Genomic DNA, 144,179 nt, shown 5'->3' with positions numbered 1-144,179 from the left:
GGCTTCTCGCAGTGATAGTCTTACCCCTGCTAAACCACCTACCCCTAACCCTCCTAAACCCACCTACTTAGCATGTAAACGACCAGGCCACTCGTTTAAGTCCTGCTTTCGCGTCACCGGCCTGTTTCCCGATTGGTGGGGAGATAGACGACGGGACCGTATTTATATTAGCCCGGATGCTACTGATTTGAGTCAAGCCATTTTTGTCCCTGATCCGCGGTTTAAAAACAAACGAAAATCGAACACTGCTCCGCGTATTAATATGGTAAGTCAAGTGGGTTCTCAAGACCCTTCATCCTCCTCGACTCTTTCCACTCTCGACAACATTGATTTAAACAATCTCAATGCCGCCGAACGTGCTGAACTGACTCGGTTATGGCAGTCCCACAAAGCCTCGTCCGCTGATCGTCTCAATGGTAATGTACCTATTTTCTCTTGGATTATCGACACAGGGGCATCCCACCACTTGTCGGGATGCCTTTCACATTTTTCAAATATTCGTACTATCTCGCCTTTATCTGTCGGCTTACCTAATGGTGACCTACGCAATGCGGAGATATTATATTGTCTCCTCGGCTTGTCCTTAAAAACGTCCTATATGCAGCCAGTCTTCACTGTCACTTAATTTCGGTATCTAGCTTACTTCTTGATGACAGCTTAACTATACAATTTTCTCATAATTTATGTGTAATTTAGGACCGTTCCTCGAAGATGGTGATTGGTGCGGGTGAGCAGCACGAGGGACTCTACTATTTAAAAAGCGTTCAAAACGACGAAGCTAAAGCTTTTATGGTAGAGTCAGTCGATAAAACCGAACTTTGGCATCGAAGGTTGGGGCACCCCTCCTCCAAAATTTCTCGTTTTATTCCTTTTTTGCATAATAATTCTAAGACAAGTTCTTCGTTTCATAGCAAAACTTGCGAGATTTGCCTTCGTGCAAAACAAACTCGCGAACATTTTCCGTTAAGTATGAATAATGCCTCTGCTATTTTTGATTTAATCCACTGTGATCTTTGGGGTCCGTACTCCGAAAATGGGTCATGTGGCTCTACTTATTTTTTAACTATAGTCGATGATTTTTCACGATCTACTTGGGTCTTTTTGCTACGTCACAAAAGTGAAACTCGTCAAAAAATATTAAATTTCTTTGCTTTGGTTTACCGTCAATTTAATCGAAAAATCAAATGCTTACGCACTGACAATGGAAGTGAATTTTCATGCCTTAAACGTTTTTTTGATGAAAATGGCGTCATTTTTCAAACCTCAAACGTTGACACTCCTCAACAAAACGGTCGTGTAGAACGAAAACACCGTCACATTTTAAACGTCGCTCGTGCTCTTCTTTTTCAAGCATCGTTACCCATTTTCTTTTGGGGGGAGTGTGTACTCACAGCTGTTTATTTAATAAATCGAACACCCTCACAACTTCTCCATGGAAAAACACCGTATGAACTTTTATTTAATAAACCACCCCCGATGGACCACATGCGAATTTTTGGTTGCCTTTGCTACGCAAAGTCTATCAACCGTAGCCGGGCAAATTTGCTTTCAAAAGTCATAAATGCGTTTTTATTGGGTACCCTTTTGGTAAAAAGGGCTGGCGTGTCTATGACCTTGACACGGGTTCATACTTCGAATCCCGTGACGTTGTTCTTTCTCGAAGACCAGTTTCCTTATGCTGCCATGAATATGTTAGGTTCATATACCTATTATTAGACTCCTCTAATAGTGAACTAATTAACTTCTTAATTATTTGTTCTTTAGATCTAGTGCATACATAACAAAATGTAAGATTTATAAGAAAAACAATGTCCCCTTACATTGTTATATGGTTCGAAATATAGGGCACAGGTAAGGTCACCTTCCTTCACTTGTTCTTGAGCTTAATGTGATGGATGATCCTCCAAGATCCCAAGTATAGAAATCCTCCTTAGATTGCACCCAAGACTTACCCTTAAACTAGTATACTAATTAACTAGATTATTATACTAGTACCCTTAAAATGATTCTAATATTATTACTATTACTACACTAGTAATGTTGTTAGAACACACTTGGTTGATAATGCCAAGTTTCATTGTTATTTAATTATTTGCTTCTTAGTTATAATGTTTAGCATTTGAAGCACTCAATGAATTTCCAAAGATGGTTCAAGAATGATCAAGATAAAGTTATGACAAGAAATCCCTTAACCTTAGTCAAATGTTGTAAACGATTACAAATGCTTAGTGATTGAAGCAATCAAATGGACTCTCAAGACGACTTAACATGATCAAGATGAAGTCAACAAGAAGTCAAGACAATGATATGATCCTAGCATTAGTCGACAAATATAAGAGTAAGTGTAACATTCTCATTTACGTCAAGTGGCTGCAAAACCATGCAACAGTGCACTGCACCGTGGTTTCTGATACTACCGTATGGAGGACTTTTATTCGAAATGTTTAAGTGTCAAAATCTTTACAAATTTCATATTCTCAAAGATTTTACATTTGAATTATCCCAGTTTGAAAACAAATCTGAAAAAATCAATTTGCAAAACTCACATGTGACTCCTTTAAAGTTGTGCATCTACTTTTACATAAATGGAAAGTTGATTTAGTCAAGTACTAAAGCACTCTTCCATTTGTGGTAAGTTGTCACTTGTCAAATGTGTTGAAGTTTTAAATCTGAAATTTTAAGTCATAAATTCACATTGATTAATCCTCTAGATTTGTGCATTTACCTTTTACTAAAATGGTAAGTTGAACTTGTCAAAGTTTAAAGCTAGAAATGTTTTTTGCCTTTTTGGTAAAATGTCACATGTTGAGTGTTTTGGGAAGAGTTTTCTATTTTGATCAATGACTTGTGCTCCAAGCCTATAGCCTAACACTTACCAAAGCTATCTATTTAATATTGGATTTAATTAATCTAAAATTGTACTACTTAGATGATCAAATCCACTATAAATAGGGTGCTTTTGCATCATTTATTACCTAAGACTTTTATGAGCATTAATTGTTAAAACACTTTGTAAAACATCAGCTCTTGTTCTTCAACTTATTTGCAAAATTGTTTTCTATTTTAAAAGTCTTCAAACACTTTGCAAAACATCAGTTCGCTCCACCGTGGTATATGAGCTTGTTCCATGATTCTCGTGTTTAGCTCTTAATTGTGATCTCCATGTTCATTAAGTGAACGATTGAGATTCAAAGACTCTGTAAACCTGTGAGATAGAACTTAAGTCTTGAAGCAGAGTAGCTTTGAGCGAGTGAAAGTCTTGAAGCGGAGTAGCTTCAAGCAAATGCAACCAGAGTAGATTGGCGAGTTATTTTCATTGTAAGGGGTTTAGTTGTTTGAGTAAATTTCTAAACAAGTAATAAAATAACGGTTGGACGTAGGCCTCGGAGTAGAGGCTTAACCAATTTTTTAAACATCGTCTTGTTTGTTCATTTACTTTTACGTTTGTTCTCCTTATTTATATATTGTTTATCTCGTAATCTGGTTGTGTCACAGTGTTCAATACTGTCTCTCAAACCTGTTGATTGATTCAATCTTGTGAACTTAAAACGATTAAGTATCTCAAGTTTTCAACTTAAAAGGGATTCACTTAAGATTTTCATTGCTAAGAGTATTCAACTTAAAAAGTATTCACTTAATATCTTCATTGTTAAGTTGAAGAAAAAAAATACTCTTTCATTCATACTTTTCTGGTCTGTGCAACAGTCGACTTTACTGTGACATATACTGAGCTGAATTCGTGTGTATATACTTCTAACTCAAATAGTTCTAAGTATAAACACCTCTATCATTTAAAGTATTGTCCATATTATTTTAGTCTATTGTCCTAGATTTCAAAGAAGCTTAATTCAAGCTTAAAAATTTTAATTGGACACCTAATTCACCCCCTCCCCCTCTTAGGTGTTCTCGTCCTTGACTTTTCAATTGGTATCAAAGCCTTGTGCTCTTGATATTGGTTAATTACCAAAGAGTTGATCCTATAGTCATGGACGGGAAACATACTAAGCATCCTATCTTCATTGGGGATAACTATTCATGGTGGAAAAATCGCATGGAACACTATGTTAAGAGTACGGATTATGAGTGTTGGTTGATAATCCAAAAAGGGCCCCTTGCTATCACGGTTACTAGTGATAATGGTACTAATGCTCCAAAAAGTGAGGATAAGTATGTCGAGGCTGATTATTGAAAGGTCGAGAAAAACTCAAAAGCCATGTCCATTCTTCAATATGGAATTGGTGAGCAAGAAGTAAACCGGATTTCCGGATGTACCTCGGCCAAAGAAATTTGGGACACCTTAAGCCTTGCTTATGAGGGGACGTCTCAAGTGAAAAAGCATCGTATTGACCTTCTCATGACACAATATGAGATGTTCAATATGATGAAAGACGAGTCAATTAATAGTCTTTCCTCTCACTTTTCTAGTATTGTTAATCACCTTAAGAGTCTTGGTAGAAATTTTGAATCGGAGGATATAGTCCGTAAAATCCTTCGAAGTTTAACAGAAACATGGCAACCTAAGGTTACGGCTATTGAGGAGGCTAAAGACTTATCCACTTTAACCCTCAATGAACTAATGGGCTCACTTATGGCTCATGAGTTAACTTTCATGAAACGTTTTGGTGAAAGCTCTAAAGTAAGAGGGCTTGCATTCAAATCAACCTCAATTAATGAGGAAGATGATGGAGACAATGAGTTTGCAATGTTCATTAGAAATATTGTGGATATTGTTAATGGTCATAATCCTAAGAAGTTTAACAACAATTCTAGTAAGAAACATTTTTCAAAGAAGAAATCTACTTCCATTGTTGGTGCATTAAATGTGACGAAAAAGGTCACCAAATGAATGAATGTCCAAAGTGGGGTAACATCTAATCTAAAGAAAAATGTGACTTGGCTAAGAAGGAAAATAAGAATAAAGTAATGTGCGCTGTTTGGGGAATGTCCGATTCCGATGAGGACGAGATCCTTGAGGAAGAATTGGATGCCAAGTTGTGTCTTACTACTCGTCTTAATAATGATGCCCTTAGGTCTTCAAAAAGAGAAACATTCAAATGTCTTATGGCTCATCCCGATGATTCTGATTCTAACTCCGAAGATGAGGTAAATCATCTCAAGACAAAGGTTCGATCCTTCTCCAAAAATAAAGTATGTTTACTCTTAGATAAATTCATTGATAAATGTCGTGTTCAAAACAATAAACTTGAAGCTATGCAAATTGAAATTGAAAACATAGCCGAGGAAAATGTTGGTCTAACAGAGTGTCTGAATGAGCGTGAACAAAATAACATTTCACCATGTCTTGAGAAAGAAGTAAGGAAATTGAAAAGGCAAAATCAGATTCTTGTAAATGAGGTCAAACTGCTGAATGTCACAAAGACACCCACTGTGACATATGATGTTGAAAAGGAAAACGAGTCTCTAAACAAACATGTTTCTATGTTAACACAAGAACGGGAATCACTTTTAATTAACCTTACCTTTTGTAAAAGTCGTCTTAAGGAACTTGAAAAATTAGCAGAAATGCTACACAATGAAACAAGTCATGCTAAGAGTGCCTTTGAAAATGTGCAAACATTAAATCTTGACTATTTTGCCAAAATTGAGATTTTAAACAAAGAGTTAAATGATGCAAAGGAGTTTTACAAAGAAAAGGAAGGAATTCAAACTGTTCTAAAGTCTTTTACAAGTCAGTCGCAACAAAGTGAAAAGAATGTTGGACTCGGTTTCAAATGCAACAGTAATGTGCACTGTTGCATTCGAAACCAAGAACCAAGCAAAACATATTTCCAAAGAAGAAAACATGTTAGACTTTCTGAATATGTTATTTGCAATTATTGTGGCAAGACTGGTCATGTATTTAATGGTTGTACAAAAAGAATAAATGGCATTGAAAGAAACATTAAGGTTGTCAAGCAAGTATGGATCCGAAAAGACTTGGTAAAGGACATGATTCACAAGAAGGGACCCAAATTAATTTGGGTTCCTAAACTAAATGTTTGATTTGTTAAAGGCATTAGTGAGAGGCAGCAACAATTGGTACTTTTGTTAGTTATTTAGACTAAATAATAGTCATCTTATGATATCAAAATTACATACTAATTTTGTTTAGTCTAAATCTACATGCATGCATAAAAAGAGATGGTGTAAAACCATCTTAAGACAAGAATTCCTTACATTGTTATAAGGCAAAAATTGGGCACAACTCAAGGACTCCTTCCTAGATGTTGTTCTTGAGCTAATCCAACAAGGATGATCCTCCAACACCTTAATTACCAATGTAGGTAATCTCCTAAGGTGGCACCCAAGAGTAACCCAAAATACTACTAAAATACTAACTAGGTAAATGTAGTAGTAACCTTGTTTTTTTGTATATTTGATATTAGTTAATTTTATATGTGTTTTTGGATGAAAAAGATGAATAATATAAGAAGGAAAAAAATGGTCTTTTATGGAGGAGAAGCAACCGAAATTTATAGCCTCAAAGACCAAGTTTTTCTTCAAATTTTTTCTCTTATGAAATGGGGTGAATAGTTGGGTATTTATAGCCATGCAAATGTAAACAATTCACATACAAAAGATAGTGGGAAATGCCTACCTTTTCCACTCACAATGAGTGTATTAGTAGTGTATAAAAAATTTGTCCAAATGGTCCCCTCCGGGTCCATTTCGATTTTCGACATTTGCCCCACAAATGCTTATAAGTCTTATATTTAATTATCTGACATAATTAAATATTAATTTGATTATTTAATAATTAAATAATACAAATTAACAACCAATGACTACTTAACTATTAAGTAATCATAAGACTATTTTATCAACATACAATGTGTCAATATTACCCATTTAGCTAATTTTACAACCTCTTGTAAAATTTAATAGCTAATTAAATAATACAAATTAACAACCAATGACTACTTAACGATGACCAGCTGACAAATAAATAAATCCCTGATATTCCTTTTACGAGATTTATTATGTAAACGCACTTATTGTGGAGGACACTACTCCAACAATCTCCCACTTGTCCTACACAAGTGTGCGTTACCAATTCTCTTGTCCAATAATATCTCCCACTCAATGCAAGATGTCTTTCAGGTCGTTCTTGCACGTGATCATATCATAAAGTAGTTTCCTCGATCAGGAGAATGACTGTCTGACCGGATAATCTACTATAGATCGCATCCGAGCGTGGCCACGCATTCACAGTCATTCTCCTGATCGAGGAAACTACTTTATGATATGATCACGTGCCTTGAGATAAAATATGACTTAAAAGGACAATCCCGTTGACCTATTTTCTTCATTCAATACAGATCACAATGACCCAGTAAATGCTCATCGGCCTCCTTTTACGGTGCGACCTAGAACAAAAACCAAAGCCACCGGAAAACCGTACCAACTCAGACAAATAGTCACCAGTCTAAAGAATTGACTCGAAGGAATAAATAGAAATCCTCGCCACGACCTAGCAACAAAAGGACTCTATAAACGGTCACTGTCCGACAAATTGTCTCACAATCTGCCTATGTAATCGACCAGCCATCACTATGACCATATGACAGTCGAACCTGTCATCTATCGCCTTACAATCTAGTCACTCCAAGACGTCACCTCATTAAGTAACTAGGGACAAAATACAATGTTAATCCAGTTCACTTAATAGGGTTCGACATTGTCTTTACAACCTATTTGGAGAAACAAAGTATATAAATTCAGACATAAAACTGAATATAACGATAAATGCAACTTATCATATATGAAATAATAAATACAATATTTTTGATTATTACATATCATATAATTTACAACAGTTCTGGCATTCGTCTCAACCCCATCGAAACTACATGACTATCATGTTTAGCTTGAGACAAAGGTTTGGTTAAAGGATCAGCGATGTTGTCAGCTGTCCCAACCTTACAAACTGTAATTTCTTTCCTTTCGATTAAATCTCTAATTACATGAAATTTCCTAAGTACATGTCTAGATTTGTTACTAGACTTGGGCTCTTTTGCTTGAAAAATTGCCCCACTGTTATCACAATACAAAGTGATAGGATCCTCGGCGGTAGGAACTACCTTCAGTCCCTCTAAAAATTGCCTAATCGAAACAGCTTCCTTTGCGGCTTCGTAGGTGCAATGTACTCGCTTCCATTGTAGAATCGGATCCTGAGACTCCTTGAAACTTCTCCAGCAAACCGGCCCTCCGTTCAACAAAAAGACAAAACCAGCCTGGGATTTCAAATCATCCCTATTGGTATGGAAACTGGCATCCGTATAACCTCTTATACGTAATTCAGATTCTCCTCCAAACACTAAGAATGAATCTTTAGTCCTTCTCAAGTACTATAGAATATTCTTGACGGCTATCCAGTGATTCTCACCTGGAGTTTTCTGAAAACGACTCGTCATACTCAAAGCATACGAGACGTCAGGACGAGAACACATCATAGCATACATGATCGATCCAACAGCGGAAGCATAGGGGATCGATTTCTTGCGTTCAATATCCTTAGGCTCAGTAGGACAATGTGACTTACTCAAAGTGATCCCACTGCCCATAGGTAGAAAACCTCTCTTCGAGTTTCATATTGAATCGGTCAAGAATCTTATCGATATAGGCTTCTTGACTCAATGCTAATATCCTTTTGGATCTATCCCTATAGATCCGGATACCCAAGATGCGTTGAGCTTCTCCCAAATCTTTCATTTGGAAGTGATTTCCTAACCACTTCTTGACAGAAGCAAGCATATCTACGTCATTCCCAATGAGTAATATGTCGTCCACATAAAGAAGTAAGAAAATAACTTTACTCCCACTAAACTTCATGTATAAACATGGTTCCTCAACACTTCGAGAAAAACCATTCTATTTAATAACATGATCAAAACGATGATTCCAACTCCTTGACGCTTGCTTAAGACCATAAATGGATCTCTTAAGTTTGCATACTTTGTTAGGATTTTTAGGATCCACAAAACCCTCAGGTTGTGTCATGAACACTTCCTCTTCCAGAAACCCGTTCAGGAAAGCAGTTTTGACATCCATTTGCCATATCTCATAATCATGAAATGCAGCAATCGCTAACATTATCCGAACAGATCTAAGCATAGCAATTGGTGCAAAAGTTTCATCATAGTGTAAACCATGAACCTGAGTGAAACCTTTTGCAACCAATCTAGCTTTGTAGACATCTTTATGTCCATCCATGCCGATTTTAATCTTGAATATCCACTTACACTGAAGAGGTCGAACATCTTTTTGTAAGTCAACCAGGTCCCATACCTGATTATCGTACATGGAATCCATTTCGGATTGTATGGCTTCGAGCCATAGCTTAGAGTCAGAACTCGTAATAGCTGCGTTATAGGTCTTTGGTTCATCACTTTCTAAAAGTAAAACCTCATAGTCACCATCTTCCTCGATAATACCAACGTATCTATCAGGCTGGCGACTAACCCTTTCTGACCTCCTAGGTTCAACAGGAATAATAACCGATTCTGACGTAGAAGGAACATCTTCCTGCACTGTCACATCAGTTTGTGGCTCTTGAACTTCATCAAGTTTAAATTTTCTCCCACTCTGTCTTCTAGAAATAAACTCTTTTTCTAGAAAGACAGCTTCACGAGTAACAAACACTTTATTCTCGCTACTATTGTAGAAGTAATATCCACAAGTTCCTTAGGGTAGCCTACAAAAATACATTTTTCAGAACGAGGTGCAAGCTTATCGTCAGACTTGCTCTTGACATAAGCATCACAACCCCGTACTTTTATGTATCGCAGATTCGGGACTTTTCCTTTTCCATATCTCATATGGAGTTTTGTCAGTTGCTTTAGTGGGACTTTTATTAAGTGATTGTACAGCAGATAAAATGGCAAAACCCCAGAATGACTTAGGTAACTCTGTTTGACTCATCATCGATCGAACCATATCTAATAAAGTTCGATTCCTCCTTTCAAACCACACCATTTAATTGTGGTGTGCCAGAGGAGTTAATCGAGATACAATCTGCGCTTTTAAGGTGATCTTTAAAGTCATTGCTTAAATATTCCCCACCACGATCTGATCGTAATGCTTTAATCTTCTTATTTAATTGGTTTTCTACTTCATTCTGAAACTCTTTGAACTTATCAAAAGCTTCACTTTTATACCTCATTAAGTAGATATACCCATATCTACTCATGTCATCGGTAAAAGTAATGAAATAGTCATAATTACCTCTAGCAGTGTCTGTCATTGGACCGCATACATCGGTATGTATTAAACCCAACAACTCACTAGCTCGAGATCCCTTTCCTAGAAAAGGTGAACGAGTCATCTTGCCAAGTAGACAAGATTCGCATGTACCAAATGATTCGAAATCAAAAGGTTTAATTACACCAGTCGACACTAGTCTTTTAATGCGCTTCTCGTTGATGTGTCCTAATCGACAATGCCATAAATAAGATTGATCGGGATCACCTGTTTTGAGTCTTTTACCATCTAAATGATAAACATCGTTGCAAGTATCTAGAATATAAATTCCATTGATCGAAATAGCTTGGCTATATACAATCTCATTAAGGGAAAAAGTACAACACTTGTCTTTAATTACAAAAAAAAACCCTTCAGTGTCTAACACGGATACGGATATTATATTTCTAGATAGCGTTGGTACAAAATAACAATTATTAAGATGCAACTGCATTCCTGAAGCTAAACTAAGTACATAAGTTCCTACTGAGACGACAGCTACTTTAGACCCGTTTCCCATTCGGAGATCGACATCACCCTTGTTTAGCTTTCTTATGCTTTTTAGGCCCTGCAAATGATTACACAAGTGAGAACCACAACCAGTATCTAATACCAAAGTTGTATTTGAAGCATAATTTATGTCTATCATAAAATATTCGGTTGAGAAATTACATGTCGGCTTCACAATGCCAGCTTTTATGTCATCCTGGTACTTTGTACAATTACGTCTCCAATGTCCCTTGTTATTACAATAATTACAAGTATCTTTAAGAGGATTACCCTTTATAGGTTTAGGCTTGGTAGAGCAATTCGCAATTGCTTTACCTTTGCCCTCCACCTGAACGGGCTTCTTACCTGCGTTCTTCTTAAACTGCTTCTTCCCCTTCACGTTAATTGCAAGCACATCTTTCCTCGTGCTCCCACTCAATCCCATGTCCTTCTCTGCTTGTACAAGCAGAGAATGGAGCTCATGTAAACTCTTTTTCATGTTCGTCATATTGTATTTTACCCTAAATTGGGTAAATCCCTTGACGTGCGAGAGAGAGTAGAGCACTCGGTCCACCACTAGTTCGTCGGGGATCTTACATCCCAACCCCTCTAAAGTTTCCACGTACTCAATCATTTTAAGTACGTGTGAACTTACAGGTTGACCATCTTTGAGGTTAGCTTCCAAGAAACGAACTGCGGTGTCATACTGAATTATCCTCGGGGCTTGAGAAAACATAGTAGAAAGCCTCGAGAATACTTCATGTGCATCGCGAAACTTGACACATTGCCTTTGTAAAGCAGGATCCATTGAAAAAATCAAAACATTTTTTATTGCAGCGGATTCCTTTTGATAATTTGAAAAAGCCTCCCTTACATCGGCAGTGGCCCTAGTACCAGGCGAAGGGGGAGAGGGATCGATAAGGTAGCGTAATTTGCCATCACATGCGGCAGCTAATCGAAGTTGTTCCTCCCAATCTTTAAAATTACTACCGTCGGCTTTTAAAACATATTTGTCCATGAAAGAACGTAGCCATGAATCTCTAGCTATGGTGACGGTTTCACTAGTAGAAGTCATCGTGATTACTACAAAGGAAATAAAGGAAAGATTAACATTTATCGTCTAGAAATATTTAACTTGTGAAACTATTTAACAAGTTCGCATTTATATAATGATCTCCCACTGAATTATATAAATGATTCCAAGATCCAATTTTATATAAACACGGAGACGGTGGACCGATTCAACCCATATTTATATAAATTTGGTGAGTCAACAACTTTGACTGATTCTACTACTAGAACTTGACGGATTTTCTTAAAATCTATCTTTTAGCCCCAGAATAAATATGGGCACGGTGGACCGATTCAACCCATATTTATCCCGTTGAGTCCAACAAATTTTCACGCGTAATAAGGCACCTGGGCCTGATGGGTTTACATCCCAGTTTTTTAAAGATGCGTATGAGGTGGTGGGAAATGACTTAATTGAGGCAGTACAAGAATTTTTTAACTCTGGCAAGATGCTGAAACAAGTCAATGCCACTACTCTCACCTTGATTCCCAAGAAGGTCAGACCTGAGAGTGTAGCTGATTTCAGACCCATTGCATGCTGCAATGTAATTTATAAGGTCATTTCTAAAGTCATTTGCAATAGATTGGCTAGAGTGTTGCCTAGTATTGTTAGTGAGAATCAAAGTGCTTTTATAAAAGGGAGAGATATAGTGGATAACATTCTTATTTGTCAAGACTTGGTGAGATTATATAAGAGGAAGTCTTGCTCTCCTAGGTGTCTTATGAAAATTGATTTGAAGAAAGCCTATGACTCCATTGAGTGGGAGTTTGTTAAGCAAATGATGAAGGCTCTGAAATTTCCTAGGAGATTCATTCTTTGGGTTATGGAATGCATTTCCACTCCTTGGTTTACCTTATCACTTAATGGTAATAGCTTTGGGTACTTTCAAGGCAAAAGAGGCATTAGACAGGGGGATCCTATGTCCCCTTTGCTATTTACTCTTTGTATGGAATACTTAAGCAGAATTCTTGCTGAGGTTACTTCTACCATGGAGTTTAGTTTTCATCCCCTATGTAGGCCTCTCAGTTTGACTCATTTGTGCTTCGCAGATGACTTATTAATGTTCTGTAGGGGGATAGAGGTTCAATAACTGTATCTTTGTTGAGAGCTTTTGCTACATTCTCAAAGGCTTCTGGATTGGTGATGAACTGTGAGAAATCGACATTTATTTTAATGGGGTGAGAGCCGAGGAGGTTCATTACATTCGAGCATTTCTGGGTTCAGAGAGGGGTCCCTTCCTTTCAGGTACCTAGGGATACCTATATCTCATAAGAGGATGGCCATAGGAGATTGCTCTAGACTTGTAGAGAAAGTGGTGCTGAGAATCAGAGGATGGGGGGCTAGGAAATTAAGTTATGCTGGGAGATTGGTCCTTGTCCAAGCTGTGTTGACACAACTGCATTCTTTTTGGGCACGCATATTTCTTATTCCAGTGACTGTTCTTGATAGAATAGAGAGGATATGCAGGAATTACTTGTGGGGTGGTTCTGAACAATTCCATAAAATTCCTAATGTTGCCTGGGAAAAAATATGTTGTGATAAGAAGTATGGAGGTCTAGGAATTGTTCATTGCAGGAAGTGGAATATGGCTATGATGGGCAAGTTTGTTTGGTGGTTGGTTTCCAAGGCTGATCATATGTGGATTAAGTGGGTTAACCATATTTATATTAAGGGGCAAGAATGGCTCTCTTATATTCCCCCTGTTCAGTCTAGTTGGTCTTGGAGAATGATCTGCAAAACTAAGGAGATTTTGAAGGATGGGTTTTATGCTGGGGAGTGGACTGAGCACCATGGTTACTCTGTAGCTCATGGGTACCACTGGTTGCAAGGCCCCAAGGATAAAGTGAGCTGGTGCCCTCTGATCTGGAACAAACTCAACCTCCCTAAGCACTCGTTCATTGGGTGGCTTGCAGTCCAACAGAGATTATTGACAAAGGATAGGTTGATGCAGTTTGGGATCATCACTGATGGCCTCTGTGATTTGTGTATGGCTCATCCTGAAACACATCAACATGTACTTTATGAATGTGTTTTTAGTGCCAGATGCTGGAGTTTGCTGAAATGCTGGCTAGATGTTAACATGCCTGCTGATGATATTATTGGTTGGAGTTTACAGTGGAGATGCAGATCATTGATGAAGAAACACATTGTCTTTGCTGCTATACTTGCAATGATATATCATATCTGGCAAGCTCGTAACTTTTGCAGGATTGATCTTTTGGTACCTAAACCTGAGGTGCTTATTGCTAGGGTGAAGACTGATGTTCAGCTGCGGGGTAAAAACATTACATGGGGGACTAAGTTTCAACAGATGAAGTGGTTGCCATGGACTAGTATGATTTGAGTATGTATGCTAGTAGGCAATGTTTTTTCTTGGTTTGATGTACTTGGTGAACTTGTAATCTTTAACTCTATATATTTCTAATATATTTCACATTTCACCAAAAAAAAAAAAAAAAAAAAAAAAAAATTGGTGAATGCTAGACAATTAAATCGATAACAAAAAAAAAAACATGTAGTGACGATTTGGCATGAATGCAAAAATGTAAACAAGTAAGTCTTAATATGGCCACCTAGTTAATCTAATTAACTAAAAATATTACATATCGGAAACCAACTCCTTGGTCCCTTGAGAGTTGAGTCTTCATAAATTGGCCTCCTTCTTTAGGATTTCGGAACGCCTTTCCGAAAACACCGTCTTCATGAAAACTCCGTCTTTAGATGCTTCATCTAATTACTTATAATTAAATTACATAACAATACCCTATTATACAATTTATAATAAAACTAAAATAAAAACTATTAATTAATTACAAATTAGGCGATACGAAATCGCAATTAATTACAAAACAAGTCGATATTCCCTTACATTACGGGAAATACCAACTTCTACCTATGGCCATATTAGGAAAAATTACATTATTATAATGAAAAAAAACATTCATCCAAATGAATAATAAAATGCATTATGGAAAATGACATGCCAAATCGTCTAACTTACCAACAATGATCATTTGAGCTTGCTTTGACGGAATTTTTACCAATAAAAATTCATAATCAATTCTTAAAACAATTTTAAGACTCACTCATAATACTAATCTGGTCTAATATCAAAATAATTATTCTCAACAACTATCTTGAATTTATATGGGAATAAAAACACAATTATGACAAAAATGATATAATAATTCACAATTATCATACAAAAATTCCATTTAATTTAAAAATTTATAGAAAAATAAATTTCAAAGCCATGAACATTCTGGTCTTACACCAAAAATTCCATGCAAGTGAAATTTTTTAGTTTTAAAATTTATTTAAAGCGATTTCACAATATAATCTGTAAAGCGACAATTTTTACGATTTAATTCTAAATCAAACCATAAAAATTGAAATAACTTAAAATAAAATTTTTTACATTTTGGAACAATTTTCAAGAGCTAAAAATTCAAAAATTTCGAGCCCTAAAAATAAATCAATATTTATTTGCAAAATAACCATTATTATTTACCAATTTTTATCAAATAAAAATCAATAAACGACCTAAATTAATCACATTAATTTAAAGTTTCTATTTTTCTCATAAATAGAACATGCATGTGGTTATTTCTAAATAAATATGCATAAAATTAACATGCAATCAATTTTAATTAACTCTGAATTAATTTTAATGCATTTTTACTCAATTTTATGCCATTTTAAGTTATAAAAAGTGGAAAAATTTAACAAAAATCAAATTTTTGTCCCATATCATCCTAATACCAGATTATTTACATGCAAGACCATATTATGTGATAAAACTAATTTTAGTAACATAATATCAATTTTATCAATTTATCTCATAAATTACTAAAATCGTCTTAAGACAACATGCATGTATTTAACAATGCTCTGATACCACTTGTTAGTTATTTAGACTAAATAATAGTCATCTTATAATATCAAAATTACATACTAATTTTATTTAGTCTAAATCTACATGTATGCATAAAAAGAGATGGTGTAAAACCATCTTAAGACAAGAATTCCTTACATTGTTATAAGGCAAAAATTGGGCACAACTCAAGGACTCCTTCCTAGATGTTGTTCTTGAGCTAATCCAACAAGGATGATCCTCCAACACCTTAATTACCAATGTAGGTAATCTCCTAAGGTGGCACCCAAGAGTAACCCAAAATACTACTAAAATACTAACTAGGTAAATGTAGTAGTAACCTTGTTTTTTTTTGTATATTTGATATTAGTTAATTTTCTATGTGTTTTTGGATGAAAAAGATGAATAAAATAAGAAGGAAAAAAATGGTCTTTTATGGAGGAGAAGCAACCGAAATTTATAGCCTCAAAGACCAAGTTTTTCTTCAAATTTTTTCTCTTATGAAATGGGGTGAATAGTTGGGTATTTATAGCCATGCAAATGTAAACAATTCACATATAAAAGATAGTGGGAAATGCCTACCTTTTCCACTCACAATGAGTGTATTAGTAGTGTATAAAAAATTTGTCCAAATGGCCCCCTCCGGGTCCATTTCGATTTTCGACATTTGCCCCACAAATGCTTATAAGTCTTATATTTAATTATCTGACATAATTAAATATTAATTTGATTATTTAACAATTAAATAATACAAATTAACAACCAATGACTACTTAACTACTCCCTCCGTACCACACCAAAGGTAACGTAGGGAAAAATGGAGTATTTAAGAAAAAGTGGAAAAAGTAAGGGTAAAGAGGGAAAAAATAGGTGGAGTATGTAATTGTGGGTTTAATTGTGGGTTGGTAGGTGGGGTATGTAATGGCATTTTGTGTAAATATCAAATGGGTATAAGGATAATTTGGTAATGTGGTGGGTCAAATAAGGAATGTTACCTTTGTTGTGGTACGTCCATTTATAATAAGTGTTACCTTTGGTCTGATACGGAGGGAGTATTAAGTAATCATAAGACTATTTTATCAACATACAATGTGTCAATATTACCCATTTAGCTAATTTTACAACCTCTTGTAAAATTTAATAGCTAATTAATTCCACCTCAAAACATATACACATATCGTATAAAATTAATTAATTAACAATTAATTAATAAATTCTAATTATTTATTATTTAAATATCACATAATTAAATAATAAATCTCCTTGTCCCGAGTTCGTAACCCGTCATCAAATAATATATTTACGTGACTAATTAAAAGTCAAATAATACAAGGAATTAATTATCTCGTATCTCATACAAACAATTAATTTATTCTATTTGGGCGTCATCCTATAGGTGTGACCTAAAGGGATCAACTGATCACCGCCGTCACACGACAGTAATGTCAAACTCTAGTCAGCCAATCATTACCGATTAACGATGACCAGCTGACAAATAAATAAATAAATCCCTGATATTCCTTTTACGAGATTTATTATGTAAACGCACTTATTTTGGAGGACACTACTCCAACAACTTTGATTGTGGATGGAAGTGAAAGCCAATCTCTCTCACTAGAAGCCTACAAAGGTGGCACCTTGACATTTGATCATATCAAAAGAGGTGAAGTTGTTGGTATTGAAAAGTTGGTAATTCATCGTCACAACGTGTCGACAAAGTGTTGCTTGTCAAAGGTTTGAAGCACAATCTTCTTAGTGTCTCTTTTTTGTGTGATCATGATAATGTTGTTGAATTTCTTGTTAGTGAATGTAGAATTCTTGATGCAAAAACAAGGGAACTTGTTCTTGAAGGAAAACATGCTAATGATGTTTACTTGACTAATTTTTGTTCATTGTCCGGTCCAATCATGTTTTGTATGTGTGTCTTAAAGAATGACTCGTGGCTTTGGCATAAACAATTAGATCTTGTAAATGTTACAACATTGAACACCCTTAGAAAGCTTGACCTTATTGATGACATTCCTAACATTAAAATTCAATTTCAAAGAGATGTATGATGATTGTGCTAGAGTAAAACAAGTAAGATGCTCCTTAAATCCAAAAACTAATTTTGTTAGTACTTCTAAACCTCTAAAGCTCTTTTGTATAGACTTGTATGGAGCAATGTATATTAAAAGTAGAGGTAGAAGTCGGTTCTTGTGCATGTTTGTTGATGAATTTTTTTTTGATATGTTTGGCTACTTTACTTGATCTTTAAAAGATGAAACATTTGATGAATTTCTTATTTGGTTGAAAAATGTCTAAAATAAATTTGATTTTTTTAGAACCGACCATAGAACGAAGTTTGAGAATTCATCATTTGAAACCCATTGTGATAAACATGGTGATTAGCCATAACTTTTTCAACGTAAAACACCTCAACAAAATGAGTTTGTTAAACGTATGAACCGTATCTTGAGAATATGGTTAGGGCCATGCTTCTAAGTAGTAATTTGCCAAAGAAGTTATTTTTTAGCCATCAACACTTTTATGCTTAATTTATAACCATGTTACGATACGTAAATTCTTAATAAAACTCCCTACAATTTGTTGAAAAGAAGAAATCTCAATATTCCCTCTTAAGATGTTTTGGTTGCAAATACTTTTGTTCAAAGAATTGGGAAAGACAACTTGGATAAGTTCGATGTTCATAGTGACGAGGTCGTCTTTATTTGATATTCGGATCATAACATGGCCTATAAAGTACACAATAAAAGAACCATTTAAATGGAAGAAAGCATTAATTTCATGTTTGACGAATCTAGTCCTTTTTGTGTCTAATGAACAGGTTGAAGAAGATTAGGATGATGATTTCGAGATTGGGATGATTTCTTAAGATATGGATCAAGTGGTGGAAGAGGCTAGCCTGAGGAGGATGTCCAAAAGTCAGAGGGAACTAATCTTCCTCCAACACAAGATGATGCTAGCTCATCTAGGGGAATAAGGATGGTGAAGAACAGCCAAATCAAATTATAAACGAACCACAATCACCTCGTTCAAACAATCCTCGTGCAACACTCCCCTCGACTGTTACACAAGAACAAACCGATTCCTCAAACCGACTTTTTCCAAAAATGGAAACACCAAAGCTCACTCTCTCTCAAATCTAACCAGTAATCTAAATTTTGGAACAAAAACCAGATCCTCGCTCCAACACTTTTGTGCCTTCAATGCATTCCTCTCTCAAATTGAACTTGTCAATGTCACAGTAGCACTCATTGTTGCATACTGGGTGACAACCATGAAAGAGGAATTAAATCAATTCGAAAGGAATGAGGTATGACATCTTACCCCTAGGCCAATGTACTGTAATTGGTACAACATTGGTTTTTCGCAATAAGCTTGATGATTTTAGCGAAATCGTAAGGAACAAAGCTAAACTAGTGGTGCAAAGTTTTAACCAATAAGAGGGATTCGATTATGATAAAATCTTTGCACCGGTAGCTAGGCTTGAGGCCATACGTATGCTTATAGCTTTTGCATCTCATGTCAACAAAAACTTTTTCAAATGAATGTAAAAACTACTTTTCTAAATGGATATCTTGAAGAAGAAGTTTTTGTCAAACAACCACCGGGCTTTATAAACAATGAGTTCCATAACCACGTTTTAGAACTTGATAAAGCATTTTATGATTTAAAACAGGCTCCTAGGACCTGATATGATAGGCTTTCAAAGTTTCTGTTGGAAAATGTTGTTTACGTGGTTTGGTTGATAAGATATTGTTTATCAAGTCACAGTGCGAGGAACAGTTGCTTGTGCAAGTATATGTCAATGACATTATTTTTGGTGCAACAAATGGCATCCTTTTTAGATACTTTTTTTGGATTTAATAACTTCTGATTTTGATGACCATGATGAGAGAACGTGGATTTTTCCTTGGTCTTCAAATCAAACAAAGTGAGAAAGGTACAATGATTCATCAACAAAAGTATTTGAAGGAAATGCTAAGTAAGTTTGGGTTGACTAATGTTAAACCTCTTGCTACACCAATGATTTCTAACATCAATCCTAACAAAGAAGAAAATGGTAAGAGTGTTAGTGAAATCATGTATCAAGGTATGATTGGTTCATTACTTTATTTAACCGCTAGTCGACCCGACATACAATTTAGTGTATGCTTGTGTGCCCGCTTCCAATCAAGTCCTATGGAATCACATTTCAAAGCCATCAAAAGGATTTTTGGGTACTTGATTGGAACACAAACCTATATATTTGATATCCATCTCATTACGATCTTGATCTTGTAGATTTTTGCGGGTAGCACGGTGAAGACGAAGAACACATTGAGTATTGACACTTTCTTGGGTCCTTGCCTCATTTCATGGGCCTTAAAGAAGCAAGAAGTTGTTGCACTATACACGGCTAAAAATGAATACAACAGTGCAGTACTCTGTGGCACAAAGATTCTTTGGGTATGACAACAATTGCATAACTATGGCATTATCTTCGACGCAACTTCTATCTTTTGTGATAACACTAGTGCAATTAACACCTCAAAGAACCCAATACAACATTCTAAAACTTAACATATCGACATAAGACATGATGTTTACGTGATCAAGTTGTAAAAAGGAATAATTGTCTTAGTTTTTGTAGAACGGAAAATCAATTAGCAGACATTTTTACAAAACCGTTTGAAAGAGAACAATTCGTAAAACTTCGGTTGGAAATTGGTTTATTGGGTGATATGTGATTCATATTATTTTATTTTCCTTAATGATTGACTAAAGATGAGTACATACATGTGATTACCCTAATTGTTAATTAGTTTACTTCATGCAAAAATATGGTTCGAAAAATATGAATAATTATGCTTACATTTGAATTGTTGTTGTATTGAGCCACTCAACCCACATTCAAAAATCAAACCTCTCCACCTCCCGCATGTCCCTAAAACCGTCTGAATCAACACTTCAAAAATGCCTCCAAAACCCTTAGACGACCGAGACCTCAAAACATTCAAGATTTTTATGACCCAAAGAAAAGAGAAAATTCAAAGAAACAAATGACTTCTCCCATTAAATCCGCTGCCATAAATGAAATGTTGGGAAGCTCATATGTCGAATTACCCATTTCCTCTAAGAAACCCAAGGGTATTTCTCCTCCCAAAGCTGATGCCACAGCATGTGTCACTGTGACACGAAAGAAAACCACAACTCTAATGGAGGAAAATGACCAGAATATTTGGGATGAAAATGAAGATGAAATTTATGAAGATGTTGGTAATTTGAATGACGATGGTATGTTTAATAATACTCTTGACCCATTGCCCTCACCACATGCTACAAATGAGAAAATCATTGAAATCCTTAATGATGACTTGGAAGAAAACTAACATGATAAGCTCATTGTCACCAAGCGTTTTCCAAACAAAAGAAAAAGGGTTCAAGTTCAAAGATTCAAAAAAAAAAATGGAAGAAGAAGATTTATGCCACTGTGAAGGTGAATGTTGCATCTGGTACCCAATCCGTAATCATTAATCACCAACTCTTTTCCTAATTCTTGAAACTTGGGTAAGATTCTTGTAGCCATTACTCAATTGGTTAGTGAGAAAATTCGAACTTGAAATGAAGAATTTTTGGAACTTATGCAAACTTTGAGGGGGAAAGCTTCAAGAAAATTGATGATGCTTTGATTAGCCCCATTTCTAGCATGTTATACATTACCATAACCCATTTTGGCTTAATACTTTTCAAATTCTTTTGCAAACCGTACTTATTTTATTTGTTGAACCTTGCCTTGTTTGTTGTTAAATTATGTCAAACTGTGTTCGTCACTATGTTTTGCCCTCCCTTGATGATGTCAAGAGGGGGAAGTAGTTTAATTATGTCTTATGTGTGACCCCTTAACTATTAAGGCTTGCATTCACCGTAATATGTCTTGCGACCTTGATTAGATGTTCTACTTAGACTAAGTATATTGACTCTTTCATGACTTGATCATGTTTTGTATGTTTTATGTTGAATGCTTAAAGACCGGCTAACCATAGGTTAAGAGGGAACTTCACACATTATTAAAACTTGCCATCATCAAAGGGGGAATTTGTTAGAACACACTTGGTTGATAATGCCAAGTTTCATTGTTATTTAAATATTTGCTTCTTAGTTATAATGTTTAGCATTTGAAGCACTCAATGAATTTTCAAAGATGGTTCAAGAATGATAGAGATAAAGTTATGACAAGAAATCCCTTAACCTTAGTCAAATGTTGTAAACGATTACAAATGCTTAGTGATTGAAGCAATCAAATAGACTCTCAAGACGACTTAACATGATCAAGATGAAGTCAACAAGAAGTCAAGAAAATGATATGATCCTAGCATTAGTCGACAAATATAAGAGTAAGTGTAACATTCTCATTTACGTCAAGTGGCTGCAAAACCATGCAACAGTGCACTGCACCGTGGTTTCTGATACTACCGTATGGAGGGACTTTTATTCGAAATGTTTAAGTGTCAAAATCTTTACAAATTTCATATTCTCAAAGATTTTACATTTGAATTATCCCAGTTTGAAAACAAATATGAAAAAATCAATTTGCAAAACTCACATGTGACTCCTCTAAAGTTGTGCATCTACTTTTACATAAATGGAAAGTTGATTTAGTCAAGTACTAAAGCACTCTTCCATTTGTGGTAAGTTGTCACTTGTCAAATGTGTTGAAGTTTTAAATTTGAAACTTTAAGTCATAAATTCACATTGATTAATCCTCTAGATTTGTGCATTTACCTTTTACTAAAATGGTAAGTTGAACTTGTCAAAGTTTAAAGCTAGAAATGCTTTTTGTCTTTTTGGTAAAATGTCACATGTTGAGTGTTTTGGGAAGAGTTTTCTGATTTTGATCAATGACTTGTGCTCCAAGCCTATAGCCTAACACTTACCATCACTCAAAGGCTATCTATTTAGTATTGGATTTAATTAACCTAAGTTGTACTACTTAGATGATCAAATCCACTATAAATAGGGTGTCTTTGCATCATTTATTACCTAAGACTTTTATGAGCATTAATTGTTAAAACACTTTGCAAAACATCAGCTCTTGTTCTTCAACTTATTTGCAAAATTGTTTTCTATTTTAAAAGTCTTCAAACACTTTGCAAAACATCAATTCGCTGCACTGTGGCATATGAGCTTGTTCCATGATTCTCGTGTTTAGGTCTTAATTGTGATCTCCATGTTCATTAAGTGAACGATTGAGATTCAAAGACTCTGTAAACCTGTGAGATAGAACTTAAGTCTTGAAGCGGAGTAGCTTTGAGCGAGTGAAAGTCTTGAAGCGGAGTAGCTTCAAGCAAATGCAACCGGAGTAGGTTGGCGAGTTATTTTCATTGTAAGGGGTTTAGTTGTTTGAGTAAATTTCTAAACAAGCAATAAAATAACGGTTGGACGTAGGCCTCGAAGTAGAGGCTGAACCAATTTTTTAAACATCGTCTTGTTTGTTCATTTACTTTTACGTTTGTTCTCCTTATTTATATATTGTTTATCTCGCAATCTGGTTGTGTCACAGTGTTCAATACTGTGTCTCAAACCTGCTGATTGATTCAATCTTGTGAACTTAAAACAATTAAGTATCTCAAGTTTTCAACTTAAAAGGGATTCACTTAAGATTTTCATTGCTAAGAGTATTCAACTTAAAAAGTATTCACTTAATATCTTCATTGTTAAGTTCAAGAAAAAAAATACTCTTTCATTCATACTTTTCTGGTCTGTGCAACAATCGACTTTACTGTGACATATACTGAGCTGAATTTGTGTGTATATACTTCTAACTCAAATAGTTCTAAGTATAAACACCTCTATCATTTAAAGTATTGTCCATATCAGTTTAGTCTATTGTCCTAGATTTCAAAGAAGCTTAATTCAAGCTTAAAAATTTTAATTGGACACCTAATTCACCCCCTCCCCCTCTTAGGTGTTCTCGTCCTTGACTTTTCAAATGTTATTGTGATATTAGAATGGATGAACAAATGCTTGTGAATCTCATAAAACTTGTTTAGAGAAAACTAGAGAGAAGAAGCATATTTTGCATGTAGGAGATTTGAATGAATTAGTTGTTAGAAAAATGAAGGACAAAAGTCCTCTTATGGAGAGGTGAGGCCGGTTGGGTAGGTGCCAAAAGAGCATCTCACTTTTCTCTTTTTATCTTCACTAGAATAAGTAGTGTAGGATGTGTAAGAATAGGTCTAAAGCTAGTTGTAGATAGGTATCATCATACCATTTTATCAAATAAAATAAAACAACCAAAAACCCACTAACACACCCTCCATTTCGGTCCAACCTCCATAATATGGACTACCATTTTATTTTTGTCAATTTGTCATTTGTCACACAATATGTCACATGTAGTATGTTACACGTTATTAATTAATTTTAATGCATATTTATCACATAAATATCATTATACAAATCAATTAAATTACATACAATAAATTGACTAATGATACCTGATCATATTAATAAAATGGGTCATCTAATTATAATTCACAACATCTTGTAATTATAATCAACCATTCATTCTTATCTCAATTGTTTCTCAAACAATAATCAATTTTAGTAACAAAGCATTTTTATTACTAAAATAAATCTTATTTAATCCCATTACAATAAGATATAAAAAATTCTCTATCACAAGTGAAATGTTCAATTTTAAGGAATTGATCACTTTGTATCGTCATACAATTAACCAATTTATCCATTAAGGGAATTGTCCTTTAGGTGTGACCTTAAGTGATCAACTGACCACCACCGTCACACAACAGTAATGTCAAACTCTAGTCAGCCAATCATTACCGATTAATGACGATCAGTTGATTATATAATAAATCATCCCTCGCGTATTCTTTATATGAGATTTAAATTATGATATTAAATCATGTGATCGCACTATTGTCGAGGACACATTTCTCAACAATCTCCCACTTGTCGTAGACAAGTGTGCGTCACTATTTCTCTTGTCCTATTACAATCTCCCACTCAATGCAAGGTGTCTTGCAGGTCGTACTTACACTTGATCATATCTTGAGTGGTTTTCTCGATCTGGAGATTAACTGTCTGACCGGAACTATCTATCATAGATACCTTCCGAGCGTGGCCACGCATTTCCAGTTAACTACTCCTCGAGTGGCCTTGAGATTTCAAACAACCATGACAAGGGGTGGACAATTCCTATCGCCCTATTCCCATCGTTCAGCCACAGTCCATCATAACCCAAAATATACCCAATTTGACCTCATTTACGAAATCGTAGAGTATAAATCAAAGCTAATTAGAAGTTGTGCCAACTTGGGCGAATAGTCTCTAGTCAAAAGAATTGACTTATAAGAATACTATAGTAGCTCTTGCTACGACCAGGCTTTATGAATTACCAGAACTCTATAAGCGGTCACTGCCCGGCAGAGTGTCCTATAAAGTCTGCCTATGTGATCGACTAGTCATCCCATATGACTCTATGGCACTTGAACTTGCCATCAATCGCATCACACTCTAGTCACTTCGAGACGTCACCTCATATAAGTAACTAGGGGCGAATACCATGTCAATCCAGTTCACTTTAATGGGGTTCAATTTGTCTCTACAACCCATTCGGATACGACAAGGTAGCGGGTGAGTTTAATAAAACTCAAACGATAAATGTGACTATCACATATGAATAGTCAATACACTATTACTACTTCATATTCTATAATCTTTAGTGTATTATTAACACTAGTTAAAATGCAATACAAGCTTGGCAAGTGGATATACCCGATATCCATATATTCCAACTTTATTAATTGCTATTTCCTTCCATTCAATGTCATCTCTAATGACATGAATTTATCTAAGTATATGTCTAGACTTCTTACTAGACTTGGGCTCTTTAACTTGAAAGATGCTCCCACTGTTATCGCATAACTTGTGATAAAGTCATTTGTAGAGGAATTCACCCTTAATCCCTATATTGACGATTTAATCACAATTTACTTAGATTCCTTTTGTAGTATTTGCAATGTGCGAAACTAAAACACTTTTCTAGACTCTTACTCCTTAATAAATAAGATATCCTAGGATTTCTACAAATCCTTTTAAGTTTGGAAACTAAAGTTTGTGCAACCCTTCAACACCTAATAACTCAGTTTATCATCCAAACATATGAACGAATCCTTTATTCTTCTCAAGAATCTCAAGGATGTTCTTTAAGGCTTTCACAATCCATATCATGGGAATTATCTTGTTATTGACTTATCATGTTCTTAGCATATATCACACCATGGCATGCGCGTCTGTTGGCATACATGATCATTCTAATGGTTGAAACATTAGAAATCGATTTCGTGTAATCAACAACTTAATAGGTTCAGTGAATGACTATGACTCCATCATAGTATTTCCACTTTTATCAACATGAATAGCCTATTTGACCTTGTTGATGTACAGCAGGTATGAAAGATCTTATTGTCATAAGACTCTCTACTCTATGCCAATATTCTATCACATAGATTCAAAAATCTAGAATACTTTGCACCCCTTTCCAAGTCTCCCAATCGCTCTTGCCAGAAGAGAGCATTGGTACATAATACTCAATAAGTAATATGTCATCAACATATAAGACATGGAAACATGATTATGGCTCCCACTTAACTTCATGTATAATCATGATTCTTCCACCATGTGAATGAAACCATTCACTATTATCACGTGAAAAGTATAATCCTATAACGCTTGCTTAAGACCATCCTAGGTTCACTTAAGAAAGCTACGCATAAGATGTTAGGACACTTAAATCTTTATCTAAGGTTTTGTGTTTCAAACACTTCCTTCTCTAAATTCTCATTTTAGAAAAGCGAATTTTATTTGCCATTCTTCATTAGAATGAAATGCGGCAATTCCTAACATAATTTATCTTGATCAACATCTTCATGTAAATCTTATATATTTGTGTAGTCTAAAGCTCTATGTACTTTTGAGGAGACCCTCGCCTTAAAGTAAATCTACTCTTGAGTAACAATTTTCGGATTGTAATGCTTCGGATCGTATGTAACAAGGTCATGATATTATTACTATCACAAATGAAAGTAATTTTTTTTTTAAACAATAAGACATGTGCGATAAACTCCCACTGAACTATTCTCCCATTCTATTTTCATAGACTATAGTTCAACAATACTCCCACTCTACAATTCCATTACTTTCACAAAGTAACATTTCAACTATAAGAGTTATTTGTGACGATTCAATCTACTCCCACTCTATCTCTCAGAAATACATCTATCTTCTTGAGAGATAGTTTTGTGAGTCACAAAGATATATATTTAACGGAGTATTAGAAGTTTACCTAGACTATGTATTTGCTTTCAAAAGGACATCCTAACATGGCAGCTTGATAATATGCGAGTCTTATCCATGTCATCTATTTAATAGACTCTCTATTATAGGTATATCCTGGTTGACCATCCGTTTAGAATAATGTGTCCATATGGTATCGTAAATTCCCTACTTGATGAGTTCAAAAGCTCATTACAACTTTATAATTGATCTTATATAAGTAAGTTGTTACTTTAAGTAACAAAGACCTAAGGAGAATCAAATTCATAGCTTATGGACACATAATGATCAAATCATCATAATCGTCTATTGAATCAATTTGAGTTGTTTATCTAATGTTTCTCTACGCAAGTAATTTATGATGATGATTTTAGAACAAGTGATAAAACAAGTGATTTGGGTTGAAAACCAAACCACAAATATCCAAAGCACAACAATTGTTTAAATGATTACAAACCAATTTCCAAGTCACACCAGGAAATCAAAATAGTTCTAAAAACTTGAAATACATCATAAAATTAAAGACAAAGCAAATTAAAGCCAAGCTTTCATTGATCCATCACCACGGTCGGCTACTCTAGCTTCCCACATGATCCTCTAGGCTTGCTTCTCCTTGCCTTTGTCTTTGCTAGGAGGCCCTATTTACAATAAAAAAGGTAATCATCATAACTTGTATCAACATACCAAAGTTGAGATTGAAACATAAAAAATAGGGATAATTATATACCTACTGGAATAACCTTTCCAGCTTTGATGTCGCCAAGGTATTTGGAACAGTTTCTCTTCCAATGCCCAACACCACAACAATAGTGGCACTTGTCCCCAGTGGGGGCACTGTACTTGGGCTTGGAGGTACTAGCTTCACAAGCTTTAGCTATATTCCTGTTGGGAGTTCGCTTCTTCCCTTTCTTCCCGCCTTTCTTGAAGGTTCCCTTGCTCTTATGATTGATATTGAGCACATCTTTTGTGGTGCTAACACTTAGCCCCATGTCCCTTTCGGCTTGCACAAGCATTTTGTGCAACTCATCAAGAGAAACTTTCTTATCTTGCATATTAAAATTCACCCGGAATTGAACATATGCTTTGATTTTGTTGAGGGAATGAAGAATTCGATCAATTACGAGTTCATTGGGAATTTCCACCTTATGCATTTTTAAGGTCTCAACATGCTCCATCAACTTGACCACATGAGGGCTCACCTTTTGGCCCTCCTTGATGTTAAGATCAAAGAATGCGGAAGCCGCCTCATATTGTATGACCCTAGGAGCTCGTGAAAACATGTTCACAAGCTTCATGTAGATCTCATGAGCGGTGCTAATCTTTATAGCACTTCGTTGGAGTTCGGCCTCCATAGCAAAGATCAACACATTTTTGATCGCGGCCGACTCCTTTTGGTAAACCTCATAGGTTTTCCTAGCGGCGGTGGTGGACCTAGCATTAGGTTCGGTGGGAGATGCCTCGGTAAGGTAACGAAGCTTGTCGTCACCCTGCGCGGCCATGCGAAGTTGCGCGTCTCAATCGGCGAAATTAGACCCATTCTTTTCTAACTTACATCGATCCATGAAGGATCGGAGCCATGACACATTGATAAGCGTGGTGGAACTAGTGGATGCGGACGTGACTGGAGTTGCCATTGCAGTTGATAAAACAAATTTGACTACAAAATAGGAAATAAAGGAAATAATGAACATCTATCGTTTTATAGAACTCGTATGTTTTAATACAAGTATTTAAGCATCTATGTAGTGACCTCCACCCAACTAACATAAATGATTCCGAGATCCAAATTCATAATAATACGGGTACGGTGAGCCGATTCATCCCTTATTAATATAACTCGGTTGATTAACTCTTTAATCGATTCTACTTTTAGAACTCTCGGTCGATAAAAATTACTCTAATTTTCATCTTTAGCCCGGAACACATGCGACTACGGTCACGAATACTTCCGTTGAGCTCAATCCAAATTTCGATGTAATAACATTTTATTACCCACTTACCCAACGTAACAAGGTTTGTATTACGGTGAAGCCGGATTAACTCCCTTATGAATTTGGGATTCATGGTTTCTACTATTTGTTAATGCTATTTCTCAATTATTTTATATGAGAGGTCTTGTCAATTTATTATCTATCACGTTTTAAGTGAACTAAAGCGGTGAACTACGATAATTATAATTGACACGGTCGATGACTCGATATGATATGCATGTGTTGTTATGGCGAATTGGCAATGCATGTAACATATTAAAAGAAATGCAAAGCAATAAATAAAATTCCTAGTATGGCCTTTCTAAAATAGGAAATCAAATAATCTATTACATATTCGAAAACCAACTCCTTTGGTCTCTTGAATCTTCAATTGGCACGCCTCCCAAGAACACCGTCTTCGTTGGATCACCTTTCTGAATGGCACCGTCTTTGAAGATGCTCCATAATTACAAATAATAATAAAAATACAAAGCTATTCCTATTATACATTTGTAAAATGGAAAAACTAATAAAATAAAAGTGATACGAGATCACATTAAATTACAACCAAATCAAAATCACTAATTAACACTTAAATCACATCTAAGCTCAAGTTAATTATCCTAACACTTTTTAGGACTCAAAAATTAGTCATCACTCAATTTTTGACAATAATTCAACATGATTTAATTTTATCCTCATTTTTTACCTTAAAATCATCATTTATATGAAATAAATCCAAATTAAATTACAATAATTTCAAAATTTGAATTTTAAATTTTTGAATATTCTGGAATAATTACATGACACTCATAATGTCAAAAATCATGGTTAAAAGTTTTGAATTAATTTTGAGAAAATATAGTTGCATTTTATCGGTTTTATCTCATAAAATATTTAAAGTATCCGAAAATTAATCCAATAATTTTTACAACTTTAGATCTGATTAGTGGGATATTTATGTAACCTAAAATTATTTTCTCATGCCATGCAAATCGTTTTAGCTATTTATGCTAAAATAGTCACTATTTATGCCATTTTTACTCTAAAAATTCATAAATCCTGCTAAAAGAGATCTTTTAATCTCGAAATTTACATACACTATGTAAATTATGCATGTGACAACATATTAAAATTTTATGGCCCAATTCGAAGTATAACTATTTTTAACCATTTAATCTCTTATAATCCATTTTTATCTCATAAAAATCATAAATCATGCAATATTAATCCAATTAATACGAGATTTTACACACAACTTGTAAAATATGCATATGAGGTCATATAAAATTTTCAAGGTCAGAAACTATGTTTAACTATTTTTAGCATTTTAATTCCCATTTTAGTCATAAAAATGTAATAAAATGATCAAAAATCATTAAAATGAGCAATAAATTTTCATAAATCATAAAAATGACCTAAAAATATTTTAGGACCAGAATATATAATATACATGGTGATTTCGTGGCTTATACTTATAAATCACAAATTTTTAGTTTTATATGTTAACCTTTTAACTCGGAAAAATAATAACCGATTATGCATGCAACATCCTTATGCTCTGATACCACTTGTTAGGTTCATATACATATTATTAGACTTCTCTAATAGTGAACTAATTAACTTCTTAATTATTTGTTTTTTAGATCTAGTGCATGCATAACAAAATGAAAGATTTATAAGAAAAACAATGCCTCCTTGCATTGCTATATGGTTCGAAATATAGGGCACAAGTAAGGCCACCTTCCTTCACTTGTTCTTGAGCTTAATGTGATGGATGATCCTCCAAGATCCCAAGTATAGAAATCCTCCTTAGATTGCACCCAAGACTTACCCTTAAACTAATATACTAATTAACTAGATTATTATACTAGTACCCTTAAAATGATTCTAATATTATTACTATTACTACACTAGTAATGTTATTGTGATATTAGAATGGATGAACAAATGCTTGTGAATCTCATAAAACTTGTTTTGAGAAAACTAGAGAGAAGAAGCATATTTTGCATGTAGGAGATTTGAATGAATTAGTTGTTAGAAAAATGAGGACAAAAGTCCTCTTATGGAGAGGTGAGGCCGGTTGGGTAGGTGCCAAAAGAGCATCTCACTTTTATCTTTTTATCTTCACAAGAATAAGTAGTGTAGAATGTGTAAGAATAGGTCTAAAGCTAGTTGTAGATAGGTATCATCATACCATTTTATCAAATAAAATAAAACAACCAAAAACCCACTAACACACCCTCCATTTCGGTCCAACCTCCATAATATGGACTACCATTTTATTTTTGTCAATTTGTCATTTGTCACACAATATGTCACATGCAGTATGTTACATGTTATTAATTAATTTTAATGCATATTTATCACATAAATATCATTATACAAATCAATTAAATTACATACAATAAATTGACTAATAATGATACCTGATCATATTAATAAAATGGGCCATCTAATTATAATTCACAACATCTTGTAATTATAATCAACCATTCATTCTTATCTATATTGTTTCTCAAACAATAATCTATTTTAGTAACAAAGCATTTTTATTACTAAAATAAATCTTATTTAATCCCATTACAATAAGATATAAAAAATTCTCTCTCACAAGTGAAATGTTCAATTTTAAGGAATTGATCACTTTGTATCGTTATACAATTAACCAATTTATCCATTAAGGGAATTGACCTTTAGGTGTGACCTTAAGGGATCAACTGACCACCACCGTCACACGACAGTAATGTCAAACTCTAGTCAGCCAATCATTACCGATTAATGACGATCAGTTGATTATATAATAAATCATCCCTCACGTATTCTTTATATGAGATTTAAATTACGATATTAAATCATGTGATCGCACTATTGTCGAGGACACATTTCCCAACAGAATACACCCGACCACACCATTGATCCTAACCTTACCCTCGACGATGACTTCACTCCTATAGAGCAAGTCATGATCATTCCTCACACACCATACGGTCCTACCCAAACAACTGACCCACCACCGATCACTCCACCTTCCACCACCAAGACGAGCTTCTCTACCAACCAGCCTACCCCTGACCAAACCGAGACCCCAACCAAGACACCCACAGAGACACCAACGGACCCCGTCGAACCCGAAAACTCCTCTTCAGAGACTCCTACACCTGCTCCCACAACCGACACCACTGCCATGGGCCGGGGTCATCGACTGAAACTACCAAATTCAAACCTTAAATACTTCGTCGTCCAAACTACACGTCCCTCGTCCCATGCTCTCACCACATCGTCACCATCGTCAGGTACAAAATTCCCTATTTCACATTATGTTAATTGCACTAAGTTTTCCCCTAATCATCGAGCTTTCTTGTCGGCCGTGACCAAAGGTCACGAGCCTAGTACGTTTACCGAAGCTATGCAGGATGCCCATTGGCGGGAAGCGATGAAACTTGAGATTGACGCGCTTGAAAAGAATAACACTTGGACGCTAGAACAACTACCTCCGAATAAAAAGGCGATAGGTTCGAAATGGGTATACAAAATAAAATATAATGTCGATGGCTCCGTGGAACGATATAAAGCACGCTTGGTAGTTATGGGTAATCGCCAAGTTGAAGGAGTTGACTACAATGAAACCTTCGCTCCCACCGTAAAGCTTGTCACCGTCCGCACTTTACTCGCAGTTGCCGCAGCTAAACAATGGGAACTCCATCAAATGGATGTCCACAATGCTTTCTTACATGGGGACCTTGATGAAGAAGTTTACATGAAACCTCCTCCGGGTTTTAATTCCTCAAATGACGGGGCCGTATGTCGCTTACGAAAGTCCCTATACGGTCTCAAACAAGCACCCCGATGTTGGTACGCTAAACTTGCTTCGGCCCTTCATGGATACGGGTTCAAACAATGCCCCTATGATAACTCCTTGTTCTCCAACACAACTCCCGAAACCGAGGTTCACGTTCTCATATACGTGGATGACTTAGTCATTTGTGGTAACAATTCCGAAATGATCAAGAAATTCAAAGACTACTTATGCACTTGCTTCCACATGAAAGATGTTGGGACCCTCAAGTACTTCCTCGGCCTCGAAATAGCTCGAAACAGTACCGGGATATTTGTGTCTCAACGCAAGTACGCTATCGATATCCTCTTCGAAGCCGGTCTACTTGGATCACGGCCGTCGAGCATTCCCATGGAACCCAATCATCATTTGGCCTTGTCCAAATCACCCGCCTTAACCGACCCTCAACCGTATCGTCGCCTTGTGGGTCGTCTCGTATATCTCACAATCACTCGGCCCGAGCTTACATACTCCGTCCATATTTTGGCCCAATTTGTGAATGCTCCTACCACCGACCATTGGAATGCCGCATTACAAGTGGTCTGTTATCTAAAAACGTCCCCTGGCCAAGGCATTCTCCTTCGGTCCGAATCTGATTTGTCCCTTCATGCCTACTGTGATGCCGACTATGGGAGCTGCCCCATGAGCCGTCGTTCCATCACGGCCTATCTACTCTACCTTGGCTCTTCTCCTATCTCATGGAAAACGATGAAACAAAATACAGTTTCCCGTTCCTCTGCCGAATCCGAGTACCGCGCTATGGCACAAACTACATGTGAGCTAAAATGGCTCAAAGGGTTACTCATATTTCTCGGCATTCCACACCCGCAGCCTATTACTCTACCATGTGACAATAAATCCGCCCTCCACATTGCCCAAAATCCAGTTTTTCATGAACGGACCAAGCATATCGAAATAGACTGTCATTTTGTCCGTGACGAGATTCAACGAGGAACAATCGCCCCGAGCTACATTCACACCAAAGTTCAACTTGCTCATATCCTTACCAAGGCACTTGGCCGAGCATCCTTTACGCATCTATTATCCAAGTTGGGCGTTTTGTTCCTCCACGCTCCAACTTGAGGGGGGATAATAGAGCCGTTGCCCATCATCAAATGAGCCGTTGGCTCATATCTCATAAACAAGGCAAATATTGTGTGTATAGTTTTATATTATTCCGTTTCCGTAAATAGTGATATTCTTATTGTATATATAAAGTCTCTCCTCCATGTACAAAGACACAATTCAATTGAACGTAATATAATTTCCATCACATACGAATTCTAATAGTATATTCCGGGTTTTATGATTGTAGGAACATTTTACTCAGCAACAGAAGATCATAGTGAATCTCAAATACATAGGCAAGTACTCTGCTTTTTGTCTGCATTTTTTTACCGTATAGCTTAAAATCAAAGAAGAACGAAAAGATAAAGCGGGGAGTAACTTGGTCAAGTTTTCTTACAGATCATACATACATGATTCGTGCTATTCCTAGCAATGCATCTGATAGTCTGTATTATACACTTCTTGCTCAAAGTGTTGTACATGGAGCTATGGCAGGATTTACAGGTTTCACAAGTGGACTTGTAAATGGCAGGCACACATACTTTTCTTTCCAAGTGAGTATTTTACTTCTTTCTTGAATCATCTCTTTCAGGGAAAAAAAGAAGTCCTTCCAAGTGTATATGATAAAATGCTAGCTATTTGCAATATTTCATAAGGGTAATGAAAAATTTCAAGTGAAGCCCATTGAGTCTACTTTTGAGAAAATATGTGAGTTTTCTATAGTGTTACATATTTGGAGAGTAAGTTCTTGAATTAGATCGAGATCATAGATACAATATAAGAGCTTGAAGCAATTTAAATGTTACTTGTTTTCTTTCCCAGGTCGGAAGGCCGGATTATAGCTAAAACTGCATTGCATTTTGGTTGAAGGTCGGATTATAGCTAAAGTTTGAATATCTTCTTTGGTACTGAAAAAAGTGTGCAGTGATAACGGTAGAAGCAAGTAGTATAACAAGCTAGCCAATGAAAAAGGTAGGTAAAAAACGATAGACTTAACTCTCAACGTCTCTAAATTGGCCGGTTAATGATATAATAGTGAGTTAGTTACACTAAAATGTATCTTTTTCTTGTCATTTAAACAACACCATTGAGCTGACTTATCGTATTTCTGTTTTGTTAAATCGCAGGATGGTGCTTTTGAAGGATACAATTGGCGAGTTTGGCCACGCCATACATCATGTGCGTACTTTGCAATTGTTCTATGTTTTGGTACACTGGTCAGTATGCGGAGTAGATATATTGGTCAGTCGATCACAATGAAGAATGTTGCAAGCTATGACTGTAAGCACAAGTGAGGTAGCGTCGTCAGACCTCCATTGATGCTGACAAATTACATAAGTTTTGGTAGAAGGATGTATGACATTTTGCCCAAGCCGGATGGTTGGAATATAGCTGAAGGATGTATGACATTTTGGTTATGACAGCCTTATTATAGTCAAAGTTGAAGTAATAGATGTGCTGCGGAATCGCGGCCCAAAATTGAAGCTTTTATGAATGTTCCAATAGCGATGAGTCAAGCAATTTTGACTTTTGCTTGATGCCAATTTATGCTTAGGTTATCTTTTGATTAGGTGTTAATGGATTGAATTGATATTGATTAAAGCCTTTTGTAATGATAATTTTTATTTTCAATATTATATATTAATTATTTTATATATTTTATCCATTTTATCCATTTTTTTAAGTTTTATTTTATACAAAAAAAACCAAATAGCGAAAAAGCTTTAAAAAATAATTTCACGCCTATCAATGAAATAAAAGTCGTATTAAAGCAAAAAGAAAAATAATGAATCTCAAAATCTATAAAAAGGGTTTAGATGGCGTTTATTTAGTCTTTTACCAGCATATACATCAAATGCCACTAGGACCCTTTAGCGACATTGGATCTAGCGGCATTTGCACAAACGCTACTATTAATTTTTGCGGCATTTAATTATGCCGCAATAAGCCAAATTAAACGCCGCTATAGATATACTATGTTGTAGTGCCGATTGCAGCAATTTCTTCAGGAAATGGGCAAATGTCACCTCCAGGGAAGGCAAACACGTGATAATTCGGGTCCCAATACTCAAGACAAGGATCCAGGAACGGTTTGACTACCTTGATCAGCTTCAAACTCAATATCGATCCAAAATTATAGGCACCCATGTCGTGTTTCTCCACATTCGAGAACTCATTTGTCCATTCTTTGAGACGGATTTCTAGAGTATTCATGATGTATGCTTAATTAGAGAGCTTTTATGTATAAGACGGAAGAAAGACGGAAGAATTATGTGAATAAAACCTCCATCGACGTCTATATTTATACTAAAAGTTGTTTCCTAAAAAACTGTCAGGACGAACACACTGGGGAACAGGCGCAGCACATGCTGCGCCTCTTCAAAGGGACGCATCTCCTGCTGCGCCACTTCCTCAGCCTTCTTTCTGTGATTTTCCGCGTTGGATCTTTCCTAAATTCCTCAAAGAATAATTTCCTATTCATACGGGTTATTATTTTGGTAAAGCCGTCAAATTATCATGTTTCGCGTTTCCTAAATCCACGGGCACGCATTTCGAGACGATATCGACATTTTCGTCATTTCAGCACACTTACCCATTTCTTTTTAGTCTTCTTTTTTGGGGAATCATTTCACCAATTTAACTTATTCATTTTCAAAACTTATACATTTCTTTTTAATTTTCTTTTTTTTGGGGAATCATTTCACTCCCATTCCATATTACATTTCAAACTTATATGTTTCTATTTTTTTAGGGGGTAACCCTCCCCACCGTCCGGTCATTTTCGGTAATTTTTTTGCATTTTTGCATTTTCGAGTCGTTGTCTTGCGCTAATTTAGGCCATGTGTATAAATGTATATTCTATGTGAATTTCTATGTAAATTTCGGCAGCATGACGGCATAAACCGTCATCTACCAAACATGTTCAAAGCTCACCTGCAGGTACAAACAAAGCAACCCAGCGGCAAAGGCACTCAGGCCGTCATATATACAACCAAAAAAGGAATATGTACACCAAACTGGGGGGCTCGAGCCCGAAACAAAGTCCTAAAGTCCAAAATGAAGGTCCAAAAATGTACAAAGTGTATGAAGTACAACAAAAAAAAAACAACAAACGAACTACTGCTGGTCGCCGCCTAGCTCGGTGACTCTCGCCTCAAGAACAGCAATCTCGGCGTCGCGGACCTCTAGCTCCCTCAACAGGCGAGCTGTCTTCTCCCGGGGCTGGGCTAGCTCTCGCTCTAGGTCACGCTCTCCCTGCAAACGACAAAAATTAGCTCATGTCAATCATTTCAAGCAATAAAGAAAGTTAGAAAAATTCAAAAATGAAATAAACGGAAGGTTCATACCTGACGTCCTCGACCGCCAACAAGTGCCTCGATGGCAGTAACCCGTAGCCGGTTCGCTACCCTCCACAAAGCCACAAACCGGGATGGCGCAACCTGCATTTCAATAAACAAGGATTCTCAATGATTGGACAAATTCAAACAAATGTGTTCTTACACAAAAATATATACAAATTAGGGAACTTACCCTCCGAATCAAATGTTGCCACTCGTCCAGGCCAGCATCTGTCACCGCCACCACCCCAGTCCCGTACGGCAAGCCAGAAATCATGTCGTAGTCCTCCAACGTGACCCCAACCTTACCAAAAGGCATGTGAAAGGTGGAGGTCGTGTCCCAAAACCGGTCAAGGAAGGCTCGAACCAGGCTAAGGTTAGCCCGAATCTTCCTCCTCGTGATGTCCCTCCAAGCCTGTACCAAAGCACCGAACGCTCCCCACTCGATGATGGCCCGCTCCTCTGCTGACAGCCTCTCGTAGAACCTCATCATCGTCGTGTAGCCCGAGAAAGATCTGATGTTCCCGGCCTCCTATTTTGATTCAAAGCAAGAGCTATCTTTAGCTCGAATGAAAGAGAAAAAGGAATAGCAAATAGAAATGAAAGAAGATAAATGAAAGAGTGATGAGTTCAAATTACCAAGCTCTTCACCGTCCTGTAGGACAAGTGACTCTCCGCAACCCAGATGAGGTGCCTGCTGTCCTAGCTCTCAGCCCACTCTGGTGCCCCCCCCCTCAGCTGGCGACCACCTCGGCCAACGTTGGCCCACCTCGGGGCCTCCTCCTCCTCAACGACCTCGTCCTCAGCAGCTGCTACCGCAGCGGTAAAAGCCTGCTCTAACGCCTCCTCGAGCGAGCGAGAAGGTTCAAGAGCGGTATCCACGTCCATGGGATCTCTCCCTGACGTAGAAGCCTCGTCACCTGCAAAATTAAAGTAAATTTAGGCCGCGTCAAATGACGACAAGCCTTAGTTAGGGGATTTTCGAGCTTTCAAAGCTCTGAAACCGCTCTTTTCTCGCCATATTTGGCCTTTTCCCACCAACCCGTCCACTTATGTGGTAATTTGGGTCAGGTCAAGCCTAAGTTGAAGCCTAGTCATGGGTTCAAGTCGGAATTTCGACAGCATTTCGTTATTACGACGATTATGCCCTGGAAAAGTGTCCTGAAAAAGCCATCACAAATCAAAATTCCGAAACGGTAGGAAGTTTACCCATCATACAAGGGTTACAAATACCAAGTTTCGTCACAAATGGGCAATCCTAAGGCTATTTTCGAAGCAATTTACGGTTCAGCTGTGAGACCGTCACAATTTCGCTCAAATGCTCAAAACTCGACGAAAATTCGAAAAAAATACATGGTTGTGATCCTTATACTACTAATTAGCCATTTACAAAGTCAATTTTGCAAGGCAGAATCGTTTGGGGGAAGAGCTCCAAATTTTCGACATTTTTAGGGTTGAAAACCCTAATTTGTCGATCCAATTTGATCAAATACAGAAGATTAATGCAAAAATAATACACATACCTCGATTAGACATGGGAAATACAAGCTTTTGATCAAATTTTGGCGAGAAATGGTGGAATTTGAGAAAGTATTTGAGAATTTGTGTTTCGAAATTATGAAATAAACCCGTGTTTCATCGAGTTTTTACTCAGGAAAGCCACACTCAGGAAAAGACGCAGCAGGTGCTGCGCCTCTTCCAAGAGACGCAGCTCTTACTGCGCCTCTTCCTCAGTTTCCCTCCAAAGATAATTTTCGAAGATTCGTTATAAGTTCGTTATTTGTGGGCCTATCTTTGGTGCGCCTCTTCCTTGATACCACATATCGTATATTTGGTCCATTTGACGTTTATTCTTCACCCGGACCCGTATTTCCAAGCCGACTGCGAACTGTCGCGATATTTTACCAAGACCTTGCTTGTCAGAACGAGCGATTATTCTCTGACAAGTGTTTCGACACGCCTTTATTCTGTTCCCCCAGCGAGAGTTCTGGATAGACAATCGTCCCTCTCAACACGTGGAGATCAGTTCCCGATTATGTTCCCCTAACGAGAGTTCCGGACAGACCATCGTCTCTCTCAACACGTGGATATCAACATCGACCCCAAGCTCTTCCGAAGTTTGTTTGAAAGCCGACCCAAGCAGATTTCTCCCAACAGTTCCTGACTACGTCTTGCTGCCTTTTCCAATATCGCATTTTGTTTCCCCTTGGAGTCCGACAGAGTAAGGAGTTTTAAGGAATTTCAGGTATGGTCTCTTCTTATGGCTGACGAGCCTCCTTACGTAGTCTAATGGACTTTAAACTACCCTCCCCGATAGTCGACAGACTCTAAAATGTTACCGACCACAGGTCCTTGGTTCAGACCCCTTGAGCCGCCTCGCGTCGCCATAGTCGTCAGGTTGTAATGTTCGATTGACCTCATTTCTGCACCTCCCGCAAACTACCCGGTGATGATTGGGCCGCATGTTTGGTACACGGAGCGATTTATGACAGTTCATAAGTTTATCGTCAAGTGATAGCTCAAACACTTGTGTCTACCTCATAGTTGTCATCTACGCGCCGATACGGTCGTTTTGACAGTAATTAGAGTACATTTGAAGTCCGGGTCAAAAACCGTCTTCATTTTCTAATAACTGTTTAAAAAGCCAAGTCAGAATGTTCTAGAATGTTCCGGATATTTCTATTCTATATTTTCCAATCTTTTAATCTTTGGTAAAATATATCCCGAAATAATCATATAAAATATTAATTAAACAAGATTAATCCGCTATTCCATAATAGAAACACGGAAATCTTTCTTCCGCAGGAGGAAACCACTGAGGAAAAGACGCAGCAGGTGCTGCGCCTCTTCCAAAAGACGCAGTGCTTGCTGCGCCTCTTCCTCAGTCCTTTTCTGCGTATTTTTTCGTATCTTTTCGAGATTCACTTCCAAAGTTTCTCTGAAACCCTAATTTCCTCCATGTGATTAGTATAAAAAGGGACCTTCGTTCCTCATATTTCTCACGCGAGTGTCCGCCCTTCTCTTCTCCATTCGCATTCTAGACCACGCTCTTGCTCTTTGGCGTCTACGTGCTTGAACTTTCGACCACGTAAGCTCGGATCTTTCTGAGTACCAGCTTCGTTTTGCATGACCGACCAATTTGACCAACTCCACATTAATCAACTTTAATAAATTTGTTTAATTCCATCTTAGAGGGCACTTTCGTCATACATTCGAGTCGAGCATCACTAAACGTTAACTTAGTCAATCTCGTTTCGTCAAACATGTAAGTCTGAGGGTGTAAATCCTTCTTTTATTATTGTTCTTTATTTTTGTAATCATCATTGTAAGATTTACGTCGAAAACACACTTAAAACCGATTTGTAAAACCTTGTTTTAAACTCTTTTTATGGATTATCAGGAGACAAACGTCGAGAAAGGACGCAGCAACTGATGCGCCTCTTCGAAGGGACGCAGCACCTGCTGCGCCTCTTCCTGAGGTTGCCGCAGTTCCTGCTTCCTTTCTTCTCCCTTCGTCTTTTGTTCGTCTTATTGTTTTGTTTCGTCTTCAATTGTTCATATTTCTTTTAACATAATAATTCGAGTATGATAATTTTAACATGTAAATCATTAATATTTAATTCATCTTTCAAATCCCGACTTAAATCCCTTATAATTCATATTTGCGGGTTTTCGTCATCAAATCAATTCGGGTTTTTAGAGGTTCGATTTATCCATATTGAGTCTCTGGAATTCATCACTGATATATTTTCATCTGTTATTTATCGTCACTATCGTTAGTTCGTCATTAATAACCTGTTTAATCTAATTAACTCGTTTAGTTTGTTTAATTTGTGTTATTAATTCTCATAATTAATCTTGTAAATAATTCATTATAATTAGTTTTGTTCATGTTTTATTGTTTTTATGACTCAATCACATGTAAATAATCTGTTAATCACTTCTATCCGAGTCAAATATCATTAATCGAGCATTTAGATCACCAACGGATATTAACAATTTGCAATTCCGGCTTCACAGCCAGAACTGAACTTAGGAACAGACGCAGCGACTGCTGCGCCTCTTCCAAAGGACGCGGCTTTGCTGCGCCTGTTCCTGTTCCTGGTTGAGTTCTGTCTCTGAACTTCCGTTTCTGCTTTGACCTAGTTTATTAATTACGTATTTAATTAACTATTAATCGTAATACCACCCTTAATCTGTTCGTTTATTTATTTATTCTTTCTTTTCTAAAACCATCCGTTTTGAATGTATTTTCGACGTAAATCAATTAACCCAATGTAATTATTGTAATTTTCTTTATTGTATTTTTATTGTGTTTCTTTTATCGTATTATTTGTATGCCTCTCACATGTAATCAATCCTTAATTTCTACTTTGACATTAATTGTATGCTAAATTACGTGTTTACCGACTTAGTCTAAATTCACATGCAAGGATTAATCCAATGGATGTTGCATTGCATGCATATAATCGACAACATATAGAGTATAGATAATTTCCCTAATCATTAGTAGAGGCCGCTATCGAGGCGGGCGAGATTAGGTGTTCGATCAAAAGAGCTTCCTAATACGTACCCTCACCCCTTACTCCAGATCTCTGTGAACACCCGTGTTCATTGGCATCCACGAGAGTCATTCTAGACATAGAATGCTAAGGGTAACGAGTTCTTGGTGTTCATGTCACTACTTTGTGTCTTGACATGACACGAGGTATTCAAACGGTTTCCAATTTTCCACAATAAATTGGTGGCGACTCCACAAATGCGCAAAAAGCTTGCTCGCTTTTCGCCCCCGTGGTCCCGCGTCCACACCATCTCATTTTCCTTCTTACGTAAAGTCGTATTTTACCGTTTGCATAAGTAAAGTGCTATCTTCACATATACTCCTCGTTCCGATCATTTGTTTATTTATTCTATAGTTGAGTGTCTCATTTATTTGTTTACCTTTCTATATTATGAATGTTTTTTTAAGGGTAATATTAGGGTTTTTTTATAACTACTAGTTTGTAATGTACGAATTACTACCAACTTAATTTTTGTTTAAAAACTACTACCACATTGTTTGATTGGTTCGGTTTGAAAACACTACTAAATCTCATCCTTACCTAATATTTGGTGTGAACAGACCGTTTTACCCCTCATTTAACCCTTCCATCCATTACTTACTTTCAATATAAAACTAGTGTAGAGCCCTTGCGAATGCATGGTATTTTAGATTGTCATGTATAGAGAACTTAACAATTAGAGCTAATAATAATATATACTCCCTCTTATTCACTGTTTTCTCCCCTATTTCCTAAAACGGATTATTCAGATTTTCTTCCCCTTTCTTATTTTGGAAACTTTTACTCTTATTTTATTCATTCCTCTCTCCTATTATCAAACCCCACCCAACTCTTTTACCCATATTTTATTACTTTTCTTAATGTTTTGACCCCACAATTCCTTATTTAACTCTTAATTATTCATCCCTCTCTCCTATCACCAACCCCACCCAAATCTTTTACTCTTATTTTATTCCTCGTCTTAATACCCGTGCCCATAAACAAAGGGAAGAAAACCCTGCATAAGAGGGAGTATAAATGAACTTTGAATTTTATTTTTAATTATCTGTAATTGTTAATGTGTAGAAATACTAAGAATTAAAATAGACCGACTCGGAAAAGTTTATGATTAAAAAAATAAGATTGTTAGTTTAATTACAAAAACTTATACTTATTTTAACGCATTTGAATCATATATAACTATTTTTTGTAAATTTTGTTACAATATACGAAATAACAATTTAAACGGAGTAAAATTTTAAGGAATAAAAAAGTGAAAAGCACCCACTAATTTTAATAATATGAGTAAAATCTGCATACATTTTAAATATAATATCTACGACATTTAAGATACATATATTTGGCCAACAATAAAAGCTACGGTGTTTGATAAGATAAGATACTGTGAGTCTGTGACACATAAAGACCATATATAAGTCCAATACATATCTAGATAAAGTTAGGCCCAATTTCTAGCTAAAAGCATTTAGGCGGGAAAATTTCCAGTTTTCTTATTCTTTTAGTATAAGAGGGATTAAAATTTATCTTACCTTTGCCTCTCAAATTGGGGAAAATCTAACCACTTTTCTTCATCGAATTAACTTATTTTACTAATCAAAACAAAGAAATTACCTTATATAATTAACCTACATTCACCTGAATTTTCAACCAGTTTATTCTTCAATCTTGCATAATTCATTATATATCATTCAAAGCGCCAAAGCTTTGGCACAATGCTTAGAAAACTATTACAATACAAACAAACATAAACCGTCTAAATGGTAACTAATAATCAACCCTAATGACAACCTCCTCTTCTACATCAGTTATCTTGAAGAATTCCCTTTGTCATTTTTTCAATTGAATCATGGATTCATAAACCCTAAATTGAAGATCAAACGAATACTTGACTAAAGGAAATGAAGCAAAAAAAGATCGAAGAAGACTAATCTCGTAGAAAACTCAAGCAATTAAAGATTTTCCAAATTACATTCAACAAAAAAAGAAAAAAAAAAGAAGGAGAGAGAGTGTATGATAATGGAGAATAGAAGTGATTGAAGAGAAGAAGAAGAAGATAAGTAAGTGATTGGGAATGTTGGTATCTAAGGGGGAAGGGGTATAAATAGAACTAAAGATGGAAATTCAATCCAACGGCCGAGATTGAGCTTTATAGGGTAAAAATGAGATTTGGTAGGGTTTTCTAATAGAACCAAACAATATGGCAGTACTTTTTAAACAAAAATTAAGTTAGTATTAGTTCTTAAAACAGTGCATTATAAAGGTACTAGTTTTTAAACAAAAATTAAGTTGGTATGTAGTAGTTCTTAATTAAGTTGGTAGTAGTTCTTAAAACATAATGATATTAGTTATCAAAAACCCGTATGATAGAGCGTGGGTGGCGTCTGTGCGATGTTAGAGGGACTGGTAGTAGACCTGACAAAAGCAACCCGACCTTATTGACCCGACCCGAAAAAGCTGACCCGAGACTCGAAGTGACCCGAACTACATCACCCGAATGTGACCCGAAAACCCGAATTGACCTGACCCGAACATAACCCGAGCTTTCTTAACCCGTACTGGCCCGACCCGAAAATGAGCCGATCCGAAACCACCAAACCTGAAAATGACCCGACAAAATATAACTCTAATTGAACCGAAAAGACTTGAAATGGATATTTCTCTATTATTCATTGACCCGAAAATGGCCCGACCCGAAACAACCCGACCCGCTTGACCCGAAACAGACCCGGCAACAAACCCAAAACAGACCTGAAACCTAAAAGACCCGTCCCGACCGAATTAACCCGGACTCAACGAGAGACCCGAATTGACCCGACCCAAACCCAATCCGTTGACCCGTTTTGCCAGGTCTAACTGATAGTGATAAGACTCATCAGATTGAAAATGAAAGAGAAGTTGAAAAAGGAGTAGTTATAAACCTATATACTTATATAGTTATATGGATCTACTGAGTAATTGAGTATGCGTTTAGATAGATAAAGAGAATCGTTGAAAACCGTTCTCTTTATTTGTAAAAGAGGACGGTGTTAGAATTAATCCGAATAGAGACCATAAACTTCATACTAAATTACTCGGTATAAACTGTAGAGCGGAAGCGTACCTGATTACATGACGAATGGTTGGGATGAACCGCCTTAAGGGAAGATCTTCGGATTAGGTCTTCTAGTAGACACACATACCAATAGGATCTCTCTACTGATGGGATGCGGGAAGATTTGGTTATTGTGTGCTACCAGGGACCATAACCCAGGTGACTTATATATAGTCTCCTTAATCTAATGCGCACATCATGCATTAGTAACCTAATGGGTATCTACACAATTAAGATATCCGGCCCATACTTTATAAGACGTAATTAATATGCCCGTATTATATTATCCAGATGGATCACTATATTGGGCTAAACTTAAACGATAGCAAACAAATACAATTTGTATAATAGTGTGTCCACATAAATAGTATTGGACCCAATATTCTTACAATCTCCCACTTGGGTCAAATACAGATAGTGTGTGACACCTGAAAAATTGTATTCATTTTATAACCTTACGCGCTCAACAGTGCTATCAACATTCCAACCGTCTTATGCAATTCGGTCAATCAATCATACTAACATAGGATCAAAGCGGCATTTGCTACAGTTTGTCGTAACAGGACCCTCAATGGTCACATATGTCAATATAACCAATGACATGAATCGAATATGGGAGTGCAGCATGAAAATAGCATCCGAATGTGATCCAAATATGCATATTTCCAACTGGTCCACCTTAGTGAGATCAACCAAAATAACACAGAGTGAAACCGAAAATCGAAATCCTTATTTCTGCAGAACTTAATAACCGTAAACTTTAATGTGTCTAACATGACAAACTCCCACTTAAACTGAAGTTCCTTAAAACTGAAACACCCATTTGAGCAATGAGCTCAAGAAAGACCGTGGGTGGTAATTCCTTAGTAAGCGGATCTGCAAAATGGAGTCTGTATCAACATGTATAATTGACACTTTTTTCACTCTGAATAGTTTCTTAAACAATACATCACTTATATTGTTATTAGAAACTTTACAATTGTACATTTGTCGCAAAATAACTTAAATGGTCTTTCAATACCATACTGAATTTGCAGCCTCATGACAAATGTTCATAACCAACTAGGAGTCGAAATACCAAATGATCTCAACCTGAATCGATCTCCTATAAATAATGTTTTGTTCCAAATATAAATAAAAACCCATATTTGGCTGCCCTTAGTGGATCCAAGATCCTAATCCGTATTGCCTTAATATCTGTCAAACAAACTTTAGAATGTACGCAATATCCAAACGCATACAAGCTAAATATATACCATAATATTTAAACACATTAAATATTTCCTGAGACACCTGAATTTAAGCATTAATGAATTTTTCTGAATATTTTCCTTAGGGCATTTGAGACTAATTTGTCTCCTTAACTGAAAGGGTATTAACTAGAAATATTTACTTACTCCCACTAAATCTTGAGTATCTACAATCATCTACCCATTCATCTAAAACAAATAAGATGACAACAAAGCAGATTTGTAATCTTTATAACGGAAAACCTTACTTGAGCTTTATTGGATGAATTCCCTTATTGCAGAAAATCTACTTTGAATCTATTGAATCAAAGTTCTAGTTCTTACCTAATAGTTTCATCAATGTCACAATTTCAAAACAAACCTTTAACATTCATCCAATATAACCAAAAAATCGAATATGCCCAAAAGTCCTTATAGTCAATACCGACACGATGATCCTGATTGTCACATTACCTTTTACACCCTTCTTGGTAACAAATGAATATTTGAAACCAATATATTTCACAACTTTAGGTAATGGAACAAAGTCCAAATATCATCATTCATCAAATGACTTATTTTCTTTATGGCATCAATCCACTTATATGAGTTAGGACCTTCAATGATTTGGCAAAAGGAGATTAAATCATCTTTACCATTCCATTAACTAACTCTTATTACAACTAGCACTAGTAGAAAAAACCCCTACAGTGGCGGTTGTAAATGACCTTTTTGTGGCGGTTTTTACATATTTTGGGTGCGCCGTATATCACGGGGTTGTATAGCCTTTGCGGCGGTTGTACAACCGCCACTATAGCTTACCTACAGTGACGGTTTTTAAATAAAACCGCCATAATAGGCTTATTTAAAACGACGGTTGTTAGACAAGAACCGCCACTATAACTCGTCTATAACGACGGTTTTTAGAGAAGAACCGCCACTTTAACTCATATATAATGGCGGTTATTAGACAAGAACCGCCACTATAACTAATCTATAATGACGGTTATTGTTTGAAAACCGCCACAATAGGTAATTACAACAACGGTTGTTTGGCAAAGAACCGCCATTAAAGGCGAAATATTTTCTAATTATTTAATTTTTTCATGTCGTTTCTAGAGGAACCGTCGTAAAAAAAATTATATTTTTTTAAAATAATAATTTTGTACGGAAATTTCAGCAACACCTCCCCAAAAACTTGATAATTCCAAATATGATTCGATAATCAACCACAAATATCTTTATACAATTAACCGATTATTCCAAGTCATCAATTACCAAAAGATCTTCAACTAACTAACCTATCAACAAAAATAATGCATCGACGACTCCAATTTCAAATTAATACTTAGCCGTAAGAGTATCCTTGCCATCTCGATAAATGAATCCAAAAGCAGCCAGCCAGTAGTGTCACTGAAACTCGTCCTTAGCAACTCGTACTCCTTGACCTTCACTTGCGCTCAATTAGTGCACCGTCTTTAGACATAATAATGTTAACCTGCCAAGACAACATCGGATTGGAATTTTTTTAAACACTTCCTGATTTCTAAGCTAGCAATAAGAGATTTGACACTCCCAAGTAGAAAACTTACAGCATATTGATAAAATGCCTCATCTGTGTTTCTAATAGAAACCTTTGAATGAGTCACTAGCAAAGATACACCACCTGCCAATGCTTAATCTTGGTCAGTGCATAATCTGGTGCTTTAGGGAGTCGGAAGCATAGCTTTGTACATGAAAAAAGCAATTAAGAAATACATAAGGAAAATGCGACTCAAGCTACTGAAGCATTAGTGATTATGTAACAATTTCATTTTGAAGCACCTGTTATTCAAGAAATCCACCAAATGCTGCTTCCTAGTATCATTTTAGCCTAGACAGATTGTGAAAGTCACATGAAAAATTTATTGACATCTACACATATGACATAGGTCAGCATTTTTTATCGCACTCAACGATAAATTTGATTCTTAAATTCAAGACCTTTTACATGACTGTTTGCCGAGATGATGTAGATGACATGGTTTCAGGAAGACGATTAATATAGGGTAAAATGGTAAATAATAAAAGCAGGTAATTAATGCTTGAAGTAGTAAGAATCAGAGAATTAATTAGCACTAACAAGTAAAGAGTAGTGATGTTAAAGAAGTTAACCGGGATAAAACGGAGTTGAACACCAGCAGCAGCAGTATAGCAGCATGGCAAATCGCAGCTTCAATATCATAACATTCCAGGTTTCCATGCAACAAAGCAAAACGAGCTTCTGTTTTCACCAATCACTCAACACCATAAACATTCACACAATATTCCCAGATCTAAGAACAAGTTAACTAAGATGAACAAGAGAAATAGAGGGATACATTTTCATTCTCAAAAAGCCAAACTAAAACCTTCTCAAGCTCAGGTACGGGAATGTTTGGAAGTAAAACACAGTGTTCCATTTTCCCTCCCTTCCTACTTTCGACAAAAACCAACCCATAAGGAGGATTAAGGAAAATGCAAAGTACAAGGGATCAAAAATACTAACCAGCGACCAGCTGCGGCACAACTGCATTGGACACAGTGACTAGTTGATATAGCATAACTTCCATTTAGCACAATCAAGCCATAATTAGAAGCGTATCGTGGAAAATTTGAGGCATAGGCTGCAAATCAAAGTCATAAACTCACACAACATGCACACCATCCATAATTTCACTTATTAGTTATCATTATGTAAATAATTAATGAAATGTAGATTTGAGGATAATGAATTAATGATAATTAAATTAAACAAAACAAAGTACAGTGAAGCCAAAACAAGCATAATTAAAAGAACCAAGCAAAGCGTTAGATTATTTTTGAAAACTGAAGTAAAAGAACTTTAGCAATCAATAAGTAAACTGAAGTAAAAGAACATTTTTCAAGACCACTATTGACTAGAAAGGCTAAAATTCAAAAAATGTGACATTGGCATATAATCAAACAAATGGTGGGCATTCAGCGTTGAAAAGAGTATCTGCATTAAGAGAGGAAGAAGCTCACAACAACATTAAAAAGAGTGGATTCGCTGATGTTAGGGAGACAGAGAATGCCATTCTAAAAAATCTGCAAAAACAAAAGATCAATTCAGACAAGGCTACAACAATATTCTACTGCCATTTGGAATGAGTGGGCATAACCAAGGCACTCTTTCCTGACCTGGTTGACACTGCAGAATGGGTTACATGAATTCAGACAAGGCTACGGCAGTAGGATACAACAAGCTGAAACACAACAACACCTATTTTTAAGTTGATGCTATAGTTACAAAGTCACTAAACTGGTGGAACAGTGGTGTCAAATAAAGCTTAATAGCCAGGATACTATTCATAAAATCAGGGGAAAAAAGGAAGCATCACCCAATTTATAATTCGAAAAATCAATGAATTATACACAGTGAGTGAAACATTGACAACATTGAAAGAGAAAGTTGTCGACAAAACTGTACCTGATACTATGAGTGCAATACTAAGAAGTATAATAAACAATGTTTACCATGCAGGAGTCTTTCACTTTTGCTTATGATGAGCATTATCACCAGCACGAAAATGAATTCGCCAACATCAGACTTGAAGCAGCATTGAGGGAAATCAAAGATCTTAAATCACAAATCAACAAAAACAATCTAGAGGAGGAAAATCGATATAGCGCAACTCTACCACCAAATTTAAATCGTCTAAACAATCAAATTAGATTAAAAGTAAAATTAATTAGGGTTTAGGGTATGGGGATGATGAATTAGGGTCTCAATTAGATTAAGAAGATATTATTAGTTTAGTGTTTTGAATCATACCGGCGGTGTGTTTGGGAGCAGTTGCAGCCCATGATCGGAGCGTTGAATGAAAGCAGCAATGATGGGGATGATGAGAGGCACGACGTTAGCGAGGGTGGCATGGTGGGCGAGCGTGCAGATCCGAAAGGTGTTGAGGGGAGTGAGGGTTCTGGTGGTGGCGGTAGAGGGAGTGGAGCATGGGCGTTTCGAGAGAGAAACAAGAATGGAGTCTGAGAAATTGAAGAAGACGAAGAAACGGGTTTAAGAGGAAACTAATCGTATAATGCAGTAATGCTAAGGCGTGTTTGGAGGTTTTAATTTTTTAATTTTTTCTATTAAAGTCGGTTTTAATTAGAAACCGACACAAAAACATATTATGGCGGTTTTTTAGCCCAAAAAAGTATAACTTTGTATTAACTTTTAACGTCATTCTTAACGTCGGTTGTTAATAGAACCGCCACAATTGACCTATGGTGGCGTTTTCTATTTGGAACCGCCATAAAAAGCTTATGTTATCACGTCGGTTCTTACTTAAACCGCCACTATAGACCTCCTACATACATAAAAAATTCATTCCCGCCAATTTTTTGAGCTTTTCACGTCGTTTCTATTAGAACCGCCACGATAACTGCGTCGTGATAGGGGTTTTTTCTACTAGTGTAGTTAATCAGTCACTACATTGTTGTCCATTTTTATCCATATAGGAAAACAATGTAATTAATGTAGTTGTATTTACCTTATTATGTGGATCTTCTAATGAATTGGTTATTGAGATATTTGAGTTTGTTTAACCAAATTGATCTTATAATCAAGTATAAGGAGACTTAAAACAATGTCAATTACCTTTTCTCCCACTCAAACTCAATATTCTCAATGAACCCCTTAATTTCTGTCTTAAATAGCTTGATTTTGGGATCATTACCTTATTACCCTTAAACCTTAAGTACTATCCAACAAAATAGTCATTGACATTCCTTAAGTCCAACTATTAACCTTATGGCTTTTAAACCTCAACCTTAATTAGTTAGACATACTAGATATGTAAATAATTTTTACTATCATTAAATAGTCAATGCTATTGTTAGAACTTTATCCAAAGATAGCTGCAGTCTTAAGAACTTATAACTAGAGTAATATGGAAAAGAGAATGACAAATCACACTCCTTGCCAAGCCTTCGGATCTTGTTTGTTTACATACTACACCATCCCTATTAAGAATCCTCATATGGTGTAATAATATCAAATACAAGATCAAACTCCTCTAGAAATTCTTAAAAATGACCTTGACGTTGTTATCCTTAATAGTCATTTGCCAAAGTATTAACACTTATGATAAAAATGACAAAACTATTCTTTTACTGAGTAAAATAAATCAGTCATATATCACTGAAAACGTCAAGAACTTAAAACTTCTCACAAATGAGATTTAGATATCCATGTCTAAAAATTAACATAATAATTTAAACCATATACTTAGAGAATAGAATGGTTCACCTTTCCGTATATATGTTAATAATGAGACATTAAAAAATATTTTTGATACCTAATCTCCCTTTAGTTTTTCTTTATCCCCTTAAATTTGAATATCCGAAGTAAAGAGGCTAACAATTTCATTTTGACACAAAACATTAATTTTCCTTTTAATGTGTCATACCGAAAAGAATTGTAGTTTCTTTTCTTCTTTATATCCACTGAACTTGAATGCAAGCTTACTTGAAAGAGACTAAAATCTAAACTATATAAAGCTATCAACAATGATGGATTCATCATTATTTGAATTTGGAAAATACAAAATTAATTATTTCTGAATGGACAAAGAACCAAATTTGCCCATATTAAAAATATCCGAATTCCACCTAAGGTGGTACCAAAAAGAATTTTCCAAATTCAAATAAAGGAACAAGTCATTAATGATAACTACAATAGTTGATTGTCTCAAACTCAGATGATGGCTTGCCCCAAATAGATGAATCTTTCATCATCATCACTTGGCTTGTAACATCTTAGTTATACTTGCATCAATATCCTTATGTGAGTAAAAAAAAAAAAAAAAAATCGCCCACCAAACATGATTGGATATAAAAATTAACCTTAGACAAAACGAATGAGAAGTTTAACTTTACCGACACGCCAAGCGTTAAAACTGGTACTAGATTTTCCTTATGTGTCCAAACTCTTAACAAACTAACGACTAAAAGAGTCTAACCTTATGTTTGATGTTATTTCTTTGAGTTTGACTTTTGCAGCTGAATTAACTTAACTGAATTAACTGAAACAATGCCCTTAAATATTTCCCTAAATTCGAATAATCACTAAACTCATGCATTTTGAATGTAATACTTCTCAATGTTACATACCTTAATCCTTACGATAACTTTTACCTTATGAGAAGCAGAATTATACATTCTTAAAGCAAGGTAAGATCAAAGCAACCAGAGATAAAATTCACATCCTCTTACCATTCATTTAATAAATAATTTCATCCGAATTGAGAATGTAACTGAAATGACAGATATAATAACCATAAATGTCAAACTGAATGAACAAAACAACATCCTTATATTTTGAATAAAATCAAATAATTAAAGCGTCTTTCTGAAATTAATATTTAGTTATTATACGTAAATATTAACTAGTTAAAGACACTACTCTTTAGTAATTGTAATCAAATATTGACGATAAACTCACGTCGAACACTAAGCCTTCCTTTGGGCCGACTCAATATTAACCTGAAAATCCGAATAATCGTCACATATTTATTACCCAACGTGTATATGCAATTCGGCCAAATAATGGTCTTCCTTTGGGCCGACCATTATTCGCATGAACTACACACACTAGACCAAAATTGAATTTATTCACCTTAAAAGCTTTATGGGCATAACCCTTATGAGTGTCATAAACATAATGACACTCCCTTACCTTGAATTTCAGATTCAAATATTGGCATCCCCATCAACACAAGACACCTAACACAACATTAAATTTAGTCTTTGGACATAAAATTAACTTGTAAGTGGTCATATTGGTGTAGTGATCAAGTATTAACAATAAATTCCTGTCAAACATTAAGCCTTCCTTTGGGCCGACTTAATATTCACATGGAAACCTTACAATTGTTACATACTTACCACCACAAGCATGACTGAATTTCGGCCAAATAATAGCCTTCCTTTGGGCCGACCATTATCCGCATGAAACTCAATCACACATTGTAGTCATAATATTCTAAATCATTCAACTTACACAATAGAGTTACTTTGGCAACTTATTGTGTCGATCAAACAACCTAAAATATTAGACCTGTTATTATAAATCCGATTGGCCAATAATTTGATCTGAAAATACAAGTCCTTAATTGACAAGTGACTTAGCCTTTTAATGATAGATGAAACTATCAAAATAGTACTTCCTTAGCCTTATAAGCCCCTAAATATCATAATCCATACGTAAAATTCTCACTTGTCAATACTTTAAAATTCAATTGCCATATTATAAATTATAAATATACAATTACTATAACCATAACCATAACCATAACCATAACCGTAGTGCCACATAAATCATAAACCATATTCCGAATTCCAAACAAATCCATAATTCCATATCCAAATTAATCCGTAACCATGTCCTTAATTCCAACATGATGCACAAAATTAACCGAAGTTACCCTAGAATTAGGAAAACATGAATATTCACATCACCACAATATTATCATACGAGATCCTTTAAATCTTTAATGGCGGCAGAAGTAATATTGCATAAATAGCTTAGCTGCTACTTACAACAAACACGACAGCATATTCACAGAATCACTGTGGCTAATATGCATACTGAGTTGTGTTTTATGGACGAATCAATAAGCAATCAAAACACAATGGTAAAGTGGTGCACCTTAGCTTATTTCATTAACTTCAACATGCAGAGCCCAAACTATCTTAATTATATGCTCAAATTAATACCAAATCATACCTAAGTATGTTGACCACAAATACTTCCTAATGTCAAATCCAATAACACTAGCAAGTCATCATATTCAATCAAACCTTAATAATATCAGCAAATCAGTTCTTAATCCACATGTATATATATATATATGATCAGGCATGCGGACAAGTGCAGGAGAATGGATTGAACGTGATAATCACGACAAGCAACTTAATGAAACGGCGGGTCTAATTAAAATCCAAAAATAATACCGTATGATTTTAATTCCCAAATAATTTAATATGAAGGTGGCTCTGATACCACTTGTTAGAATTAATCCGAATAGAGACCATAAACTTCATACTAAATTACTCGGTATAAACTGTAGAGCGGAAGCGTACCTGATTACATGACGAATGGTTGGGATGAACCGCCTTAAGGGACGATCTTCGGATTAGGTCTTCTAGTAGACACACATACCAATAGGATCTCTCTACTGATGGGATGGTGACTTATATATAGTCTCCTTAATCTAATGCGCCCATCATGCATTAGTAACCTAATGAATATCTACACAATTAAGATATCCGGCCCATACTTTATAAGACGTAATTAATATGCCCGTATTATATTATCCAGATGAATCACTATATTGAGCTAAACTTAAACGATAGCAAACAAATACAATCTGTATAATAGTGTGTCCACATAAATAGTATTGGACCCAATATTCTTACAACGGTTTGTTGATCAACCATTCTCTTTGTTTATTATACGAGAAAATCTTAACTACAATAAAGGACGGTTCCTTTCAATACCATTTTCTAAGACCCGTCTTCGAAGCTTGATTTTGTAGTAGTGCTGGTGAGCTTTACTCCTTAAAACACGAAATATAATCGTCATATTCTAACTGGGACGATTATGTCCTCTCTTTTGTAATCGACATTTGAAATGCAGACTATCTATCGGCTTGCGCGCCACTGCCTCTGACCCGCCCCCTTAATATATCTGAATCCTCTATTTTTTTTCTATTTAATCTTTGCTCGTTTCGTTAACAAAAAATGAAGTCAAGTTCGTAGCCCGGTTAAAATCTTATGCTATGAAATTATTATTTAATCTTTGCTCGTTTCGTTAAAAAAAAAAATGAAGTCAAGTTCGTAGCCCGGTTAAAATCTTATGCTATGAAATTATTATTTCCTCCGTCCTGGTTATTTGTTATCCTTTTTCATATTGGGGTGTTTCAGTGAGTTGTTATCCTTTCTATTTTATGAATGAACTTGATGAACAATTTGATAATTTACACTCAATTTGTTTCACTTGTCATTTAGTAATTGACCCTTCTCTTCCTTGGTTTTTGTGTCAAAACTAAAGGACAACAAATGACCGGGACGGACGGAATACTACACAATCTTAGCTTACACATTACGGAGTACTCCCTCCGTCCTGGTCAATTGTTGTCTTTTGGTTTTGGTACAAAGACCAATGAAAGAGGAGATGACTAATTACTTAATGACAAGTGGAATAAATTGGGTGTGAATGCTCATATTGCTCATCAAATTCATTTTTAAAATAGAAAGGATAACAATTAACTGAGGCACTTTAAAATAGAAAAGGATAACAAATGACCGGGACATAGGGAGTATAATTTATAATGTATAGATGATGCGTAGAACTTCTCTATGACACACTCTGATTGACTGATTGTATCAGCAGTTTTATAGAATTTTTTTCTTAAATGGGGTTATTATCCAAAGTAATTACAAAAATGGGGTTCATTTCAAAGTATTTACAAGAAATTGGTGCACGTCATTAATCTTTATTTTTTTTACATAAATTGAACTTCTCGCTGCCTCACACAGCAAGTAGTCATTAGTTTGCCATTTATATACTTCCCTCGACACTCTAGCTTCGACGTCTCCGTTCTCCTTGCTCCGACCACCAAACAGCAAACTACCACCGCCATTATATTCTTCTTACTTTGCTTAACCTGTACAAATATTGTTTTTCGGTTATTAGCTTTTTAGTTAGGACAGAAAATGGCCCGCAATATGGCCGCTCACAAACTTGCTTTTACGATTTCTTTTTTTTTTGATGACGAGGGGTTGAATCCCCCCGGGTCCATGCATTCCCGCACCACCACATGGACTATGTAGCCACCCCCCCTTTGGTGGCTGCAGTGGCCAAGTGATCATCGCCCCAACTGGTAGTCGAACCCGGGACCTCTCAACTCCTGCACTTCTGCACTTGCTTTTACGATTTCGGTGCACATACGTTCAACGAAACTACCACCACAACTCTCTTCTTCTTCTTTTTCTTCTTCTTCAATTGCAGCGTGAGTAATTTACTTATTCATTGACTCATGATTCACATACTTTAAATTAAGGGGCAAGTGTCGAAACCTCTGTATATGATATCTGAAATACTCATCGTCAATCAAACATTGAACCGAGAAGCAAAATCTATGTACTGAAATTTATGAAGGTTGACTGTAATTGTAGTATTGTACAAGCATTCGTTATGATAGATTGTTGAGTAGAATAGGATGCTTCTTAGAAAACCGATCTTCAAGATTTGAACCCAATAGATTAGGTGAAAATGAAAATTGGCTGCTTAGAAAGTCTGAAATCGTAAAAGCAAGTTTGTGAGCGGTGATATTGCGGGCCATTTTCTGTCCTAACTACAAGGCTAATAACTCAAAAAAATATTTGTATATGATGAGCAAAGTAAAAAGAAGATAATAGTGGTAGTAGTTTGTTGATTGGTGGTCGGAGCAAGGAGAACGGAAACGCCGAATTTAGAGGGTCGACGGACTTTTTAAATAGCAAACTGATGAGTAGTCGCTGTGCGAGAAGTTTAATTTTATGAAAAAAAAATAAAGATTAATGACGTGGACCCATTTCTTGTAAATACATTGAAATGAACCCTATTTTTGTAATTATTTTCAGTTTGAACCCCATTTAAGAAAAAAATTCCAGTTTTATTTATTTCTTGTTCAATGATGCTAGAAATTAAGAAATCTTGATAAATTAATATAACTATTCAAACTAAAAAAAATGCTCATGATAATAAAAACACAAAGATTTGGAAAGAATTGCATAAAACTTTATGTACAAATTAAAGTATAGTGTTGCATGCATGGTACATTGATACGTAGGCATTAATAGGCAGGATACATATAATACACACAAATAACATTATACCTCCAGTGGTACAATAACATCATACAACCAAGTTATATCTTATCGAGCTTATGTGTAATTTTATTGAGCTTTCTTAAAGTTAATTTTTGTATGTTTAAGTGGGTGAATTCAGAAATTTTATGGTATAGCTCGACTTCTTTAAAACAAAACTCGAAAACTTTATTATATAGCTCGGATTTTAGAGCATACAACTGGGTACAACTGGTTGTAGGATCTATTAACTGTATAATACATGATTCTTGTGCCTTAGCTTGTATATATTGGTTCAATAACATAAGATTCGTATTAAAATTAAGCCATTAACAAGGCCTCCAATCTATTTAACTCTTCTTGAGTCCGTGGATCCAAGTTACGTGTTGTCCATGTTAACTCGCCAGCAGCAGCCTGTATTGGTGCCATCTCCCCGTCTGGAATCTCGATGACCTGATGACCGTCATGATGATCTTCTTGTGCAACAATTTGTTCCATTGCAGACTTGTACCCATCCTCGAACAATTTTAAAGACTCGTCGTCTTTTACTCCTCCATCAGCAGTAGCACACTCATGATCCCCAACGTCGTAAGAGATCAAGTTTAATGGATCTTCGTCATTCCATGCAGTATATGGATCAACCCGACTTATCTTACTAGGACCCGCTTCATCCTCCAACGACTGATCCACTACCATGTTTATCTTACGAGCCTTAATAATACTCTTATTATGGGAATTATTATAATCTTTCTTGTTAGTAATATGGCACAATACCATTATATCTTGGTCTTGGTTCTCTTGGTTGTGTAAAAGAGAGTATTCGCGCATCATCCACTCGTGTTTGTTCAAGATGCTGCCTTTGGATCCCGAAACTGGGTTAAACTTGTAGTACTTGTAGATCCCAAGATTACATATTATCGTGGTAGCGGCTTTCTCTAACCAAGTCCCGTGAGTAGGGATACAGCGCTTAATTCTTTTGCCATTCTTAGTCTTAGAAGTCTTCTTGAGAGAGCTGAAGGAGTAACCTTGTTGAAAACCGTCTTCTTCTACCTTTCTTTCAGTTAAAGTCATGATTTTCGAGGGATGATTACTGTATACATCAAAGTCCATGATAACATTGTTGTACAATGATTCCAATGGTTCGCCTCTTACCCTTCTTTTCAGAAAATACCCAACAAGTTCTTCCTTTGACGGTTCGAACTTGTAACCCAATGGTAGATCATAAGCTGCCATTTTACAAGATACGAAAGCTGAATACGAAACCTTAACCGAAGCTTATTATTTGTTTGTGTATGGGAAATTTTGTGAATTATTGTGTTGTAATAAAGAGATAGGGCAATGTACGTTGTGTATATATATTAGGACAAAACATACTTTGAGCAAAAATTCGAGTAGGATTCAATTATCTTGAAGATTTTTTCTGTTATTAGACACGTTAAGTTGTTTTTCCCATAATTAAGGAGATATTTGTAAAGACTAAATAAGTTTGTTAGAAAAAAAAAATTTAAATATTACTATTATCATTAGTAATCATGTATGGAAAAACCCTAATTACGTGAACTTAAACATGAGAGTAATAATAATAATAACACAAATTGTTGGGTAAGACCGTCTCTTAGCATGAGACCAGTCCATTGATAAAAAAAAAAAAAGCCCAATATTTATTAAAAAAAAAAGAGAGAGAAAATCTTCTGCGGCAGTTATCCACAAATTGTTGTCATCATCTAAAATTTTTGCCAGACTTTTATAAAGCAATATATAAACATGTAACAAAAAGAAACAAAATAAAAACTTAGTTTTCTCTTAATTATATGAAGCTTTCAAGTTAAATTTAGGGGTTTTGAAATTAAAATTTGTAGATATTTTTTGGACCACTTAAAATTCTGGATTAACTTTATAATCAAGATTTTAAAGTAATTTGAAACCCAAATTTTCAACTTAAAATTCCAAGTTATGAATATTAAAATATGAGTATTCAAGTTAAAACCAATTGATTTTAGAAGTATTGAATTTTAATTTTAAAATATGACTCTTTCAAAATCAAATTCAAAGAATAATCAAACCTAGGTAGTTGGCGACTTGACCTCAATGGCGGCGGTGACTACCACTTTAGTTTTAGTTGTTTGGTTGAACTCACGGAAGTCGAGAACGAGGGTGGTGAGGTCGTGGTTTGTAGTGGCAGCAGAGCAGATGGCAGTGGTAAGGCGGTGGGCTATAGTCCACCGAGGCAGCGAACAAGTTGTCGTTGATAAGGGCGTGAATCAGAGTTGTGGTGAAGAGCATGAATACCAAATTGTAACTGACAGTACAACTGACTATTGGGTTTTCAATTCTGGAATTTTGTTTTTATACAATCTCTCTTAATGGGCTATTTCCTCCTATTGGGCCCGTCCTATGCTATAGGACGGTCCTATAGGAGAGTTACTGTTGTTAAATTTATCAGTTAGTCTTGTTGAAGACGGGTCGGAGCAAGTGACGGGTAATGCCACTCACAAAACGGATAGGGGGGAGAAGGCGGGGGCACCCCCATATGCTTCCCTCTCTCCTCTATTTGGGTCATTTGTGAGAGGAAATGGTATCCGTCACTCCAAAGTGACGGATACGTGCCGTCTTCAACATGATTTTGTGTAAATTTATTTAAAACAAATTTGAGACACCCACTTATTTAAGAATACAAAAATATTGTTTTCAAAAAAGACGGAGATTTCTAGTCTTCGTTTTTTTTTATAATGGTTGTTAAATTTAACGGAACTTGTATTATGAATAGTATTGAAAAAATATTTGTAAACAAGTATACATTTTGTTTAAACAAGTATACAAATTTGAGACACCTATCATTCCTATGTCGGTACACTATATGCAACTCCAATTATATGGTTTGCGGGTTTCAATTGTCTAACCACCACCGACGTCAACGTAGCCCAACCTACTTTTAAATCCTGGATCCGCCCCTGTATACATGTCAATGGGTACATAACTTACTCACAAATCAAATTAGCTCACACATCTTCGTGAAAGCACATCATCAATACTATATATTAAATCCAGAAACCAAGGGACTTCAATGTAATTAAACAAAGTTATACAAATTAATTATACTATATAGTTTTAAATCAATAGCACCGTGTGATGGACCCGATTAAGGGATCTCAATTCAAATATTATATAGTTTGGGTTAAAAATAAATATATAGAAGCTTGGTAATTTTCCTAAACATGGTCAATTTCCTTAAAATAAAATAATTAATTAAGATGGTCAATTTCCTTAAAATAAAATAATTACAATTTCAAGGAGACTAAAAGAAAGAAGATGTCTGATAATTTTCTTAAATATTTATAGAAGACTAGAAGATGGTCAATTTTCTTAAAATAAAATAATTAATTAATTAGTATAAACATGCACACTTATGGTATTAGTTATTATCATCATAAAATTATATATTAAATTTAAAATCTATGCAATTTTATTAAACTTTATAGTTTATTAGATGTATAGAGTATTAATTATTTAACATACAAAATATAATAAGTAGGTTATAAATAATTTAAGTTAGATTCCATAATATATATACTGCATAATTCTTTCGATTTGATTTAATGCATATATGTAATATATTTCTATAAATTAATAATCCTCTTAAAAATGCATGCCTAAGTAGTAAAAGTAATTTCGTCAGTAAAGAAAAAAATTGTAGTAAGATTGGATATAGTTATATGATAGTAATCACTGATTTGAATAGTAAAACTAACAATATTATCAACGAGATTATTGAGAGTGGTAGAAACAACAACGAAAGTAGCGAAATAATCAATATTAATGCGGGCAAATGCGGCAATAGTGAAAGTAGCAATAATTACGGCGGGAATAGTGAAATTCTCAATATTAATGCGGCAGTAGTGACAGTAACAATAATTACGGCGGGAACAGTTAAAGTAACAATGATTACGGGCAAGTATTGAAATGTTATTACTATTGTTTCATTAATAAGAATAAAATATTAATCGCGGGAGTAGTGAATTTGTCTCAAAATTTATTTTATCGTAATTTTAGAATATGTTGTAAAAAATATATTAATGATAAATTTATGGGTTATGCAACTTTAAGTAATTTTATTTAATGAAAAAAAAATTAATGGTAAGTAGAGGTAGCCCGGGCGAAGCCGGGCACCAATACTAGTTATGTTATATTTGGGTAACGTTGAGGAGTAATAATTCCCGAACTTTAATTACATTAATTGAAAGCTATTCATCACGGTGTCGTCTTTTATATTTAAGTCCCTCAATATTTGAACTCGACATATATAATAAGCCCGTATTATGAAATATTCCAACATATACGGAGTGCATGAGGAATTACAAATTGAAAGGGACTCCCTCAAATAAAATTAATTGTGAAAATAGTTATGCAAAAGAACAATAAGATTAATCAATCCTTAATCATAGATTCATAGGTAGGTACGTAATTGCTCATGAAGTATTGATCAATAGTTCAATAGAATGCAAACATGTTAAGTCTCGCCAATAATTTTCATAATTAGGAGAAAATGAAGAGCACACAATTATGCTTAAACTACAGTACGTAGAGAGGAAAATGAAATGATTGTATTTTGTAATTTAGTGATTAAATGTAGGAAATGTATAGTTATAACTAGGGTTATAAATAATCTGAACGACTGGACTGGCTCATAGAACCCTCAGAATTAGCTTGACAAAAAAATCGGTCAAAACTGATTCCGCTTAGTAGTCTCAAAACAGTTAATAGATGTTACAACCAGCTGTAGTACAAGTGATTCTGTAGAATCTAAGCTTTATAATAAAGTTTCGAGTTTTGTTTTAAATAATTTGAGGCTTTGAGCTATATCATAAAGTTTCTGAACTCACTCTTTTAAACATAATTAAAAAAAAATACTTTAAGAAAGCTCAGAAAAAATTGCACACAAGCTCAGTTAAATATAAGTTAATTATACGATGTTATTCTACCATTGGAGGTATAATATGAATATAATCTAGCGGTCTAAGCTCAACCGCTAGACTAAATTTCAAATATTTTATCAAGTATTTTTTTTTTGTCAGTATTTTTTTCCGGAAAAAGCAACAAAGTTATTCGAAAATCTTGATGACTTAAAGATACATTCTATGCGAAAGAAAAAAGGGAAGTCTGGTATTATGGCCATCAAGATTGACCTCGAGAAAGCGTATGACAGATTAAGGTGGAGCTTTATACGTGATACTTTGAATGATATGCAATTCCCGCTTCTCTTAACTGATGTGGTTATGGTTATGGAATGCGTTACCTCACCCCGTATGCAAATCCTTTGGAATGGTGAACCGACTGAACAATTCACACCGTCTAGAGGAGTTCGTCAAGGTGACCCTTTGTCTTCTTATCTATTTGTTATGTGCTTAGAGAAATTACAGCAGGCGATCGATCTCGAAGTGCGTAATAGAAACTGGAAGCCGATTATTTTGTGTAGAGATGGTCCGTGTATTACCAACCTCTTCTTCGCAGACGATATGGTTCTATTCGGGGAGGCTACAGTTGAACAAGCTTTGGTTATAACATATGTACTAGACAATTTTTGTAACGCATCAGGAGAAAAGATAAGCGAGGCAAAGTCAAAAGTCTTCTTCTCTAACAATACAAGCGATGAAGTTAGAGCCGAGGTCAGTGAAGCTCTAGGTTTCGACGAGACGGATGATTTAGGGACTTATCTTGGTATGCCAACAATTAATGGACGAGTAAATCGACAAACTTTCGCTCATTTGGAAGACAAAGTGAATAAGCGTCTGACGGGTTGGTCGACTAAACATCTTTCCTTAGCTGGCAGACATACTCTTGTTCAGTCCACTTTGACTTCTATCGCTAATTACAGCATGTAATCGGCAAAATTACCAAGAACCGTATGTGACTTCATTGATAGGAAAGCTCGTAAATTCTTATGGGGGGGAGACGACACCAAGAAGCCCGTCCATCTTATTTCTTGGGAGACGGTTCAAAAACCAAAATCAATCGGCGGTTTGGGTATATTATCGGCAAGACAAGCTAATGCGGCCTTTCTTACTAAATTAGGATGGAGGGTGCTAGCTGAACCGGAAAGCCTTTGGTCCAGAGTACTTCGAGCTAAGTACTGTAATAACCGGTATGATATTGATATTTTTCAACCTAAGCAAAATATGTCTAATGTATGGGCCGGAATAACTTCGCAATCAAAAATTATTGTTAGAGGTGCAGCCACAGCTGTGGGGAACGCTCGTCGAACACTTTTCTGGGACCATAACTGGGTTGATGGATTATGTTTGAGCGACCATACAGTAGCCCAAATTCCGGATGATATTCTGGGCGCGACGGTTAGTGAAATGTGGTCTGAAAATATAGGTTGGAAATGGGACTCTTTTTCTAATTTCCTTCCCCAACATATTCTGCAGAAAATTGCCTCTATCTCGCTTGTTAACGACCCCGATTTAGAGGACACATTATATTTGCAAGGTACATCGTCCGGAAAATTTACTATTAAATCCGCATTAGGCTTCTTAAAAGGGGCGGATATTGATCAATCAGCCGAGAGTATGGAGTGGCGTACAATATGGAGATTACCGGTTCAACAACGAGTTCGTATGTTTCTTTGGCTGGCAGCCCATGGTAGCCTTATGGTTAATGTTAATCGAGTAATTCGAAATATGGGTGATGACCCGTTATGCCCACGTTGTCACGAGGTTGAAGAAACTACCGATCACTTTTTGCGACATTGCTATGTCTCGAGATTAATTTGGAACTCGCTGGGAATTGACGTAAATGACGGCTCCTTTTATAATCCATCCTTTCCTATTTGGTTGTCGAGAAACGCAAGCAACGAGGTAAGTAATATGATCCCGGACTGGCCTATTTATTTTGCTCTTACCTGTTGGTGGATATGGAAATGGAGGAACAATGTGGTCTTCGGGCAAGGCAATAAGAACCCAACGAATCTAGGTACATTTCTTCACCAACAGTTCGAATCGACCAAGTTGGCATTTGATAGGTTCGATATATTAACCCCGCAACCTAGACAGTCCAACACGGAAATTTTTGTACGGTGGCTCCCACCTCTACATGGGTGGTACCAGCTCAACACAGATGGCGCGTCAAAAGGTAATCCAGGCCCAGCAGGAGGAGGGCGTATCTTCAGGGATGAGACGGGGGATTTTATCTCAGCATACTATTTCTCATGTGGTAATTGTTACTCCATGAAGGCGGAGCTGCTAGCTTTGTTGGCTGGATTAGAGAGAGCTAAATCCATTCACTTGACTAAGCTTATTATACATATGGATAATAAGCCCTGGGTCGATCTTATTAACGAAGACCAACTTGTTAGCAATAGCCTCAAATTTATTGTCAAGCGATGCAAAGATCTAATCCGAGAAGCCGGTTGGATAGTAAAAGTGGAGCATACCTACAGAGAAGCTAACAGAGCGGCGGACATGTTAGCTAATCGAGGCGTCCATTCCAGCACGATTATTACTCACTTAGATTATCCTTTTAATGAGCTACGTTCTGTCCTTCGGGAAGATATTTTTGGGGTAGCTATTCCCCGTGTAATAGCTAATAATTAAACTCGGGGCGTTGCCCCTCATTAGTACCAAAAAAAAAGATACAGACAAAATTGATGCCATTGTATTTGCGTTATTAAGAGTAAATAAGATTTTACTCCTTTTTAAAACACATTTTGCTAAAATTACTCATTTTTAAAATAATTTGCTAAAATTACTACTTTAACTTCACCTCAGGCAAGAAATTGCTCCCAAAACCAAACTCATGCCTAATATTCTATCTTTTTTTTTTCCCGCCTTATCTTTTCTCTTCCTCAATATCACTCCATATTCATCATCTAAATCTAAAAAAAATTCACTCAATTATTTTTACAATTTGGGAGACAAATTTATTTGAAGGCAAATATCTTTCTATCCCTATTTGCAGATTTCGTATCTTAAACATCTTCATTGTTTTGTTTTGTACGATTAATTGAAATTGTCGCAAAAAATTTTGATAGATTTGGGTGAGAATTAAGGAGGAAATTTAGGGATTTAGGGTTCTAATTCAAGAAAATGAAATTTAGGTTTAGTGTGTTTGTTTGATTGAGAGAACACAATGGGATGATGAGAATATGAAAGGGTTTTGATTTGGGTATATGTTAAATGAAGGACAGTGTTGTCCAATAATTTATTTTTCTCGCCTGAGTTGGGTTTTGGGAACAATTTCTTGCCTGAGATGGAAGGTATTAATTTTAGCAAATTGCTTTAAAATGGAGTAATTTTAGCAAAAACGTGTTTCGAAAGAGAGTAAAATCTAATTTACTCGTTAATAATGATACTAAATAAATATAAGAACCTCAACAAAAAAAAATTGCTCATCATATGGTAAACACAAAGACTTAAAAAAGAATTGCATGAAACTTTTGTACAAAGTATATTCCGGCCGGCCTCGTACATACGCAGCTAAAATAATTTGCTCATGATAACAAAAATACAAGAGACTTTGAAAGAATTGCATGAAAATTAAGCCATTAACAAGGCCTCCAATCTATTTAACTCTTCTTGAGTCCGTGGATCCAAGTTACTTGTTGTCCATGTTAACTCGCCGGCAGCAGCAGCCTGTATTGGTGCCATCTCCCCGGCTGGAATCCCAATGACCTGATGACCGTCTTGATGATCTTCTTGTGCAACAATTTGTTCCATTGCAGACTTGTACCCATCCTCGAACAATTTTAAAGATTCGTCGTCTTTTACTCCTCCATCAGCATACTCATCCCCAACGTCGTAAGAGATCAAGTTTAATGGATCTTCGTCATTACATGCCGTATATGGATCAACCCGACTTATCTTACTAGGACCCGCTTCATAATCCAACGACTGATCCACTACCATGTTTATCTTACGAGCCTTAATACTCTTATTAGGGGAATTATTATAATCTTTCCTGTTAGTAATATGGCACAATACCAAATCTTGGTTGTCTAAAAGAGAGTATTCATGCATCATCCACTCGTCCTTGTTCAAGATGCTGCCTTTGGATCCAGAAACCAGGTTAAACTTGTAGTACTTGTGGATTCCAAGATTACATACTATCGTGGTAGCGGCTTTCTCTAACCAAGTCCCGTGAGTAGGGATACAGCGCTTAATTCTTTTGCCATTCTTAGTCTTAGAAGCCTTGGTGAGAGAGCTGAAGAAGTAACCTTGTTGAAAACCGTCTTCTTCTACCTTTCTTTCCGTTAAAGTCATGATTTTGGAGGGATGATGACTGTATACATCAAAGTCTATGATATAATCGTTGTGGAATGATTCCAATGGTTGTCCTGTTAGCTTTCTTGTCAGGAAATACCCGACAAGTTCTTCCTTTGTCGTTTTGAACTTGTAACCCAATGGTAGATCATAGGCTGCCATTTTACAAGATATAATTATGATCAAAGAAAGCTGGAATTCGGAACCCTAACGGTGATGCTAATGAATGTAAGAACAGGTCTAGCTTATTTCTTTGTGAAATTTTGTGTGTGATGAAATAAGGTAGGGTAGGGTAGGGTAGGGTACGTTGTATATATATACACACATATTAGGACAAAGCAGTCTTGGAGTAGGATACATAATTAACCTAAAGCTCTTTTCTGTTAGAAACCTGACAGCTGATTTTCCCACAGTTAAGGAAGTTTGTTAATTAGAATAAAAGACTACTATTAGGATTAGTAATCAAGCCAAAATCTTAATTACGTGAACTTAAACACGGATAATTAATTAGCGACGACGGACATACTCATAATGAAGATAGAACAAGTGAGACAATTATTTATGTACGGTCTTACTGAAATTTTCGTCACACATGGGTAACATAATGACGCAGTAAGCTACAACATTTTTAGTGTAATGAAGCAGTAAACCAATTGTATCAGTAGTAAGACTAATTAGCCACAATAACATACAATCAAAGAAACATGGGAAAGTGCATAGCATTGATTAATCGGAAGTAAAAAGGACATACCTCCGATCCAACATGTACAAAGTGTCGGCAAAAACAAATAGTAGACGAAACAATACCATGATCATTTGAATGGCAAGCAAATAGATAACCATCTCCACCAAGTGTCTCTGTATTCCACTGTCAAAAGAAAAATAAGTGTTGCAGCAAATAAAAATGATTGCATAAACATGGATGTGAAGATACCAGTTTACTTTTCCAAATGGAAAAACATACGACTTCGTAAGAAATCGCAGCAAAGCATCAACAAACTAGCATTACGCAAATGTACTTCATTCCCTTTATTCTTTATACCGTATGATTGTCAAATGTGTTGAATAGTTGATTCAAAAGTCGGTTCCTACTTATTAGGAACATGGGTTGTTTTATGAAGTCCTAAGTTGTAGTGTTAGTTGTTAGTGGGTCAAATATTCTAGAAGAATAATGGTCAAGTAGTTGAGTAAAATGTGGGGTGTAGCTTCCTGTTTTACTAGTTTTATGCCCGTGCAAATTGCACGGGGTTGTTATTTAAGGTTGAGAAGTAGTGTTGTTAATAGGGGATGCTCTTTCATGGTAATATCAATTTGGGAATTCTGAAAATTCAAAAATAAATTCTCAAAATTTTAAGAGTTAACAAAAGTAGACAAATCGGAAAGAAATAAATACAACAAAAAGCTGTTATGGGGTACAATCATAAGTTAATTGAACCATAGCTTCTCAAAAACTTCTTTATACACTAAGTTATTTGTTCTATTGGACACGCGTTTATCATTATCGCAAATCAGAACCTTCGATCCCTTTTTGCTTGTCACTCTTGAAATAGCGACATAGAGCTGACCGTGCGTAAACACCGACCTTGGAAGATAAAGCCCAACATGTGCTAGTGACTGTCCTTGGCTCTTATTTATTGTCATTGCAGAACACACCGCAACAGAGAATTGTCTTCTGTCAAACTGTACCGAAACTGTACCGGGAACTTACTGGAATCAGATGGAGTAAGTGTAATACTGGCAATATGCACTTTATCGCCCTTATGACTACCCGATAAAACTGCTGCTCTAATCACACGTGATCCCAAATCTGTCACTATCAATCGAGTGCCATTGCACAATCCGCGAGATTGGTCAATGTTTCGAAGAACCATAACTATAGCACCAACCTTCAGCTTTAATTCGTGATTTGGAAGCCCCGAGCACTTAATAGAGTTAAGAAATTATGTGGAGTACAAATCACGAACCCCAATATTACTCTCATCTTTACTAACCTCATCTGAGCTGAAGTAAATTTTCTTTTAAAAGCTAGTGATTATTAAATTTTGTTATTATTAAAGATGAGGTTATTACTAACCTCATCTTTACTAACGATTTTTAATGCAGATAGATAGTGATATTTAGCCTTCATTATATCTAGCTGAAAATTTTGACTCGTGCGATCATGTACATTTAAAATGAAAATTTTATTCCGTTTTTCATTTAGTACAGATTGTTAATTAGTAGACATGTTAAAATGTAAATTGTGACTCAAACACGTTTAAAATACAAATTTCGACCCTTACACTTTTAAATGAAATTTTGACCCATGCATTTTTAAAATGAAATTTTAACCCGTGCATTTTTAAAATGAAATATTGGACCTAAACACCGCTTCTTTTCTAACTTAATATCACCTTTAACCTCACCATTAGAGCTCCATCCATGAAGTGTAACAATAAGGACTTCAGAAATAATGTGTATGGATCCCATTAATTTATTCATGCAATTTTATAACATGGTATAAATAAATCTTAGTCAGGCCTATCAAAATATTACTCGAACCAGAAGCCCGATCTGAGTCAACCGTTTTTTACAGGGCCGAGATAGACTCATAAATCTTGATCTATGACCCGTTTCCCAAACTTAAAACGATCTGTTAATTTAAGGTTGAAACTCGACCCTCCTATTTAACCCGATAAACTAAAAATAAGTATATGTTAAATGTGATTTTAAAATATATAAGGCACAAATATTTTTGAGATATGAATATGATATACTAATTTTTTTTTTTGATGACGAGGGCTTGAATCCCCCCGGGCTAATGCATTCCCGCACCACCACATGGACCATGTAAGTCACCTCCTTCGGGAGCTGCAGTGGCCAAGTGATCATTGCCCCAGCTGGGAGTCGAACCCGGGACCTCTCAACTCCTGCATTTCTGCATGCTTCAAGGTTTAACACGGCTACCACTGGACTAACACCACTTGGTTAAATGTTCGTTTTAGTACTTTAAAAATCAATTATATTTTGGCCCAAAAAATCAATTATATTTTGACCCAAAAATTAGTAAGTGTTATTTATACCTTAATTTGTTGAAATAATTTGTTCAAAAAATTTCATTTAAGACGAACACTATCCGTCTCAAGTTTAAGATGGGTTAAATAGCTAATACTCTCATATAGATAAGACAAAAACAAAATGACCAATTATTAGCAAAAAACTTGTCTTTATCCATGACATATATTTGACCCGTTTTATTTTTAAGACGGATATAATAATTTGTAATTTGTAAATTTTCCAAACAAACCTAACTAACTAATACAGTCGACCCAAACTGAAATAAGCCCAATTAACTCCATCTGCCTTTACAAATTAGCCCTTTCTTATCTGACTTAAACCCTAATGCCCCTGTCTAGTCTACCGCCTTTATTAATTCTCCTTTCCTGATGATTTTCATACTGTACTCTTCTGCCGCCCCCTTGTCTCACTAAATCAAAATACACGGAAATCTTAAACGCCTCTTTTCCCTTATTCAGATAATCCTCAATCAAACCCATTTATAATTCATTTATGAAAAGCATGGATGGATCTTTTTGCCAACGATTTCGATCATTTTGCAGATGATACTCACATTTTCAATTGGTAGTTTTGCATATGCATATTATGTCCTTTAACACGTTTTTTTGATCATTTTTTTCTCGGGAAATTGTGTTTTTTTTACTTTTTTTTTTTTTATTTCTCTAACAATTTCTTCAATCTTTAATACGGACTATGAAGTAATTTTTATGGTATTTTTTCATTTCATGAAATTTAATATATTTAATTATTTTGAACCTTATTTCAAAAAAAAATCATATGAATGTTTACTCATAAACTCTTGAATTGTGTAGATCTAATGATCATTTATTGAAGTTGTCATCCATGATTTTTATGTCATTTTTTAAGAAAATATTTCTGAATATTGTTTTCATTTTTATGTCATTTTTTTTCGTTGTTTTAAGTCTATTTTTTTTTTCAATATTAGTGATTGCTTTAAATTATTATTATTATTATTATTATTATTACTAGTTTGAATGCCCGTGCGTTGCAACGGGGTAATAAACTTATTTATAATGCAAAAAAAAAAATATTATAAGGGTTTAATGTTTACATTCTATGTCTAATGATTGGTTTACATATTATTAAAATATCTCTTTAAAAAAAAAAAAATTAATATATACGTGGGTTAACTCTTATTTATAATCATATAATCACCCTACCTTATACTAATCTTTCGATGTGGGACAATTCTATTATTTATATGTAATATATTCACCAAACTTGGATTATTTTTCTGATGTGTGACAATTCTACTATTTATACGTAATATATATTCATCAAACCTGCATTATTTTTTAATGTGGGACAAATAACATACTCAAAATTACACTATCTTTTTTCCACTTAGTTCGACATCCAACCAGATCCCGAATACCGAACACGGACAATTGCTACTCATTATATCTAATAGTTATATTTAAATTTAATAATATGATCAAGTACTCTCCATTAATATTTGTACGTTGTTTTTCTTCAAAAAAAAATTCATAATTGAGATACGGAAATTTTCCGTGGTACACCTTATTGTCAGATTTCTATGTTACCCCTACTTTTAAGAATCTGCCTACGGTACCCTTGAGGTTCCATTTTTTTGCCCACGGTACCCCCTAATGTAAAGGTTATTAAATGGACGTAAAGTTTGATGGCGTGACAATAAAATAACAAATTAAAAATAGTTTCCCCTTTATTGTTTTATTGGTACGAATATCTCTCTCTTTTAAATGAAAATTTAATTAATTATATCATTATAATATTAGAAATTTCTCATGGTAACTTTTTACTTTGATAGATTACACATGGTACCCCTAATTTTAAGTTTCTACAAATGGTACCCTTGTGTTCACCTTTTTCTTTCTCAGAATACCATTTGACAACTTCCGTCATAAGCTCATTACTCTTATGACTTGGGGACGCCTATTTCTTTTGTTATCTATTACATACACACTTCATTATCTAATTTCTAAATCTATAGTTTATTTAATAAACTAACATTTAATACCTAAATAACAAAACACAAATAGCATGGCATGCTCAATTACTCATCTAGTTACTCATATGAGTAATAGCGTTATGAAAATAAAGTAAACACAAGGGTATTATGTAGAAACTTAAAATTAGGAGTATTATGTGTAACCTACCAAAATTCGAGGGCATCATGAAAAATTTCCGTTATAATACTGACTATTTTATCGCTCTTTCTCCCACCTAAAAAAAATGTTACAACTTTAAAAATTTAACATTTAATTCAAGATTATGTTTAAAGTCTCTTATATAATAAGTATACTTTGAGAGATTAATATATTTGGGGTGATACCTTAGTTCCAAGGATAAATCCTATTTATAATCATGGGATCACCTCAGCTTATGATAATCTTCTGATGTGGGACAATTCAACTATTTATACGCAATATATATTTATCACACCTACATTCTTTTTCAATGTGAGACGAATAACATATTTAAAAGTACACCATATTTTTGGAACCTAATTCGACATCCAACCCGATTTAATAATAAGTAAATACTATATTATCTATTAATATTCATACATTTGTTTTCTATTTTTTTTATCATAATAAAAATGTGCAAATGATATGAACCTATACTCTAATGATAGAAATTTTTTTAACACAATTCTAATTATATTATTTAAACGTAGTATATTTACCACACCTACATTATTTTTTAAATGTGATAGGTAGAAAATATAATGATATAAACTTTTAAGAGCACTCCAAGACAGTACTTAAGATACTCAAATGATTTTGGGTTGATGCCTAAGTTCCCAGGATGCCTCTTATTTATAATCATGCAATCACCCACCTTATGTTATATTTCGATGTGGGAAAATTCTATTTTTATATGTAGTATATTTGTCACACTTATATTATTTTTCAATGTGGGACATATAACATAATATGAAATACACCATCTTTAATATGTGCAAATTATATGAAATCTATACATACTCTAATGATAGCATTTCTTACCATGAATCTAATAATATTATTTTCATAATTTTTTTACCAACATTATTTCTTTAGTTTTGTACTGTCAGAGACTACCATTAGTAAAACCTTTAGTTTTGTATTTTTTGATTTTCTTGCTCATGTTCTTAACTCTTTCCCGGGTAGTTCCCAACGATTTCCACTTTATTTTTTATATCATATCGTAGATAATGATTGAAAATCTTAAGAGCTCTTTAAAACAATATTTATGAGACTCAGATTTTTTTGGGTGGATCATAAGTTCCAAATATGCCTCCTATTTATAATCATAGGATCACATCACCTTGTACTAATCTTTCGATGTGGGACAATTCTACTATTTATATGTAGCATATTCACCGCACCTACGTTATTTTCCAATGTGGGACAAAACATACTAAAAAGTATACAATTTTACATATTACGAAGTACACCATCTTTAATATGTGCAAAGAATATGAAATCTATACTCTAATGATAGCATTTTTTACCACAAAGCTAATTATATTATTTTCATAATTTTTTTAACGATATTTTTTTGCCAAATGAAATGTAAAAGGTTGATATAAAAATTGGAAATATCACTTGAATATAATTTAGGAAATATACATATTATAATAATTAAAAGATTCTCCACTTTATTTTTTACATTAAAAATTATACTTTCCTAAATTGATTTTTGATGATGTGGACGCTCTCAGATCGCTCGAAAAAACTCTCTTTTATATATATATAGATTATTATTATAGCATTACTTTTTTTTCCAATAAATATTTGTTTTTTCGTTGTACTTTTTTTCTTTTTTTTTTTTTTTCTGTCACATATATCAAACTGTGCAAATTAACATTTAAAAGAACAGATTTATTACTTACGTCTATTTTATTAAGTTTATTTCTGTTATTGTTTATCAAATTTGTGGGATTTGATTTTTTTTCTACTGTTGATCTTTTTCATATCACAATCAAGTTAAAATTATGAGTAATATCAAACATACTTCTATCAGACTGATAAATAAAGAGGATGACTTGAACGTGGGTGGGACCATTCTTTAAACAAATAAAAAACTCAACTTTCAACCACAGGCTGACACATCAGTTCTGTGGTTGTTCTTTTAATAAATAGGATATTCCCTCCGTACCACACCAAAGGTAACGTACACGAAGAGGTAAACGGCTGGCCAAAGAGTTTGCTCCATTCCCATGGGCAGGGATTGACCCCTGACCTCATAGTTAAGGGATGAGGTGAGCAAACACCACACCAAACCCATTTGGTTAGTCTCTAGTACTATTTAAAGAGTCATTGTACTCCCTTTGTTTTCATCAAGTAATTAACAAATATTTCCTTTTTCCACTATAATTCTTTGTTTTCGATCCATCAGTTTGGTATCCCAACCAGGTGAAATAGAAACAAAGAAGTAAAAGAGTAAAGTAAGAAAGAGAAACCAAAAATAGTACAAAAGTAAAACCAAAAACCAACGACACCTTACCTCTGCAATTTTTTATTCACCCAAAAATAACAAAAGTTCTCTGTAAACTTCCTTCCCAAAAAATGAAACTCACATATTAAACAAAAAAAAAAAGGAGAAAACATGGCTAGCAATGGAGGAAATTCATCCAATATGCTCTCAATTCCAGTTTTTAAAAGGGAGAAATATCACTTATGGAGTCTTAAAATAAAGACCTTGTTCAAATCCCAAGAGTTGTGGGATTTGGTGGAGAACGGCTATACTGAGCCGATTCCGGCGCCAACGGTTCCCGATCAAACTTTGAGGGAAACACGAAAGAAGGACGCCAAGGCCCTATTTCTGATTCAATCGGGTCTAGATGATGAAATTGTTCCCCGAATTTCATCCGCGAACACCGCAAAGGAAGTATGGGAAATTCTCAAGTAAAGTATACCTTTGATGAATTAATGAGCTCTTTGCTAGCTCATGAAGTTAGGGTTAACAGGAACAATGAAGTTGTGGAGGAGAAGGCTTTACAGGTGAAGGGGGAGTCCAATTTCAGAGGTAGGTCCGACAGTAACGGTGGCCACGGAAATAACAGAGGCGGTTTCTGTGGACGTGGTCGTGGCCGTGGCAGAGATGGAGGACGTCACTCGGGTGATCATCGAACTAATAAGAGCTCCATTCAATGCCAATATTGCACCATATACGGTCATAAAGAAGCTGATTGTTGGATCAAGCAGAGAGATGAGCAAAAACAAGCAAATTTTGCCGAGAAAGCCGAAGAGGAAAATAAGCTGCTCATGGCTTGTTCTCCTCTTAATTGAGACTCAAGTGGAGTATGGTATGTTGACAACGGATGTTCAAATCACATGACCGGAGAAAAGGCCTTATTCAAGAATCTCGATGAATCACAAAAATCCGAAATACGACTTGGTTACAACAAGAAGGTTCAGGTTGAAGGAAAAGGAACAATTGCATTCAGAACTTCACAAGGTAATATCAAATTTATTGATGATGTGTAATAGGTCCCTAATTTAGCACATAACTTGCTGAGTGTTGGTCAATTAATTCTTAATGGGTATGTGGTTATGTTTGACAATAATGGTTGTGATATACTAGACAAGAAGACTAACCATAAGCATTTTAGCATTCCAATGACCGACAACAAGATGTTCCCTTTGAACGTGTCTGATGCGAAAATGTGTGCCTTAATTGTAAAAAATGACGAGGCCAAGATGTGGCATTTGCGATATGGCCATCTGAATGAAAAAAAACTGAAATTATTGAGAAATAAAAATATGGTTGTTGGCTTGCCAAAAATTGTTGGTATTAGTTTTTGTGAAGGTTGTGTGTATGGGAAACACGGTAGAAATTCATTTCCAAAAGGCAAGGCCTGGAGGGCATCTAAATGTGTAGGTTTGGTCCATGTCGATTTGTGTGGTCCAATGAGTGTCGAGTCAATTGGTGGTAGTAAATATTTACTAATGTTTACGGATTACTATAGTCAAATGAGTTAGGTGTATTTTTTAAAATTAAAGTCTGAATCTTTTGACTATTTTAAGAAGTTTAAGGCACTTGTCGAGAAGGAAAGTGGATACCAGGTGAAGGTACTACGGTAAGACCGAGGGGGAGAGTTTAACTCTAATGAATTCAAGAATTTCTGTGATGCTTATGGTGTTAGGAGAGAGTTATCCGCTCCACATACTCCACAGCAAGACGGAGTGGCAGAGCGCAAAAATCGAACGGTTGTGGAAATGGCAAGAAGCATGTTGGCTGGTAGCGGCTTACCAAGACATTTCTGGGCTGAAGCCGTTGCCACTGATGTCTATTTACTAAATATATCTCCCACAAGAGCCGTTATGTATAAGACACCATTTGAAGCATGGACGGAAAGGAAGCCACTGGTAAGTCATTTGCGTATATTTGGTTGTATTGCTTATGCCTTGGTAAATTCTTATCATCAAAAGCTTGACAACAAATCTGAAAAATGCATTTTTATTGGGTATAGTTCCGAATCCAAGGCATATAAGCTATATAACCCAATGAGTGGCAAGGTGATTATAAGCAGGGATGTAAAGTTCAATGAGACGGAAAAATGGAACTGGAATGACGTAGATGGAACAAAAAATGTTGTAATTGGAAATCCACTACCTGATGACATTCCTCCCACTCATCCACCAGAACCTAACTCTCCTACTAATGTTACTCCACTGTCCATAAACAGTCCTTTATCACCAAATACCCGCACACCTCCTTCCACTTCATCAAACAATACACCCACATCACCAAGATCATCCTTCACATCACCAGAAACACCACGACAATACTACCGTTCACTCAAAAATATTTACCGAACCTGCAACTTTGCATTGTATGCCTCAGATCCTAGTTCATTTGAAGAAGCTATAAAAAGTGAGACATGGCAAGTTGCAATGGCTGAAAAGATATTGTCAATTGTAAAAAATCAAACATGGGAATTAATGGAGCTACCGAAAGGGAAGAATAGCATAGGTCTCAAGTGGGTGTATCGCACCAAGTATGATGCTAACGGAAAAGTTCAAAAATACAAAGCTCGACTAGTTGCAAAAGGTTACTCTCAGCAGTATGGTGTCGACTTTGATGAGACATTCTCTCCGGTTGCTCGGTTTGAAACGGTAAGAACTTTTCTTGCCTTGGCTACCCAACTTCAGTGGCCAGTTTTTCAATTCGATGTCAAGTATGCCTTCTTGAATGGTGAGCTAGAAGAGGAAGTGTTTGTTGCTCAACCGGAAGGGTACACTATCAGTGGCGAAGAACAGAAAGTTTATCGTCTGAAAAAGGCTTTATACGGCCTAAAGCAGGCTCCCAGAGCATGGTACAGCAAGATTGACTCATTTTTTCTGGAAAATGGATTTGAAAGAAGCCCAAATGAACCGACACTTTATGTGAAGAAGCAAGGTAATTCTGATTTTTTGTGGTGTGTCTTTACGTTGATGACATGATATATATGGGGTCAAATGAATTTATTGTTGAAGAATTTAAGTCGTCAATGTTAAAGAAATTTGAGATGTCGGATTTGGGTTTATTGCATTATTTTCTTGGGTTAGAGGTAATTCAAAATACGAGATGGTATATTTAGTCATCGGAAAAAAATATGCCACCGACTTGCTCAAGAAGTTCGATCGATGGATCGTAAACCAACTCCTACCGCCATGAATGTAAACGAGGCATTAATATTAGAAGTCGGTATGCGGCATGGCGGACAAGACGATATCGAAGTATTGTTAGAGGTCTGAATTATTTATCTCATACTCGACCTGACATTGCTTTTTCTGTCAGCGTCATTTCAAGGTTTATGCACAATCCAACTCAACACCACTATGGGGCAGCTAAGCGAATATTGCGATACATTAGTGGAACCACTGAGCTTGGAATTTGGTATAGAAAAGTGGAGAATTTCAACCTGGTTGGATATTCCGACAGTGACTGGGCTGGTTATTTAGAGGAAAGGAAAAGTACTTCAGGGTATACTTTTTCCCTTGGCTCAAGAGCTATATACTGGAGTTCAAAGAAACAAGAGGTGGTAGCTTTATCATCATCCGAGGCCGAATATACAAGAGGTGGTAGCTTTATCATCATCTGAGGCCGAATATATTGATGTTACTGCAGCAGCATGTCAAGCTATATGGTTACGGAGATTATTGGGTGATTTATTCCAAGCTCAAAAGGGTACTACTGAGATATATTGCGACAATAAGTCTACAATTTCAATAGCAACAAATCCAGCATATCATAGTCGTACGAAACACATAGATATCCGTTATCATTTCATTCGGAGTCTAGTGGCAAATGGTGACATTGTTCTGAAGCACTGCAACACAAATGACCAAGTAGCTGATGTACTCACAAAATCGCTTCCGCAAGCAAAGCATCAGTTCTTTACATCGAAATTAGGAGTTAATGATTTTGAATCAAGGGGGAGTGTCGAATAGTTGATTCAAAAGTCGGTTCCTACTTATTAGAAACATGGGTTGTTTTATGAAGTCCTAAGTTGTAGTGTTAGTTGTTAGTGGGTCAAATATTCTAGGAGAATAATGGTCAAGTAGTTGAGTAAAATGTGGGGTGTAGTTTCCTGTTTTATCGATTAAGTTGTTGAGTCTCTAGTACTATTTAAAGAGTCATTGTACTCCCTTTGTTTTCATCAAGAATTAACAAATATTTCCTTTTTCCACTATAATTATTTGTTTTCGATCCATCAAAATGAACAAGCATGCTAATGACTCTCATTAAATTTTGAATTATAAATGTTCAAACCTTGAACAAACACCTACAAATTAAAGCCTTAGATCATGGGAAATGGTCTCGCCAAAGCGAGTCATATCCTTTAATTGTAAGATAGTAGGGTGAATTTAGGAAATTCACATGTTAGTTAGGTCAAAAGGGTTTTAAATTTCACAAGCTTAGGGGTAGGAATCGAAAAGATTACTGCAGTTACCGAACTTGCTTTTGCGGTAAGGAAAATGAGATGGCGACACCCGATGTTATCGATTTTGAGTAACAAGTGTGGAAGGATAAAGTGGGTACTAATAATGGGAGGGATGCGGGTGAAGGGTGGGATGACGAGAGGGTTCTCTCAGTTACACAGAGCAGGGAGGAGGGGCAAGTCCCTAGCCATGTTAATGAAGCTGTTGAGGGGAGGGAAGGAGGAGGATTGTACTGGATATGGGATTGAATACGGGGGAGGAGCAGCAAAACTTTGTTATAGATGTTGACGGGGGCCTTTTTCTGGGTATTTCATCTGGTAACGAACAGGGGGAGGGCACGAGGGGGAAGAGCTGGAGACGGTTGGTGAGGGATGGAAATTTTTGAAGGGAGCAATTTGAGTATGCCAGAACTGGGGAAGAAAAATAGATGAGACACAGAGATCGATAGTGTGTCGAATAAGTTGAAATCTAACATAGACGGGGGCGTCTTAATACCTGAGGCGGAGGTTGAGGGTACTCAACCCCGCCAGGCAAAATGAATCTCTTAAGTCTCAACTGTCGGGGATTGGGAAACCTTGATAGTGCTAGAGCCCTCCGGACTTTGGTGCGGAGGGAAGCCCCGACCATGCTATTTTTATGCGAGACGAAGTTGTGTGGTCGTGATATGAGGAGGGTGAGGGAAGGGCTTGAGGGGTACTATAGGATTAAGGTTGATTGTATGGGAAGGTCGGGGGGTCTCGATTTTTGATGGAAAAAAGATATAGATTGTACTTTTGTCTCCGCTTCTGTCCATCATATGGACTTTACCATTAAAGAGTAGAATTGAGAGTGGAGAGTTACGAGTTTCTATGGGTGGCCGGCTGTTGCAAATCGTCACTTATCTTGGGAGCTATTACGTGTTCTTAGTAGGCAATCCTCGTTGCCATGGATATGTATTGAAGACTTTAATGAGGTTCTTTATTCAACGGAGATTTAGGGAGGGAGTCGAGCACAATGGCAGATGAATAATTTTCAGGCGGCAGTGGATGAGTGTGGGCTTAGGGATGTTTCGTGGGAGGGTTACCAGTTTACATTTGACAATGATTAAGTGGGAGATACGAATAGACAATGTATGCTTGATAGAGCGATGTGTACTAGCTCGTGGTTGGATATGTTCCCATATACGAGATTGTTTCACCTTTGTTGAGTTTATCGATCCGGTACTTAAGAGGGGGAGAGGGTGAATTAAATACCCTTTTAAAAATTAAAGTGAAATTTAAGCACAAGGTCGTTCACGAATTTCCTTCTGAAACAATACACAGGCCAATTGAACAGTATTGGTGACTGTTCAGACAATCAGAGTTGTGATGTATTGTTTGTTTGAGCAAATACGTGAACCAAGAATGAAAACAAATAAAATCAAGAGCAAACAAAATAAAAGAAAGCAAGAGACACACGATTTTTAACGTGGTTCGACCTACTCTCTAAAGGTCTACGTCCACCCTCTCTCTTATTAATATTTCCTTTATAACCAAACTCGATTACAAAGAAAACCCCCACAATCAACCCCGATCGTGTAACTCGAGTACAACCCTGTACCCCAAAAACACTCTCTCACAAAAGAGAAAATTACAACACAAATTGTCTCCTTATATGGTTCAACAATTAGAATGATGGAGATAAAATATTCTTATGAGTATAAGAACTTGTGTACTCAAGAATGATCTTATAAAACACGGCTTAAACTGATTTTGCAAAAGACAAGTTTTGAAAACGTGAAAAGTAATTTGCAAGATAATAATAACAACTCAAGCTCTCACTATTTTTCCTCAACTCAACAACTGACGTCAATCCTTGCTTTATATAAGAAGCATGATTCTATAGGATACGCACCAGAAGATTTTTGCAAATATTTGACCAAATCAAGATCCTTTTTGTTAGGCAAAAATATCAGTAAAGATAAAATCTTTTAACTATATTATACGTAGTGTATTAGATGCCAAACACAAATTTCTCACTGAAGAAATTGAAGATATTTTTATCATAAGCAGAAGAAGTTTCCATCAAAATAATTTTTATAAGAAACAAATATTATGAAAATATTTTATCTCGAAATTATTTTGTCAAATAAGATAAGCCGTGATTTATTGGACCGAATAAAAGAGTAAACACACAATTTATACTCTTACATATTTCTAGACACAATCCAAGACATGATCCAAGTACCGTCCGTCTTTTCTTCTGAGCAAATACGATATACTTGTGGACCTGTCATACACACGTCTAGCACACACCATTAATTTAGAGGGATATAAAAGTGAAGGACTTGTCATCATCAACATAATAAGTGCAACAACCTTAATCGGGAATGGTCTGACCATGCTCCAATAAAGTTGTTCTGTGATAGGAGGGATGTCAATGCGAGTGTCAGGAGACGGTTTTGGTTCGAGAAGATTTGGGTGGATGAAGAGGGGTGTGAGGAGACTGCAGCCAGAGGGGTCGAAATGGGAAGGGGAAACCTGGTGGCGTCTTTGAAGGCTTGCGCGAAAGAGCTGCAGAAATGGAAAAAATTAATATTGGGAAGATTGGGAGGGCGATGGATAGAAAGCGAAGGCAGCTGGCTCACTTAAATGGGGGCAGAGGTCAAGCGAAGGCAGAAATTAATAGCTGAAATTGCGGAGCTTAGTAGACAAGAAGAACAATATTGGCGCCAACGGTCAAGAGCCTTATGGCTGCGGAATGGGGACCGAAACACGACATTCTTCCATAATAAAGCTGGTGAACGAAGAAGAAAGAACCACATCTCAAAGTTGATAGATGAAGCAGGGGTAGTGCGAACTGGGGAAGATGCCATTGCTGCGGTCGCTAATGAATACTTCCAGTACCTCTTTACCACCGCAAGACCGAGTGATTTTGATGATGTTGTTGCGGGTTTAGAGGGCAGAGTGAGTGATCGCATGAATATGTTTTTGAGAGCGGAGTATAGCGAGGAAGAGATTGTCGACGCTCTTAATCAAATGCATCCCTTGAAGGCTCCAGGTCCGGACGGAATGAATGGGCTGTTTTTCCAAACTTATTGGCATATAATTGGCCCCAAGGTGGTGAGCTCGACTCTTAGGATTCTGAGAGGAGAAGCATCGGTAGAGGAAGTGAACAAAACTAATATTGTCTTAATCCCCAAAAAGAAAGCACCCGATAAAATTCGAGATTTTAGACCAATTAGTTTATGCTGTAATGTAGTGTACAAGCTGGTATCGAAGGTCTTGGCAAATAGGCTGAAGCTTTTCCTGGGGGAGATTGTCTCGGAGAATCAAAGCGCATTTACGCCAGGTAGATTGATCTCGGATAATATTTTGATCACTTTTGAGCTGTTTCACTATATGAAAAATTGCAAATATGGGGAGGGGCATATGGCGATCAAACTTGATATGGCCAACGCATATGACAGGGTGGAATGGAAATTTTTTAGACGGGTTCTTACTACAATGGGGTTTGATAGATCGTGGATTCATAGAGTGATGGATTATGTGTCAACGGTTGCTTTTTCTGTTCTTATAAATGGAGAACCGACGGAGGAATTTCGGCCAACTCGAGGACTTAGACAAGGTGACCCGTTATCTTCGTACCTATTTATTTTATGTGCTGAAGCGATGTCTAATATGTTACAAAAGGCGGTCGAATCAAACTCCTTAGATGGTATCCGGGTGACGTCTAATGCACCAGCTATTTCCCATCTTTTGTTTGCGGATGATAGTATATTTTTTTGTGAAGGCTACCTTGGTAGAAGCCGATGTGATAAATGACATTTTAAGATGGTATGAGGCGGCTTCGGGACAACTCGTTAATTTGGATAAGACTACAGTCTCATTTAGTAGAGGTGTCTCGATGGAGCGTAGGAATATGGTGGTGGGAAGACATGGGGTGGTGGAAGACTGGAAGTGGCTTAGCAGGACCGATACCTTGGGCTGCCCACAGTTATTGGATGGTCAAAGAAGCCATTAAGGGATATTATCCGAGATAAACTGAGTAGACGACTTCAAGGTTGGCGCGGAAAATTATTGCCGAGGGCTGGTAAGGAAGTTCTTATAAAGGCAGTAGCCAATTCGTTTCCTACCTATGTAATGAGTGTGTTCAAAATTCCGGCGAACTTTTGTGATGAACTCAGATTGATAGTATCCCGATTTTGGTGGGGGCATGAAGAAGGTCGGAGAGGGATGGCTTGCGTAGCTTGGACGAAGTTATGTAAACCTAAGAGGGAAGGAGGTATGGGGTTCTGCGATTTTAGATTGTTCAATATCGCTCTTCTTGGTAAACAAGCCTGACGCTTAACTACTTGTCCGGATAGTCTTTGGGCCCGCATCATGAAGGTTAAATATTATCCTAATAGTGACTTTATGGAAGCGGAGATGGGCGGGAATCCAAGTTATACTTAGAGAGGAATGGTGGAAGCAAGGGCTGTTTTGGAGAGAGGGCTTAGGAGGCGAATAGGAGACGGGCAGACGACCTTTGTGTGGAAACATGCTTGGATCCCAGGGACCCAGACGGGAAGGGTGATATCACCATGTACTCGAGGTAATGAGGCTATGCGGGTATCGGAGTTTGGGATGACGTGAAAATTGGGCAACTCATGCTACCTTTCGAATGCGAGCGTATCACTAAGATTCGACTTAGCCCAAAAAAACCGCAGAATATGTGGTACTGAGGTTTGGAGCGAGATGGTGTTTATACGGTTAAGTCCGCTTATAAACTGTTTGCGGAGGATGTGCTATAGCCGAGCAGTCGGATGGGGAGCGAGAAAAGTGGTTATGGAGTAGGTCATGGAAGGTTCCGGTTTGGCCCCGTGTTAAACTATTCTTCTGGCAGCTGTGTGGCGAAACTCTGGCAACAAAAGCAAACATTGCCGCTCGAGTTGGAGGTGAGTCTTCTCTGTGTCGTTTTTGTCATGCTTTTATGAATCGAGTTTGCATTTGTTTCGAGATTGTAGTGTGGCTTAATGGGTATGGGAGGGGCTGGGGATGACGTGTGATGATGAGAGAGTGGGGTGTGGGTGTGGGGTGAGGGGATGGGTGGAAGCTCGGTGGAAGGAGTTTGGGGGCGACGAGTATAGCAAGTTTATGGTAGGTTGCTGGGTTATATAGGAGCATAGGAATAAAGTTGTGCTCGATGGAGGCGATGTTGCACCTACCTCGGTAATCAGGAGAGCGTTGCATGTCTTGAGCGAGACCACGACAGTGGAGGTGCTGGGCTATGGGAAGAGGAGAAGGGGTGGACGAAAGGCTGGGCCGGACGAGAATGAGGGGTGGAAACCGGCTCCTGATGGCTACGTAAAATTGAATGTTGACGCGGGTGTGGTTGAGGGGGTGGGGGTGGACACTGGTGTGGTTTGTAGGGATTAGAGTGGGTCGGTGTTGTGGGGAGCAGCTATAGAGCGTAGGCAAAGATGGGAGCCGGTGATAGCTGAAGCGGTAGCAATGTTGGATGGACTACAAGAGGCGTTGGATAGGGGGCATCAATATGTGGTGGTCGAGAGCGATTGTCTTCAAGTTGTGGATGCGGTGAAGGAAAACCGTCAAGGAAGGAGCATGTTTTCGTTAATTATAGATGATATTATTTCTATTTGTAATAGTTTTATTTCTGTTATTTTCTCGCATACTAGCTAGTAGGGTTAATAAATGTGTAGTGCATGCTTTAGCTCATATTATGCCTCGAGTTATTGGTAAGACGACTTAGCTGGCTAGACTTCCACCGGTCGCAAACGATGCTGTTTTTTTTATCTTTCGTTATTAAAGTAACACCCTTGGGTGTTTTCCTAAAAAAAAAATAAGTTAGCCAAGGGCAAAAATGGAATATTACGTTCTTATGCATGTTAATGACCGGATCCTTCAAAGTTAAGCTTGCTTCTCGCGAACCGTCATATCCATCTCCGATGTGTCACCGTTATAAGCTAAAAATACGCACTCTTTTCCCATAGATGATCGAAACGATGCAACATAGACTCGACTTTTTAACTGAAATGTGCTAATAAAACATCTCACGAAAATCAAGTGATGGTTGTCGGCAAAACATCGGAGATGGATATAACAATTCCAATGTGACGGCTGTTGGTAGAACGGATTACAATAAATTCGCGACCGAAGAATTATTTGCTTGTATTAGCTAATTATACCAAGCTCTTTTGTAATCGAGATTTAAACCCCATGGCTACTCGGGTATAAGCAGGGGCGGATCCAGCCCAAAGGCTAGTTGGGCTAGAGCCCAACCTATTCTTGAGGAAAAAAGTTAATAGATATTAACATGTAAATATAAAGCATGAATCTACAATTGACATAGTGGTAAAATATTGGCTTCTTTTCCAACTGACACAAGTTCGAACCCCATCAAAGTATATTTTTAATTTTTAATATTTTTACCTATAATATCACTTATGAGTTATGATATGTTTGTCTTTGAATTTATACGGGGTATATCATTTTAGGCAAAATTTATACTTATCACTCTTTGATTTATGTGATTTCAAGTATAGTAGTCTTGTTTACTAATGCAAGACTTTGACAACATAAAAACAACACTTTGTTCAATTCTTCTATCCAAGTAATCAATTATTGTAAGGGTAGGAAATTTACTTATGAATTTTTTTATTGTTGTTTGCTACATATTTTAGTTGCCGGAAAAGAACCATCGGAGAGAAAATGTAAGAAATTGAGGAAGGAAAATGAAACTAGGGGAAGAGAGCACGTGACAATTCCGAAGGATAAAATGGGGAATGTGTCATTTACCTCATCTTTGTATATAAAATAAATGTGAATAATTACCGGGATGCACGGAGTAATATAATATCGATAAAATTTCAAAATTTAAAAATTTTGACTCGAATATCATAAAAGTGGCACATAAAAAACAATGTTTAAAGCACTCATAAGTTATAATTATCAATTTCAAGGCTGTTATTACGTTTTCGGGAAAAAAAAAATTTAGCCCACCGTACATCTGATTCCTGGATCCGCCCCTGGGTATAAGGTATAACCATAAAGCCATGTAAACCTTGTATATGAAGAAGAAAGAAGAAGGCCTTAACCATGTAGGACCATGTGGATTTTTTTTCCTTCGCAAACAGTAACAGTACAGTGAAAACAAAATACATTACTTTTCTGCCCTTCCATAAATCTCGCCAAAATCTAAACTAACTTCTAGATTTGTTATTTTTTTGATTATTTTAATAGGGTGTTATCGAAATTGTGTAACACCCGGTGTCGCCCTAACATTGTTCGGTCAGTAATGTTATCTGTACCTTCACCTATTTGAAATTATCGAGAAATGACAACTAACGTAGTTGCCTAGTTGGTAAAGCCATAAATAATGGTATAAATGAACTGGATTCAGATCAGTCGTTATCAAAATTACCCTAGTGCCTCCCTTTACGCCAAAAAGCAAAACAAAATCATTGGACAAATAAGCGATGCCACGGATATCTCTTTCGGGTCTGTTTTTCATCTTTCTCCTATCTATTTGTGATACTTTATACTCTGCGAAATTCAAGTCAACTTATTTGCGTTTGACACTTTCCTGTCATCGTTTGGTTAATTTGTTGACTAATTACTACTCCCTTGTTACAATCATTTGCTTACCTTCTATATTTTGTCAGCGATATTTTAATTAAAGTTAGTCAAATAATTCGGACAAAATAGTACCATTTTTCCCACAAATATTACTGATGGGGCATATTCTGCACCCTCTGACCGAGTCAACACATGGAGCAAGGTCAAAGATATCCACAACAAGTCAACGACTTAGACAGCCTAACCGACGCAGCCTGTCGGCCTGTCTCTTGTGCCTCGGCTTGGACAACTAGCCAGCCGGGGCACATATCCGCGAACTCATATCCAAGACCCCTCGGCGGCGAGTCAACTGGGCCCGCCGGCCTGCCATGGGTCCCTCGGCCGAGGGTAGATAAGTCTTTCCACCTACTAGCCACTTGGCCACTACGTGACAAAAGGTGAAAGTCTATAAATACTCCTCAACCCTCATTGAGGAAAGGATCCACAATTTAACCCAAGAATCACTATTCATCTGGTAATATCTTCCTTATCTCTCTACAATATATACTTCGCCAAGTAACAACAACTTATCCCTTTAAGTTTACTGACTTGAGCGTCGGAGTGAGTTCGCTCGGTCCAAAGCCGAGCCCCTCGCTTTGTTCATCGTTTCAGGAGACCGCGAGGAGGATTCAACCAAAGACGTCATTCTACAAGCACGGGTGGTAACAAATAACTGCTCTGGAATTACACCCGGAACAATTGGCGCCGTCTGTGGGGAAAGATACTAGAAGCTAGTCACATTCATTCCCAAACAAAAAAACAAAAACCCACCCAAAAAGCTAAGAAGATGTCAAAACAACAAGAGGTATTCGTGACTAACGAAACCGAATTCTACCATGAGGATACCGTCCACAATTCTGGAGTTGCGCAGCCCTCCACCGGCCGGGTAATTCAACCGGAGTACGGGATGCCAATAATACCAGATATGCCGCCGCCGAAAGCGTGTCACCATCATGGGACACGTGGTTGATGCAGCAAAACTGAAGCAACTCCTGGACCTAATTAGTAGTACGCCGTCTCACACTGTCACACCGACAAGAGCGGCGGAACCCGTCCAGGAGACCAGGGCCCAGAATGTGACTCCAAGAGACTTGAACGGAGCACTGGAAGAAGCTGGCCCTGTCAAGACGCCGGGGGAGCCCGGAGCGCTAGTGGCGGACTGAGTCCTTCCCGCACTCACGGGAGGACGGCGTCGCCGCAAAGACCGACGAGGCATTCCCCGGAGGAGTGGAAGAAGTCCGACTTACCAGAGTCGGAGAAGAAGTCCGACTCACCAGAGTCGGGGAAGAAGCCCGACTCACCAGAGTCGGAGAAGAAGCCCTTCCCGCCACGGGGAGAGGAGCCGGACTAGGGTGCGAGGAGTCGATCACCGCGTGTCGTTCGATACGTGGTCAGACAGCCCCTCAGCACCTACGTCTTAGAGACCCCGGTGCCGACTAAGCTAAAGTTGCCGCCCATAACATACAAAGGAGAAGGCGACCCAACCGACCACGTTGAGGCTTACGAGTCTCACATGTCGGTATGGGAGCAACCCGATGAGGTTTGGTGTCGAGTCTTCCCAACGACACTGCATGGGATGGCACAAAGTTGGTACAAGGGGCTACCCGACGGGTCGGTATACTGTTACGCCGACCTAAAGGACACATTCCTAGCCCAGTACTCTTGCAACAAGAGGAGGGCCGTGGAGACCTCGGACCTCCTGACTATCAGACAGAAGGGAGGCGAGTCTCTCTGAAGTTCTGTGAAGAGGTTCGACGCCAAGGTTCAACAAATTCGTGAGCTGAACAACGAACTGGCAGCCTTCGCGCTGATGAAAGGCCTCCCGAGAGGAGACCTAAAAAATGAGCTCATCAAGTGCGGCGGCCTGAACCTAGACTCACAGAAGATGGCCGATCGAGCCATAAAGGTGGAGGACTACCACAAAACCTGGGTAGGCCCCAGCGAGGCTGGGCACTCAGAGAGAAAGAGTCGTCGGGAGGATAACCCGGACGAAGGACGCCGTGACAATAATAGGTCACGGTCTGACAGGTCCACCAGAAAGCAAAACTCGGCAGGCGCCGGGGGGAATTCAGGACCGTACTACCAGAAGCGGTTCAAGGGCCACACCCCTTTGGTCGTATCTGCCGCCGAGGTCTTCGTTCTGAGCAAGCACGAGGGCCAGAAGTGGGAAAGGCCCCCCAAGCCGAAGGGGGACGGTGACACGAGCCAGTACTATGAGTACCACGGCCACACCGGTCACCTTATCGACAACCGCCGCATCCAAGAATGCCATCGAAGAGCTGATCCGGAAGGGGAGCCTCGACAAATATGTCGCCAAAGGCCAAAAGACCGATGCCGCGCTCGAATAAAAATCCGTCTTTGAACGGATAGGAGTAATCCATGTTGTCATCGGGGCAACGAGAACGGTGGGTCCGCTCATGGGCACAAACGGCACTGAACGAGCATATCGGGCCATCAACTTTGTGCCCAAAACAACATCCCCGCTTCCAACGTCCCCGATATGACCATTGGGAAGAAGGACTACGAGGGAGTCATCGCCCCTCACAATGACCCACTTGTAGTCCACTTGGACATATCCAACCACCTCGGTCAAGAGGTGCCTGATTGACACGGGCGCCTACACGACATCATCATGTTCGGGGAGTGTTTTCTCAACCTCGGTCTCAAGGTTGAAGACTTGAGCCCCGCACCAATCCGCTATACTGACTTTTCCCGGAGCCGAGCTGGTACCCCAGGGGTCAATCGGGATTGCCGTGATGTTCGGCGAGGAGATGCGGCTAAGAATATCCTAGCCGAGTTCGTGGTCATCGACGGCTCGTCCGCCTACAACGTTCTCATAGGCCGAGTCACTCTAAGCGAGGCCGATGCGGTAATGTCCATCCGGGCCACGACAACGATGTATGTCTCGGACCGGGGGGAAGCGCATAAGCTCATCTCCAAGGACGAGAAGGACAAGGTGGTCAACACCTAGATATCCGCCAGAGGGTGCAACATGCAATCCCTCAAAGTGGCAAAGAAGTCGAGAGAAGGGGAGGAGCCCATCCTTGCGGCGGGAGAGGGCGACCCGATGAATACCAACGTCGGCATGGTTGGAGGAACCCCGGCCGACCAAGAAGAACCGCATCCGGCGTATGGGAAATAACTCGACGGGTCCCCCACGGTGAATGGCTCGGAGCCGGCATCCTTATCACCAGCCCAAACGGGGACATGTTTGAGCACGCCTTGAAATTTACCTTCTCGACCTCAAACAACGAATCCGAATACGAGGCGGTATAAATGGAGTCGAGTTAGCTAGGGTCGCGGGGCGGAGCACGTCGTGGTGAAAACATGCTCACTATTGGTGGCCAACCAAATCAGAGGAGAGTGTGAGGCTCGAGACGACGGGATGGTAAGATACCCTAAAGGGTAAAAGCCGACACCGCCAAATTGAAGTCCTTCCCGGATACGATGCATTCCCGTGTCCGACGCTCTCTCAAGACACACCGCGACGGACATACGGGGGTGTGCCTTTAATGAGCCATTGTAACACTGTCTCGGGAAATACTTTGTATAGCGGCGGAGGTGCCCAAGACAACTGTGGGCACCCCGACGCATGTTTATATCTAATGAAGAATTGTCCAAGTTTTCCATCGGTGATCATTTCCCCCCCCCCCCCCCCCGTAGTCACTATCAAGAAGAAGACGCCACGGCGATCACCCCAAGAAGTAGACGCCACTAGCGATCACCCCAAGAGGTAGACGCCACAAAGAAATACACTCCAAGAGGTAGACGCCACGTCGATCACTATCAAGAAGCGCACGTCATGGCGGTCACCCCAAGAGGTAGACGCCACTAGCGATCACCCCAAGAGGTAGACGCCACGGCGATCACTCCAAGAGGTAGACGCCACGGCGATCACTATCAAGAAGTAGACGTCATGGCGCCACCCCAAGAAGTAGACGCCACGACGGTCACCCCAAGAGGTAGACGCCGCCGATCACTCCAAGAGGTAGACGCCACGGCGATCACTATCAAGAGAAGGCGCCGCGGCGCCACTACCAGTGAAGTAGACGCCGCGGTACGCTAACATACTGTTGTCGCGCAGAACCCCTAGTCGCCTCGGCCAACCGAAGGCCTGGCAGGGGACACAACGGTCGACGCGCTAACATGTTCAAGAAAAAGACGTTAAACACACGGTTGAGATCGCATTCTAACTACCTCGGCCAGGCCGAGGTAGAAACAAAAGAAGCGCTCAATTAATAACGTAAGAAGACAACTCGACGAAAGACAAGAAAAGACCTCGGCCAAGCCAGAGGCAAAATAAGCAAACTCTTATTAAAAATGATAACAGGTTACAAGTGAGGAAAATACAGACGACGGCCGTCCCCATAGGGATAAGCCAAAACACAACCTACCAAAGTTGTACAAAATACAAGGAAAAGAAAAGCTAAAGGTTACAGACATGTCATTTAAGCGCCAAAGGATGGCAGGGAGGAAAGGCTTAATAATTGGCCCCCGAACAGCTCAAGCTATCCGAGACACCGGGTGAGCCTGGTGACGACCGCCCGTCTCCCTATGCCCGCGTTCTTTGCTTGCTATCGCCAGCGCGTTAGCAAAGATCGTCTTTAATGGGCGACCCGGAAGCTGTCTCGCGAGCCTCGATTTTCTCGAGCGACCTCGGCCTCGGCCTTCTTGGCGGCCTCGGCCTCAGCAGCCTCAGCTGCCTTCATCCTCTCGGCTTCCTCCTTGGCCGCCTTAGTCTTCTCAGCAAGGGCTGCCTTCTCCGCGGCCACCTCTTCCTCCTTCTTCACCCTTACCTCCTCCTTGGCCTTCTCCTCCGCGGCTTTCTCCTTAGCTTCGAGCTTATCATCAAACAGCTCGTCAAATTTGTCCCACGGAAATGAGCCATCAAGAGGGAGGAGCTCCCCAATCACTTCCCTGGCGGCTTCTTCACCAGTCCCGTGTGGGCGCACATGTTAGGGAGGATAACGGTTTGGAGCGTCTCAATGTCCTCCTCCCTTTGGGAGATGATAACATCCTTGTTCCGAACCACCTTCCCCTGGGCCTGAAACAAGCCCCTAAATTCGTCCCTCTGCGTACGGTAAAGGTCGGTGTGCTTCGAACGAGGTCACGCATCTCCAAAGACTTAGCGGCTTGGCCGCCGCCTTGGCCTTGGCTCTCTCGGAAGGACTTCCTTTTCACGTCCTCCCCCCGAGTTTTCTCTCGACGGACGCCTCTTCTGCCTCGGCCTTGGCCCTCTCGGCTTCTTTGTTCGCGGCGTCGAGTTCGAGCTCGAGCCGCTCAAGGCGTGGGGCAGCTTGGCAATGACCTTCTCTTGCTCGAATAAGGGCACCGCCGTATCAGCCCACTTCGCCGGTGACACTGGTCAGGCTTAGGCCCTCCGACTTAATCTGGAGGGGGGTAGGCTTCGAGAAGGAGGTGACAACGGCGGTATCTTGGCCACTCGCCCGCAAAGTCTTCTTCTCAGCACGCCGTTCAACACTGAGTCCGGTGGACGGCAGCGGTTGATCTACAAAAAATTCAATCAAATCATCCATGTCAACATTCATGGACAAACCGAGAGCTCACATCGGAACGCCCAATGAACCGGATAAGTCCGAGCTATGGGATAGATCGGTACCGGCTTGACTTCTTGGTCGGAGGGTCCATTTCCTTGCCACCCTCGGTAGCGCAGCAGCAGGGGGTGACTTCTTCCTCTTAAGGACAAGGGGAGATCCCTCCGCATCGGAGTCCTCCCCATTGGTAATGTCAACAATCACCACCGTCTCCTTCGGGTGAAGGGATGGGAGGTGGAATCGATGTCGGCGCGTCGCCGCCGAAGACTTTGTTTTCCGCGTCCGCGCGCGGCATGTTACTAGCAACCTTCGCCTGGGCCGCCTCCACATTCAAGCCTTTCAGCTGCTGATCCATGAGATCATTCGGCGACGTTCTGCGATCACGGGCCAGAGCCTTAGGATGCAAATCAGCAACGGTCTTGTCCTTGTGCGGCCCATTCTCCCTGAGGATATCCTCGAGCAGTCCGGTCCAAAGTGGTCTGCAAAGGAAATAAAGAAAGAGTTAAGTAGAAGAAATAAATCAAAGTTCAAGAAACAGAAACATTGAAAGCAGAGATGGGCCTCACACCGACCCCACTCACCCTGCGATAAGGCCGGTATGAGGCCGACATGGCAGAGCGGCTCATCCTGAAGAATGATCTGCGTCGGGGGAATCCATCTTTTCGACCCCACTCTTGTCCGCCTCAAAAGCCTCATCGCTTGACTTCTCATCCGCATTAAGAGGGACCTTGTCGGCGTCCATCTTAAGCTTATTCCGGTTGACCCATTTGTCACGCTCCGCCTTACTCTCGCACCGCAAATTAACTTCGTCTTTGGAAGGATCGGGCGTGGGATAGTCATCCCAAGACCTCAACGTATACCCACCGATCTTTCTAATCCTTGCAGGAGGAAAGCTTATCAACAGAGACGTAACCCGGCTCCATTTGCACGCTGTACCATCCGACGCGACCAGGAAACGACGGCCGAAGGTGGTGAAGCCGACGGAATAAATTAACCGTTGGGACCTCCCCCTTGAAGAGACAGAGCCAGACAAAGCCGACTATGGTCCTAATAGCCAAGGGGTGCAGTTGGGCCACGGCGACGTTCATGGCTCTAATGATGGCCATAACGTAGTCGTTCAGTGGAAACCGGAGCCCGTACTCCAGGTGCCGGATTTATACGCCGGTGCAACCCGGGGGAGGGCAACAGACGGCCTGACCCTCCTCAGGGATAACAATTTTGTATCCCCTGCCGAAGTAGAAATGGCCCTCGAAAAGTGTTTCGCCGGAACAGCTGGCGAACTTATGGGTCCAGGCACGGTCAGGGCAGGCCTTACAGACGTCGCCGTGATCCATGATATACTGCCTCCCCTCATTAGGACGAGTCCTTCCAACATCCTCGCCGACATCATCAAAGTCCTCATCAGTTTCGGCGTCATCCTCCCAATCCTCCAAAGCTTTTGGGTCAACTTTGGGGGAAGAGACCTAGGACCCCCGGACCTTAGCGGGACGGCGGCCAGTGCCTTCTCTTCATCAAGACGCGACGGGGAACCCCCCGGCGCACGGTTACTAGGACCGGCATCAGCAGAAGACATGATTCACAACGAAAACTTAATGAAAAATTAAAAATTTGTTTGTTTACCTTGAAGAAAAGTGCTACGCCGGAGTAACAACTCTGAAAGCTAGAGAGAAGTTTCGTCAAAGAGGGCTAGAAAGAAGAAAATTTTAGAGAAAATGAAATTGGTGTCCAATTTCAGGGACTAACTGCCCTATTTATAGGGAAAAGCCCATGAAGAAGGACCAATCGGGCACGACCCGTGAAACGTCGGCCAATCGGCGAAGTACACGTGTCAGACATGCAACCACGGAATGTCAATCGTTGCAACAGTTGAACGTCAATCAATGCAACAGTGACCAAGCGTCTTCAACACGCCCCTTCATATCTCTTCGATTATTCATCTTCCTCAACAAATTCCTAGGTATCTGTTCTCCGCCGGCCACATGATCAACCAAGCTTGTCAGCACCGGCTGGGGGCAATCAAAAGCACACGGCGCTCACAAGGTCTCGGCCAGCACCACTTTCTTTTCCACATCTGATGTCCATTACACATCCATGTGGAGGGGGGATATGGTACGGCCTAAGCAGAATCAAGCCGAGGAAAAGGAAGCCGGGGCAGACGATTTTTTCAAACTTGCGCAGAATATACGCTCAACATACATCGGAGCCCATACCACGGCATAGACTACGCTGGGGGCAAATTGATGGGGCATATTCTGCACCCTCTGACCGAGTCAACACATGGAGCAAGGTCAAAGATATCCACAACAAGTCAACGACTTAGACAGCCTAACCGACGCAGCCTGTCGGCCTGTCTCTTGTGCCTCGGCTTGGACAACTAGCCAACCGGGGCACATATCCGCGAACTCATATCCAAGACCCCTCGGCGGCAAGTCAACAGGGCCCGCCGGCCTGCCATGGGTCCCTCGGCCGAGGGTAGATAAGTCTTTCCACCTGCTAGCCACTTGGCCACTTGGCCACTACGTGACAAAAGGTGAAAGTCTATAAATACTCCTCAACCCTCATTGAGGAAAGGATCCACAATTTAACCCAAGAATCACTATTCATCTGGTAATATCTTCCTTATCTCTCTACAATATATACTTCGCCAAGTAACAACAACTTATCCCTTTAAGTTTACTGACTTGAGCGTCGGAGTGAGTTCGCTCGGTCCAAAGCCGAGCCCTCAGTTTGTTCATCGTTTCAGGAGACCGCGAGGAGGATTCAACCAAAGACGTCATTCTACAAGCACGGGTGGTAACAAATAACTGCTCTGGAATTACACCCGGAACAATTACTATACAACCAGTTGTATAATAACCATTGTACAACCCTATACATTAATCCGAGCTTATGTGCAATTTTATTGAGTTTTGTAAAAGTTTATTTTTTTTATGTTTAAGTGTGTGAGTTCAAAAACTTTAAAACATAGCTCAGATTCTTTTTAATAAAACTCGAAAACTTTAGTGCACTGCTCGGATTCTACACCATACAACCGTATACAACTGGTTGTATAATCTACTAATTGCATTTTTCCTGTATATTACTGATTTGTTTCGTTAATTTAGGGTTATATCCTCCATATTGAATGCTGTAATTGGGGAAAAATACTTCAAAATTGGTCGTCAATAAAGTAATAAACATACTAGGTAGCTGGCAATTGCTTGCCTTTGTGATTAAAATTAATCATGTTTCCGGCAATTCGGTAGAAAGGCATGTTTCTTTAACATAGATTCACGAAGACTTTCTTTAGTCAATCCGATATTTTAGGAATAAAGGAATGCAATAACGAAGACTTACGATATGTTTATACGGCAACGACTTACGATATGTTATACTCCGTATATCTCATTTAATGTTAATAATATAACTGCATTTGAACATAACAACAATTCTCAACCAATAATGTTCGATGATGCACAAGGTTTTAGTGTAGCTTGATCTATAGCTATGTAATCCGGCTTCAGGTCCCTTTTTCCTCCCAAAAAAAAAAAAAAGATTCTGCACACGACCAAACGGTTTATATACTTGGCATTTTTCATTCCTAAAATTAAACAGGTCAACAGCTGCTCATCTCTTACAGTTTTAAACCTCCTAAAATGGATCTGGCAACAATAATGTCTGTTGTTCAAACGATCGTTACTGCAATCCAGTTTTTGGATCAGTTCAAAGTGAATCTCTCCTTTTCTCACAGTAAGCGTGAACTTGCAGATCTGCAACGCACTGTCGACACCGTCAAATCTGTTCTGGAGGATGCTGATGCCAAGCAAGAAGAGCTTAGCTGTCAAGAAACTGTTTATATTGAAGAGCTGAAAGATGCACTTTACGATGCTAATGATGTGCTTGACGAGTTTGTCACATTAGTCAAGCAGAAACAACTCAATGAGGCTAATGATAAACTCTCTGATAAGGTGAGCTCCATCCTTTCTCGTTTTACTCGTCATACTCGCAACCTGTCTAGCAATGTTAACAAAGTTAAAAAGAGGTTGGATGCTATTGCGTCAAATAGTAGTAAGTTTTTGTTTAAGGTGTCTAATGAGCAAATGAGGCGTAAAAAGCTGGATACATCTTCCTTTGTGTCTGCAAATGATGTAATTATTGGGAGGGACAAGGATGTTGAGAAGATTGTAGAGATGTTACTTGACTATCATGATGTTGATCAACCCGGTGTTTTATCCCTTGCTATTGTTGGGATAGGAGGGTTGGGAAAAACCGCTCTTGCCCAACTTGTGTATAATGATCCTAGGGTCACAAGTGCATTCCAATTGAGGAGTTGGACTTGCATCGCAGACCAGGATCAAGAACATTGGAACTTGACAGAGTTTCTAGGCAAGGTCGTAAAAGATCTACCTGTCGATGATCACAAGCGTGATTTAACGTCCCTTGAGCAGATGCAACTAGAACTTCAGAAACATTTGGGAGGAGAAAAATATTTAATTGTGTTAGATGATGTGTGGACAGAAAGTTACCATAAATGGATGGAGTTTGAAAAGTTTTTGAAAGTCGGGCAAAGTGGGAGTCGGATTATTGTAACCACACGTTCGAAAAAAACAGCCAAAATGGTAGGAAATAGTCGAGTGCATGAGTTGCGAGGTTTATCAGAAGATGATTCATGGCATTTGTTTGAAAGGATGGCATTTGACCCGGAACAAAGAGAAAATCCGGATGATGACTTGGTTAAAATTGGTAAAAAAATTGTTAAGAAGTGTGGTTATGTGCCCCTTGCCATTAGATTAGTTGGAAGTCTGTTGCATGGTGAAACTAAGATTAGGTGGCTATTGTTTCAAGACAAAGAACTAGCCAATATTGGTAAAATTGATAATAGTATGAACCATATATTAAAGCTAAGCTACCATCAGCTTGACTCCGCCTTGAAGAGTTGTTTTACTTATTGTGCTATCTTTCCCAAAGATTTCGAGATTGATAAGCACATGTTGATTAGTCTTTGGATGGCTCAAGGCTATATTTGTGATGATTCTGTGGGCGAGGAGTATTTTCTTACGCTATTACAAAGGTGTTTTTTCCAAGACGTAATTGAGGACAAATGGGGTCAGATTGTGCGGTTTAAGATACACGATCTTTTGCATGATATTGCTGAGCAAGTAGCAGGCACTGAGATTAGTAGAGTAACTTCTGATGATACCCATAATGTGAGTAACAGAATTCACCATCTCGCTCTTTTATATGGCTGTTATACACAAGAGATCTTTAGTATGACTCGTATTCGTACTTTCCTTCAAATTAACGCGCCTTGGACAGAGGGAAGTACAGATCAGCTACTAGAGGGTAAATCAATTCAAAATTGGACATGCTTGAGGTCATTAGACTTGAGCAGATTAGGTGCGGAAAGTTTACCGGAATCATTGTGTAAACTAATTCATTTGAGGTATTTAAATCTCTCAGGAAGTGAGAAATTGAAAGAGCTTCCTAAATCAATTACAAAACTAGTTAATTTGCAGACTTTAGATTTATATGCATGCTCAAGTTTATTAGAATTGCCGAAAGATGTGAGCAAACTAGTAGATCTTAGCACCTTAAATGTGACCTCTTGCTACAAGTTGAGTTGTATGCCTAGGGGGATGGGTTTGTTGACCCGTCTGCACACCCTCGGTTTATTTGTGGTGGGCCGGGCAAGTTCAGATGGTAAGCAATGTTTTGATGGGTTAGAAGGCTTGCATTCGCTGAATAATCTGAAAGGGAATCTCAGAATCCGGATAGGGGCTCGTAAAAATGTAAAATATGTCAAGGAAGACCATGGCGAAGGGGCCTATTTAAGGAGTAAGGAACGTCTAAAGAGGATCGCTTTTTATTTTAAACGGGATGAGGAGTACGGAAACATGGAGGATGAGCTGGCATTGTTGGAAGAGATGCAACCACATCATGATCTCAGGGAGTTGGAGTTGTCTGGATATCATGGTAAGACGATGCCTAGATGGCCTAGGAGGGAAGATAACTCGATATTATTTCATCTTCCTAATCTCGTTACTTTGGTGATTTTGGAATGTCCTGAGTTACTATATCTGCCATTAGAGACCGGGAAACTGCCTAACCTTAAACAACTCGAACTTTGGGGGTTGCCGAATATGGAGTTTATGGTGAATGTTAACGCAGGAGGTGAAGAATTATCTTTCTTTCCTTGCCTCGAAGTACTTAATATTCATGGGTTGTCCAAACTGAAAGGATGGTGGCCAAGAACAGGGTCCAGCCTACAACCATCCTCCTGTTTTGCTCATTTGAAGGAACTGGAAATAACCGACTGCCCGTTGATGACATCTTTTCCAGTAAGCTCTGGCCTGCAGGCTCTACGGGTAGAAAATTCTGGGATACTTTTGAAATGGAAGATTATAAGCCAGAACTATCGACCTAATCAGCCTGTGTTGCCATTATATTCAAAACAGAAGATGCTGATTGTCAACCATTTGGAATGGCTTAAGCTAATGCCAGCCGAGTACATCCAGTGTGTCGCAACAATACACATAATTCATGAGAAGAATGTAGAAAGCTTGGGAAAAATGAGGGAGTTGTTCCAGACATGCATCTTTTCTTCTCTACTATCCATAGTAATTAAGAGATGCCCGAAACTAAGGAGCGATGGCGGATGGTTGGAGCAACTCTCTGCCTTGCATAATTTGCATATTGAAGACTGTCCTAATTTTCTAGAAGGTATAGCATGGCAATGCATTCCAAGAAACCTTCAATCCTTAAGTTTGGTAAATTTTACTGAGTTGGAGGAACTGCCTGAGGGGATGCAGTACTGCACCTTCCTCACATCTCTCACTATATGGAATTTACCGAATCTAAAAGCTATGCCGAATTGGATGCCAAAACTCGTTTCACTTCAGAAACTTCAGCTCCGTTACTGTTCACTGACGTTCACGGAAAGATGCCGAACCTCCAATGGGGATGATTGGTCCCTCATTCAACACATCCCCATCCTTTTTATTCCATACAAAGAAGAATAACATTCTGTTTAGATGGCTGTTTTTTGTATACCTGTTGGAACTTGAAATTGTCTTGTGGCACTATGCCTTGTAGCATTATGAACTCTCAAAATACCTCTTATTAGCATCATGGCTAAAATGTAGTATGACGTTTTCGCCCCAAATCCTCAAGGATAGTTGTGGTATATACTATCAAATAAATTGTGTGGCCACCTGATATATTCCCAATGAACCTCCAATTCAATAAAAAAAAAAATTTCATGTCCATGGTGTTGCAGCTATTGCTTATACTTTAATGAATAGTCCACCACCTGTTGGGACTTTCCATAGACAACTTGTTTGACTAAATTTAGAGGTGGCAATCAGGTCACTCGGGTCGATTATGGGCCGGGTTAAAGCGGGTCCGGTTATATCGAGTACGGGTTATGTCGGGTCAATGACGGGTTTGGGTCGGTTCGGTTCATGTTGGGTGATCTTCGGATCGGATCGTTAACGGGTAATAAGTCGGGTCGAGTCGGGTCATTAACGAGTCAGTGTCAGGTCAGGTTATCAGCATATATTTTATGTTATATATTTAGTTTTATATGGTAATTTTCTGTTTAAATAATGGGCAGGTGATTAATTGTAGTTTTAAGTGAAAATAATTAAGATGAATGTCAATTTGGTGTTATTTAAACTATTATTAAGCTAGTTCATTATCGGGTTAAGAAAATATCGGGTCCGGTCGGGTCGGTTCAGGCCGGGTTCGGGTTGGAAAAAATAAGGTTGTTAACGGTTATCGGGTCGTTTCGGGTCGAGTCAGTTCGGTTTCAGTTCATCCAATTTTCAGGTTGTATCGGGTCGGGTCGAGTTCCTCAAGTCGGGTCAGCTTTTGCCAGCCTAAACCTAACAAATAGGTCATTCAGTTCAGTTTCGAATCATGTTAAATCAATTAGAATGGGTTGACCTTAATTTCGATTTTAGTTCGATTTCGATCGGGTTCATTTCAGTTAACCACTTTAATCAGCTTGTGCTATTTCATTTCAGTTAGCCACAAATCTGAAAAATGCATTTTTATTGGGTATAGTCCTGAATCCAAGGCATATAAGCTATATAATCCAATAAGTGGCAAGGTGATTATAAGCAGGGAAGTAAAGTTCAATGAGACGGAAAAATGGAACTGGAATGGTGAAGATGGAACAAAAAATGTTGTGATTGAAAATCCACTACCTGATGATATTCCTGCCACTCATCCACCACCAGAACCTAACTCTCCTACAAATGTCACTCCTCTGTCTACAAACAGTCATTTATCACCAAATACCCACACACCTCCTTCCACTTCATCAAATAATACACCCATATCACCAAGATCATCCTCCACATCACCAAGATCATCCTCCACATCACCAAAATTACCCCCACAATACTATCGATCACTCAAAAATATTTACCAAACCTGCAACTTTGCATTGTATGCCTCAGACCCTAGTTCATTTGAAGAAGCTATAAAAAGTGAGACATGGCAAGTTGCAATGGTTGATTGAAGGGATATCGTCAATTGTGAAAAATCAAATATGGGAATTAATGGAGCTACCAGAAGGGAAGAACGTCATAGGTCTCAAGTGGGTGTATCGCACCATGTATGATGCTAACGAAGAAGTTGAAAAATACAAAGCTCGACTAGTTGCAAAAGGCTACTCTCAGCAATATGGTGTCGACTTTGATGAGACATTCTCTCCGGTTGCTCGTTTGAAACGTTAGGAACTTTTCTTGCCTTGGCTGCCCAACTTCAGTGGCCAGTTTTTCAATTCGATGTCAAGTCTGCCTTCTTGAATGGTGAGTTAGAAGAGGAAGTGTATGTTGCTCAACCGAAAGGGTACACTAGCAGTGGCGAAGAAAAGAAAGCTTATCATCTGAAAAAGGCTTTATACGGCCTAAACCATGCTCCGAGAGAATGGTACAACAAGATTGACTCATTATTTCTAGAAAATGGATTTGAAAGAAGCCCAAATGAATGGTCACTTTATGTAAAGAAACAAGGTAATTCTGATTTTCTTGTGGTGTGTCTTTACGTTGATGACATGATATATATGGGGTCAAATGAATTTATTGTTGAAGAATTTAAGTCGTCAATGTTAAAGAAGTTTGAGATGTCGAATTTGGGTTTATTACATTATTTTCTTGGGCTAGAGGTATTTCAAAGTGCATATGGCATATTTATCTCACAAAAATAATATGCCACTGACTTGCTCAAGAAGTTCAGTCAGACGGACTTTAAACCAGCTCGGCTCCTACCACCATGAATGTAAATGAGGCATTGATATTAGAAGATGGCACTGGCATGGCAGACGCAAGACGATATCAAAGTATTGTTGGAGGTCTAATATTTTTATCCCATACTCGACCCGACATTGCTTTTTTCTGTCAGCGTCATTTCAATGTTCATGCGCAATCCAACTCAACACCATTATGGAGCAGCTAAGCGAATATTGCGATACATTAGTGGAACCACTGAGCTCGGAATTTGGTATAGAAAAGTGGAGAATTTTAGGTCAAGTTGGATTTTTCGACAAAGGATCGGGCGGTTTGTTTGGAGGAAAGGAAAAGTATTTACGAGTATACCTTTTCCCTTGGTTCAGAAGCTATATCCTGGAGTTCAAAGAAACAGGAGGTGGTAGCTTTATCATCATCCGAGGCAGAATTTATTGTTGTTACTGCAGCAACATGTCAAGCTATATGGTTACGGGGATTATTGGGTGATTTATTTCAGGCTCAAAAGGGTGCTACTGAGATATATTGTGACAACAAGTCTACAATTTCAATGACAAAAAATCCAGCATATTATAGCCGTACGAAGCACATAGATATCCGTTATCATTTCATTCAGAGTCTAGTGGCAAATGGTGACATTGGCTCAAGTACCGCAACACAAATGACCAAGTAGCTGTTGTACTCACAAAATCGCTTCCGCAAGCAAAGCATGAGTTCTTTACATCGAAATTAGGAGTTAATGATTTTGAATCAAGGGGGAGTGTTGAATAGTTGATTACAAAAGTCAGTTCCTACTTACTAGGAACATGGGTTGTTTTATGAAGTCCTAAGTTGTCGTGTTAGTTGTTAGTGAGTCAAATATTCTAGGAAAATAATGGTTAAGTAGTCGAGTAAAATGTGGGATGTAATTTCCTCTTTTATCAATTCAAGTTGTTGAGTCTCTAGTACTATTTAAAGAGTCATTGTACTCCCTTTGTTTATCAGCAAGCAATTAAGAAATAATTCATTTTTGGGTTTTTCTCATTGGTACCCCTGTAGTATTGTGTTTTCTCATCTGTACTCCTACTTATTTAGTATCCCCACTTATATCCCCGTATTCTCCCATTTGTTCCAACCGTGACCTTAAGACATATTTCCGTCAAATGGTTCCGTTAGTTTGTTTTGCTTACCTTAATATTTCCATTTTTACCTTCATTAAACACTCTTAAAAGTCTTAATAATAATTTATTATCTAAAACACTCATAAATTAGAATAATTAATCCCACCCTACAACAACTTCATCTCCTCCCTCCCTCCAAAACTCCATTGTTATACCACTACCTTGAGAAAAATTGTACCACCACCCTTCTGCACAAAATCCACCTTATAAATCCTTCTCTAAGCTCTTCCATTTGCATAACAAAACACAAGCTCGTTAACAAGCTACTGCTAACCACCTTTAAATTGCCCCACAATTCCCAATACCATTTAAGCCTACAAATTTGTAATTGATTTATTAAATTTCAATAAACTACTAGCGTAATTGGCGACATAAAACCAAGATAATAACTTTATAAAAGCTTCAAAATCTGCCGATAGTGCAAATTCGGTGACGGTGGCTCTAATGTTTATTGGGGATTTCGTGTGTTAAGGCCTTGAGGGACATCGGCCAAGGGTGTTAGGGTGGTGGTTGATGTGGGGTTGTAGGTGGTGGATGGGTCGATGTATGTGAGAGAGAAAATGGAATATGACTCAATGACTCATGGTGGATTGGTGGTAATGGGGGAAGTCTGGGGTCAGCCAATTAAAAGGTCGAGCCGTCAAAACTAACAGAAAATTTAACATTTACATTTACTAAGGGCATGGTTAGGAATTAAACGGGAATACAGGGGCATAGTTGGGGATATAAAAAAGGAAGGGATACAAGTGAGAATTTTCCAACTCGAAAATACAGGGGTACAGATGAGAAAAACCCTTCCTTTTTGCACTATGATTCTTTGTTTCCGATCTATCATTGCCTTCGCTTTGTCTCATAATTCCAACAATTCTTCCGTTAAATTCATCTTTGAGACAATCTACTACATACATGATCATTACAGAGGCGAAGCTTGATAAAAATGAATTCTTTAATCAAAATTTTCAAATCCTAACAAGGACGAACGCTCTTGCTAGGTCATTGATCAGTAGTCGAAAACATGAAACACCTCGGCAGAATATGGACAAACGAAGAACCCCACGTTGTCACACCATGAGTCCACGTCATTTAAATGCAGTCTCACAGGCAATCCACCCAACACGTGTCTCACCGCTCTCCTACACGTGCCTCACCTCTCTTCCTTTATAAAAACACAAACCTCGTATCTAACTCTATCCTCGTGCTTGTTACATTTTAATCTTACACTTTTGCAACACAAGCAACTAGTATGGCAGATTACATGCAGCATGGCGGGCAAGGGCAGCAGCTGATCAAACACTACGGGCAGCGTCAACACCTCATGGCCCAGGAAGTGATCAAATCAGCCACATCAGCAACAGCAGGTGGGTCACTCCTGGTACTATCCGGGTTGACTCTAACGGGTACGGTCATAGCCTTAATAATGGCAACACCACTCCTAGTGATATTCAGCCCGGTCCTAGTCCCGACCGTCATCACCGCCTTCCTCCTGGTTGCTGGGTTTCTGGCCTCGGGTGTGTTCGGGATTGCGGGTCTGTCGACTTTGGCGTGGATATATCGGCTGATGATGGGTGGACGGCTGCCGGGGGAGGACGAGCTGGAGATGGATAGGATGAAGTTGAAGGGTAGGGATGTTAAGGACACGGCTCAATATTATGGGCAGCAGGCTATGGGTGGTGTTCATCATCACACTAGTACTGCTTAGAAAATGTATACATGTATACATATCGGTACATAATTCCGTATTACTTGTGATCTACTTGTGTGTGTAACTGTTACTTGCATAGTTGGATGTATGTGGAATGTTTTGATGAGTTTTACGGTTTTCTTTTTCTCCTTCACCCTTTTTTTTTCGTCTTTCGGGTGTATCTGTGAATCTGTCCTTAATTCCCTTACTGTATTAGTGCTTAATGAATAATACTCCCTCTATCCCGATCATTTGTTGTCCTTTTTCATTTTTGTTTGTGGTCGATTCTATTTTAAGAATGAATATCTCATGAATTTAATGAGTAATTTAAATATTTGATCATTCACACTCAATTTATTCCACTTGTTATTTAGTAATTGGCCCCTTTCCCTTTTCTTAGTCTTTGGGCCAAAATCAAAGAACAACAAATGATCGGGCGGAGTGGGTAGAAGTCATTGTTAAAGAATAAAGACCCTCAAACATTGGGTGCAGTACGTCCCTACTAAGGTTCTCATATCCTTTAGACTTATACTGAGAGTAGGGATGTCATTGGATCAGGGATCCGTACCACCGGCTATAATTAGCCCTATACCCACCAACTATAATTAGCCCCATACTCGGCCCGCGACCCGTGATGGGTCAACTTTTCTCTATTGTAACTCGCCTGGCAGGCGAGACTTATATACCTTTACCCGCCCCAATCCATGGCAGGCCCAGTTAACCACGGATCACCCGCCATTCACCCACCAAGTTGGGTACCTACTTGTTGCTTTTGTTAATGTACTTCATAAAGATTTATTATCACAAGCTCGTGAGTAAATTATCCACGTCCTATGTACATGGATGATTGTATAACGTCTACAAATCACCCATACATTGAAAATTTTACGTCCAAAAGTACAAATACTTCGAAAAGTTCACAGTCCAAAATCGAAGTGATTATCCGAGAAATTTAATACAACAATTTTCGCACCTAAATCAACATTTCTTCAATTTGTTTGTAGTCTGAAATCAGCCCTCTTCGTCTGTTAGATCATCACCGCCTAAAAAAAATAAAATTAAGTAAACATAATAATAAAAACAAAACAGGATGGCTGATGTACGAAGTTAAAACATCAACATACCTTTAATATTGGTCCATATCCAATTTTGAGCACACATCAAAGCCTCCACAGTTGACGGGAGTAGGCGGCTACGATGAGCACTTAACACACGCCCACCTGTGCTAAATGCCGACTCATAAGCAGCACTAGATACATGTATACTTAGGATATCCCTTGCTATATTTTGAAGTATTGGGAATGTTGATCCATTGGTTTTCCACCAAACAAGAATATCAAAGTCATTCGAAAGAGGTACATTAGGACTTCCAAAATACTTTTCTAGCTCCGATTTTTCCTGAACTTGATTTTCCTCCACCTCCAAGTATTTAGCAAAACCACTAAGCTTTCTTTTTCCACAAATTGTACCATCTGAATGCGGCTTGGACCCAGAAGTCGATTGTTTACCTTCGCTCTTTTTATAATTAGACGAATATTCAGCAACCAAGTCCCTCAGAACTTCTTTCACCTTTCAATCTCATACTCAACATCATCTTCCTCAAAAAATTGCTTATAATAGTAGCGAACAAGAGGTATCTTATACCTAGGATCTAAGACCGCCGCAACCGCCAAAAGGGTATTAACATAGGCCGAATACTTATTATACTTCTCCAGCATACTTATCGCCATGTCTTTTATTATAGGGTCGGATGATGTAACCCAATTATTTAATGCACATCGAATTTCGCATATATTTGTAAAATAAATATTAGCGGTAAGATATTTAGTGCCAGAAAAATCATGGGTGGCATCACTAAATAACTCTAACTTCTCACAAATTAACTCGGCTTTATCTCAATCTTCTTTAAGGGGCGCACAATTAAATATCTCAGACTGTCAACCACCTAAAACTTCAAAGACCTTCTTGTACTTGATTGCTACTTTAAGCATTTCATAGGTCGAATTCCATCGAGTCTTACAATCAAGTACAAGTTTTTTGAACAATTGACACCTTGTGACCTAGCTGTACTCTCGAATTTTGTTGCCCTTAATATAGAAGTTGTCCAGAAAACTACATAAGGTCCACAAGGTTTTGTACCGGAATTAACATTGTCATCTACCATGATTTATTACACAACATTAGTATTTCTGTATCACAAAATGGTTAACTTTAATTTCTTAATATCTTTCACATAACTAGTTTGTCATACGATTGAAAATTACAACATTATAAGGTAGTAATCAGAAGTTAATGATACTAAACCAACACATTACTTCATCAAATCATAAAATGAAAATCTACAAACAATAAAAATCACTGAAACGAAATGAAACCTATACATCTATAAAAATAAAGGAACGACGGAAGATGCAATACAACAAAATAATTGAAGAAACAAGAAAGAAGAAGAATGAATAAGGAAAAACAAACAAACAAAAAGAAAGAAAGAAAGGAAATTACCTGAAAATGGTGTGGCTGTAGGTGAGTTTGTACCAAATTGTTTCTTTAACCTAATTTTGGTTCACTACAAGAATTCAGCTCTCGGGCGACTCAATTACGCGACAGAAACTAGTCGCTGAACTTTCTCGGGCGACTACAATCCGTCGCCAAGGCGTCCTCGCAACTCTTAGTCGCCTAAATTCACTCGGGCGACGGATTTCAGTCGCTAAAATGGCGACGGAAGGTTTGGTCGCCATTTAGCGACCAACAAGCGACTAAAGAGGGTCACTAAATTAGCGACGGCAAACAGTAGCAGTCGCCAAAATAGCGACGGATTTCAGTCGCTAGCTATTTTGGCGACGGACCCCTTTCAGTCGCCAATCTGTAGCCATTTAAAAAACATGATCAGGGAGTTTGCGACGGGGGTAGTCGCCTTTTTGGCGACGAAATCCTGCAATCGCCATTTTAGCGACGGATTTCGGTCGCTAATGAGTCGATTTCAGTCGCTATCCTGGCAATGATTTTACCTGAAAATTTTCATTTAGCTCGAGCCAAATTGCTATAATTTGAACCTGCAATTAAAATGTACAACCCAGCAGCATAAACAATGCACAAGATGGCCAACAACGTAACATTTCATACAACGACTGAAATCCGAATTCAAGTTATTACAAGTCACTAACTGACAATGGTTCTTGTCCAAGTCTCACTAACTAAAAGGATAAACAAGTCTCATCTAACTAAAATATCCGACAAGTCAGAAGGCTAACTAAAATGATAATAAACAACCAACAACTCAGTTAATGACACGACAAAGTAGATCCCGCTCCACTATCGCCTCCTCCGGAAGGATCTCTAGAGTCTTGATTTTGTGGACGCCATCCTGGGTTGCAAGACGAGAAATAAGTGGTCATCAACTCCATTTGCTCCTTCATTTTATTCAATTCTTCATCCCTTGCAGCCTCCCTTGCTTCCCTTTCCGCCTTCCTTTCTTTTCTTTCGGCCTCAAGTGTAGTTTGAAGTTGAGACACGATACTCGGCATATATGTTTGCTTTTGAGAGGCCGGGGTTCCTGAATTAGGTCGGTCGTAGTAGAGTTCTCTTGTCGTTCCGGTTTCATACACCTCCCCCTTATTGAAGCCATCCACTAAATCAAGCCAAAGTTCATTATCGGGCACGTCGGGGTTCTTCTCTTTTCGAAGTCTAAATTTAGCCTAAAAAATGAAAACTTTAATGATTAGAGGTTATACTTATATAATAATATATATGTAATCAAAATATTTGAAAGGAATTATATTATACTTACATATAAATTGGCGTCGTTCTGCGAATTCCACACCCTTTTCCCCTTAGCTCCTTCTTTGGTATGCGTCTCATAGAAAAGCTCCGGAACTGTAGGCATCTTACCTTTATTCTTGGCCGCCTTATGGAAATGAAAAACAAAGGTTAAATTATAAAGACTAATTAATACTTTAACTCCTAATATAATCTCAAACATAATCTAACATTTTAGAAAAGGATTTTGCTTGTGGGTTTGGTTCTTGTTCAATGATAGGTTCGTGGTTGTCATTATTAAAAGTATTAAACTCCAAAGCATCAAATACCATATTTCTATATGGGTTATCATTTTGTTTGGTTTGAGGTTGCTCGGTAATTGGAGAATATGGTTCTCCAAGACAAATCCAATTATAATAATTTGGAGAAAACTCATTTGTATAAAGATGTTCTTCTACTTGAATGTAATGAAAATATTTCAAGTTTTTGCATTTACTACAAGGACACCTAAGTTTATTTTCTACCAAATCATATCCATATTGTTGTTTAGCAAACTCAATAAACTCAAGAGCCCCCTTTACAAATCTACCGGTGGGACGTTTCCTCTTATCTACCCTATCTTTGTACATCCATTTGCGTTCCGATCTCTTTATTTTAATCTAAAAATATTCCAAACAACAATTTTTAACAATATAATTCATACAACATTATTATACTTCTTAGTTTACAATCTTATACTAAAAAAATATTCCAAACAAGACTAACAATTGAATAAACTAAAATCATACTAACATTATACTAAATTACCACCTTCAACAATATCAGCATTACACAATACAAATTATAGTAACATTATACTACCATTACACTAACATTATACTAATTTGATAAATTCAACAATACTAGCATTAGACTAACTTGGTAAATTCAACAATACTAAAATTAACAAATATTAGACTAACTTTAATTATACACTCCAAACACTATACAATACTAAAACTATACTATTTTTTTTTCAATCAAGTGTACTAACAATATCAAAATCACAATTACATTGTCAATTACAACCCTAATTCAATTAATATTAATAATTCCACAAAACCCCCCAATTCATATTCAACCTAATTATAAATTTACACAAACCCTAACTAATTAAAAATTAAAAACAATGTAAGCATCACATGAGTATACATAAACATCATAATAACATCAAAACAACTAATTACAATCACAAATTAAACAAACAATACAAAAATCAACTAATAAATTGAAATTTAAAACAAAATAACACACCTTCAAACAACAAGAGAAATGAAAAGAATGGTTATGAGCAAATGAGATGGCGGTGACAATGGCGGTGGCGGTGTTAGTTATTGGTGGTGTCGTCATTGGTAGTGGTGGTGTTAGTTGTTGGTGGTGTCGTCGTTTTCGTCGCGTTGCTCTCTTCCTTATTTTTTGTGTGTGTGTTTTGGTAAAGTATGAAAGAGGGAAGGGGATATCGCTGAATAATGGAGTAAAAAATCGGGCAACCGATTTGGCAACGGGGAATAGTGCAGTCGCCAATTTGGCGACCGAATTTGGTCGTTATTTTGGCGATTGTTATCAGTCGCCCGATTTTTTTATCTATCGCTAACTTGGCGACCGCGCAAAATAGTCGCTTAAACTAGTCGCCCAAGAGCTGAATTCTTGTAGTGATTTGGAAGGTAGAAGTAAGAAGTAGTGTGTCGGTCAGTGGGTAGTTTTAATTCAATTTTAGCAATATAATATAAATGGACCACAATGAGTATACTTGAGATTGGGCTAACATAGAATTATGTGGGTATTGGTTATTAAGTTTATTAAGATAAGAAAATAATTTAATGGGGATTGGTATGGCAGGCGGGGTAGGGCAGGCGGGTACGGGGCGGGGCGGGTGATATGCGAAACCCGGCCCCGCCCCACTACCTGTGGCAGATCACGTTTAAGCCACCTACACCCGCCCCATCACCCGTTTATGTATCACCCTTACCCGCCCTAATTGGAGCGGGTGCGGGGCGGTACCCGCATCGACCCCGCCCCAGTGATATCCCAAAGCTCCGAGGTTCTAATTTAGACATGTCAAATAGGTCGGGCAGGCCGAATTTCGGGTTGGATCATAATACAGGCCAGGTCTGGTTCTACTGATCAAGGGTCGAGTTAGAGTCGGAATACGGATAAAAAATAGTTTCTCAAGACTTTTTCCTAGCATATTTAAAATTGACATTTTCTTTAAAAATGTATAGCATATTAAATAATATATATTAATCATATGGTATGCTTGCATTAACTATATAAAACAATTATATAATATTAAGTTTTTTTAATAATTATTTTACTCCATATTTTTTTTTTTGGTGAAATGTAAACTTTGTATTAATAATTGAGAACATTACACCAAGCACAATACTTAAAATACAACTCAATCGAAATTAGACTAACACTGACAACCAGATTAGACTAACCCTAACTTTTGCAACCAAACCAGTGCTTTTCTATGACCCTTACATGTTTCAAGAGCTTCAAGCTTCCCCTTTAAAACACTCTGAATCTTACACAAAATATCCTGAGGATGTTGCACCACACCCTCAACTCGTGCAGTATTCCTATTGAACGAGATAAGATACACCAAAGTTGCAAATGCTGCCATGACAACTTTCTTTTGTAGCAATGACCTGCATCTCCAGTCAATAAGCCAACTAACAAGCTCTCTCTGACACGCATAGCCTAGCCACTTTGCGCCGAAGTTCCCGCACATTTTTCGATAAACACAATCAAAAAAAATGATCTTCTTGTGTCTCCTGATGGACACCACACAGATCATTAACCCCATCACTAACAATCCCAAACCGTAGGAGTCTATCCTTAGTCAATAGTTTTTGATGCACATATACCCAATTAATGAAGCATACTTTTGGTAAGCATATCCTATTCCATACATAGGGTCCCCACCTGACCTGCACAGAATCTCTGAGGAGCCAGTCATATACTTCACCCAAGGCATAATCCTTAGATAACCAACCATTAAGAAAGAAACCAGATCAGAAAATATCTTTAACTCTGCGGACTTGTCGCCAAGTCCAACTAGAGTTAGTGGTAGCTTTGTAATCCCACCAGTTAGTTTGTTTTATATAGAGATGATGCACCCATTTCACCCACAAGGTATCCTTCTTCCGAGAAATCCACCAAGTGTACTTGCCCAACACCGCCAAGTTCCAAGAAGACTATGTTTTATACCAAGTCCACCCTTATCACATGGCAAGCAAAGCAGGTATCCTGTGCAATTCCTGGAACCTTATGAAAAACATCGGTGCTGCACAAAGATAATTCCCGCACACCGCATCAACTCTACTCGAACACCCTTAGGTATGAGAAAGATTCTGACCAAGAATCGTGAAGTTGATAAAGGACTCGCCTTACCAAAACAAGTCTCACAAAGATAACTCAATTTTTTTGCCCCCCAACTTCTTATCCTTGCCACGCTTTTTCCACCGAAGACTACATTCAACATTAGTGAGCCTCTTGTAAGAGATTGGAATGCCAAGATATTTAAAGGGAAATTGGCCAATCTTAAAGCCGACAACCGCAAAATTGCTTCATGAGCGAGGTGTAATACCATGCATATACATCTCAGACTTGTCTTGATTCATACGAAGGCCAGAAGCCTCAGAGAAAGACAAGAAGGCTCTCATGAGAACTCTCACAGAAGCAAGGTCTCCTCTGCAAAACAAGAGCAAATCATCTGCAAAGGCCAGGTGACTCAACCCCAACTTCCTGCACATAGGATGAAACCTAAAATCTGGTCTTTGAGTATGTAATACCCCGTATTTTATTATTATTTGGGCGAGTTTTATTATTTAATAGTAACGTAAAAGTAAGTGATTAATTCATATCGTATCATACCGTAAGATGAGTCGGGTTTATAATTAAGTGGCATTTTGGGTCGAGGGGTCATAACCCATTTACCCACTTACTACCCATTTACCCACCTACCATTTTTACCTCACCAAACCCTAAAAACAAACCCTAATTCACCTTTAAAACCCTATCCCTTCCCCTACCGTCATTTTGACAACACAAAACAACAACCCCTCCTTCCTCTCTCGTTTAAGCTTTATACACGGCCAAAGAGAGCACGCCGGTGAGTGTGGAGGTAGTAGGGTCTGCCAGGAGTCCAGGGGAGTCTTTGCTAGTGGTCGTTGGTGGTTGTTCTGGCCGGAAAAGCTCAGGCCGACGGCCGTCATAGGTAAGGGTTCTCATTTTCATTTCTGTCACACTGTTTTGTATTGGGTATTGCGTCTTTTAGGGACTGTTGTGGTGGTCGTGGGGTTGTGGGTTGCGTTGTTGGTGTGGAGTCGAGTCAGATGGTGGTGGTTATAGTGGTGGTCGTGGCTGGTGGTGGTTTCAGTGGTGGTGTTTAGGTGTCGGGTTGGTGGGGCGTTTTTGGGTTGCATTTCAGACATAGGAAAAGGGGTGGCACCACCGTGGACTCGGGGGAGGTCGAATCGGTGGTGCCACGTGTGTCAGAGTCGCCGTGCGACGGTGGTGGCAATGGTGGTGGTTGGTAGGGTGGCAGGGGAGTGTCGTGGTGGTTGTCGGGTTAAATAGGGGGGCTGTTCAGGGCGTTTTGTGGCGGCAGGAACGCAGGCAGGGGGTTTTTGTGGTGGTGGCCAGGACCGCCGGCGTGGGTCGACCACGTTGGTGGTGGTGGGAGGTGACCAGGCCAGACCTGGTGTCAGGCCTGGTGGTCGGCGGTGAGGATTGGTGGTTGAGGGGGCGGTTGTGACGGGTTGTAAAGGGAGTGTGCGTGTGTTGTGTCGTGCGTTGTTTTTGAAATTGTTTTGTTACGGGTTTTATTTTAATGAGTCGGGAATGCGTATACTTCTAATATTTATATTATTAGTTTTGATTATTAAGTTAATTTTAAGTAGCGGTGACGGAATAATGTATTTAAGCTTTTGAGTCGGGATTTTATGTCGGGAAAGTTACTATTTTTAGTAACTTGCTATTTTGGTAATCGCTACTTTGGGAAACTTCCCATTTTGGGAAACTTTCTATTTTGAGTAACTTATATTTTTAGTAATTTCTAAATTGGGAAGGTTTCTACTTATAGTAGCTCTTGAGTATGGGAACGGGAATAGTTAATTGAATTAATTATATTATGTATATGTTTAGGTGGCGAGTTTCGGTGGAGTACTTCGATCTGCGAGTTAGCTTTTACCGCTATTTGAGGTAGGGGAATACACTGGACTTTATATCGTACTGTGTGACTGAACTGTCTAATCGGTGATTTACATGTTATAATATGATTGTTTGATTTAATTCTGTTAAGTACTACCGTTGAACTGTTTTATTATATTATTACTTCGGAGTTGGTGGAGGTGGTGATGATGATGTTGTGATAAGGCCCAGGCTGGTTCTGCAGGACTTGCCCTGGTGTCCTCAACAAGTGGCGATCGACTATGGTCGATATTTATAGTCTACCGGGGATCGGTATGGTCGGGTTGTCCGGTTGTGAGTGGTGATGGCGGTGTTGGTGATGGAGGAGTATGTGTTTATGTTATCTTGTTATTGTATTACCTACTCGGCTTCGTGGTCGACCCCGTGTATTCGTGTACGCCCTGTGATGATCCAATTATTGGGGAGCAGTTGACAGTATTCGAGAGACTGATGGGAGCTGGCCGGGAAGAGAGCTTGGATGACCGACTTAGTGCCTAGCTCACCTTAGTCTTTTGAGTAGTTTTATCAGACTTATTATTTGGTCGTATTTGGAGACTTGTTTTTATTTCAGTTGTAATGTCACTATAAACATTATAATAAAGTACTGTGCTTCTTTCCTTTGTTATCTACTGCCTCGGGTTCCGAGATGGTAACACCATCATTTATCTGAGGAGTCCTAGTCCAGGCCCTTAAATAAATGGGGGTGTTACAAAGTGGTATCAGAGCGAACGATCCTCAGGCCTAAACCAATGAATCTAATGAATGTAGGAAGAGTCAAATAAAATGAACCCCGGGATAGAACTGTTAGGAGCACACTAAAGGCAAGGGATGAGTTAGGGGCCCCCTCACACCGAACCATCGGCCCTCTCAGTTTGACCCGGGTACCTTGAGATCATACGAGAGAAAAGGGTAGAGTAGTAAAGTTGTTTGATATTGAACATGAAAAACTTTTCCATGATGTGAGAATTAGGCAAGGTGATATACAGATAGTATAAGTATACATGTGTTAATGGTGATTCAGAGGCAAGAATTTGCATAATAAGGAAGTGAGATATTTATGTACATGATGCTTAAGAATTTAGGATGGATGTTATGTCTAGTGATATGCGGTTATGTGATCCCTGAACCATGCTAGCTAGATATGTAGGGTAGAATTGACTAAGTAATTCTAGTGTTGCAGGGAACATCACTAACTCTCTTGATTTTTATAGACATGCCTCCGAGAAGGGATACCGCTAACGACATCCAAGCGGAGTTGGATAGGCTCCGAGCTGAGAATGAGGCCCTAAAGGCCAAATGATTGGATCCGGGAAAGATGAGTACCATTGTGGCAAGGCATAACCCCACAAAATTCACTGGAGAGGGAGAACCACAGTTGCTGGGGGAATGGTGTAGAGAGTTCACCAATCTGTTTGAACTGTTAGCATGTCCTAAGAGTTGCGGGTGGATCAAGTGCCCACTATCTTAGGGCCACAAATGGGACTCGTGGACCAGAACAAGGTGGAGATACGAGAGGTTGCTAGGGATCTTGAGACTGGACATGTATCTTGGTTGGAATTCCAAGAGCTTCTGAAGAATGAGTTTATGCCTGAGTTCCAAAAAGCCAAACTTCGGGAGGAGTTTGACACCTTCAAGATGACAGAAGATATGACAAAGGTGGAGACTTATCATCGGAAATTTCGACGCTTATCCTCATACATTGATGACTTTGGGCGAAACGAAGCTATGCTGGCTATGAGGTTTGAGCGGGGGCTCACTATGGACATCAAGAAGAGGCTCACAGCGGCTCCACCCACTACAGTTCAGGACATTTACTTGAGGGCTGGTGCTGCTGAAAGACTCTCGGAACAGATCAAGGCTGATAAGAAAGGCAAGGCTGAGAAAAGGAAGCTGGAGACCACAAGTGATAATACTGGGGCAAAGAAGCAGAGTTCGGGCAGATATGGTGGGTACTCCACTAACGGGGCCCCGGGGGTATGAGAGCTCAGAGTGGAGGTGGCTTCAGGGGCACCGGTGGGGGAGGTAGTTCATGGGGCTTACTTGCTTTGGGCCGTGGAAAGACAGACACAAGAGGTTTGAATGCCGATCATCCGGGGCGAATCGGTCTGGTGGATACAGGCACCTATGTCCGGGGTTCGGTGGCTCTCGTTCGATGGGGTCTGGGTATAACAATTATCGCACACCTATGTCTGGCTATGTGGGAGGTGCGAGGTCTGGAGCTAGTAACAGCTACCAAGGAAGCTACAACAACTACCGAACCGTGTCAGCAGAGCCAAGAGAGTGGGAGCACCAACTTTCAGAAGACTGCAAATGAAGGGAACAAACAATCTGGAGCAGCTTCTTCAAATCAGAGTGGGGCTAAGTCCAGTGGCAAGCTCTTCGCCATGGGCAAGGAGGCAGCTAAGAATGACTCTCATGTGGTGACTGGTACATTTCCTGTTAACTCTAAACCCACCTTTGTGTTGTTTGATTCCGGAGCTACACATTCTTTTATATCTCATGGAACATGCCGAGTCTTAAACCTTAAGCCATATGATAGAATTGTTGATTCGGTAGTGGTACCTTCGGGGGAGTCGGTATCTTGTGATAGGGTCTACACTGGGGTACCAATTCAGATCGGAGAGGTTGTGTTTCACTGTGACCTTATAGAGTTTCCCTTGGGGGTTTTGAGGTGATTCTGGGATGGACTGGTTAGGGAAGTACAAAGCTTTTATCGACTGCCATCAGAAGAAGATCTCTTTGAGGGGACCTAAGGGAGTTAGGGTGTCTTATAAGGGGTATGTGGTCAAGCCAAGAGTCAAATTCATATCTGTTAATACCCTGAAGTCGAGTCTGAGGAAAGGGGACCAGCTTAATCTTGTGTCGATGTGGGATAGTGAGTCGGAGACCCCTAAGGTGTCTGAAATTCCAGTAGTGAGGGAGTTCGAGAATGTATTTCCGGAGGACATTCCAGGGTTACCACCGAAAAGAGAAGTAGACTTTTCCATTGATCTAAAGCCAGAATGTGGCCGATTTCTAAACCACCTTACCGTATGGGGCCGAAAGAAATGGAGGAATTGAAGAAGCAGTTGGATGAGCTAGCAGAGAAAGGTTACATACGGCCTAGTGTTTCACCTTGGGGAGCACCAGTGTTGTTTGTCAAGAAGAAAGATGGAAGCTTGAGACTTTGCGTGGATTACCGTGAGTTGAACAATGTGACCATCAAGAACCGTTATCCTTTGCCAAGGATCGATGATTTGTTCGATCAATTGAGTGGAGCCGGAGTTTTCTCTAAGATCGATTTGAGGTCAGGTTATCACCAGTTGAGAATTAAGAACGAGGATATACCTAAGACCGCTTTCAGAACAAGATATGGGCACTATGAGTTCGTGGTCATGCCATTTGGGTTGACTAATGCGCCAGCAGTGTTTATGGACTTGATGAATCGAGTGTTCAGTCCTTATCTGGACAAGTTCGTGGTTGTGTTCATCGATGACATCCTGGTATACTCCAAGAATGAGGAGGAACATGAGGAACATTTGAGGTTAGTCTTGAAAACCTTGGAGGAGAACCGGTTATATGCCAAGCTGAGCAAGTGCGAGTTCTGGTTGAAGAAAGTTGCTTTCCTGGGCCATGTGATTTCCAAGGAAGGGGTGTCGGTTGATCCTAGCAAGATTGAGGCAGTGACGAGATGGCAGAGTCCTAAGAATGTGGGTGAGATCCGAAGCTTCTTGGGGCTAGCAGGTTATTACCGAAGATTTGTCAAGGACTTCTCAAAGATCGCAAAGCCTTTGACGTCATTAATGCGGAAGGAGAACAGGTTTGTTTGGGATGAGAGTTGTGAGGAGGCGTTTCTAACCCTCAAAGAACGACTCACTACAGCTCCTATCCTTGCACTACCAGATGGGAATGATAATTTCGAGGTGTATACCGATGCTTCCAAGAAGGGTCTGGGGTGCGTATTGATGCAAAACGGGAGAGTAATCGCTTACGCCTCTCGACAATTGAAGACCTATGAGGAGAATTACCCTACTCATGATCTGGAGTTGGGGGCTGTGGTGTTTGCGCTCAAACTATGGCGACACTATCTTTATGGGGCTACCTTCAAGGTGTTTTCCGATCACAAGAGCTTAAAGTACATTTACACACAGAAGGAGCTGAACATGAGACAGAGGAGATGGATCGAATTGATTGGCGACTATGACATGGAGATACTTTATCATGAGGGGAAAGCGAATGTCGTAGCCGATGCCTTGAGCAGGAAATCCATCCATGCTTTGAGCAGTGCTAGATCTAGAGTGAGGATGCATAATGAGTGCGGGGATGGGAATCCACGTGATCGAGCAAGGAGAGACTCTTGGGGACTTGACCGTTGAGCCGAGTTATATGAGGAGATCGAGAGAGCTACGAAAAACCGATGCTAGAATTCGAAGTGGCGCAAAGACAAGAGAACAGTGCGTGCTGGGGTTGATTCCGGTTTGTTATCCATGCGATGGTAGTCTGAGGTTTGGGGAACGGTGGTGTGTTCCGGATAATGATGAGCTGAAGAGGAAGATTCTTACTGAGGCACATGCCACGCCATACTCGGTTCATCCTGGGGGAGATAAGTTATACAAGGATCTCAGGAAGACCTTTTGGTGGCCGAATATGAAGAGGGAAGTTGCGGAGTTCGTAGCTCGATGCTTGACATGCCAGAGAGTGAAGGGTGAACATAAGAGACCGCAAGGGAAGGTTCAACCACTAGATGTGCCAGAGTGGAAGTGGGAAAGCATTTCCATGGATTTCATTGTTGGGTTGCCTCGAACTCAGAAAGGTAACAATATGATTTGGGTGATCGTGGATAGGCTAACCAAGTCGGCTCACTTTATTCCCATGAAGGATACTTGGAGTAAAGCTGAGTTGGCCAAGGCTTATGTTCAGTATGTGGTGAAGCTGCATGGTGTACCCAAGGACATCATTTCCGATAGAGACTCCAGTTTTTCTATCCAAATTCTGCAGAGTTACAATCACTAATGGGTACTCGATTAAAGATGAGCACCGCTTTTCATCCAGCTACAGATGGTCAGACAGAGAGGACTATTCAGACACTCGAGGACATGTTGAGGGCTTGTGTTTTGGAGTTCGGCGGGTCTTGGGAGGATAGACTGGGGTTGATTGAGTTTTCATACAACAACAGTTACCACGCTAGTATTGGGATGGCTCCATTCGAGGCTTTGTATGGCGGGAAGTGTAGGAGTCCCGTGTGTTGGGATGATCGAGCGATGCGGTAGTTTTGGGACCAGAGATGATTCAGAGATGGTTGAACAGTGCGATCATTCGACGAAGATGAGGGCTGCCCAGGACCGGCAGAAGAGCTACGCTGATGTTAGGAGAAGCGACATTTCTTTCCAGGTGGGGGAGAAAGTACTTCTTAGAGTGTCTCCGATGAAGGGAGTGATGAGATTCGGGAAGCGGGGAAAGTTGAGCCAGAAGTTTATTGGGCCATATGAGATCTTGGATAGAGTTGGGGAAGTGGCATATCGGCTAGCTCTACCACCAGCTTTAGCCAGGGTACATAATGTCTTCCATGTTCCTCAGTTGCGGAGGTATTTGAGTGATCCTTCGCACATTTTGAGCCATGATGTGGTCGAGGTGGACGAGCAGTTGACTTACATCGAGACGCCTAAGGAGATCTTGGACAGGAAGGTTAGAAAGACCAGGCACGGAGAGACGGCTTTAGTGAAAGTGTTGTGGTCTAATCATAAAGCAGAGGAGGCTACCTGGGAAACCGAGGCCGCGATGAGAGAGAGTTATCCACATCTGTTCACTTGAGGTAAGTTACGGGACGTAACTTTCTTTTTAGGAGGGTAGAATGTAACATTTCGTGTTTATGTAGTCTAGTTGTGTGTTTGACCGTGTTAGTTATACGAGATGTCTTTATATTTTCGTAGGACATGTTTGGTATGGGAGCGAACTTCGGGACGAAGTTCTTTTTAAGGGGGGAAGACTGTAATACCCCGTATTTTATTATTATTTGGGCGAGTTTTATTATTTAATAGTAACGTAAAAGTAAGTGATTAATTCATATCGTATCATACCGTAAGATGAGTCGGGTTTATAATTAAGTGGCATTTTGGGTCGAGGGGTCATAACCCATTTACCCACTTACTACCCATTTACCCACCTACCATTTTTACCTCACCAAACCCTAAAAACAAACCCTAATTCACCTTTAAAACCCTATCCCTTCCCCTACCGTCATTTTGACAACACAAAACAACAACCCCTCCTTCCTCTCTCGTTTAAGCTTTATACACGGCCAAAGAGAGCACGCCGGTGAGTGTGGAGGTAGTAGGGTCTGCCAGAGTCCAGGGAGTCTTTGCTAGTGGTCGTTGGTGGTTGTTCGGCCGGAAAAGCTCGGTAGACGACGGCCGTCATAGTAAGGGTTCTCGTTTTCATTTCTGTCACACTGTTTTGTATTGGGTATTGCGTCTTTTAGGGACTGTTGTGGTGGTCGTGGGGTTGTGGGATGCGTTGTTGGTGTGGAGTCGAGTCAGATGGTGGTGGTTATAGTGGTGGTCGTGGCTGGTGGTGGTTTCAGTGGTGGTGTTTAGGTGTCGGGTTGGTGGGGCGTTTTTGGGTTGCATTTCAGACATAGGAAAAGGGGTGGCACCACCGTGGACTCGGGGGAGGTCGAATCGGTGGTGCCACGTGTGTCAGAGTCGCCGTGCGACGGTGGTGGCAATGGTGGTGGTTGGTAGGGTGGCAGGGGAGTGTCGTGGTGGTTGTCGGGTTAAATAGGGGGGCTGTTCAGGGCGTTTTGTGGCGGCAGGAACGCAGGCAGGGGGTTTTTGTGGTGGTGGCCAGGACCGCCGGCGTGGGTCGACCACGTTGGTGGTGGTGGGAGGTGACCGGCCAGACACCGTGTCGAGCCCGGTGGTCGGCGGTGAGGATTGGTGGTTGAGGGGGCGGTTGTGACGGGTTGTAAAGGGAGTGTGCGTGTGTTGTGTCGTGCGTTGTTTTTGAAATTGTTTTGTTACGGGTTTTATTTTAATGAGTCGGGAATGCGTATACTTCTAATATTTATATTATTAGTTTTGATTATTAAGTTAATTTTAAGTAGCGGTGACGGAATAATGTATTTAAGCTTTTGAGTCGGGATTTTATGTCGGGAAAGTTACTATTTTTAGTAACTTGCTATTTTGGTAATCGCTACTTTGGGAAACTTCCCATTTTGGGAAACTTTCTATTTTGAGTAACTTATATTTTTAGTAATTTCTAAATTGGGAAGGTTTCTACTTATAGTAGCTCTTGAGTATGGGAACGGGAATAGTTAATTGAATTAATTATATTATGTATATGTTTAGGTGGCGAGTTTCGGGTGGAGTACTTCTGATCTGCAGTTAGCTTTTACCGCTATTTGAGGTAGGGGAATACACTGGACTTTATATCGTACTGTGTGACTGAACTGTCTAATCGGTGATTTACATGTTATAATATGATTGTTTGATTTAATTCTGTTAAGTACTACCGTTGAACTGTTTTATTATATTATTACTTCGGAGTTGGTGGAGGTGGTGATGATGATGTTGTGATAAGGCCCAGGCTGGTTCTGCAGGACTTGCCCTGGTGTCCTCAGCTGCGAGCTGGCAGATCGACTATGGTCGATATTTATAGTCTACCGGGGATCGGTATGGCTGGGTTGTCCGGGTTGTGAGTGGTGATGGCGGTGTTGGTGATGGAGGAGTATGTGTTTATGTTACTGTTATTGTATTACCTACTCAGCTTCGTGGCTGACCCCGTGTATTCGTGTACGCCTGTGATGATCCAATTATTGGGAGCGGTTGACAGTATTCGAGACCGATGGGAGCTGGCCGGGAAGAGAGCTTGGATGACCGACTTAGTGCCTAGCTCACCTTAGTCTTTTGAGTAGTTTTATCAGACTTATTATTTGGTCGTATTTGGAGACTTGTTTTTATTTCAGTTGTAATGTCACTATAAACATTATAATAAAGTACTGTGCTTCTTTCCTTTGTTATCTACTGCCTCGGGTTCCGAGATGGTAACACCATCATTTATCTGAGGAGTCCTAGTCCAGGCCCTTAAATAAATGGGGGTGTTACAGAGTAACTACACTGAGAATCCTGGTGAAATACTCAAGACAGATGGTAAATAGGAGAGGAGACATAGGATCCCCTTGTCTGAGCCCTCTCCTTCCTTTGAAAAAGCCAAATTGATTTCCATTAAGAGCTAGAGAATAATAAGGAGAAGTGAGACATTGCATTATCCAATTGATCATTGTCCTAGGAAACTCCAAAGCAACCAACATCCCTTCAACAAACTACCATTCAATGGAATCATATGCTTTCCTGAGGTCAACTTTCATCAGGACCCTAGGAGAACAACTCCTTCTGTTATATAGTCTCACTAGGTCTTGACAGATCATGATATTATCAATAATATCCCTCCCATGATATTATTACTCCATATTATTAAAGGTTATAAAATTTAAATTATAAGGAAAGAATAAGGTATATGGTATATACCATATATCTTACCATATAAGTTACTCCCTCCGTTCCGATCATATATTTACACTTTCTTTATTTTGTGAGGAGGAAATAAAGGAAGTGTAAACATATGACCGGAACGGAGGGAGTATATTATATTATTGTCTTATAGAATAAGTTAGTACGGAGTATATTCTAGATCTAGGGTTAAGGTTTGGGCCAATACTATAAATACGGGCCTTATTTATAGTATTGGCTCAAACCTTAACTCTAGATCTAGAATATACTCCGTAGTAACTTATTCTGCAAGACAATAATATAATATAACTTATATGGTAAGATATATGGTATATTCTAATATACCATATACCTTATTCTTTCCTAATATAAATTAAATTGACTTTTATGTAATTTATTGTACTAAAACTAATAATCATTTAATTATTATTTAAAATATAACTTTTAAATACTACGGAGTAATATTAACTATTTTAATAAAAAAAATCATGATTTATTTTTGACTTAATAGGTTTTCGATCCTAAATTAAGGCGTCATATCGGATCGAAAGAGTCGCATGTCCAGACATTTGAGTCTTGACCCTGAAAAACATGGGTCGTGTTGGGTCAGGTTATGAGTGGGGTAGATTTTAACAAGTCTAGGTTCTAATTTTATACATATATATGTGTGTGTGTGGGTGCGTCCGTGCGTGCATGCGTGCGTGCGTGCGTGCGTGCGTGTGTGTGTGTGTATATATATATAGAGAGAGAGAGAGAGAGAGCTAGGCCAGATCCGGTGAGGCCGTTAATTATGGCGAGGTGGCTAGCCTCACCAAATTCCTTCATTTGACTGATTTTCAATGTTCAATAGGCTGAAAATTTGGAGTCATTCCTAAGTTTCATTTAGCCTAAATATTTTCTCTATCTAAAATAAACACACAAAAATTATACTTTACTCTCTCTACAGTACAAGAAAGAAGTAAAAGCTACGCAAAATTATTCGTTGCGGCGCACGATTTCTCGTTCTCCAAAGTCGAATCAGCAAGATCAAATGTTCGTAAATTTCATCAAAACAACATACAACAACGTGATTTAAGCAATTTAAGAAGAATATTTTGATTAACTTAAAGTTACAGGTAATTTCATATTTTTGATCAAAATTTAGTATATTCATATAATTCTGTTAATTCAATCATAAATTGATGATATAAGGCTCGGTTGATCAAAATTAAGCGTTTTCGTAAGTATAAGGTTTGATTGATCAAAATTGAGTGATTTCGTAAATATAAGGTTCGAATTTGATCAAAATTGAGCGATTTCCTTAATATAAGGCTCGATTTTGATCAAAATTGAGCGATTTCCTTTACCTCGAGATTTTCTTAATACAAGGTTCGAATTTTGCTGCTTATATCGTGTTAATTAATATTGTGCTAATGTTTATTTTGGCTAGGTTAGTACCCTGAATTTTTGCAAAAATGCATACATATGCATTTCGGTTATTTAATATATGTCCCAGTTTTGCATTACAATCTACAAATTCCTCTCATCCATTTCTAATAAAATGTATCCTATAAAATTTTGCCTGTTTTATTAAATTCTAGCATTAATTGTATGGTTCACTGGTATCATTGTCTCTGGTGGTGTCCTTGGATAAATAGTGGGACAAAAGGTTTGGATAAATAGGTGGTTAAAATCACCTATTTTGCTCTTTTTTTTTTTTTTTTTTTTTTGGTGAATCTCAGACCTTGTTTTGTGAACCTAGAAGATAATATTCTGAAACTTGGTCATGAGTGGTTAAAATCACTTATTTTACTCTTTTTCTTATTTTGTGAATCTTAGGCCTTGTTTAGTGAATTTTACAGCTTGTTTTGTGAAACCGGAAGGTAATATTGTAAAAATTCTTCAAAAGCGGTTGAAATTACCTATTTTACTCTTTTTTTTTGTGAATCTCAAACCTTGTTTTGTGAATCTTAGAGCTTGTTTTGTGAACCTAAAAGATAATAATCTGAAACTTGGTCATAATTGGTTGAAATCACCTATTTTGCTCTTTTCCTTATTTTGTGAATCTTAGATAATATTCTGAAACTTGGTCATAAGTGGTTGAAATCACCTATTTTGCTCTTTTTCTTCTTTTGTGAATCATAGGTCTTGTTTTGTGAATTTTACAGCTTGTTTTGATAAACTAGAAGGCAATATTGGAAAAATTATTCATAAATGGTTGAAATTACGTATTTTGCTCTTTTTTTGTGAATCTCAGACCTTATTTTGTGAATCTTAGAGCTTGTTTTGTGAAACTAGAAGATAATATTCCGAAACTTGGTCATAAGTGGTTGAAATCACCTAATTGCTCTTTTTCTTATTTTGTGAATCTCGGACATTGTTTTGTGAATCTTATAGCTTGTTTTGTGAAACTAGAAGATAATATTCCGAAACTTGGTCATAAGTGGTTGAAATTACCTGAAAATCAAGTATTTATTATTCTACTCTTTTCTTTAAATTTCACTTGCTGCAATTTGAAGGAAATGTCTATATATGCAAAAGCAGCAAACTATATGAGAAGCAGGAAATATATGAATCCTCTCCGATACACATGTGGTATATTAACCAATAAACTATCCATAATCCATTTGTCAATTAATTTTATGTCAAAATCTTCTTCGAGTTTGGAAGCAAGTTCTTTTTTTTTCCTTTTTTAAAAATTATTTTAGTTAAGTCCGTTTTACGTGAATTTTCACATAACAATCTCATTCTTTATGTCCCTTTTTAATAGCAATTATGTATATTCGTAGAAACTATAATTTTTCCAAAAAAATATCTAATTTAAGGTTTAACTCTTCACAGGGAGATACATTGAAAGAAGAGGAAGAAGTGAAAGAAGTAGAGAATGGAGAATGATGTACGTGTGAGGATGATGACGATGGAAGACGCAGAAGTTTTAAATATGTTTTATTTTTTTCTACGTTTGATTTATTTTGGTTTTGAACTTAAGCATTTGATTAGATGGTTTTTATTTTGGTTTTGAACTTAAACATTTGGTTAGTTGGTTTTGTTTAGCGAAGGAATTTATGCAATTGTGTGAACCTTGAAGGTGATTTTTAATGAAACTTGGACCTTAATGTGTGTGAAATCTCGTTTACTTACAAAGTTTATTTGTTTCCTATTTTGTGAATCCTACACCTTAATTTGTGAAACTGGAAGGTGTTTTCGTGAAACTTGGACTTAAATATGTGCAATTCTTTACTTATGAAGTTTTTAATTTCTTATTCTGTGAATCATACATCTTAATTTGTGAAACTTGGACTTTATTTTGTGAATATTAGACCTTAATTTGTGAAAATGGAAGGTGATTTCGTGAAACCTGTACTTAAATGTGTGAAGTCGTTTGCTTTGAACAAGGGTCTGAATTTTTGCCTTAATACAAAGATGTAGGATTCGCAAATTGTGAATCCTACACCTTTTTTTTAATCCTACATATTACTTGTGAAACTTAGACATGAACTAAAGAATTAATAAGCAATTCATTATGAAAACTTAATACATTGACACCAATAGGACCGTGGAATACAATATTTGAAGGTCAAACTAATACAAGTTACAAGTTAAGCAACATAACATCCGGTATTTGCCATTAACAAGTTATAGACGTCACTTCCTTTTCTCGTTATAAACATGGCACGAGACAGTAAAAGTATATCCATAACTAGCCTGCTGAATCAATGGACCTCCGGTATTGAATACATATCCATCTCAGAAGAATCATTTTCTTGCAAAACGACTTCAAATCATCCCGCCAACACGGAAACTTGTCTTATATTAATGAAACACCTATACCACCAAAAACAAGTAACAATAGACGTATTTACGAAATATTCACCCAAGTTATGAACAAATGGACTTCACATCATTTTTAAGACAAGGAAGTGTACCTTTTTAGTATTTTTATTCCACTTAAAAAGTTCCAACATTATCAACTTTCGATATTCCGACAAGTTCTGCAAAAGAGTGACGTATATTAATGAAGTATACAGAACCTTAATTATGTGGAAAGGGTTTAGGGTTGTATTACGCGGTATCCTAATCCAAGTTTCACAATATCGGCTTCTACTTTCACAATATCACCTCCCAGTTTCACAATATAAGGTTTAGGATTCACAAAAGCAGGAATAACAATTCTTATGAACGATTACAAGCATTCCGTCCAGGTTTTAAGATATCACCTTCTATTTTCACAATATCACCATCTAGTTTCACAATAGAAGCTCTAGGGTTCAAAAAACAAAAAATAAACTCTTAACAAAGACAACCCTAAAACTAGTTAGCATGATAAACTGGTTAGCATGCCAGTGTGCATTCAATACAAGAGCTAAACGCTATAACTTGGGTATTGCTGGCAGTCGTAGCTGCTACTTGTGTCATACTAAAGATGACAAATGAATAAAAATGATTACTTGTCTTTCTTACTGAACTGCTGGAAAACGAAATTGCAGAAGAAATATAATGATGTTGTGATCAGTGCTTGTGTGTATGATGTTCGGATGCAACACAATAAATGAAAATTTGAGGACTGTATACTCAGGTCTACAATGGTTGCTGATCAGATCAAAAGGGGAAAATGGCTAAGATGTGAACAAATGATGGAACACCCCCTGGAAAAAAAAAGGAAGGATAGCAATTGGATCTTGAGAGTCCATACTACATAGTTGTAATGTTTTATATGATTAGTTGCTAAGTTCCACAATATCACCTTCTATTTTCACAGTATCACCAGCTAGTTGCACAATATAAGCTATAGGGAGAATGGGTTCGAACGAGGGAAATGAGATCAAATAAGGGGGCCAGGTATCCTAAATTTAGGAGGGAAAAAATGAAAAATTTGTGAGGTGAAAGAGCTGAGAAATTGTTGTTGCATATAAGAATTGATTACCCTAAGGAGCATAAAATTCCTTCTTTATTGTCTTGTAAAAATTTTTGTATACAACATGCTAAGTCAAGCTTTTGAGATTCTCGTGTAAAACACAGTAGTTAGTAGTTTCTTAATTACTATTTAATTGCATTAAAGGTAATGGATTAAGTTTAGTAGAATTCAAATTAATGCAATGTTCACCATTGAGTACCTGACTAAGCCAAAGAATGAAGAATAGAAAAGAGGAACAAAGCAATGAAAATTGGGAAAAGGAACATAAAAATGTAATAAAAATTAGAAATCAACTCATCTACTGCATCAGTAATATTTAAGAGAATTAGATTAGTTATAGTATAGTCGATTAGTTGAGTTATACAAGACTCACCTACTTAATTTATATTACAGCACCAAAAAAAAAAACCATCAAAGAATGCTTTTTAAATGTTACAAAGTTCAGACACACCTTAGCACCTCAAAACATAAGCTCGACTCAACCACGAATTTATACAGCCAACTCAATTCGTAAATTTCAGCACGACAGTTTAAATACCAACCCTAGTCTAGATCCCGACCTCTACTCTCATTTTCATGTCCCACTACACGTTATCTTCTGACACATCACCCTCTTATAACATTCACACAATTATTTTCAATGATTAATTCTTATGTGTCAAATGGAGAGGTAGTGGAACACAAGACGAGACACGCAAATGAGATGGAGAATCCAAACTCCCCCAATCACTCAGAAATCGGTGATATTCATAACATATACTAATATATAGGCATCATCAGCATAATTAATAATGTTCCACCATATTATCTCTCACAGTTTAAAAACCTACAATCACACATCAAATTCAATTACAAACATTCATATTCATAAGCTGTTAAACAGTAGCATTAGCATTCGCATTCGCTTTCGCATCCGCATCCTTCTCATTCACCGGTGTAGCGGCAACAGCATTAGCAGGGATACCAACATAATGACCCTTCTTCGGATTAAACAAATCAACATCATCCGAAAACATATCCACATTAAAAGAATCACCGTGACGGAAATTCAAAATCGACCAAATCAAATACATAGTACCAGCAGTAAGCGCTCCACACGCAGCACCAAAGAGTAACGAAGCAACAACACTAAGAATATCCCTAGTACGCTCCCTTAACGAGCTTACTTAAAAATGACAAAAAAATCAAGTAGATTAACCTAGAAGACAACTTATTTAATTTGAAGACAAAGTAAATGATGCAATACAAACTAATAGCAGATGACCCCATCTCTTTTCGGCAACAAAGCGATTAAACATTTAAGCAACACCACGTTAAGAAAGACAGAGTTGACACTGAAATTTCCTCAAACCTATTAATAAAATACGCATTCAAAGAATGTCAAGGCAATGAGTAAATGCGTGTGCAAACATCGAAAACTCACAAACCAGAGACAAAGCTACTAAAATTAACTGAAGTCGAGTGAAAAGAAAGAGTAAAACAAGAGCGAAACTTAGTAATTAAAGTAATTTAATTTGTTTTTAACCAAAATGAACAAGATTAACCAACAAAAATCGAAATCGAGGTAGTAAATATTTATGAAAGAGAAAAGGACATACGAAGAAGCGGAGAAATCAACTTTAATTGATTTTATGCGTTCCTAATGTGCTCGATTATGCTCAGAAATGATCAAAACCTGTATAAAAACAACGATAATAAGTAATGAAACTAGCTGAGCTTTAATTCAACAATTTAAATAAGTCGATTAAAAACTAGGGTGAAAAATACGGAATATAAGCGGGATGAATCGAAATGAAAAATAGTTGATGGAAAGTACCTAATTTGCGGATGATAATGGCGGTCGAAAAGCTCATTGATAATGGCGGTCAGAAATCTCAGTGACAATGGCGAAGACGGAGCTGAAGATGGAGGTCAGCTGAAGACGAGTTGAAGAGAGAGAAAGTGGACGAAGTAAATGAAATGAGTAATTAAGCAGAAATGTGTGCATTAGTTAGAGTTTTATAAGGAGACACGTGGCATCATCTGGGGAGTCCATAATTTTTAGATCTGACGGTTTAGAATGGGTACAGCTGCCTCACCCTAAGAAGGATGTCTCACATAATTCAATTTATATATATATATATATATATATATATATATATATATATATATATATATATATATATATATATATATATATATATATATGGTACATTGACCATATGATATAGTACATCTTATAATAAATGTATATTTTGTAATAATTATAGGTACATATCAAGTTTACTACAATTACTTATCAACTTTATTTCACTTACTCATCGGGGACACATTATTTATATTGGAGATACATTAAATATAAAGTATAGATATAAAGAATAATTACCATAAGTACATAAAATATGTTGTTCAATTTTTATCAAATACTGTTAGGTAACTCAGCTTGTACATTGATTTTCTACTGAAGCTACAATTAATATAAGCTAGAAGCACATTTAATATAAGGTAAAAGTACATTTATATTGTACCTATAATAAGGCCCTGTTCTTTTGTACTTAATTTCAGTTCTAATAAGTTCAGTTCAGTTCAGCTCCATTCGATTCATTCAATTCACTCCATTCGATTCATTCGATTCATTCATTCATTCAGATCTGTTTAGTTCAGTTCAGTTCATATTAGTTTATATCAACATTACTATTATTATTCTTATTGATATCATTATTATTACTTTTATATTAATGTATTTACTATTGTTATTATTATTATTATTATTATTATTATTATCATTATTATTATTATTATTATTATTATTATTATTATTATATTTATTATATTACTATTACATTTATTAATAATTTACTCGTATTGTTTATATTATTATATTTATATTTAATATATTTATTATTATTATTATTATCCTTATTATTATTATATTATATTTACTATTTTATTAATATATTCATTATTATTAATATTATTCATAACATATTTAATATTATTATATTAATAAGTTATTATTTATTATTTATTATTTTATTAATATACTCATTATTATTAATATTATTAATCACATATTTATTATTATTAATATTATTAATATTATTATTATATTTAATATTATTATATTAATAAGTTATTATATTAGACCTATTATATTATTATTATTATATTATTATTTCTTATTTTTATTTTTTATTATTAATATATTACAGTATTATTAATAATGTTATCATTTATATTACTAATATATTATTATTATTACTATATTTATTATTATATTACTATTTTATTTTTTGTATATCTTATTAGATTATTATTATTAGATTATATTAATATATTATTATTATTAATGAATAATATTGAAATAATATTTATTATTATTATTGGTATTATTTTTATTATAATATTTATTATTATTATTATTATTATTATTATTATTATTATTATTATTATTATTAATATAATCTTTTTATTATTATTTCATTCGATTCGATTAAGTTTAATCCATTCGATTCACTCCATTAAGTTGATTCGATTCATTCACTCCATTAAGTTCATTCGATTCGATTCGATTCGACAATTTTAGTCCAAAAGAACAGGGCCTAATTATTAAATGGACTTTTAACTTATATTCAATGTACATTCAGTATAAAATCTTTGTAATGCTCTGTTAGTTAAATACTTAAATGTATTTGATAAAAATTGAACAAAACATTTTATGTACTTATGATCATTATTATTTGTACTTATAGTTTACATAATTTTTATAAAATTTACATTTATCATAGGTCATATTCTTTTAACGAAAAATGTATGTAAGTACAATTTACTTATGCCAAAGGTACATTTTATTTCCATTGCAAGTAAATGATATATTCATATATGACACGTGTGGACAATGGGCCACGGGGGCGCTTGGGAAACAAGCGTGCATTTGTGGAGTCGCCACCAATTTATTGTGGAAAATTGGAAACCGTTCGAATACCTCGTGCCATGTCAAGACACAAAGTAGTGACATGAACACCAAGAACTCGTTACCCTTAGCATTCTCTGTTTAGAATGACTCTCGTGGATGCCAATGAACACGGATGTTCACAGAGATCTGGAGTAAGGGGTGAGGGTACGTATTAGGAAGCTCTTTTGATCGAACACCTAATCCCGCCCGCCTCGATAGCGGCCTCTACTTATGATTAGGGAAAATCGTCTATACTCGATATATTGTCGATTATATGCATGAAATGCAACATCCAAGTTTTGATCATAACATGTGAGAATTAGCCTAAGTCGGTGAACAATTAATTTAACATACAATTGAGTCGAAGTAGGGATTTAGATTAAATTACATGTGGAAGCATACAAACAATGCGATAAAAGAAATACAATAATAAATACAATAATTACAACGGATTAATGATTTATGTCGAAAATACTTTTAAAACGGATAATTTTGGGAAAAAGAAGAATAAATAAGCGAACAGAAATTAAGCGATAACACGAATAACAGATTAATACGTAAACTAATTAAACTAGGTCAAGGCAGAACGGAAGTTCAGAGACAGAAGTCAACCTAGAACAGGCGCAGCAGAGTCGCGCTGCCCTCGGAAGAGGCGCGGCGATTCTTTGCGTCTCTGTTCCAAGGTCGAGTTCTCGTCGCGGCCGAATCGCAAATCGTTAGTATTCGTGGGTGAATTTAATGATTGATTATGATATTCGACTCGGATGAAAGTGATTTAATGCATTAATTACATGTGAATGAGTCATAAAAGCGATAAAACATGGATGAAACGAATGTAAACGAATTAATTACATGAATGAAAGATTGATTAGTGACATGAGTGAACTAATTAGGTTAAATATAACGAATTAATGAAGAACTAATAACGAACAAATAGATGGGAATATACCAAAGATCGAATTCCAGAAACTCGATATGAATGAATCGAATCTCTACAACCCGGATTGACTTTAATGACGAAAACCCTCAAATATAAGATTATAAGGGATTTAAGTCGGGATTTAATGATGAATTACATACCAACAGTGATTAACAATATGTTGAATTATTATGCGAACGAAAAAAGAGCAAACAATGGCGAAAGAAAATAAAGAAACGAAACTAACAGGGAACGAGGAATAAGAAAGGAAGCAGGAACTGCGGCAGCCTCACGAAGAGGCGCAGCAGTTGCTGCGTCCTTTCTCGACGTCTGTCTCCTTATAATCCGTAAAAAGGGTTTTAAACATGGTTTTACAAATCGGTTTTTAGAAGTACTTTCGACATAAACCTTACAATATGATTACAAGAAAGTAAATAACAATAAATAAAGAAGGATTTACACCCTCAGACTTACATGTTTGACGAAACGAGATGAACTAAGTTTATGTTTAGTGATGCTCGACTCGAATGTAACGAAAGTGCCCTCGTAAGAGGAAAACGAACAGATTAATAAAGTTGATTATGGTGGAGTTGGTCAAATTGGTCGGTCATGCAAACAAGGCTGGTACTCAGAAGGATCCGAGCTTACGTGGTCGAAAGTTCAAGCACGTAGACGCCAAAAAGTAAGAACGTGGTCTAGAATGCAAAGGGAGAAGAGAAGGGCGGACACTCGCGTGAGAAATATGAGGAGCGAAGACTCCTATTTATACTAATCACGTGGAGGAATTAGGGTTTAGGAAAGGCTTTGGAAGTGAATCTCGAAAAGATATGAAAATATATGAAAAATACGCAGAAAAGGACTTGGGAAGAGGCGCAGCACCTGCTGCGTCTGTTCCCAAGTGGTTTCCTCCTGCGGAAGAAAGATTTCCGTGTTTAATTTATGGAATAACGGATTAATCTTATTTTCCTTAATATTTTGTGTGAATATTACGGGAAATTCTTTACCAAAGATTAAAAGATTGTGAAATATGGAATATCCGGAACATTCCAGAACATTTTGATTCGGGATTTAGTGGTTATCAGAAAATGAAGACGGTTTTAGGCCCGGACTCCAAATGTACTCTAATTACTGTCAAAACGACCGTATCGGCGCGTAGATGACAATTAAGAGGTAGACATAAATGTTTGAGCAATCACTTGACAATAAACTTACGAACTGTTACAAATCGTTCCGCGTACCAAACATGCGGTCCAATCATCACCGGATTGTTTGCGGGAGGTGCAGAAATGAGTTATCTACCGAGCCCCCACTTTGACTGAGGCTTAGACAAGGTGAAAGTCAAAGTATAGCCATCAGGTCAATCGAAGATTACAACCTGACAACTATGGCGACGCGAGGCGGTTCAAGGGGTCTGAACCAAGGACCTATCGTCGGGAACATTTTAGAGTCTGTTGACTGTTGGGGAGGGTCGTTTAAAGTCTGGACTACGTAAGGAAGCTCACCAGCCATAAAAAGAGACCATACCTGAAAATTCTTTCTCATGATGCTTCCGGAGGTGCATAGGAGCTAAGGTTAAGCGTAGGAGCTAAAGGTAAGCATAGGAGCTAAGGGTAAGCATAAGAGCTAAGGGTATGACCTAAAAGATATATAAGGATTGTGCTAGGGTATGTGACCCTAAAGGAAAGCATCGATGGGGAGGAGGCCAAATATAAGTTCAACTTAAGAGGTAACTAAGGATTGAGTGTAAGAACTCTGCCGGTCTGGGAACTTCTGGAGAACGACACCTTCATCGCACTCCGTGGGGAAACAAGAAATATCGTGAGTAGCAGGACACAGGCGGGAACTGCTGGGAGAAATTTGTCTGGGTCGTCTTCAAACAAACTTCAGAAGAACTTGAGAGGGACGATTGTATGTCGTGAACTCTCGTTGGGGAAAACCTTATCGGGAATTGATCTCCATGTCTCGAGAGGGATTGTCTATCCGCTTACTCTCGTTGGGGGAATATAATGAAGGTGTGTCGAAACACCTGTCAGAGAATACTTGCTCGGTGTGACAAGCAAGGTCTTGGAATAAATAAATAATGTACGATAGTTTGCAGTTGGCTTAGAAATGCGGGTCTGAGCGAAGAATAATCGTCAAACGGACCAGAAAAGATAAAATGGCTCTTCCTCCCTGTACAGCTGAGCAGAGGGCCCGCTTGTGACTCTGGTGGTTCTTGTCTTCGATCTACCTCGGAGACAAGGGAGAGAGGCTGTCGACGAAGCTACTTCCCTTTATTTCTGACCTGAGCTCCCTAGGACGTTGGGACTGGGTCACTGCTGGTTTTGCGGTCCTCATCCGCTTCATGAGGGCCATGGTTCGTCCGGAGTTGATGGAGAAGGGGACTTCTCCTGGTGCTGTCGGCCCTGGACTACTCTTGGAGGTATGAACCTTCATTCAGACTAAAATAAATTCTTTTCCTTATCGAATTACGAAAGATCGTTATTGACTATCTTGCTTCATAGGCGTGGGTGTACTCCTACTTTCCGAGCCTTTCGCCTAAGAGGACGGAGCCGCTGGAGAAGGCATATCCCGTTGTGAGGGATTGGGTGATGTGTTGCACGAGGAGTAAGCGTTCCTCTCATGGTGTCTACCGGCGGGACGTGAACGCTCTTCAGCTGGACAGCGTGAGCATCTCACTTATATTCGTTTTGCTTCTTTATTACTTTTTAAACCGATCATGAGAATGATTTTTTGCTTGTCTTTTCCCAGTGGGTGTCCAGGCCTTCGGCGGAGTACGCTGACACTCCTCCTTTCGTGGCTGAGGTCCTTCCACCTAGGAGCTCGTGTCGGTTTCTACTGAAGACGTCGATGGGTCATGTGTGGTATTTGGACGAGCGTTTGGCTCGTCAGTGCTCTCGGGATGTCTTGACGGTTCCCATAGATCCTCCTAGGACGATGTTCAGGGAGCCTTCTGAGGCTGAGATGGAGGCTGACGTGGCAGGCGTTGGTGGTGACGCCCTTCTGCTTCCTGGTGAGGACTACTCGGCATTCCTCTACGGGAGGTTGGCGTACTGGCCGGTTGTGGTGAGCATTTACTCTCCTTATGACCATTTCGAAAGCATGATGAATGATCATTGATTTAATGGCAATCCTTTGTCTTTGCAGGAGGTTGAGGCGGCGAGCATCGAGCCCCCAGAGTACCCCGAGACCCTCGAGTACACAGACTCGACCGGGAGGGCGACGATCTCCGAGCTGCGTGACTTTGGCGTGGCTGTGACGGATGCTGGCTTGGACGAGTGGCAGCATCTGATTCGGAGGGTGAGCCTCTAATTTTTATAATTTTTGTGTAAGAACACATTTGACTGAACTTATCCAATTATTGAGAACTTCTTATTTGAAAACGCAGGTTGCGCCGTCTCGGTTTGTGGCGTTATGGAGGGTAGCCAACCGGCTGCGAGCTACTGCCATCGAGGCACTTGTCGGCGGTCGAGGTCGTCAGGTATGAACCTTTCGTCTATTTCCTTTTTGAACTTTCTAACCTTCTTATGATTGCTTGAAATGATTGACACGAGCCAATCGTTCTGCTTGCAAAGGGAGCGTGAGCTGGAGCGAGAGCTGGCTCAGTCTTGGGAGGAGAGAGCTCGTTTGCTGAGGGAGCTCGAGATTCGCGACGCCGAGGTTGCTGCTCTCGAGGCGAGAGTTGCGGAGTTAGACGGCGACCGGCAGTAGTTTTTTGTTGTTGTTTGTTTTGTTTGTTGTTGGTTGTATCTTGCACATTTGTACATTTTAGGACCTACGTTTTAGACATTTTGGATTTTGCTTGGGGCTCGAGCCCCCAGTTTGTTGTACATATCCCTCTTTCGGTTGTATATACGATGGCCTGAGTGCCTTTGCTGCTGGGTTGCGTTGTTTGTACCTGCAGGTTAGCTTTGAACAGGTTTGGTAGATGACGGTTTACGCCGTCATGCCGCTGAAATTTACATAGAAATTCATGTAAAACATACATTTGTATATATGGCCTGAATTAGCGCAAAACGAATGACTCAAAAGTGCAAAAATGCAAAAAATGCAAAAAAATTGCCGGAAATGACCGGACGGTAGGGAGGGTTACCCCCAAAAAAATGAAAAAAATAGAAACCTATAAGTTAGAAATGTAATGTAGGACGGGAGTGGAATGATTCCCCAAAAGAGAAAAAAATATATAAGTTTGAAATAAATTACATTAAATTGGAGAAATGATTCCCCAAAAAAGAAAAAATAGAAAGAAATGTATAAGTGTGCTAAAAATGACAAAAATGCTGATATTGCCTCGAAATACGTGCCCGTAGAATTAGGAAACACGAACTATGGTAACTTTGACGTATTTACCAAAATAATAACCCGTAGGAATAGGAAATCATTCGCTAAGGAATTTAGGAAAGATCCAATGCGGAAAATCACAGAGACGTTGTTGAGGGAGAGGCGCAGCAGGAGTTGCATCCCTTTGAAGAGGCGCAGCAGGTGCTGCGCCTGTTCCCCGGTGTATCCGTCCTGGCGAATTTTAGGAAACAGGTTTTAGTATAAATAGAAACGTCGATAGAGGTTTTATTCACACAATTCCTCCATCTCTTCCTTCGTCTTATTACATAAAATTCTCAAAACAATCCTTCATCATGAATACTCTTGAAATTCGTTTAAAAGAGTGGACCAATGAGTTTTCTAGTGTGGAGAAGTATGACATGGGTGCTTATAATCTTGGATCATTGTTGAGTTTGAAGCTTATTAAGGTAGTCAAACCATTCCTAGATGCTTGTCTTGATTATTGGGACTCGAATTATCACGTTTTTGCCTTCCCTGGAGGTGACATTTGCCCGTTTCCTGAAGAAATTGCTGCGATCGGTGGGTGGGACCCAGAACACTTGTCTGCTATTCCTTCTACTTCACAAGAGTATAAGAACAAATTTAGAGACTTGCTTGGGTTGACAAGAATTGAGGTGGACCGTCTAGTGACCTCGAAAGGAGTGCGAATGTTGGATTTTATCGACCGATTCATTAACAAGGCCGACCCCACCATCTCTTATGTTGCTAGGCGAAGGGCATTCGGATTTTGCTTGCTACATGTATATGTCCTTCAAGGGCACGTTGATGAGGATTTGAGAGGTGATCCCCGTTTCTTGAGCCTAGTTGAGCAAATGGAACTGCGCAGGAGCCCAGCCTGTTTATGTTTAGGAGAGATCCTATTGGGTTTGGATAACAGGAAAGCCAATCGTGACCTACCTTATTTAGGAAGTCCCATTATTTTGCAGGTAAAATAATAAAGAATTTTTTCTCTTTTCTCTTTTCTTTTCGTTTTCTTCTTTTTTTTTTTCGTTTTTTTCTTTTTTTTTGTTTTTGTTTTTTTTTTCTTTTTTGACACCTGCTTTTTGGTAGGTTTGGCTTATGAAGCGTCTTCGATTGATCGAGCCCCCAGTTAATGTTCCTGTCTATCATGCTCGCTCAATTGCTATGAGGACTAGGCTCTACATGGTGGACTTCACTCGAGTCTGCAATTATTGGGAAAACAAATTGAAGAGTGATGATGGTCCCTTAATTAGATGGATCGTACCATGGTGGCATCTCAAATATGTCACTGGAGTATATTCCTTGGATCCTACCCGATCTGTGCGCATTCCTGGCTTGGAATTCATGGTATGCATCTTCCCGGAGAGGTTGATAAGACAGGTTGGACTGAAGCAGACAATCCCGAAGCTTGACACCGTCCCGCAGACTGCTGTGGCGCTTACTACTGAGGGTCGAAGGGAGTGGGCCATTAAATGGGCTCAAAGAAACATATGGTTCTTGAACTCTTCTGTTAGTGCTTTATGGGTGTCGGATTCCTATCTGCGGTGGAGGAAAGCTACTACTCCGGAGGAGCGTGAGAGATTGAGGAAGCGCGAGCCTGTTGACTACAAGGTGCGCGAGGTGGAAAAGGAGAAAGAGAAGCATCTGACTGAGGGAGAGGAAGAAGCCGGGTTTCGAGTTGTTCATCCTTCGAAGAAATCGAAGACCTCTCCTGCCGTGGACAAAGTGGTCGGCAAGAATGAGAAGGTTAGACCACGAGAAATACCGTTGGTGATTAGGTCCGAAGTGGCGCAAGAGCGTCCGGCTCGAGGTCGTGACAAGAAATATGACAAAAATGACAAGGGCAAAGGGAAAATGGAGGAATAGCCCAAGTCTTTATTATTATTTATTATTATTGTAATAAGAAGGTGGGGTTTTTAGAATCCTAGCCTTTTTTATTTTTTGTTTTTGCATTGTTATTATGCAACGTACTATTATTATTATTAGAAAATGAATGAAATAAAGGAGGTTAAATGGTTATGAAACCGTTGTGATTTTCTATTTATTATTCTTGTCGAATTCCAAATGCAAATGCAAATGTCCTTCTATTTACATTTTGAAATTAATAGGTTGTATCCTGCGAAGGATTGCCTACGTATTCATTAAAAAAAATGAAATCAAACCCTTGCGCGTAGTTCGAGTAAATGTAAAAGAATAATTGTTCTAAGCAAGAGCTTGTAATGAACTTAGAAAATAAGCATGAGCTTTTTACTTACTCTTAAGGTGCAATTTAGTTTATTTGATGATATGAGGATAACAAATTGTCAAAATGCAAGAGCATAGTGACATTAGCTTATTTCTGCTTGGCCATGGGCCGTTTATTTAGTGCCACAAGAGCGACACATGAGGTTACGCGAGGCGCGTTTTTGTTCCTATTCTAGGCATAATACCGCTTTAGTTTGTCAAGGTTCGTCGGGTTGGTAAATTCATTCCCATCTAGGTCTGTGATTCTAACCGCACCCCCTGGAAGTATGGACTTGACTAGAAATGGCCAAGCCCAATTAGGTTTGAATTTTCCTCGTGGGTCGACAGGTAGAAGAGCTCTAATCGACTTGAGTACTAAGTCTCCTTCCTTGATGTTCCTTGGCTTGACCCTTTTGTTGAAGGCTCGTTTGATACGTGTTTGATATGTTTGTACATTATGTAATGCGCGTAGCCTACTTTTATCCAGGAGGATGAGTTCTTCATATCTATCCCTCTTCCAATCGGCTTCTGGGATTTGACTTTCGAGTAAGATACGCAATGATGGTATTTCTAACTCGACTGGCTGTACAGCTTCCATGCCGTAGGTCAAATAGAAAGGGGTGGCCCCAGTGGGCGTCCTAACAGATGTACGATATCCCCACAAAGCAAAGGGTATCTTGCTTGGCCAATCTCGATAGTTGTCAATCATTTTCTTGAGAATTGTTACAACATTCTTGTTTGCCGCCTCTACCGCGCCATTAGTCTGTGGTCTATATGGCGAAGAGTGGTGATGCCTAATTTTGTACTTGGCTAGCAATTGCTCAGTCTCAGCTTGGAAATGTGATCCATTATCACTAATGATCACATGTGGGCAACCGTATCGACAGATGATGTTGTTTTGTATGAACTTTGCTACATTTTTAGCCGTGAGACTAGTGTAAGAAGCCGCTTCTACCCATTTGGTGAAATAGTCAATTGCCACTAGGATAAAACAGTGACCTCCTGTTCCGGCTGGAGTTATCTTCCCGATTATATCAATTCTCCAGGCAGAAAATGGCCAAGGAGATGTCATCGTATAGAGCAATGAAGGAGGGACATGCTGTACATTCCCGAAGATTTGGCAGTTGTGGCAATGTCTTACGTATTTGATGCAATCGGATTCCATTGGAGTCCAATAATACCCCAAGCGTGTGATTTTCTTTGCCATCATGGGCCCACTCATGTGAGGACCGCATTCTCCATCATGGACCTCTTCCATCACTTTCCGCGCCTGTGAGTGATCAAGGCAATGTAGGATTACACCAAGAGGTGTTCTTTTGTATAGCTCTCCTTGCATGAGAACGTATTGGGAAGCTAATAGGCGTATAGCACGTTGTCCCCTTTTGTCCATATCCGGTGGATAGGTACCGTTGATCTTGAAATTTAGGATTGCTTGGAACCAAGGTTCCTCTGTGATTTCCTCTTCATCGGTAATTTGGTGGACATAAGCTGGCTCTGATCGTCGTTCGATGCATAAAGGCATTTCCACCATGTCATCTGGCATATTAATCAAAGATGCAATTTTTGCAAGAGCATCTGCAAATTGATTTTCTTCCCGAGGTAGGTGTAGATAGGTCACGTGATCAAAGAATTGGGCAACTTGGTCTATTCTGGCTTGATAAGGTGCTAGGCTTTCGCTTCGGATTTTCCAAGATCCCGTAACTTGATTGATGATCAGGGACGAATCCCCATGCACTCGGAGGTTTTTAATGCCTAAGCTCACTGCCTCTTGTAGTCCAATGAGACAAGCTTCGTATTCAGCAGCATTGTTTGTCACCTCGAAGTCGAGTTTGACAGAGATCGGTGTATGCTCGCCTTCAGGAGAAATGAGCAACACTCCTATTCCAAATCCTCTTAAGTTTGATGCTCCATCAAAGTAAAGGTCTGATGTGACCATAGTTGGCGCATATTTAGCCCCCGAATTAGCCTTGTTTCCATGCTTTTTAGTGCTTATTTGGGTCATTTCTTATCTTTAGTTCTTTGTTTTGCATATTCTTTGAGATTTTGATCCCTTGGTAGGAAAGGAGTAAGAATCTTGCATTTTCATGGCAAAACAAGACTAAATTGATCGAATCCAATGACCAAGCATCAAGGAGAGACAAGATTAGAAGGCCTTTGTACATATCATAGTAGAAGAGCAATGTTGAGGAAAGATCCTTGAGTCCCCAAGGAAATCCCCAAGGAATTTATGAAGAAAAGGGAAGAAAAAGAAGAAGTTACTATGCTGACTGACAATCCGAGCGGATTGCCGATGTCCGTCCGTCTGCGCACAATCCGAGCGTCCCTTGCGAGAATCCGCTCGGATTCCCCTCAACAATCCGTCCGATTCCCCGAGAATCCGCTCGGATTCCACCGCCCAAATCCGGCCGTCCCGACCCTATTCCGCCCCTGATTTCTTCACAAAGACGGATTGCCTTCTTCAAGCTACGAAAAGAGAAGCCCTTCTCTCAGAAAATACCGGGTCCTCCTTGCTCAACTTAAAAAGTGTAATTACTAGTTTAGCCCTTAGTTAACCCTAATGCATCCTCCCTAATTTTCACTATAAATACCCCATTAGGCTAATTAGAGGAGCATGTTCTTCTTATCAATAATTAGTGTAGTTAATATCAATCAAAACTCTCTTCAATATTGTAATCAAGTGTTTTAGCAGGATTTTCAGTGATCTAGAGCGTCCTGCCAGGAATTTATATGTAGGGTGATCTAACTCGAATAACTTGCCTGATTGGAATAATTAAATGTAAAGCAAACTAACAAATAATGACACAAGGATTTTATACGTGGAAAAACCCTGGGAATAAGGGAAAAAACCACGGGCACCAAGCCAGGAGTGATTGTTACTATGATTTTGGATAGCCTGACAGAGTATTGTTATATCAGGCGTGACAGGCGAATATATTGCTTAAGAATACAAAGTATATGAGTAAAAGTGATGATATCTCAGATGATCCTTCTTGTCTTCCCTTTCTTTCTATTTATAGGTGGTTGCTTTCAATCCCTTTGTGCCGTTTAGGTTTTCCTGGTAAATAGGGAATGTGCCCTATTTACCCGGAGATGGTTGCTTCTTTCTTAGCCGTTGCTTTGACTTGCTCCCTATATCTTTGCCTTCTGGAATTGGTCTTCCTTTTTTGTAGGGAACATATGAGACTGCTTGTTTGTTGCCTGCAATGGCCTGGTGCTTTATCTTTTCAGGCTGCTGGTTATTTCTCGCCTGTCTTCAATCAACTCCTGCTTAGTGCCTGTCAATCTTGGAGTAATGCCTGGTTTTGGATCTCTAGAGCCTGGAAGTTGTCTTTGGGCGCATTTGCCTGGCCTATATCAGGTCGAGCAAGATAATTTAGGGCCCAACAATTGCCCCTTATCTTCTTATTCCTTTATTGGGTCCGGCCAGGAATGAGGAGATAAAAATTTGGGCCGAAAAAAGTGATTTGTGCAGGGACTTTCTATCGGATTCAGAATTTGAGTTTGCTTCAACTTCTTGTAACGGTTACTTGCCATAAATAGGGTAGGTTCACAAAACCCTAGGAGAGTCATGATTGATCTTAACCACTTGCTTTCCTAGCCGTTATGGTTTTGCGGCTATAAATATCTTGTTTGTTCCGTGTATGTCTTCACATTCCAATCTCTAACTTTCTTCTTTCTCTTTCTAAAAAATTCTTCCTTTGCAAAAATTCATCTTTTAGAAAAAATAATATATGGCTGGTGGCAGGAGAAGGACAGCAGCTTCAAAAGCTCCTGCTGAGGTTGAAAAAGTTCCTGTTGAAGTTGAAATGGCTTCTGCTGAGGTTGAGGGGGTCCCTGAAGTCATTCCTGAGGATGACGTGGTGGAGGTTGTTCCTCCTCCAGAGGTTCTGTCCATGTCTTATAAGGGGGTTGAGTATTCTCCTAATAAGGCTTTAGCAATCTCTTTCCATGAGGCTAATCAACTGAAACCTGCTTTTGAGCATTATATAAAGGGCAGGGGTCTCATTCCTCATGGGGCTGAGGTTTGGATTCCTGAGAATGGTCCTATCAGGGCTAATTGGAGTAGCCCGGGTTGGTTCTGTATTTTTGAGTGGGCTTTCAGGGGTGGTGGTCAACTTCCCCTTTCTCCTTTTATGGCTGAGGTGGTTAGGGCTATTAGGGTTCCTCCGTTTCAACTCATGCCAATGGTTTGGAAGATTGTCCATTCTATTGAGCATTTATGTTCTAAGCATAAGTTAGTTATTACTCTGGATGATTTTAAGAATGTTTATCATCCGAAGAGTCATTCTCTTGGGAGGTTCAATTTTCGAGTCGGTCAAAGATGGCTCACCCGATCACCAATTTTGATTCAGGGGGATGATAAAGGTGGGCTCGAGACTTATATGTTTATCAAGGCCGATTCAATTGCCCCGACTGGACTATCTCAATTATCCAAATTGTTGAAGGAGGTAATCTTTCTTTCCTGCATAATTTTTGGTTTGGTAATAGTATTTTTTGGAGAGTTTACTTACTTTGCCCGTGTTTTCTTTTAGTAAATGATTGGGTGAATGATCCTGATGCTGAGGGGTCGGCTGACCGGATAGCAGCGTTTATGGCGTTGCCTGAAGAGGAGAGGGCTTGGCCTGCCTGTCTGGGGCAAGCTGCTATGCCTCGTTTTAAGAAGGCTAAGTTGAGCACTTATAAGCCTGTGAAGAGCACTAAGGTTCCAGGGGCATCTTCATCGTGGAGTAAGTTCTTTTGCTTGTTTTGTCATTCTGTTTTCCCGTATTGGATCCATGCTTTTATTGCCGATTTTAGAAACTCGTCGTGCGGCTACCAGGGCTTCGCCGGATTGCTAGTTTTGGTCTGTCTTTGGTGAAGGTCTGGGGTTTCTCAAATTACGGGGAGAAGTCAAAGAGCAAAGTGGGCAACGGGGAGTGATAGTCTTTGTTCAAATTCAGGAATCTGTGCAGGGAGCTCAGTTGGTATCGCCTGAAAAGGTTGTGGATGAAAGTGATCGTCCTGAGAAGAGGAAGAGAGTGGATGAGCCTTTGGGAGGAGTTCATGAGGTCAGGGGAGTCAGGGCTCGTATGGATGAGGTCCAGTTTGCTAAGGATCAAATTCAGGCTCAGGCTTTTGTGGTTGATGATCCTTATTTCAAGTATCGAGCAGGAGGCTTCGCTCGTGCTTTGGCCGTGCTATGTATCGTTCCGGGATTATCTTTGCCAACCTGGTTACCATGCTTCAGGAGGTATATATTTTTTTGTCTTTGTTTGTTGTGGGTTTTTGTGTGTGTTTTCTTTTTTGGTGGCTTAGATGGGCATTTTCTTTTGTTTTTAGAATGTTAATGATGTCTTTGAGGAGTGCCCGTCAACCGGAATCGATTCATGGTCTAAAAATGCCTTGGATTGGGAGGTACAAATCTTGAAAAAGGATGCTTTGGCAAGTTTAAAGCCGATTTGGAGGTGTCCAAGGTGAGAATCATTCGTTGAAGGAGGATAATGAGGCGGGAAGGCTCGGTTCTTTGGTGGAGTCTGCTAAGTGAAATCCGCTCAGGATGCTTTGAAAGCTCTTCGAGGCCAAGTTTGATATTGCCCAGAAGAATTGAAGGCTGAAAAACAAAGCTATGCAAGAGCGATTAAAGGTAAATGAAGAATTGGGTGTGGAGAGGGACGAGGTTCGAGCCGGTATAAGGATCTTTGCCCGTATTTCTTTGGCAAGGGTCGTGTGGATGCTATGAAAGAGCTCTTTGAAGTCGGGCCTTTTGGAATCCCGATCGGAATTGGCCGATCTCAATACCACGTATCCTGAGCTTTGTAAGTTGCATGCTGATGAGGAGGTGGACTCTCCTCCATCTAAAGGGAAAAATAGTGATGTTGAAGGGGATGGAGATGAAGAAGAAGAGGTCAGCGATGAGGGGATTGGCTCTGCTCGTGTCCAAGGTGGCTTAGTTTGAAATATTTTTTGTTTTTTGTTTGTGTTGTTTTGGCCTATTCAGGGGGGGATGTTCCCTGAACAAATGATTTAGGATTTGTTTTGGTTTTGTTGGCTTTGCTGAATGAACGGTGTGTTCTTTTTGCACGGAAGGATGTATTCCTAGGTCGGTTTGAATATATATGTCCTTTCCCTTCTTGATTTTCTTTCTTTGTTTTTTGACTGGAATTTGTACCGTATATTCATGTGATATTTTTGTTAGAATAATGCCTCGTCGGGAGGGCTTATGGCCCTCATTCCCGTGTTTATGGGGAATGGTGGCTTTTTCTCGCTGTCGGGAGGGCTTTTAAGAATGAGGGTGGTTGCCGGTCAGGAGGGCTTATGGCCCTCGGCTGTCGGAGGGATTTTTGACAAGTACTATGGTCTATTCCACCTTTGTACTTGTCTTTTTATGTACCGAGCTCGGTTTATTTTTCGGTCGAGCGGGCGGTGCCAAATTAGAGCATTTTTAGAAATCTTTGTTCAGGTTAGGGTGGAGTGGCCCTCAATCCTGAACATTTCTTTAAGCCTAAAGTATAACATATAATAAGTGAAAAGAAGGCGTAAAACAAGTTTTCAGGATTTGAAATAAAGTTTTAGGTGAAATTAAGAATGATAGGCAAGTAATTTAGCACATAGCAGGTATGAAACTTAGCACATGTATATAGGGTGAGTAGTTTTACCGCTTCTCGATATGAAATAGTTTTAAGTGGAGAATGTTCCAAGATCTGGGGATCATTTCTCCTTCCAAAGTTTGTAGCCTGTAAGCTCCTTGTCCCACTATTGAATCAATTAAGTACGGGCCTTCCCATGTAGGGGCTAGTTTGCCTGCATTCTTTTCTCTGGTGTTGGGGAAAACTTTCCTTAATACCAGGTCTCCTTCTTTGAATACTCGATATTGACATTTTTGTTGTAACTCCCGCTCTTTGTCTCGTTGGTAGGCGGCTATCCCGACTTTGGCCGCATCTCTCGGTTCCTCCGTTAAGAGTAGGTTATCTTGTAATAGGGGTCTGTTTTCTTCTATTGTGTTCAGTTGCTTCCGGTAG

General features: G+C 38.4%; 5 protein-coding genes, 1 long non-coding RNA gene and 1 pseudogene across 7 annotated transcripts in view; 4 read left to right on the top strand and 3 right to left on the bottom strand.

The window, feature by feature from the left end:
* The window catches only part of LOC141620650 (uncharacterized), a 1,434-nt gene extending 809 nt beyond the window's left edge, over positions 1-625 (top strand). The window contains exon 1 of the mRNA XM_074437466.1: positions 1-625. This exon is cut by the window's left edge and continues 809 nt beyond it. Within this exon, the coding sequence (XP_074293567.1) occupies positions 1-625 (625 nt within the window).
* Positions 626-13,076: 12,451 nt separating this feature from the next.
* LOC141620649 (uncharacterized) lies at positions 13,077-14,144 on the top strand. The gene has a single exon (XM_074437465.1). It carries the CDS (start codon positions 13,077-13,079, stop codon positions 14,142-14,144), a length of 1,068 nt encoding a protein of 355 aa, XP_074293566.1.
* A 33,175-nt stretch (positions 14,145-47,319) lies between these two features.
* LOC141622006 (uncharacterized) lies at positions 47,320-50,179 on the bottom strand. Of its 2 annotated transcripts, XR_012532824.1 has the most exons (5): positions 49,138-50,179; positions 48,641-48,758; positions 48,268-48,376; positions 47,706-47,839; positions 47,320-47,611 (listed from the first exon to the last, which is right to left on the bottom strand). It is a non-coding gene; the product is annotated as an uncharacterized LOC141622006 (long non-coding RNA). The 2 variants fall into 2 exon arrangements; XR_012532823.1 differs by lacking the exon at positions 47,320-47,611 and having other exon boundaries at positions 47,669-47,839.
* A 15,247-nt stretch (positions 50,180-65,426) lies between these two features.
* On the bottom strand, positions 65,427-67,289 carry LOC141622005 (uncharacterized). The gene is made up of 2 exons (XM_074438094.1): positions 67,009-67,289; positions 65,427-66,412 (listed from the first exon to the last, which is right to left on the bottom strand). Exon 2 carries the CDS (start codon positions 66,255-66,257, stop codon positions 65,535-65,537), a length of 723 nt encoding a protein of 240 aa, XP_074294195.1. The 5' UTR covers positions 66,258-66,412; positions 67,009-67,289; the 3' UTR covers positions 65,427-65,534.
* On the bottom strand, positions 66,406-68,197 carry LOC141620647 (uncharacterized; annotated as a pseudogene).
* A 5,514-nt stretch (positions 68,198-73,711) lies between these two features.
* LOC141617869 (putative disease resistance protein RGA1) lies at positions 73,712-98,564 on the top strand. The gene is made up of 2 exons (XM_074435002.1): positions 73,712-74,762; positions 95,109-98,564. The coding sequence occupies exons 1-2, from the start codon at positions 74,639-74,641 to the stop codon at positions 98,357-98,359; spliced, it is 3,375 nt and encodes a 1,124-aa protein (XP_074291103.1). The 5' UTR covers positions 73,712-74,638; the 3' UTR covers positions 98,360-98,564.
* Positions 98,565-102,994: 4,430 nt separating this feature from the next.
* LOC141620646 (oleosin L-like) lies at positions 102,995-103,450 on the top strand. The gene has a single exon (XM_074437464.1). The coding sequence runs from the start codon at positions 102,995-102,997 to the stop codon at positions 103,448-103,450; it is 456 nt and encodes a 151-aa protein (XP_074293565.1).
* Positions 103,451-144,179: the final 40,729 nt, after the last annotated feature.

Source organism: Silene latifolia, chromosome X (genome assembly GCF_048544455.1).
Source record: "Silene latifolia isolate original U9 population chromosome X, ASM4854445v1, whole genome shotgun sequence".
Classification (NCBI taxonomy): domain Eukaryota; kingdom Viridiplantae; phylum Streptophyta; class Magnoliopsida; order Caryophyllales; family Caryophyllaceae; genus Silene; species Silene latifolia.
The sequence above is the reverse complement of the archived record's forward strand: the minus strand, read 5'-3'. Positions and strand labels throughout refer to the sequence as shown.

Excerpts from the sequence above, each read along its gene's own strand:
- LOC141622005 (XM_074438094.1), bottom strand. The coding sequence starts at position 66,257 with ATGACTTTAACGGAAAGAAAGGTAGAAGAAGACGGTTTTCAACAAGGT.
- LOC141620646 (XM_074437464.1), top strand. The coding sequence starts at position 102,995 with ATGGCAGATTACATGCAGCATGGCGGGCAAGGGCAGCAGCTGATCAAA.
- LOC141617869 (XM_074435002.1), top strand. The coding sequence starts at position 74,639 with ATGACCGGAGAAAAGGCCTTATTCAAGAATCTCGATGAATCACAAAAA. Across the intron at positions 74,763-95,108 it reads TGCATTCAGAACTTCACAAG|ATCTGCAACGCACTGTCGAC; the intron begins GTAATATCAAAT and ends GTGAACTTGCAG.
- LOC141620649 (XM_074437465.1), top strand. The coding sequence starts at position 13,077 with ATGGCCATAGGAGATTGCTCTAGACTTGTAGAGAAAGTGGTGCTGAGA.